We start from the raw sequence: 123,426 nt of genomic DNA, 5'->3' as shown, positions 1-123,426 counted from the left end.
GCCTGAGAGATACATATGCACTCAGGTAAGGACAAAACACATTCAGTCAGTCTAGTAGCAGCTAAGATCAGGAGAAGCCACCAGCTAGAAGAGTCAGGACCTCTTCAGCCGCTGTCGGCAAGATCTGCTTAAACCCAAAAGGAAGATGCACACTAGACATAGAACTAGACATCAGTCCATCTGTGTCTCCAGAAAACAGTACATCCAGAAAGCAGGACAGACCTGTAAGTGCAAGCAACATAAGGTAGCGAAGTTATTACAAAATAATGACAAAAAAAAGAAACATCCAACAGCAGGCAATTCTTGGAATTCCCAGCAAGCATCTTCAGGGAAGCCCACCGAGAGGTAAAAGGCCTCAATCACTAGAGTTGAAGGGCAAAGTCCACTCCTTAGAAGAACTAGCAAAAGCAAAGCAAGGTCTCACTTTTCAGGGATGAATGACATGGGCTCAGAAGCAGTAACATGGGCCGGAAGCCCTTGTGAAGAGCTCACAGACAACATGAAAACGAGCAGCAGGGGGTAGGCCCGTGGGGGCTTTAAATCCCTCCTGCCTCCCCTGACCTAGGGGAAGCAGCTGGGGCAGGTTTGAGCCTACAAGTGAGAAGTCAGGGACTCCAGGTGTGCTCAAAAGGCTCCCATTATGGGAACAAACCAAGCCCTCAGGGCACAGAAATGGGTGGGGACTGATTTATGCCACTCCTACAGTGGCCAGGTAGGTCCCACCTCCTGGTCTCTTTCAACTATTCAGCTTTTACATTGTTAATTCAAATTTCCCTAATTAAACTATAAACTCTTTGAAGGCCACAGCTTATACTTTTGTATCCTGCACTATAGCATCCAAGATCAAGTTCTGCACATAAACACTGCTACTATACATTTGTTAATTTATGCTTTTGACTGGTTTAAAGGCAGCATGGGAGTGGGGAGAGGAGAGGGACACTGGCCCATGCCCACCTTATAGAAAGTAGATCTGCTTTTGTGGGTTTACACTTTGAGGTTCACAGTAGAAGGTCATTTTTAAGGATTCTGTGGCTAAAATTTTTTTAAATTACTTGATTATTTTCGATTATTTCGCAGGTCCCTTTCATTCTAACATGATATGATTTTATAATTTCATTGACATTTACATGGGACAAGTGTCTTATTAGGTAGTGGTCCCTCCCAGTCTAAGCACTGTGTTTCCCTTTACCCTCACTGGCCTCTCATTGACACCTTCCACTTTTGCAGAGATGAAATAACGACAGCTGTGTTGTTTGCATCTAACCGCATACCTCTTTTACACTCCTTGGCGCAGTCATTTGAGACATGCAACCACCTCACCTCCAGTTTCCTATGAACCTAATTGGTGTCCTAATTGTTGGGAGAATCACCTGGGATACCTCTCCCTCCTCTCAGCTTGGATACATCCCTGGTTCTTTTGGCTTTTCCCCTCCATAGCATTCTTACCTCATACTTCTTTTTGTGTGTGCGTGAGGAAGATCAGCCCTGAGCTAACATCCATGCTAATCCTCCTCTTTTTGCTGAGGAGAACCGGCGCTGAGCTAACATCTATTGCCAATCCTCCTCCTTTTTTTTTCCCTTTTTCTCCCCAAAGCCCCAGTAGATAGTTGTATGTCATAGTTGCACATCCTTCTAGTTGCTGTATGTGGGACGCCGCCTCAGCATGGCTGGACAAGCGGTGCGTTGGTGCACGCCTGGGATCCGAACCTGGGCGGCCAGTAGCGGAGCACATGCACTCAACTGCCAAGCCACGGGGCCGGCCCCCTTACCTCATACTTCTTACTATTCCTTTTTTGCCTGGCATTTTTTTTCTCTTCTGCCTATTTATACCCGAGGTTTCCAAGAACACTAAGAAATTTCTGTGGGTGATGTCTTTAGACAAATGGCCTAAGCAATGGAGAAGGAAAAGTGATGGGGGAGGAAGAAAGGGAAATGAAAAGATAAAAGGAGAGAAGGAGAGCAAGAGGCTACAAAGAGGAAGGAGGGGTGTATAGTGTCTTGGCATATGCCCTTTCTCTAAAATACACCCCAAATTTCCACGAGGTATGGGGCTGCTTTTAACTAATGATCTAATAAAAAGCAAAACAATAAAACTTGCACTCTTTATTCCTTCTCACCAAATAGCAGTCAACTAGTACGACATCGAGAGACAATATCACAGAGTGGTTCAAATGTGGGCTCTGTCGTCAGACTGCCTGGAATTTTGCTAGCTTTGTGACCACCATTACTAGCTTTATGACCTTGACCCCTCTATGCCTGTGCTTCCTCATCTGGAAGGTGGGGATAATAACAGAACCCACCTGTATGGTTGTTAGGAGGATGAAATGAGATAATGCTAGTAAAGTGTTCTGAATAAGGCCTGGCACAAAGTAAGGCCCTGTATATATTCTAAAAAAATGTTTTGCTTTAAGGCTTTTCCCCCATCTCTTTCTGCTACATCATGTTCCTTTGTAAATGAATTGGCCCAGTCTCTTATGGCCTTACCATGCCTACCACAGCCTAATAGATGTTAATGTAAACGATAGCAAACACTGCTTCTCTCTGTGGAGGGCCTATTAAATGCACTTGCTGTTGTGCTAGTAAAGAACTAGTTTCACCTACGCAAAGAAAGGAAGTAAGCACATGATAGTCTATTCACAGCAGGCCTGTTTAGAAGGTTCAGCCTGGGGCAACATACAAATTTTTTTTTTTTTTTTTTTAATTTTTATTTATCCCCCAAAGCCCCAGTAGATAGTTGTATGTCATAGCTGCACATCCTTCTAGTTGCTGTATGTGGGACGCGGCCTCAGCATGGCCGGAGAAGCGGTGCGTCAGTGCGTGCCCAGATCCGAACCGGGCTGCCGGTAGCGGAGCGCGAGCGCTTAACCGCTAAGCCACGGGGCCAGCCCCAAATTTTATTATTTTATTGCAAGAATATAATAATATATGAAACAAATGAGTTGTTGATGCTTTAACAGAACTTGGCTTATTTCCTAAGTGTGTGGATCATAATCAGCTGTGTGCGTTAGAATCACCTGGGAGAGTGTTCAAAAAACACGCGTGCATGGGCATCCCCCAAGGGTTCTGACTCACTCAGCCTAGGTGATGTTCTGGCATGTTTATTTGGAAAACGGTTACCCAAGCAACTCTGATGCAAAACTACTGTTCCAAGTATTCCTGGCCCCTTTCCTCCCATTCGACAGAAACCAGTTTCAACTAGAATGAAAAAAAATCCACAATTTTGATGGCACTTGCCATATAACTAGGTGTACTAGAAACTCCTTAGCAAATTCTCCACTCACAGAAGAAAATGTTGTTAGTTCATGTTCATAACATAACCATGAAATTATGCATTATGTTCCATTAGGATTGAGCTACCAGCAACTCTTCTAGTGGATTTTTTCTGCCATTTTAATGAGAAAAGCAAAAACAAAAAGAGCCTTTGTGGATAATTTTTTGACTCACTTCCTTCACCTGGAGCTGACTCTACACTGGGATGTGGAAAGCATGATGGCATTGCTGTTGCAATTTTTATTTTTCTCTTGGATGCTTTGCCCCCTACTTTCTATTTGAGGATACTTATCTACTTTCATATATAGGGCACCCCTGTCACTCAGAACTTGGATGTAGAGACAAGAGCAGAACAGGGGACAAGAAAAAATATAATTGAATTCTATTCTATTTAACGAAAGCATGCTTTTTAGTTTCATAAAAGGATAGATGTTATGAATAAAAAGACATACTGGTTCACCTACTTGTGGCTCCTGAGCCTTGAGTTCTCCATATTATCATTGGCTGCTTCTCTGCTTTTAAAAATTGTTGATAATCCTGCCATCTGTAGCAGCTCCTTCTATACTGGCTCTAAGGAAACACTGGCTGAAGTGATCTAGCAAAGAAAACAGGGATTTTAAAAGGGGACTTGATTTCCTCGCACATTCAAACACAACACCTCATCTCCTTTATTCCCAAGTCCACAGAAACCAATTAAGTCACAGACTTGTTAGAGCCCCCATGTCATTTTAGTTGAGTTACTATGTAATGTGCTTACAATAGGGCTTGGGGCATAGTGAGAGCAAAATCTTCAGGTGTTATTATTATTATCCTTGGGCTACAACTAATTTTTAGGACCTAAGTATGTGGAATCTCCCCTAGAAATGTCTTATTTATTCAAGAAATGCTTGTTGAGGGCCAGCCCTGGTGGGCTAGTGGTTAAGTTCAGCACGCTCTGCCTCAGTGGCCTGGTTCCATTCCCAGGCGTGGACTTATACGGCTCTGTTAGCAGCCATGCTGTGCTGGCGGCCCACATACTGAAAAATCGAGGAAGATTGGCACGGATGTTAGCTCAGGGCAAATCTTCCTCAGCAAAAAAAAAAAAAAGAAAGAAAGAAAGAAATGCTTGTTGAAGTGAAGGAAGTTACTGGATTGTGAATTTATACACAATGTTGTTGAGTTTAAGAGATGGTTCATAGAAGAAATGCCTTTTCTACAATAACAAAGAATAGGTATTCTAAGCCCAGCTGTTATATGGAATTTCAAGATCTGAAAAGTCAGACTTTCAAAGGCACATCACTCCAGGCTCATCTATATTGTGACTAATACACTTAAATATGTGATGCCATGAAATCTAAAGCCACAGACTTTCACATGACCTGCATACCTGTACCGCATGAGTAACAGGGCATGGTTGTGACATGCCACTGAGCCAAGAGGAGACATGCTCTTTGGTGGAATATTTTTATTGCATGTAGGAAATTCCTGAACATACTAAAGAAAGATATATCATAGACACTGCTTCTAATGGGCTCCCATCAGAAATCTGTCCATATCTCTAGTCTACCACTTATTCTTTTTGCATTAAATTTATCTGTTTCTATGACTTTTTCTGCTATTAGACTGTAAGATTTTTGAGGGCATCCTCCACATCATTTATCTTCAAATCTCTATTGCCCACTAGAACCTAGCACATAGCACTCAATAAATGCTGAATGAAGACAGGATATCACTGTAACCTTCATCTATTTCAGTTTGCATATTAAATTAGTAGAAGAAATATCTCCACGTATATGGTAATGTATTTTCTGAACTAAAAACTGAGGCTCATCATCTTAAACACAATCTGACAATGAGAGAAAATATTTGAAATCTGGGGAGCCTCAGAAAATTCTGAACAGATGAGTGCTTCATCCATGTTATTCATTTTTTCATCCCTCCCATCTTTCCTCCTTTTCTCCATCTATCCACCTATCCATCCACTAATCTATCTACTCATCAATCCATCCAACCCTTATTTATTCAAAGTATACTATCAACTCAGACTTCCAAAATAGGAGGGAAATAGGTTGCTTTTGACTTATTAAAATAAATGCATAGTCACAAAGATTATTTTTTTTTGCTGCTTAGTACAGAATTTTTTGCTAATAGGTCACATAATATAGAATTTAAATTAGTGAACAGATTGTAAAACCTTTACCAAAATTTAAACAAAAACCTAAATCAAATTCTTCTCCACCACATAAATAACTATCATGGAAAAAGCCACACTTTCTTTATTGTATTTTCCCCTCTTTTAACCACAGGCTGGTAGATTCCAAAGAAAAAATAAATTTAAAGCACCAATATCTGTAACAATCCCGATCTTCGGTGTTGTCTCACCTGAAAATGAATTATACAGATTTTCAGAAGAATCAGAATTATTCAGTTTTGAAGTAAAAATGAAAACTTCTGTTCCACAGACACAAATAAGCCTTTAGGTTTTATGTTGATTGTGAGGTAAATAATATGTTCAAGAATAAGGCAAATGGTACAATAAATATGTGGAGTAAACATGGATCTTTCATGGAAAATATTTTGGAATAAAACAACCCCATGAATTCACAATATGTGTTGGAATAAGAAACTTTTAATAATGTTCTATTGTGTAATAGACACTTGTCATAATGTTTCAATAGTTTAATATGACCAAGCCATCTGTTTTAAGTATAATTTTGCCTGAGATTTTTGATCTCTATTTTTTTATTATTATCATTCTGGACTACATGTCCAGCAGAATTCTCTTAAATAAACTAGGTCCTGATCCAAAGTTTTCACTACATCCACATTATCCACTGGCCATATAGATTGCTCCCAAAAGTCAGCAAAATGCTGTCCACTGGCAGGTTTACCATGATAAAGAACATAACATGAGAAAATTACTTTAATGAAAACTATATGTGAAACCAGAATTAGGCTACTGAGATATCTATTCTTGAAAAAAAGTACAGATTTAAGATTTTCCATATAACTCTTGACCCTCTAACCTTTTTTTTTTTTTTTTTCTCAGATGGAAAACTATTTTCTTCCTAGTGATGAGAACTGTCCCTTTTTCTAGGAATGGAGACTTTTATCATGAAAGGATTGAAAAAAAAGAACCACTTCTTTGCCATGCTGGCCACAGCCTTCTTGGCTGCATTTTCCACATTAATGTTAAAAGTAATGAGGAGTTGGATATTGTTGAGTACGTTCTGAGGCTCCTGGACATTGATTCCTTCAAGCCTGACCACCAGAGCCATGATTTCTAGTTCTTAGAGTCTTTGACGATGTCATCAGCAATAACAGCAAATTTCACTGTTCCACCTAAAGCAATGTTGAGGATGGTTTCAACCTTAGGATTAGCAACGAGCAATTTAAATATTTAATACACCTGAGCTTCTCTTACACCATAACTGAGATCCAAGAAGTTGGCTAGGTTTTGACCATTAAGAGAAATGATGTCATATGGAGCCATGTCAAACCCAGCACCATTCACAAAGCAAATGATATTCCCATTTAGCTTTATATATTTTAGGTCATATCACTTTCAATGGATGTATTTTTTTATTTGTTGTCCATGGCAAATATGTCTTTTTGTAGGCATCTTGAATTGTCCTCAAAGTTTATCTTGGCATTAAAACAGATAACTTGTCCTTCCAGAGTTTCACCAAAAAATTTCACCTCTACCTAAGTAGCATAAATTTTCAGGAAGAAATTACATAGCTCCTTAATTTGATTCACAGCCTGATTTTCATAGACCATATAAGACTAAATTTTCTCCCACCCACTAAACTTGACTATTCCTCAAAACAGCCTTCAGAAATGTAAATTTTCTCCTTAAAAATATATTCTGGTATAGAAGCTGCCACCTATTAAATGTGAATGCCTGAGCTAGAGGCTGCCCATTAGCAAAGGCCATTCCAGGATGGACCCATTAAAATTTCCAAGTAGCAGCTTCATATGCAGTGTCAGTCCAAAATATTTGAACTTTTACCTTGTTGTCTGACATGAGTTTCTTGCTCTTGAATTCCTGAAGGATCAGCCATCTTTTAGAGATTAATTAAACTCCCTTGACTTGGCTAACAGGAGGGGGGACCTGAGCACCAGGACTCACAGATGTTTTTGGCCTGCGTTGTCATGAGGGAAGTACACCTTAAACAAAAACCAGGCACAGAGAGAGAGGAGTCTGACTGGGCGACTGACATGCAAGGAGAAGGAGGCTTACAAGAGATTAATTCTATACTGGAAACAAACCTGGAGAAAAAGCCTATATTGTGTGTGTGTGTGTGTGCGCGCGCGCACGCGTGTGTTTGTGCCTCTATCTGGAGGTGAGTTCCTCAAGATCATGGACAGTGGATCATTTATCCACCTTTGTATCCCCAATATCTAGCATAGTGCATTAAATATACTAGGTGCCCAATAAATGATTATTAAATGAATTGCATTTTGGACCAGTCTTTAGGCTACTGGAAAGCCCCTTATAGATCATGTTTTGAGAACTACTACCACAGCAACACATCCAAGAGTTGTCGTTTATTTGGTTTAAAGCCTTCTCTAACATGATGATTCACTCTCATATAATTCCAGTCACAGTTTTATCAAGACAGATATTAATAGGCATATTGGATCCAACCACCACTCCAATTGTATACCCAGAACTCCATAGGCCTATAAAATCCATTCTATTGGAAAACAGAGTGGCCTTATATTAATTTCTAAACTTTACACAACAATTAAGGAAAATGAGACAGGGCCTGATACTTTTTAAGCCCAGAGGTTTCCTTCTAGTTTCATTATGAAGACAATACATACAATACATACTTTTCCTACTACCAATTCTTCAAGTCACAACACTTAAGGCCAGAGCTAGATTAAAAATAAGTAAATGGGCCACCACCTCACCCACAAATCCTCACCCACAGATCCAGGCAGGAAATTCCTACTTGCCCATTGCTCAATCCAACCTTGCTAAAGAAAGAAACCTCTGGGTGGGTAAGTTTTTATTCAAATAAATTCCTAACGATGATGTTCAGTGAGAGATCTACTGAGCAACCCAGCATATCCGTCTGTGTGGAAAAGACCCAAACTCCGTGTCACTTATAATGAGCCAATGTGGAGTCTAAGGAGATGACGGAGCACAGCGTGTCCTAGGTCTTCCCTTCCTCCTCAGCTCCACTGCTGTAATTAGGGCAGCTTTAGAGGCACAACTTTCTCCTCTGTGGATTCTCCACTCATTACTTCTAAATGCTACCTTAGGTGACCTCATTTTCTTCAACTACCCACTCTGGTGGTTGATCTCATGGTAATCTATTAAATAGGCTTTTTTTTTTTTTAATTTTTTGTTTATTGCAGTAACATTGGTTTATAACATTGTAAAAATTTCAGGTGTACATCACCGTGCCTCTATTTCTGCATAGACTACACCACGCTCACCACTAAAATACCAATTACAACCCATCACCACACACATGTACCGAACCATCCCTTTCACCCTCCTCCCTCCCCCCCCTCCCCTCCGGCAACCACCAATCCAATCTCTGTCCCTATGTGTTTGTTTATTGTTGTTATTATCTACTACTTAATGAAGGAAATCATGCGGTATTTGACCTTCTCCCTCTGACTTATTTCACTTTGCATTATACCCTCAATGTCCATCCATGATGTCACAAATGGCTGGATTTCATCGTTTCTTATGGCTGAGTAGTATTCCATTGTGTATATATACCACAGCTTCTTTATCCATTCGTCCCTTGGTGGGCACTTAGGTTGCTTCCAAGTCTTGGCTATTGTGAATAACGCTGCAATGAACACATGGGTGCATGTACCTTTACAAATTGGTGTTTTCAAGTTCTTTGGATAAATACCCAGCAGTGGGATGGCTGGATCATATGGTAGTTCTATCCTTGATTTTTTGAGGAATCTCCATACTGTTTTCCATAGTGGCTGCACCAGTTTGCACTCCCACCAGCAGTGTATGAGAGTTCCCTTCTCTCCACATCCTCTCCAACACATGTTGTTTTTAAATAGGCTTTTTATCCAGAAATAATATGGGTGGATTCATGGCTAACATTTATTGAGCACTGTGGGCCAGCCACTATGCTAAGCACTTTTTAAATCATTAATTAATTTAATTCTGCAAGCAACACTCTGAGGTAAATGTTCTCATTATCATCCTCACTTTAGAGACAAAACTGAAAGAGATTAAGCCCAGGTCCCTTAACTTCCAGGCTGGTGCTTTAACATTATGTAACATTGCTGTAGCAAACGTCACCACTTCACTTCCTTCATTCCAACAATTAATTGCTTCCAAACTATCTGGGCATGGATCCCTGCCAGTCTGGATGCCCATGAGGACTTCCTGGATTATCCAAAGATATGCTAGTCTCCAACAAGTCTATTACCTGAAATTCTATAAACTTCTCTGCATGTTATCCTACTAGATTGTCTATTAGTTGTATTTTTCCAGTGTTATTAATTGATGAAATGCTTTATTTGTTTTCCTGTGACAAAGCTGCATATCAGAGTAGTTTTTCTTGAACAGTACTTAGTACTCTAAAAGACGAAAGATGTTTGATGATGAGGTTATTTAGGAAAGCTGCTTCAGTTAGCAGAGCATGAGGTCATACATCTTTGTGTATTTACAAGCTTGGCAGATATAACTGTAGCCATGATGAAGCACAAAAGAAATGTCTGGAGATGGGAAAGGACCAATGAATTTCTTTAAAGGACCTCTGAGAGCTTTACACTAGATAGTTTGTTTTTAAACATCTTAAAAGGGTATTAGGGTTAAGTCAGGTTTCCTAACAAACTGTGGGTATGTTTATTAGAATATGGAAGGTGGTTGAGAGAGACAAGAGAAAGAGAAAAGTTGCTAACAGCCAGAAGAGAGGGAATAAAGATGGAAGAGAATAGTCTATTGGTACAGGCTAGCATTCAAGAATAAAGATAATATCTACTCTGCTGAGATTGAAGAGGAAGAGAAAAGAAAGGGTGTGGAGGATGTGTTTACCATAATGAGCTAACCCCCAGGGTGATGATCCCTGATGGTCTCTCTTCCCTGGTGCAGTGGAGAGAGCTGGATGTACAATGTTCAAAACATGTTGGGTGGGGGAGGTGGAAAAGAGAAAAAATTTTAAAGATACTTGCTGTGGACTGGAGGAAGCAATAGTGATACTGATTTATAGATGATATGTGTGGCTTTAGCCAAAAACACAGATTTGTAATGAATTATGGCTAAAATTTTTTTCCACAATGCTCTGAGGACCCTGAAGTGTAAAAATCTGTGGATTTGTGGCTGGAGGGAAATTAGTAGACTAGAAAAGGACAAAATTGAGCCAAATCCTAGTGTTAGTAGGAAGACCCACTAGAAAAGAACTATGATCTGAGGAAGCAAGAAGAGTTGAGAACCTGTTTACATTCCTTCATTCATTTCACAATCTTTTATTGAGGGTCTATTGCATATTAGTCATTTGCTAAGTTCTGTAATACAAGGATGAATGAGATCCTGCCCTGGAGTTAAAGATTAAATTGCGGCATCACAATAAACCAAAATAAATAAATAAATAAATAAATGTAAAAAATTAAAAAAACAAAAATAGTGGCAAGGCTGTCACTAACTGCTATGGAATACATGTGAAAAATAATGCTTTGGAAAAGTTGCTTCTAAGTGATGCCAAGTCTGTCTCACACTCAGACAATAAAAGAATCAGAGAGAAAAGCTTAAGTCATTCAGACAGTAGGTAGATCCAAACAGTCATTGTATCTATATACAATAGAGAATAACTATTGACGTAAAGAGAGGCCACAGGTGGTGAGAAAAGGAGGGATTGGGAGTGGTGCATGACCCTGGAAGAGAAGTTTGGGATGCAGGAGACCTGGGAATCCAGGTTGAAGCCAGCCATTGGAGAAATGCCGTTTCTTGAGGTTAGAGATAGGATATAATTTGGTGAGGGGATTAAACTCTCCGGCCTTCCCCCATGACCTTCCATTCATCATATGAGACTGCAGGTACCTACCTAGAGTGGTTTGGGATTAGGACCATTTTAGCTGAGGGAGTCAAATAAAAGGAGTAAAAATCATTGGTTCAGCAACAAACTGGCAAGGATCCATGTCTGTGTAGTTTGATAGGCCTAGGGCCAATATTAATATTTTATTGATGTTTTTGGAAGGATGAATCAAGACCATATAGATTAATTTGATGAATAGCACAAAGACAAAATATACTTGACCTGTGTCCTTGGTGATTATTTATTGTTTAGGTGTTTATTGCCTACCTTCCTCAAACCAGACTCTAAGTTCCATGAAGGCAGGGACCTTGTCTGCCTTGTTCATCGTTGTTTTCCCAGCACTCAGCACAGTGCCTGCACATAACAGTTGCTCAGTACATTGTTTTACATTGCTTAAACATTAGCAATAGACTGTGATAAGTGCTGTGACAGCAGTAGGCACTCACGCTATGGCAGCAGAGCATAACTCAGCCTTGGGGTTTGGGGAAGCCTTCAGAAAGGAGGTGGCATTTGAGCTTGAAGAGTGGGTAGGACTTTGTGAAGTGGAATAGAAAGAGAAGAGTATTCCAGAAAGGGTGGAACACCATAAATAAAGGCAAAGTGTTATAAAGAACATGGTATGTTTGGGGGATAGTGAAAAGTTTATTTTTTGAACATCGATACTTTAAAAAGTGGACAGTATTAGTGGAAAGTAAATTTCCTTCCATAAAAGTATACATTACATTATGGAATAGTTGTGAAACAAAGACCACAGGGGAATGCAGGTAAATTAAATTATTTTCAAAAGACTATGAAGTGAGGGGCGGGCTGGGTGGTGTAGTGGTTAAGTTCGCATGCTCTGCTTCTGTGGCCCCGGGTTTGCATCCCAGATCCTGGGTGGGGACCTGCACACCACTCAACAAGCCATGCTGTGGCGACATCCCACATACAAAAGAGAGGAAGATTGGCACAGAGCTTAGCTCAGGGACAATCTTCCTCAAGCAGAAAGAGGAAGATTAGCAACAGATATTAGCTCAGGGCCAATCTTCCTCACCAAAAAAAAGACTATGGAGTAAAATTCATTTGTCATGTGGATAAACCTGCCCATAGTGAATCTCTCCTGAAAAGCTTTCTCCTCCAAAGAGGACCCATATATGGCCTTGATCTAGCTTTTTGCAACAGGTTTATTCAAGGAAGTATGAAGAAACTGGAGAGTCGAAAGCAAAGGTAATATTGGCTAATGCTTTTAACAATGATAAAAAATTAGAAAGATCAAAGCTAAAGCTTATTTAATGTGAAGAGGGAAGACCATAAATGTTCACTATTTAGGATTATCACTAACCCAACCTTTCATAAAAACAGAACAGTGGAGGTGGAACCTGCAGAGACTTTTATTTAGCCATGTTTAGCCATACGTCTACTATGTAACAGGTGCTTTGCGGTCATAGCCTCATTTAATCCTCACAACAGCCCAGACAGACAGGGGTCACCTCCCTCCATTTCACAGACGAGGAAACAGAGGTGCAAAATGGCTAGGTAAACTCCTGGGGTGGTAAACGAAACTGAAGTCACGGCCGACGTCGAAGCTTATGCTCTTTCCCTGACCCTATGCTGCCTCTAACATAAGCTTTTTGATTAGATATACAGAAAATGTTCTTCATCAAACATGAAATACAATACCAAAGAAACAAAGAAAGGCACAGGTTTCCTTGTGTGTGTGTGTGTGTGTGTGTGTGTGTGTGTGTGTGTGTGTGATTTCTGGGCCAGTCCTATGGCACTGTGAAGCAATGTTCCTCAAATAGCCCCAGACCAGGGTGTCTATAATTCATCCATTATAATTAACCCCGGGGTTACGGTATTAGTTTCTGAAGCCCTGGTTGAAGTGCAGATATGCGACCTGGTGAACTGACACGATCTCTCAATTACTCCTAATTAAAGAGCTGGCTCTTTGAGAACTCGACCCGACTGGTCCAGGTGTTGGGAAAGGCGGGTCTGCCTGGGCACCCCTGCGGAGGAGCTCCCTAGCACAGGAAAGTAGTGGAGGGGTGGGTGGCTAGATTGGAGGAACTACTTAGTGAGACCGCAGAGGTTGGAGCTGAGCTAAAAACAAACTTTGACTCCTGGACAATTCTCCGGGGAGGAAGCGAGGAATACACCTTACCCACTCATTCCAGGACTCTTTGGGAATACCATTGACAAGTCTCCCGAGGTTCACCATCTTCCAGGACCCGACGCCTCTGAGGGGTCCACCCAAGCGCAATTAAAGTGGGCCCCTGCGGCCAACTCCCGGCTGTCTGCCCACCGCAGCCGGTCCGCAGATTTAACCCTTTTCCCCGAGACTCGCGCGCTGGGGGCTGCGCTCCCTCCCCCGGCACCGCGCTCGCCATCACCCCCCTCCCCCGCGCCGGGTCCCCTGTCTCCGGGACTGGGCATGCTCAGTCGCCGCCCGCGTCGTGCTCCCAGGGAAACCTCCGCACGCCCTCCCCGGGCTGCTATCGGTCGCGTCCTAGCCGCGGGCCGCCCCGGGTGCATCCCGGCTTGCTCCGCTCCACACGACCCAGATTCCCGCCCCGCCCCCGCCCCTCCCGCGCCCGCAGCCAGTGCGGCAGCCGCGAGCACCCGTGTCCAGCCTCGGCGCCGGGGACCGAGCGCGTCGATCGCCGCCGCGGGGCGCGGAGCCGGAGCGCCTGGGGAAGGCGGAGATGGAGACCCGGCTGCCGCGTGCCAGGAACTGCTGAGCTTTCAGCGGCCGCCGGAGTCCAGGTGATTAGCGGGGCTTGGGGCCGACCCCCGAGGAGCGAAGGGCGAGGGGCGAGGGGCGAGTGCCCTTGGAGAGGAGAGAGGTGGCGGCGAGGTCGCCAGGCACTGTGCGAGCTGCGCTGCGTCTGGGGCGCGGCAGAAATGTAAGGGTTGTGGGCAGAGAGGGGACATGAATGAAAGTGCACACTGCCTCGCGCAGGGGCTTCGAAGTCACCCGGGACCTTAATCCTCTCCCCCTCCTGCCCCCAAATTAACATCCGCGAGGCTGCTGATCAGCGCGAGACGCTGTTTGTATCTTGGCCCGGGTCACCTAGCGACTGAACGCCGAGGGCTCCGGAGGGGGCATCCCTGGCACAGGCCAAAATGGGAAGCGGGGACGAAGGACAGCCTAGGTCGGGCGAGTGGCCGGTCCGGGTCCTGGGGTCCCTCTGCCCCGCGAGCTTCGGCCCCTGGGGCAGTGCAGGGCTGCGGGTTGGCGGGGCCACGGGGCTAGGGGTCGTCCGCGCTGCGAGTCCGGAGGAGCCGAGGGACTGGCGCATGGTGCCTCCTCCAACTGCTGGGAAACTCCTCACTTATTAGAGCATCTCTCTTTCCTGGGCAGGTAGAATTGAACAGAAGAGTGGGGAGCAAGGGCCGACAGAGCTGTTAAAAGCAGAACAGTGGAGTGTCGTGGCGGGGTGTGTTGTTGTGAGTGCCTTTTCTCCAAGTGTGGGTGCGGGCTGTTCCTACTCGCGGTGCTTCTGCTCAGCCTCTAAGTGGCGAGTCCGGTAACACATCTTATGAATATTTCAGGAATGACCTCGCAGGCTCGCTTGCTTCGGATCAAGTTTAATGAGTACGTTTGTCAGCCTTTCTGCTGTGCACAGGCAGGTGGAAGCCTCGTGCCTTGAGCTTTCCAAATTTCATCCCTTTCCCACTCTAACTAGGAAAACGACGCTGCTAACTCCCAGTCAGCTTTAGATTGGAACCATAAATTGAGCCTGTCATTTGGAGAGACCAGTTTTGGGCAGGCATCCAGGCATTGTTCTGCGTCTCTGCAGTGTGTGCGTGTTGTGCCGGTAGCTTAACCGTCCTTAACTGGAGCTGCCAATATGGTGGAAAGCAGGTAGTGTGATTGTGTTGGGATAAACATCTTAATTCATTATCATCCTCTTACACCAGGTAGTTACAGCGGACTTCGTCATTCTCGCCCTAGAAGTTGTCTCTGAGATCAGTCTAGTTGAAATTTAGAGGAAGGCACACTCTGGTATCCCTCTACCTTGGGAGGTATTTCTCTCTCTTTAATTCTTTCATGGGAGTAAGAAATGAATGTTTTTTCTGTAATCCCTGTCAAGAACACTGAATTCATGTAAGAACTTCCAGGATTGGAACAAGCTGTAGGGCATCTTTCCTTACTCTTTCGGTTATAACTTTCATTACACCATCACCATTAATCAGTAAGCCACCACATACAGCAGTTAGTACTCTAAAATGGTACTCCTTTGCAGAAGAAACCTGCTTTTTCTTCTGTTATTGAGACACGTGTGTCTCTAAACGACCTGTGAGGAATTCCTCTAAGATTTCAAGCCTTCAAGATACATACACAATGCTAAAAGAGGCAACTCTTTTTCTCTTGCCAGCCCATACACACTGAGGCTGAAGCGCTGCGATTTACAGACGTTTCACATTTAGGAAAGGCTTTTCCAACAAAGACCCACTGCAGTTACATCACAGGCCCCACCTCCGCCTGCCAGGCTCCTTCTCCCCAGCCTGTTAGTGAGGACAGTATGTGTCACTGTGCTTGATTAATGAAGAAAAGAAATCACAAATGAAAGACATTTATTTCCCTTACTGTGTTTTGCTGGTTTAATTGAAAATATGAAATTTTCAAAAATGGTTAATTATTAATACATGTAGCTAGGACTTAGGCATAGTAATAATCTATGAATATTAGCTTTCCAAAAGATTTTGAGCAACATTACAATATTCTTTGTGCTAAAATTATTGATAGTATTAGAAGGGAGTTCTATGAAATAGCAAAATAAGTGAAAATTTTACATAATGAACAGCATTTCCTAAAGCTTGTTATTGATATACTCAGAAAGAAACCCAGCTGTATTAACAGACAAAAAATCTGGTCAGTCGAGAAGTTTGCAGAGCTTAGATAGACCTCCAGGTGCTCTAAAGAAGCATTCCTTGAGTTCTCTGAGAATTTTTAGAGTCGCTGGTAGAGTTGTCAGATTGAGCAAAAAAAAAAAAAAACCAGGTTGCCCAGTCAAATTTGAATTTCAGATAAGCAACAAGTAGTTGTTTTTAGTTATAAGCATGTCCCAAATAGTGCACGGGACATACTTATACTAAAAACAATTATTTGTTGTTCATCTGAAATTCAAATTTGACTGGGCAACCTATATTTTATCTGGCAATTCTAGTCACTGGAAATTTCTCATTCCTCTTTTTTGGGTCACTTACGGGTTGAAAAAATAAAGTGGAGCAGAAATCATACGCTGTTCTGCAGACAATCTGGGACAAGCTGAGTTCTGGTTCAAGCAATTGAAAATAACTCACGCTTAAAAGTAAGCAGTTTCAGTTCAACACATTTGTTGAGTATCTCTGCTTGCTGGGCTTAGTGAGAGGTGCCAAAGCTACAAAGATGAGTAGGGAAGGCGGGGGGGAGGGATCTGTGTCATAAGATCTGAGACTTGCTATGCCAAGTGTGTGGGGATCCACTGTAGGAGCCTGGGAGGGACACTGAATTCTGCTAGGCAGCTCCAGTCAGGGCGCAAGATGACTGGCCATTTTGACAGGTCTGGCCTTGAATAAGAGAGTGAGATCTGGGAGGAAAGAAATCCATGGGTTTGTGCCTAGTGGAGTGGAGCTGGAAATTGAAGGATTTTGCCTGATGGCCTCAGTTAGAGGACAGAGTGGCCTGCTAAGAATGAGGGAAGTGAGAGGGGATCCCAAGCGCGCTCCTTCACTATCCCAATACCATCCTGATTTTCTCAGGTAAAAAGTCATCATCAAACAATACTGGAGTATGGTATTTAAAAGTTTTTATGATTTTTATATACAAGTAGATATTTAAATGAAATATTTGAGATGCTGATCAATATTCAGTTGCTTCTGGCACAAATTCCTGAAATAAGATAAGCAGATGTTTTGGTTTTAGCAAACCTATTTCTTCAAGTAGAAGACGATACTAAATTGCAATCATTTTCTATCTTGGTCCAGCTATCTGTAAAGAAGCAGATTCTGATGGCGGAAAGAATGTAGATTTTACAGAAATAGCACTCTGTGAAAATGACCATATGCTTGTAGTACCAGAGAGTACCTACTCAGAATGTTCCAAATGCAATTAATTCCAAAAACTAGCACACCACTTATATTTGTGTCTTTGTAGACCCAGCAGGTACTTTCACTATTGATCAGCATAGGATGTTTCCAGGGAAGTTGAAGATCAAACCAGTGCAGCCCGTGTAGAGAACATTTACTCATTTCTTGAAGATTCCAATTTGCCAAACTCAAGCAAAAGACAATAGAGTGCCATTCTAGATTGCACTTCTGTCAACAAATCTAGTTATCTTAGGGACCATCTTCAGAAAATACATATGGATACTCATATATTTGAGTATCCATATGTATGGTTAAATTTCTACTTCATTATTTTACAATAAGTTCTTAAAATCATGAAAATTACCCTATGCTAACATGTATAATGAAGTGGTTAATTATGGTCTTTCTTATCAAATGATTATCCTTTAAAATAGAGCAGAAAACAATTCTATTTCAGGTATTTGTACTGTTCCTCTTTGTAGTGGCTGCCAAACATATCCTGCTTTATAATTCTGATAGTATACAAAAAAAAAGTGATCAAGGACATACTGAAGTTGCTCAAATTTCAAGGCGTACCTTGAAAATAAAACCATTTATTTTCAGCAAGATTTCACATGGATATGGCTTATTAAAGGAAGGCTTACTGCAGTGGTCGCTAATGACGGCTTATGTGGAGTGTCACCCAGAGAGAGCTTTAACTGAAATTGTGTGCTCGATTCACGTTCTAAGTCTTCAGTAAATATTCTGAATTTAAAGAATCTGAAAACAGTATGTTCTTGCATCCCAGGAGCTTTTAACCCTCCAGCTCACTTATGCTGACCGCCAGCAAGTCTTATTTTACATCAGTTTCTGCGCTGTAAAATGGAAGATTTGCACATTTTAAAAAAGAATATTGTGCCAACTCCAATCCTCTATGTCTATAAAATAAATATTAACCATTACTACCATTCTAAGGGATAAATTACTTCATTCTCAATGTAATTAGACAATCTGTATATTGTCTGTGTACTCTCTATGACGTTTCAGACGCCATAGAAATAATTCACCATTTGCTACGTTTGGCTTTTTTGGTACAAAGCAAGATGATTGTGGTAAATGCTTAAGGAGAGCTCATTAAGCCCCTATAAAAAATCGGTCTCACACAAGCTAATGCTTGCAGATTCAAAGATCTTTATATAGCTTTTAAATGTAGTTTTCATTTTAGTTACTGGGATTAGAACTTGGTTAGTTAGAATGCTTGGTATAAGAGCTTATTTCAGCTGCTATAACTCTCCTTCCTATTTCCCTTATACAAGTAGATGGTGAAAAGCTACCATATGTTTTCAAGGTTTCATTGATGATGAAACTAATAACTTAACCTACAGCTGCTTTTGGTTTAGCAAATATCATCAATGACATCATAAACTCTGTTCCCTAATTTATTTTACATCACCAGTTGGCATTATAAATATTTTAAGTGTGAATCAATCTCTGGAATGAACTTACTCTACAAGTATATTTCTCCCTTTTTCCTTTAGAAGAAGAAGAAGAATGTTCTACTCTTCAGAATTTGGAAGCCAGATTTTCTGAAGACTCTATATTCCAGTAGAACACTTACATTTTAATTTCAGATTTTCTTTGGTCTTAGAATCCGTTTAAATTAGCAAAAAAACTTAATTTGTGTGTGTGTGTGTGTGTGTGCGGAAGATTAGCCCTGAGCTAACATCTGTTGCCGATCCTCCTCTTTTTGCTGAGGAAGATTGGCCCTGGGCTATCATCCGTGTCCATCTTCCTCTACTTTATATGGGATGCCGCCACAGCATGGCTTGATAAATGGTGCGTCAGTCTGCACCCAGGGTCTGAACCTGCAAACCCCGGGCTGCCAAAGCAGAGCGTGTGAACTTAACCACTACGCCACTGGGTGGCCCCAAAGCTTAATTGTTTTTCATCGAGAAGTTAAATGGTATACATTTATCAAAGCTGTTTTAATTAAAATGTATATTATGAACATCATTAGTCATAATTTTAAAAGCCTGTATTAAAATAGCTAACATAGAATTTTGACTTTCATATTCTGTCTCATTTATAATGTATGTAGCCCAATATGTGAACCTATGTATGAAAATCAAGACTTACAAAACAGAAGGTTTGAGTTATAGTTTTTGTTTCGCTAAAGAGTTCTGCATTGTATCAAAAATTTCTCCTACTAATCCTTAAATTGTACATAACCTGGAGTATTTAAAAAGAGCCAGACTCATCAAATTTTTATGTCTACACAATCCTTCTGGTTCACATCTATCCACTAGGCTCTTGAGTCATCTTTATGGGTGAGATACAGAAATGAAGTCTGGGATGTGGTCTAATAGCTGGCTTGATAAGCTGCACCCAAAGCTGTACCCTGCTGTTCACAGGCGTGGAAGCCAACATCACAGGGTGGTTTCTGTTGACCTGTGTCAGAGCTCTTCCCTTGCCCCTGACATTTCTACACTTTTATCAACGTGTATACTTGATATGTATATGTATATATATATGTACACACACACACATACTTAGACCGTGCATGTGTCAGGTTTGTTGAAAATACGAAGCTCAAAGCACTGGTGAATTTGGATGACAATCAGGATTAAACTTGATTTCCTTGAGCCCAGAGCAAGGTCTAAAACTGAGATTATATTTAAAAACAGTTGATGATTGGCTTTATTTAGGTTCTAAAATCAGTTGCCCAAGGACAGGGAGTGGAAATCCTAGTCTAACAACAATTTGGGTTGTAAAAAATAGTTTTAGTGCACTTGATATTAACCAACAGTATGGAAGAAATTAATGCTATCTTTGGTTGGGTTCATACATGAATAGAGTCCCTATCAAAAAGGTCAGAAACAAACAATATAATACACTGTACTGAAAGTGATGCATTTTGGGCCACCAGTCAGGGATCTAATAAGAGGGAATGCCTTTATTGGGTAGGATGTTGGCTCACGTGACCTTAAAAGCACCTCCTAAATCTGATTATGCAGTTTAAGTTGAGCTCCCAGGCACTTAAACACGAATCTGCCAATGTCTAATTCAGCTTAGAAACATTTATATAACATATAACAGTTGTATGTCCTTTCCTTGCTTTATAATGGATATCTATCCTTGTTCTTTTCTACTTAATGATTATTCCTTAGATAATTAATCAATTAGCACTTAAAATAAGTGCATCTACTCTTGGACCACCACTGGGTTAAATTAAAGAGGCTATTTCCAGGTATTCTTTAATTATCTAAGATCATACTTGAAATTCTTAATTCAAATGATATGTATTTTGAATAGCCATAAAATAGGCATGTGTCCAAGTTCTAAAATAAAATTGTATAGTCCCCTTAATCAAATTAGACAAAGATGAAAGACAAACGTGTTCACTCAGTGTACTCTGTGTGTCCTCTATTGCTCCACAGTGTGTTTTGACTTTCAAAGGTATTTGTTTATAGTGTAGAGTGGGCACTTGTCCCTCCTTTTGAACACTGCCATCTGAACCTCTTTCCCATGTTGGGTGCCCTCCCACATTATGAGGCAGAGCCCACTCCTCACCATAGGAGCTAAAGTTGCCAGGTGCTTCCTTTCTCAGACATCCTTGCATCATAGGCATGGGCCCATGACCCAGACTCTGCCTCAGTGGCAGATGTTCCAGACAGCAATGCCCCCTTGACCTGTACTGGGGGGTCAGTGGTGCCAGCTCCAGAGTCTGGACCTGGTGGCAGCAGTAGAGGTCTCTACACTGGACCAACTCTGTGTTATCATTTTAAGTGTTATTTTTGGCTACATAACCTCTAAACCCAGTTCTCTAGCCCTCCTGGAGATTCTGTGGGTTACCTTCAGAACAAATTCCTTTTCTGCTTAAATAGGCAGAGCTAGTTTCTGTTCCTTGTGATAATAAACTGTGACTGGTACAGGGTGCGAGTGCATGCTTATGTTGACATATCAGTCAGTCATTAGGACCTGTCGAGCCCAAAGCACTCCGAAAGGCACAAAAGGAAATGTTGATTCGTTCTCTGAGTATTTCTGGAACAAGGCACCTTGCCTGGCACTGGATGGAAGGAGTGGCACACAAAGCTGGTATTTTCAAATTAGTGCTATGGGGACAAGTAGGAGGAGGTAGGGATACCACAGGCAAACTAAGATAGAGGTGGATATCATTCTGTGGATCTACTGATTCTAAAGATTGATTTAGTGTGGGGATGAAGAGTTAGGATAACAAAGGATGCGTTTTGGGAAATATTGTGTTTCATCAATTCCAAGAGGCAAATTTTTTTCATCTTAACATTTATGAAATTAGGAAACATTGTTAGAGCGTGTCATGTTTTAATTGCCGCTTTTTTTCTCCTCAGCCCATCTACTGAATGGCCTGAGGAAAGGAAATTTCACTGAATCTAAGATGTCACTGATATATACTATTACATTTTTTACCACTAAGAAAAAAGCTCAGTAAGTAATTACTAAAAAATGACAATACCTAACACCACACTGGGGCCTCTAGAGTAGAGGATTTAAAGAGACCCTGAGAGGGCAGGCCCCGTGGCTTAGCGGTTAAGTGCGCACGCTCCGCTGCTGGCGGCCCGGGTTCGGATCCAAGGCGCGCACCAACACACTGCTTCTCCGGCCATGCTGAGGCCGTGTCCCATATACAGCAACTAGAAGGATGTGCAGCTATGACATACAACTATCTACTGGGACTTTGGGGAAAAAAATAAATAAATAAAATTATTAAAGAGACCCTGAGAGAACTAAGTCAGTCGTGGAAATGGTGTGGGTTAAATACCAAATTCCTGCTCATTGTTGTTGTAATTTGCCAAAGCTGTTGAAGAAGAATAGATTTACCGCTAACTTCTGTTATGAACAAATTCAGGTGTTAATCATCGTAGCCTTGCTTGGCTGGAAAAAAATGCCTAGTATGGGGCCGGCCAGGTGGTGTAGTGGTTAAGTTCACACGCTCTGCTTTGGCCGCCTAGGGTACGTGGGTTTGGATCCTGATGGAGGACCTACACACAGCTCGTCAAAGCCATGCTGTGATGGCATCCCATATACAAAATAGAGGAAGATTGGCGCAGATGTTAGCTCAGGGCTGATCTTCCTTACCAAAAAAAAAAAAAAGCCTGGTATACTTATAGTGATTCTTAATTTTGTCAATGGCACCTTTCTTTTTTGGTAACTTTTTCATTTGGAAAATTTCAAATATGTACAAAAGTAGACAGAATATTATAATGGATCCCAATATTCAGTAATCATCAACTTGTGACCAGTGATGTTTGCTTTCATCCCTACTCTCTATCTACCCCATTTTATTTTGAAGCAAATCCTGGACACATACCATTTGTAAATATTTCAGTATGTATCTCTAAAATATAATGACTTTTCAAAAGCGCATGATCACGGTATCATTACATGCCTCAAAAAAGTATCTATAATTTGTGGCATTTTTTTAATAAATAAATTTTGTATTTATTATAATTAGGTTTTAAGCTGCTTTTGCTTTGGAGGTTTTTAAAAAGAAAACCAAATTAGGTCCACTTCAATGTCCACTGATTTCTTTTTAAGAAATTTATATGATGCCAGCAGATCACATCGTAGCTCTGTAATATTTATCTTGATTTTCCATTCTGAAGCTTTCTTTTGAATATGTTCTTCAGTTAGGATTTGTATAAAGAGTATACAGTCATGCATCACTTAACAATGGGGATATGTTCTGAGAAATATGTCGTTAGGCGATTTTGTCATTGTGCAAACATCATAGAGTGTACTTACACAAACCTAGATGGTATAGCCTACTACATACCCAGGCTATATGGTCTTAATCTTATGGGACCACTGTCATATATGTGGTCTGTCACTGACCGAAATGTTGTTACACAGCGCATGACTGTACTACTGTTCTTGCCATTTCCAAAGCAATCTTCAGAAAAGTCTTATCTATCCCTCTATTATTTTTGTTCCCAAAGGGAGGATTCGTAATTACTATATCAAATGACTTGGACATTCTGTTAGATAATGAGCACACATCACATTGAACCATGTCAACATTTGTTAACTCAAACTCTTCCGCTTTCCTATTAAGTATTTCCCATGCATCTTCATATGTGTCAAATCTAACACACAACTTGCAATGCGTGGCCTGGTTGGATACTGTTCTAGAGGTACCTTGGACTTTTCAAATCCATCCACTTGTTAAAGGCGACTCTCTGGTTCCTTGAGCCTTAGTTTCTTTTTCTTTTCTTTCTTTTTTTTTTTTTTTTTTGAAGTGTGGGTTCACAAGGTTTAAGCACACTGGACCTCAGGAAGCTGGAAGCATCTCGCTGTGTGTCATCCATTTTAAATTTAAGTTTTTGTTTTTATCAAAGTAATACTTGCACATCATTTAAGACATAATTATAAAACATTATAATAAAAAATAGCAGTCTTCTTGCCCTAATCTACTTCCATTCCAGATTTGTTTCTCAGAAATACCCACTTTAATTCTTTTAGCTGTTTCTTCTGGTGTGTTCCACCTTGCTTTTAAATAATCTGCTTATACTGCTACTTTTCAATATTTTTGAAGTATCAGATCCGCTGCTTTTCTACTACAGAAGTGAAGATTTATCTTTCATACCTAATCCCTCTGTCTCATACACATACAATTCTCCTTCCTCAATTCTCCCAATATCACTATTTTTTATTAAATAAATATTCAATGTTTATTTTGACAGTGTAAATTTTATTTACAGTTGATTATACAGTAGTCCCCTCTTATCCATGGGGCATACGTTCCAAGACCCCCAGTGGATGCCTGAAACTTTGAACCCTATATATGCTATGTTTTTTCCTATACATACATATTTGAGGTGTGACAGCAAAACTAACACGAATTTCCTTTTCTTTCTTCACAATTTCACGGATAGAAGATTTGTTCTTACTGTAGATCTTAAGAACCTCAGCATATGATTTTTTTTTCTTTCCTTATTAAATCGAGAACTTGCACCTTTTCACTTAAAGGAAGCACTTTATGGCTTCTCTTTGGCATATCCGAGTTGCCAGCATCACTACTCTCACACTTTGGGGCCATTATTAAGTAAAATGAAGGTTACTTGAACACAAGCACTGCAATACCACGAGTCAATCTGATAACCAATAGGGCTTCTAAGTGACTAATGGGTGGGTAGCATATACTTCGTGAATACGCTGGACAAAGGGATGATTCATGTCCTGGGTGGGATGGAGCGGGAGGGCCCCAGATTTCATCACACTGCTCAGAACAGCATGCAATTTAAAACTTATGAATTGTTTATTTCTGGAATTTTTCATTTAATATTTTTGGTCTGGGGTTGACCACAGGTAACTGAAACCAAGGAAAGCGAAACTGCAAATAAGGCAGGACTACTGTGTTTTCTTTTGGTAGAACTTTTTGTTTTCCCAAGAATTAGTACTTGACCTGTTTTTATTTGCTTATTTGTCTATTATGCATATCACAAATTTATCCCCAAACCAATAGAACTGTAAATATTTTCCCCATACATTCATGCATGTCAAAGAATCTGACAGTTCCAGTTTTTTTCATGGAGACATCCTTTTTTAAGCCCTCATTCACCATCATTCTGAGAATTCCTTTCACTTTTCTCCGGTAAGGGATCTTCTGATTCCTGGGTCCAATGTCTTTCTCATTCTCCACCTTCATTTCGGTGGAATGCTTCCTTCAGAAGCTCCTAAAAAGTTGTGCTTAGCAGGTGCATGGAAGGCCTTGTATGTCTAAAATTGTCTTCATTCTCCCCCTTCACACTTAATATTTTGGCTAGGTTTAGAAATCTAAATTGGAAAGAATTTTTTCTCAGAGTTTTTATTCTTGCTTCTATGTTCCTATTGACAAATTGGACGCTTCTGATTCTTAGCCCTTTGTATGTGACCTGTTTGTTTTCATTCTCCTGCTGGAAACTTGTATGTTGTGAAATTTCATCGTGATGTGCTTTGGTGAGGATCTTTCGTTATTTGAGGAGCTGGGTGTCCTGTAGGCCCTTTTGATCTGGAAACTCATGTTTTTCAGTGCTTGGAGAGTTTCTTGTATTATTTCTTTGATAATTTTTTCGCATACATTTTCACTTTTCTTTCTCTCTGGAATGCCTGTTATATGGATGTTGAATCTTTTTCTCACCATTTTTCTCCCATTTTTCATCTTTTTGTCAATTTCTTCTTGATTTCCTCAAATCTAAGAGATTTACTCAACTTTATCTTCTGTTTCTGTCATTTAAAAAAATTTCCATAAACATTTTCTTATTCTCTAAATGTTCATTTCTATTATTTCTTCCTCCTTTATTCTTATATTTATGAAAATTGTGATGTATTATAGTTTTCTTCTCTTTGCATTGCCTCTGTTTCTTCCAAATTCCGTTTTTCACCTTTCTTTGTTTTGAGTCTTTGTAATTCACTCAAGTTACAAACTTTCCTTAATTGTCTGATAATCCCTGGCTATCTGTTTATATTTAAGATGGAGGCACTAAAATGCTGATTGGAAGCTTTCTATGGATGGGTGGGGCTTGTTGACCATTTGGCTTCACAGTAGTCCACTTAGAGGCTGATGCTTCATTGGAGGAGATCCATGTGTGTGTTGGGTAGTTTCCTGAGGGATAAATCTCCAGTAACCTATGAAGTAGCATTCTGGCTGCTTCTGTTCTAGAAGTTGAATGGAAGAAGAAGACTGAATAAATCTTACATTTATCATGTAGACTTTCAAATAACCTTCTTGTATTCAATATGACAGCTCAATCTCATTTTCTTATGTCTGAAACTTCAGAGCCTCTCTAGCTCAACTTCTTCAGGAGTAAATCTCATCCCTTGGAGAGGGGTTATGCCTACTTTCAAAAGATGGGGAAGAAGATCTAGGCGTAACTATTCCTTATGAAAACTTTCAGCCAAGCCTCCAGTGTTGATTTCATTCCACACTACCACTTTTAGAGAAATGGGGCATCGCTAACTCCTGAATATGACTGAGATTCTGTATACTAAATTGTTGTGCCTTTAGGTCACTTCCCTTACTGCAGGCTTAGTCAATTAGGCTAAGTAAGTTACCACTTGTCCATCCCTTTTCAGCTTCCAGGAATCTGCTGATATCTCCTGTGCACTCCTGTTGCCCTGAGCCTTATGGATTTATGCCTTTTTGATTTCTTTACTCGCATGTTGGTGGGATTTCATGTGTTTTATTTGTCATGTTTAAATGACAGTCCATGATGCAAGTTTTAAGGGCCTACTTAAAAGGAATTAAAGATGTAAAACAGTGTTAAATAATCAGTGATAATTATAGCGAGATAATTACTGCTTAGTAAGTGTCTCCCATTGTCTATGTAAACTTCCACAATTACCATACTTGTTTTGGTTACTCCTCTTGTCTCCTAACACATAGTAAATTTTAATACTCTCTTAACCTAGTCATACCACCTTCTTTTTTTTTTTTTTGTGAGGAAGATCAGCCCTGTGCTAACATCTGCCAATCCTCCTCTTTTTTTGCTGAGGAAGACTGGACCTGAGCTAATATCCATTCCCATCTTCCTCTTCTTTATATGGGACACTGCCACAGCATGGCTTGCCAAGCGGTACATCAGTGCGTGCCCAGAATCCGAACCCTGGGCCGCTGCAGCGGAGCGCGTGCACCCAACCGCCTGCACCACCAGGCCGGCCCCATACCGCCTTCTTAGCAAACTATTCCATTTAACACATACTACATAAATAATATATACCCCCAGTTGTAAAAAAAAAAAAAAAAGAAAAGAGGATTTCATATCATTAATGATCAGAATTTTGCCACACATCTATGAAGAGTCCATAAAACTGTGGCATGTTGGTTAGGAACCCTTGCCTTAGAATATTGTCTGGTTTAGTCTGACATGGCTGAAATGTATTTTCATTAGAGACAGCCCAGAGCTTCTGTATTAACATCAGAAAGGCACTCAATTCCATGTATGAGATCTGCTAGATTTCCTCTTCCTTGAGGGCAAAGACTATGTCTTATTTATTTTGTGTCTCTAGTGCCTAGAAAGAACTGAACATAGTAAGTACACAATAAATGTTTATTGACTAGAATTACGAGCTGAGGTTTTTTTCCTATTGACTGACTGCCTTGGACAAGTCATTTGTTGGATTTGATTGAGGCCTCAAGAGAGAAGGTCACTTAGGAAAGGTGTAGATGAAGAAAAGTGTCCAGAATAGAACACTGGGGGACACCTACACTTAAAAGGCAGGCAGAGGAAGAGTGTGAGAAAACCAGGAGGACATGGCATCGTGGAAGCCAAAAGCGGGCCTTTCAGGAAGCAGCATCACATGAAATCACATCAAATAAGATAAGGACAGGAAAATGGAGCTAGAACTAAAAGGTGCTGTGCCTTCAACCAAGCATTTACTTACTCACTCACTCACTCTTTGTGTAGATAAGAAGTCCCTATCGCTTCTGAGATGTTTATGTTCGGAGCTGTCTTTGTAGTATAAGGAAGTTGTCTTGAGCCCTGTGTATGTGTGAGAATGTGTATGTGTGTGAACTGTGCATGCAGTGTGTATATTGCAGGGAGTGTGATAGGGGAAGGGAACCACAGCCCAGAGACTATGCACTAAGGGGTTGGGAGGATCTCCAGTGAGGCTAAGAAGGACATGAGTTGTTCATATGTAATCAACCTGTAACATATCATGGAATTACTTAATTAACCTGGTTAAACCTGAATAAAAATGTTTGGGTCAGGGAATAAGAATCTTCTAGTGTGATATGCTGCAGGCTATTAATGTTCTTTGTCATCAGCCACTGGATTCTTCAGCAGAAACATCACAGCCTGCACTTTGGAAATAAGTAGGCTTTAGTCTCAACTATATTTCATCAATTCTCAGATGGTTCTTTTCCCTCACATCACCGAAATCAGGATGCATCATAGTTGAATTGGTAGCATTTTATTCTTCTTAAGGACGCATGAACTAATACTGCATTTTACCATTGAGGACACTGATGAAATACCATCGGAAAGAATAAAATAATATGCACTCGGCAAACGTATCAAGTCATAGCTCTAAAGTGAGGTTAAAACTATTTTTTTATTTGTTTTACAGTACAAGTTGTTTCAGAAGCCCAACTTAAGTGGTCTGCTTCTCCTAAGTGAATGCTATTATCTCATCTGTATGGTCAGGGTCAGTAGTTGCCTTAATACAGGGTAACCTGTTTGCCTCCAGCCCCTGGGAATGCCCCAATTTGCTTTGACTTTCCTGTCAAATGTTTCTAGATAGATGCCCTCACTATGTTCTGATTATATGAAAGTGAAAACTTTGCAAAAAGCATAAGTTTAGATTGGTAAAACCATATCCATTTAATGTTAATACAAACATGAGTTTACCATGCTTTTATTGTAGTTTTATTTAGAAATTTAATTGTGTGTGTGTGTGTGGTTTTTTTGTTTGTTTGTTTGATGAGGAAGATCGGCCCTGAGCTAACATCCGTTGCCAATCTTCCTCTTTTTGCTGAGAAAGATTAGTCCTGAGCTAACATTTTTGCCCATCTTCCTCTATTTTTTGTGTATGGGATGCCGCCACAGCATGGCTTGATGAGTGGTGCATTGGTCTGCGCTGGAGATCCGAACCTGTGAACCCTGGGCCACCGAAGCGGAGCATATGAACTTAACCACTACACCACCAGGCCAGCCCCTAGAAATTGAATTTTTAAAACTAAAATATATGTTGAGAATGCACATCTAGATTATTTTTTGTGAGAAAATGGACTGATATTTACATTTTGAAATTTCTTTATTCTTTTATAGATTAAAACAAATTTCATCAATACTGCTTTCCCTACTTTTCTCCTTCCATGAAAACAGTACATACATGTAGGCGACCACAGTGAAAGCCAGAAAATCACTGTACCTTTAAAGCAGATCATAAATATATTTGCATGCAACCCCAAATTCTGTGGCCAGCATAGCCTCCGTTGCTGTAAATCACAAAAATGAACTCTGGATGAGTGTTTTGTTCCTGAAGAAGAGAAAAAAACCTTAATTGTCATTTTAGTGAGTGTCAGCAGAGCATTTTTCAAGCTCATCACCAGAGAAGGAGGAATGGAAAGTTCTAGAATGTGGCCTGAGGGAGATTGTTGTGCATGCACATTATACTTCTACTATGACATGTGTGAAATGTAAATGCATAATTTGAAAGATTTTTCATTTCTCTGGGATGGTAAATTTTCATATTGCTTGCTGTCTCTCCGTATATGCCACCTGTATAAAGTCAAAATTGCATTTTATACATTTCAAATGCTCGTAAATAGCCTTAGAAATTTTTCTTTCCCTTCTCTTCTCTCCCCTCCTATTCCCTTCCCTTCTTGTTTCACATGGTAAGTCTGATTGCATTATATCCTTTGAAGACTGAATCCCTCATCTGTCTAGGTTTCCCTTGCATTGACACAGTGCTTCTTAGAACTTGACAAAATATGAAGCATGGTGCAAACTTAGCCATTATCTGAATTGCTAATTCAGACCTATTTATTCACCTAATTTGAATCTGATACTTGGGCCACCTAATTTAAGACTGACCTCCTGGTGTTATTTTGTGGGTCAGCTCAGCCAGAGCTGGCCCCTCACTCAGCAAGGCTTACCAGCTACTCCTTATCCATACGACATCTGTGCTCTTGCCTGATGTTCCCACAGAGATGTGCTTCCTGCTGAGGTCACCCTTGTTTTGGAGAAGTTTCTCTGATTTCTTGAAAACCAACCACAGGCATGCATACATGCAGAGCATAATAGGGAATTCATGGGAGCTGTGAGCTGAATTAATCACATCTGAAAACAACTTTGGCTTCAGTTATCTGTAAGTTTGGCCTGTATCAGAATAGTGCTTTTCTCGTCCATTTTCCCTCTCCATTTAGATATAGCCGTCGCTGAAGAAAGGGTGCAAAAAGAGAAGCCTATAGCTGTTTCTGCAAGAGTCTCAAATCTCTGCCTGACTGACTGGGAGATGTCACCATTTTGATTTCACTAGACTTGAACAGGGCGCAAAGTACGTTCTGTGAGACCATTCAAGAGGAAAACTGAAATTTCCACATGCTTAAGATAACCCACTTAGAGTTTATTATTGTCATTAGAAAATTTTCTCAATTACTTTTAGAAAATATTTAAAGTGACATTGTATAATAAAGACACAGGATAAACAGAATCAAACCATATTAGCCACAAGCTTTCTTCTAATACCCAGAGCAGTTTTTGATCAATCTTATTTTTAGGGGAGAAACTATGAACGTTATTATTTATGGATTTGTGGTTCAATATGACATTGTTTCTTTCTTCTTTCACCTGAAATGAAAAGAATAGCTCAAACTGAGGAAATTAAATCAGTGGTGAATAATTTCAATATTGCTGATCTTGACTTTATCATCTGCAGCATGAAGTTGTATGTGTGCTTCCTTCCCCCAGCTGCTAAATGGAATTTTTTTTTCACTACTAGTATAAAATGTCACCCAAACTTTCTTTTTCTTTTCTTTTTTTTCTTTTTTTTTTTTTTTGCTGAGGAAGATTCGCCCTGAGCTAACATCTATTGCCAATCCTCCTCTTTTTGCTTGAGGAAGATTCACCCTGAGCTAACATCTGTGCCAATTTTCCTCTATTTTGTATGTGGGTCAGTGCCACAGCATGGCTGCTGACGAATGGTGTAGGTCCACACCTGGGAACCGAACCGAACCAGCTGCTGAAGAGGAGCACCGAACTTAACCACTAGGCCACAGGGCTGGCCCCATCTTTCTCTTTTTAATCTAGATTCAGGGGAGGGAGATTGGAAGGTGTTTTCATCTTCTGATTATCATTAATTACACTAAGTTATATTTTGAGTGACCTACTTGATCAATTTTTTTCTCCTAGTGGTGTTGTAGCATAAAAAGAAAACAACAACAACAAGCAATTAGGGAAATTTGAAGGAGAATGGAACACATTTTGCTTTTCAATGAATTCAAGAAAACTCATTCAAGTTAGTATATATCTCCTAGGTAGATTTGGAATATTTTACCCAACATTAGATATATTTTATGTTTGGTAAAAAAAAAGTGTAAACAAATATTTTTACCTACAAAGGAAAAGGTATAATGTATTATGAAAACTAGACCATATAGAGGTAGACTGAAAGAAAAACGAGGGAAAATCCCAATTTGAAGACCCTGTCACACTGACCAATGACTCAAAGAATAATTTGGAGAGAATGAAATCATCACACAAATAGCAGTGGGACCAGGAGCTTGAATTTCATTGGATTTTCTAAACCCAAGGGAGCACTAGATTTACACTGAGGGGCAGATATTTTTATTATTAGTTATTTCAGAATTACACTGCCAAGGATTTATATGTCCTTGGAAATGTGGCCTTCATAAAGAATATAAAACCCATACATTTTGGCTCTGTTGCATAACTTCTTCCCATAAAATTTTGTTGTTTAAAACTTGAAGGTCTATAGTACATTTGCTTCCAGAAAGAGACTTATTTCTGGTGGCACAGTAACTCTTATTATTTAAGAGTCCCCCGTCTAGCTTCCAGAGGAACTCTGTTAAATTCTGAGTTGCAGGTGTACATCCAGGCCTTGGTTATCCCAAGCTCTATAGTTGAGTTTGAATTGAATACACTATTCATTCTCTTCATTCTTATGTCAATTCAGAATTTTACCTCAGTAGTTTCCAGAGGCAGCACAGGAAAGTAATTAACAACACTGCCTCAGGAGCCAGGCTTCCAGGGTTTGAATCCCAGCTATGCCACGTACTAGCTGTGTGACCTTGGAAGTTTCCTTAACCTCTCTGTGCCTCAATTTTCTCAGCTGTAAAATGAGGATAATGATTATTATTCATGTCATAGGATATCTAAGTGAGTTAATATAAATAAAGCCCATAGAATATCGCCTGGCACGTGATAGGCACTTGGTAAATATTAGCTATTATTCATAAGACCTTAAACTAAGACAATTTTTAAAATTAAAGTTTATTTTTAAATGTACTCTATACAACATTTTTTTAAAAAATGGGACAATACCAAAATTAAGCAAATTATAAGAATGGAACAGTATTTACTTTGTGAATTGTCTTTTATTTATGAATAAACATTGAGTCCACAAGCATTTTGGTGACTATAGACGACACAGTCAGTTAGAATTTGAAGGGCTACATAGAAAGTAGCTTTTCCATCTCATGTAGGGATTAAAATTTTAAAGAAAGGAGTTCTGTTCCCTCTAGTTGAGTCTCTAATTTATTCCCTGGGGTGCTCAATAGATAGATCAGCTTCTGAGAGGCAAGGTCACCCCAGTGGTACTTTACAAAGAGCCTCAGAAAGCTTCTCCCTCAAAGGAGGCAGAGCAAGTTCCTTGATGCCAGGTGAGAGGATGAGTTTTCAGAGGCAGCAGACCACTCCCTGCTACCCCTTTCCTCCCAGCTGGAAAAAAAAAAGTACAAGGGGCACATAACCCCACACACAGCACTGAAGTGTCAATTGATCTCTGGAGGAGTTTGATCCGTCAAGCACAATCGTTTGATCCTTCCCTTCAGAATAGGTCAGGGCAGTGTCCCCATACACAAGAGGAGAAATTACTGCAGATAAGTTGAAAGGGTCAGGAAACCCAGAATTATGATCATATCCTATATTTTGGTTTAAAAAGACCTACAAAGTTTTTTTTTTTCTTTCAGTGGGGAGATGTTTAGTTTGTTTTATTAGTGCTGTTATTGAATAGTGCTGTTAAAGAAATGCGCCTCTAAATGGGTACAGAGTTCATTTCAACAAATCTGTATTGAGCACTCTGTTAACCTAAAAATCAAAAGCCAAAATGAGAGGCAGAGAAGCATTTATTTTGGGATCAAAGAATTGCAATTCAGGGAGCACAGATTCAGGTAGAAACCCAAATAGTGTCCTGCTAGGGAGAGAAAGTCAGGAGATTTAAAGGCAAAAAAGGGATATTTGCATTACGAAGAGTGTTAATTGGGGTTGGAGGCAGAAAACTAATCTTGGCTAAACATAATTGATCGCTCAGGCTAGCTAGAGGCAGGGAAAAGTCCGTCACTGGTCACTGTCGCTAGCTGCAGGTTTCTGGCAGCATTATTTAGTTCACAAGTTCATGGTCTGCTCGATGAGGACGTGCCTAAGACCCATTTCCTTAATGGCTTCCCGGCTCCATTTTAAAGCTCTTAGACGTAAATGACTCCGTTTTGTTTCCCATTTCACAACTTAATGTGCCAGGCATTGTATCAGGCCATTGGACTTCTCTGGTGTCCTGGAGAAGCTTGTAGTCCAGAGGGGAGAGAAACATGAAACAGATCATTTTAGGACAACAGGAGAGATTTAAAATCAGGCAATTACAGCAGGTAATTCTGTTGTCCACCTCAGGTTAAAAATCCCTCTAGAGGGCCGGCCCCGTGGCTTAGCGGTTAAGTGCGCGCGCTCCGCTTCTGGCGGCCCGGGGTGGGATCCCGGGCGCGCACGGACACACTGCTTCTCTGGCCATGCTGAGGCCGTGTCCCACATACAGCAACTAGAAGGATGTGCAACTATGACATACAACCGTCTACTGGGGCTTTGGGGAAAAAAAAAAAAAGGAGGAGGATTGGCAATAGATGTTAGCTCAGAGCCGGTCTTCCTCAGCAAAAAGAGGAGGATTAGCATGGATGTTAGCTCAGGGCTGATCTTCCTCCCAAAAAAAAAAAAAAAACCCTCTAGAAAGTTATAGAGAAAGGACAGCTCGCAGAGCAGTTTTCATGTTCTCCTTGCATGCTGTGAAACAGGTGGCATTAGAGTTAATGTCTGACCAAAAAAGGGTGAACTTTATGTAAATATTACCTCAATAAATCTGAATTAAAGAAAAAGTTAATATCAGTGTTTTTCAATTAGTGAGACAGATATAAACAAGGCAAGTAACTTACATTTAATCAAGTTCAAGTCGACAGGCTGATGTGTAAAATACTTGAGAAGTCTCTAAGAGCTACCATTTTGTTAGAGCGCTGTGCAGACGAGAAGCAAACTCAAATTCTCCCCAACCTTAGGCCTTGCCCAGCCCCTGGAGAAACGCTCTTTTGGCTACAAAGGAGGCCTAACACAAAGGAGTGGATTAACACAGCACCACTCCTGGAAAAACAGCTCGAAAGACATTTCTAACCAATAGTGACTCAGACTATCATATGTTGCATACCAACTATGATTGGTTCCATGTTCCTGTCTTTTATACAGGTTGTCTAATTAAGGGTAAATAGGACATTAACAAGTATGCCTCCTCAGAACAAAGCTAGATTTTAAAAGTAAAGTAAGCAGTAATTTTTTTTTGTTTTTCTACAGAAAACATTTAAAGAAGTTATTCAATGAATACCAATGAGCAGTGCATTAAATAGCATTTGCACAGGCTTTCTTCTACCACCAGAGCCATTTTTGGTGTTTCTTCTTCAGGGGACAGATAATTAGAACTAATTGTTGTCTTTCTTTCCTGTTTGGGGGACAGATAATTAGAACTAATTGTTATTTTCCTTCCTTTCACTTTTCCTATCCAATCATTAAGTCCAATTGATTCTACCTTCCAAATATCTTCCACTTCTGTTTACTTCTCCCCATCACCACTGTCATTGTCCCAGTTCAGGTCACAAGTTGCCAGAATGTATTTTAACAGTCTCCTGAGTGATTCTTTACTTAACAAAATGATCTTTTACTTTAGAGGAGGCTATAATAAGAATGGCAAAATAATAACACTAATACTGAGTACTGCTCATTGAATGCATGTTACATACCTGTAAGTATGCTAAGCACCTTACATGCTTCGGTTCATTCAGTCCTTAGAAGAATGCTGCAAGGTAGTTATAATTACTCTCCCCATCTAACTGGGAGAAAACCGAATCTTAGAGAGGTTAAGCAACTTGTCTAAAGCTACTCAGCTAATTGTAGATCCCAGATACAAACTCCCTGTCTCCAAAACTTGTACTCTGAACCACCATGCACACTCTCTGCCATGTTTGCCAAATTTCTCCTTAAATAATAGTAAGGCTCCCTCACGGTATTAAACTATATGCATTATCCAGCATAATGCTGGGCACTTAAGCATTCAAGAAGTTTTTTTAAATGGATAGACTCAGGAACCCCTATGTACAGGGAGAAAGCTGAAGTGTTATATACTTCATTTATCCCACATTATTATGAAATGAGATTTTTTTAGGTAAACCAGTTTTCTAGCTAACTGAAATTAAACCATTTAAGGATAAATGGGATTTTTCATTTTGATAAAATCTTTCTAAAATGTATTCCATTCTTTATTACCCTAATAGTATGACAATTCTATTTTAATAATATTCTAATGACAAAGAACTATTGTTATAAGCAATAGGTGTTGTATATGCTACTTATTTGGTTATTCCTTCTTGGCTGTGGTTTTATTTACCATCTATATGCTGAGGAATCCTAAATCTTGGTCTCCAACCTGCATTGCTCTCCTCACCTTCAGATCCATGTAGATCCACACTACCACTTGACCCTGCAAATTCAAAATGCCCCAAACATCTCCAAATACACCCAGACACCCAAATCTGCGTCTCCAGAATGCTATATCTTAGTGAAAGATTCCACTATCTACCCAGTTGCCAGCCACAAACATGGGCATAATGTTTGACTCTCTTTTTCCTTCACTAATTTCCACTCAATTAACAAAAGTTCTATGGATTCTACCTTCTAAATATCTCTCAAATCCATCTACTTCTGTCTCTGTCCATTACCTTATCCTGCCATTATTATCTTTGCCTGGATTATTGTAACAACCTTCTAAAGGTGTCCCTATCTATAATTTCACTGCAATCCAATTTATTTTCCATACTACAATCACATACATACAGAAATACTACAATACACAAGAGTATATTTTTAAAACTAGAAATTTGATCATGTCACATCTCAGTTTGAAAACTTTCAATGGTTCCTCATTTCTCATGGTCTAAGGTTGTCGTGTCTGTAATATTGCTGACAAAGCTTTGGATGATCTGACCTTTTCTTGCCTTTCCATGTCTTGCCATCCCTGCTTTAACCTGTCCCTCTCACTGAGCAACACACTAGGAAACTGAACATTTTCCCTTCTACACATTGTGTATTCTCTTGCTCTAGGACTTTGCATGTGCTATTTGGGGAACCCCTTGACCCCTACATCTAGGATAGGCATCTCTCATACTGTCACAGCACCCATTTCCACTTGTAATACAGTAGTCCACTCCTTATTCTTGGTTTCAGTTACCTGCAGTCAACCATGGTCTGAAAATATGAAATAGAAAATTCCAGAAACAAACAATTCGTAAGTTTTAAATTGCATGCCTATTTGAGTAGCATGATGAAATCTTGCACAGTCCTGCCCATCCTACCCAGGACACGAATCATCCCTTTGTCCAGCATATCCATGCTCTATTTGCTACCCGCCCGTTAATCACTTAGTAGCCCTCTCAGTTATCAGATCAACTTTCCCAGGTATCGCAGTGGGATTTTACTTATTTTACTTAATAGTGGCCCCAAAGTGCAAGAGTAGTGATCCTGGCAATTCGGATATGCCAAAGAGAAGCCATAAAGAGCTTCCTTTAAGATGAGAAGATGAAAGTTCTTGACTTAATAAGAAAAAAAATTGTAAGCTGAGGTTGCTAAAATCTACAGTAACTTTTTTTTCCCCCCAAAGCCCCAGTAGCTGGTTGTAGGTCATAGCTGCACATCCCTCCAGTTGCTGTATGTGGGACGCGGCCTCAGCATGGCCGGAGAAGCGGTGCGTCAGTGCGCGCCTGGGATCCGAACCCGGGCCGCCAGCAGCAGAGCGCGCACAGCTAGCCGCTAAGCCACGGGGACGGCCCTCTACAGTGACTTTTATTACAGTATATTGTTATAATCGTTCTATTTTATTGTTAGTTATTGTTGTTAATCTCTTACTGTGCCTAATTTACAAATTAAACTTTATCATAGGTATGTATGAGTAGGAAAAAATATAGTATATATAGGATTTGGTACAATCTGAGGTTTCAGGTGTCTGCTGGGGGTCTTGGAACGTATCCCCTGAGGATAAGGGGGGACTACCGGGGAGACTACTGTACGATGTTTAAGTACCTATTTGTTTCTCTGTATCATCTTCTCTCCCCTCTTCCCTCAAGGCTGTTGGGTCTGGAGGATGGAACTCATGCCCCTCTGTTCACCCTGTATCACTAGTGCCTAACTCTGTGTCTGGAGCATAAGCACCAACATATTGTAATAATTTTTAAATTTTAGAATACTTTTAGATTTACAGAAAAGTTACAAAGATAGTACAGAGAGTTCCCTTATACAGTACCCAGTTTCCTTTATTGTTAACATCTTACCTTAATATGACACTTTTGTCCCAACTAATGGACCAATATCGATACCTAATTATTAACTAAAATCAATGCTTATTCACATTTCCTTAGTTTTTACCTAATGTCCTTTTTCTGTTCCAGGATCCCACCCAGGATACCACATTACATTTAGTAGTCGTGTCTTCTTAGGCACCTCTTAGCTGTGACAGTTTCTCAGACTTTCTTTGTTTTTGATGATCTTGAGAATTTTCTCTAGTCTGTTTCTTCCCAACTCATTCCAACTTGTTGCTTTGTAAGCAGTTTCTGCTGTCTTCCTTGTCGAAAGGAAGACCAATAACCTGATGTTGTAGACTTTGTGAAAGCAAATTGTAAACTGAGAAGTGCTAGACAAATATAAAATCTTCCTGTTTAGTTCACAGTGCCAAAAAAAAGCAAACAAACAGGGCCAGGGGCATATCATTCATTTGTTTGGAGTACTTGGCTCTTAAACAGCTATTTTTTAGCTTAAAGACATACCAGTTGCTCCTAGTTATTTTTGTGTTGTATTTCTGGAAGGTTGAGGCTGCCACATTTAAAACCATCAGATATCTGGAAGTCAGGGTAGTTAATTTTATGGTTCTTTTTTTTTTTTTTTTTTTTTACAAATACTGTTCTTCTAGATATAGGAACAATACCCAAAATAGAGAAAAAGCTCACTATTAAAGAGCTCACTTGTGAAACTAATAATTCCTCCAGCAAGTGGCTTAAAATGAAAGACTAATTGTATAATTATAAAGTAAAAGGCTTTAGCTATAGTCTCCATCCATTGAATTGTGTTGCTATGTGGGCTGTTCGATTGATAATGTTCTGTGTACATAGCATGTTGTCTGCTTACAAGGTAAGCAGAAATTCTGGGTTTGGGATTTCCAGCCCCCTTAATAGTAAATATATCTCATTTCTTCCCACAGCTTATACTTACTTTGACAAAGGCAAATTTGGAAGCAATTACTTGAGAACAGTTTGGATAACATCTGGGTAATCAAAACGGACACAATGAAGCACTTCCTGAGGTAAGTGTTTATGGTTCTCTGGATAAGCCCTCTAAAATGGAAAAAACTTCCTTGCCAATTAGGACAATATTTCTGTTCACCATTTGTGATTTTGTAACCAGGTCTTTTGAGATTGCATAAAATAGCGCTGTGTTTTGGCTAAGAATAACTTGGTCATGAGGTTCCTCTGCTAACTCCATATGCCTATTGATGCTAAGAGAGAGCTCTTAGAAGTGGTAGATTACAAAACATTACAAGAGAGCATGGGACAGGGGGTACTTTAGATGACCTTCACGCCATGTGTCTCTAAAGAATGGTGTGCTGCTGACCTAGAGGTTGAGGTTTGAGGAATTAGTAGTCAAGGAATCAATATAATTTGTGTAAAATCCTTTTCCTGAGATAAGTAATTTTAAATATTCCTTAATTTAGACTTTGGTTGGCTGGCCAATCCACACAGGCATTTTAAAGTGTTCTTTTTTGGTAAAAAATACATCTTCTAAGTCTTGCTTTTCCTGCCTCGGTGATGCCTCTGAAATCCGCATTAATTGTTGATTCCCTGAAGTTTGTACTGTATGGAGTACTGTATACGTTGGTGTGTTAGGGAGTGATCTTGCTTTGTTTCAAAAGTCATAGGCTGGACCTATAGTTATAATTATTTTCAAGAATGTTGACTGCCATTCACAATTCTATTAATGAAATTCTTTGAGAAATTTTACATCATATTAAAATACAACAAAATAAAGTTAGTCTGGTCCTGAAAGTTAGAAAATAAAACACACTTTCCAGAATATTGACTCTCTTTTCCTCAAGATGGTGGCCTACCTCTATTACACATTCTCGCCCTTTGCTCTGGCTGTTTTCTCTACGCAAATGATTAGTGGGCTTCTTTGAGGAAATAATTTAATTCTTTCAGTGGCTGCCTGAAGATTTTCTCTTCCCCACTGGTTTTGGTTGCATCATTGTTTCTGGAGCACCTAGATCAGTTTGTATGGGATTCACTGTTTTGGTGCAGCTGCTGGATCTTAGAACTGTGAAAAGGTATCAGGAGGTCACTATTACACCGTTTACAGGCATTAGCATTTATTTTATTTATAGAATGCTCTTCAGTCTGTTTATCTCAGCTTGTGTAAAAGGGTAGTATTTGAAAAATCACTAGGACATTTGCCAGCAAAGTATTTGATCTGATACATTTTTTGGTTGCCATGGTAATTAACCCATCTGTTTACACATTCATGGAAAATTGGTATTTGTGAATCCCTCCTGAATGTAAACGTGGTGTCTTAGCTGTAGAATCATGTGAACAGAACGCTTTAGTGTTAGATGAAGCTTAGAAGTCAGGAGCTCCCTTTGTAAAAGGGGAGATGTCTGTGATGACATTTGTGCCAACCCTTGTACTACTGGATTTCTTCTTCACTGTCTCATTTGTTTTAGAAAAACTTGAGCAGCCTCAAAACCAGCCATTTTAGGAGAAATAGTAGCATTTGTTTCTGTTTTTTGCTAAATTGAATAGGTGCAACAGTGTGTTTAGTAGAGATTATAATATTTTAAAATTAATTTGTACTTGATGATTTAAAACAGGGAAAATCTACCACTGTAATTTCACACAGACTAGCTCCAAGGATAATGGAACTTACATACCCCTATCAGTTATGCGTTCTGATACAAATTTTTCTCTTTTAACTTGGCACATATATTTCATAAATATTACTTGACATTGATTATGTATGTGAAACTGAAGCTAGATAATAGACTATACATTAAGAAAGAAACTTGAGGATTTTCATTGAACATTGATTCTGAAATAATAAAAGGAAACTTGATATTGCCTCTCCTTAGTTGATTATTGCTTTTGGCTTTGTTTTTTGGTTTTGGTTTTTAATGCTTTTTGTTGTTATAATGTGTGCGTATTCATTAAATGTTTATGGAATTTGGAAGGATAAGAGGGCAAGGAGTAATAATCCTGCATTACAAGCTCTGTCAGGTAAGTTAGACTGCCTTTTATTCCCTGTAATCCATCCCCATAGATGTTGGACAGTTTGGGCAATCTTTTTATTTGAACCAAAGAGAAGGTTATGTAAACATAGCCTGAATAAATCAAGTGTTAATTCCTAAGCTCAGCAAATATATTATGCAGAATAAGGGGTTGACTTTCACTGAGATGAATTCAGCATTATTTAAAAGCCCACAGAGTGATTAATTTGTTAATTTCTGAGTTGCTCTAGAATGAAATGCTCCATGTACAGCCCTAGAAAAAATGAAGTTAACTTAAAGAAACCAAGTAGTGGGAAAGAAAGGATTTTAATCCACACTTAAGATACATGGTACCCACACTCTGCTCTCTCCAGCTCACTGCTACCATCAGATATATTAATGGTGTAACTACTTAGAGCATAAAGGAGTGGAGAAATATTTGATGCTTGTTAAAAAAAAATTATATGAAATATGAGAAATAAATGCTACAGGATTAGTACACCTGGCTGAAGGGTACGTTTTAAAACGAGGTAGATATGGGATATTGGGTAAGTACCCCATTGTTACCCAATATGAGTTGAGCCAAGGTCTGCATTAAAAGAAAACGACAATTTAAATGGAGAAGAAAGTGTGTCTATGTGTGATCAGAAAAAGAAGGGGCACTTTTTATGCCCCAAATAGAACTGAAGCTTAGGATTTAGTTTGCATAATATATTTTATTAATTTTAATTCAATTGATGTATATAATAGAGAGGGCCTAAGACTTGTACTGAAGATATTTTCCCTTGCTAGGATTTAGTTATTGAGATTTTTTAAAGTCATCAGAACATTATTAATTCTGAGACTTTCTAATACAGAGAACCTTTTAAGTTACTCCATATAAATAATTGCTTCCAGTTATTCCAGCCTCCGGATCTCCGTTTCTTGACCATGGACTTCACTGCATATTTCCCTTTCTTGGGCGGAAGAAAGGAAAGGAGAGCACGTGCCAAACTCAGACCTCCATGGGAGGAACTTTGAACAATACAGCAGACTTGTACCCAAGTCCTGGCTGTGAAGAGTTGAGGAAAAAAAGTATTTTACTACTGTAATTAGGTAAATAAAGGCTTCCAATTAGCAAAAATATCTCTAAATTGGGTTTTGTAAGTCAATCACACTTGATTAGTCTCTTGGCTCACTGATTTGTTTAGTAAGCATTTACTGCTCACAATTCTAGTACTATCCCACATTTTTAATTATTATTTTCTATTAATGACAATTGTAATAAAGTAGGAATTCATATCCCATTTTATAGCGCAGGGCAAGAAGGCTTAGCAAAGTGAAATAACTCACCCAAGCGCACACAGATATTTGAATGCAGGCCTGTCTGACTTCGAAGCTGTTTCTCATCATTTCTGCATCGCATATCCCCCTCACTGTGTCCCTACTGTGAGGTGTTGTGGGTGATACCAAAGTGAATAGGAGGTGGTAACATACCACCTGGTAAGATGAGGCACACACATACAAAACTAAGATATAGGAGGGAATGTGATCAGTGACATGCTACAGGCATTTTGTGGTATCCAGGGAAGGCTTCACTGAGATGATGTTGAGAGAAAGGGAGGACTAGGATGTTAATATTTTTAAGTAAGGATAGAGGGTGTGGGAGGTGGCAAAGATGCTGTGAACAAAGCCTAAGAAACTATGACCAACTGCCACAAGCAGCAGGAGGTCCAGGTTTGTTGGCTGTAGACCCTGTTTGGGGTGAGTAGAAGATAAGTTACAAAGATAAAGTGGGGGGCAGTGCTTGGACACCTTTGCAAGCAAGCATGGCATAAAACAGCCCAGAAGCATGGTAATTTTCACCCAGACCTAAAGTGGACTTTAAAGAGAAGGGAGAGCCAGATGAAAAATCTTTTCCCCTTGCAACACATGTCTAGCCTTCCCTTAGAGCCAGAAATCTAGTCTATTCCCTTCACTTTAGAAATGAGAAGGCAGAGAGTCAGAGAAGCAAAGTACCTTGTCCAAAGTCATACAGTTCATAGTGGCAAAATGGGACTAGACTTGAAGTCAGACTTCCAGATACTGCCCTTTTTAGTCAGGCAGTATTTCCATTCAGCACCAACCAATAATTTCCACTGCTTTTGAAGGGCAGAAGGTACAGGGTCATGTAGTTGTTCCAGAATTTGATTAGCATTGCTTGAGACATTGACTGAGCTTATGAGATGTAGTAGCTAAGTCCTGAAAAGGGGAAGGTTCATGGCCTGCATGTCCAAATACCTCTCCCACTGTAGAATGGTACTTTTAGCCGTAGTTTTCTCTTTTATGAGACACACACACGTACATATATCATGTATGTATATATATACGTAAATATACATATATACACACATACATATCTATGTGTGTATATATAAACACACTATGTATACAACACGCACGCACACATACACATATATTTACATATACATGTATTTTAAATTAGCTTGTTCCCTACATTAAAACAAACAAACACTGTTTCCACACCCTTGTTGAAATATGTTAACCTGAATAGTTTTCTAGGCGATTTCCTGTCAGTGACCTCACCACAGCCTGCCTGTCGCCATTAAGCTGCCATCAGAGATTCTTTTAGGCTCCATCATCAGCATCCCAGCTCTCCTGCCACTTTAATTCCCTCAGCTTTCCAGCACCAACTCTTCGGCTACTTCACTGTTCATCCAGCCCCTCCTACAGAGCGTGAGCAAGACAAATGAAAGCCATGGACACTCAATAAATGTTGATTTGAATTTCATTCATCTAACTATTGTTTTTTTCACTTTTGTTCTGAAGTGAGTGAGGCATGCTGATTTTTATACATTGTTCTGGCCCTCTTTGTTAGGATAATCAAGATTTGGCTTTACTGTCCAATCTCAGAGGGAGGAACTTTCTGTCCTCTGCCTCTCTAACAGTCTGGGCAGTATTTTTGTATAGAATTAGCTCACTGTTTTTCTACTTTTTGTTTTTTGTTGTCATTTTCCTTACTAGAGTATAAGTTCCTTGTGGACACGGATGGCAGGTGGTTTGCAGTGAAATTAAGTTCTTGACTCATAGTCACATTTTCCCTCTGCACTAATCCACACTCTTTTTCCTTCTGTACTATGTGGCCAGTCTTCTCATTTTGTGTTAGTTCAGTTCATTGAAAGAATGACTAAAGTACCTTTCAATGATCATTTTTAATTTTTTCCTCAATTCATTTCAAATCTCTTTCCTTCAACTACTCCAGGTCTTTAACTCAACAGAAATTAATTTATTCATAATACTGAGAATATCCTCGAAACTACTCCTAGTGGTTTTTATACATTTAAAAAAAATTATGGTATGTAGTAAATCTATAATAGTAACAGGCCCACTCCTTATCCCCTATAGAAGATTTTGAGGCCTGTTATGAATGATGACTTTCTTTTATTTATAGATTTATTTAATTTTGGTTCTTTTAAAAATATTTTTATTTACAATAAAAGTTTATATTTGAGATTACATTTAAGTACTTTTTAAATGTCAAAGTATAATGTGTTTGCCGTTTCCCTTATAAGTCAATAAAATTATTATCCAAATAGCAAAAAAGATCTTTAAAAATAAACCTTGTAAAATGTATGTATTTAAGCATAAAATTTTGAACTGAATAGTGATGTTATTAATAAATTAAGATAAACCTGTGCCTCCTTTTCTTAGAAAGGAAAAGGATAAACCATTAATTTATTTATTATTTTAGTTATCCCACAGTCAACTATTGCTGTCTAAGCCCTCAGATGAAATTTCCCTGGAATATAAAAACAGTGACCTTTGCTATAGCGATAGAATTTGGAATAATATCAATCTATGCTAGATTTATACCCACCACTTTTCAAAAAAAGTGTGATTTCTTCAGATAAAGAATGATGGAAAAGACATGGGGCCCCACATTGCCTGGGCACTGAACACTGCCTCACCACTGCTCAAAGGAGGGAAAATACTCTTGTTTTTCTATAGGCCCACAAATGGTTTCTTTGTATGATTTCACATTTCCAGTTCATATATCAAGTCCTTTGCAGTCTCTCTTCCTAGTAGGAAGCTCGTTATAGAAGGGTCTCATTTACTAGACCAGATACCTGTTGACAAGTTAATTTCCAATTGATGGCCAGTGCCCTTAATTAGGAACTTCAATAGAGCAACTAAAATTTTTTAAAATGTCATTTTAGAAAGTGCGTGAAAGACTGGAAATATTGAGCAGTTTGCTGTTCTGTATGGCCATTTAGATGAAAAGTGTTTCGTTTAGCAAACTGTGGTTTGAACCAAGAACTGTGATTATTTTGTATGTATCCTTCCTCACCAATAGTGTACTTCTTATTTATTACAGGATTTCTTCAAGCAAGAATTAACTTTCATTAGCAAATTCATTGAGACTGTTCAAAATAAGCCACTTTTCTCTTATTATTCCAAAAGAAGACGTCAGAGTCACAAATTTAAGATGATGGAGTAGTGTGGCACCACAGGTACCCACACCCCCTCACCCCACAGGCAAGAGGCTACCTGGTTCTAGGTGCATCTCCTGTTTCAGAGGCCCCATCCATGCTGAATAGATTCCTCTAACACAGCACCATGAGACAGGAGCTCGCTTTTATTTGGTAGCAGAGATATGATCCATTTTGAATAATTTACATTGAGTGGCTATTCTGATTCAAGCTAGAGAATGAATGTTAAATAATGAAAGTGATCATAATTGCCTTATGGAAGAACACTGCTGTGAACTCAGCCATAAACTTCACTGTGCAGCATATTAATAAATGGCAGTAACACGAAGTATTGGCTATAGAACATGTGTAAGTAGCTCTCATTATTGAATCAGATTCTCCCAGTGCTTCAGCAAGGCATTCATCCTAGGAAGCTACAGTAACTCCTTTTGGAACACTATCAAAAAGCTGTGATTAAAAAACCAGAAACAAACACAAAAACTGCTGTCTATGCATGTAGTTATTAAAAATAGGAGATGGTGATCAGTATTTTCTCCTTGTAGTCTTGAGAATTTGATTGTTGTTCCTACAAAATGTAGCAGATCTTTTCAGTAGTGAGTTGAGAATCTTCCATCAGAACTAAGAAAACTGTCTAGTGTTCTGAAGAAAAAAAAGCAAAATATTCCCTGCATTAAAACTAAGCTTGTTGGCTTGATGATTCAGGCCAGGAGAAAAAAACAAGCAGAGCTATAAACCCCCTGAACATAGGGTTCAGATGGTGGAGAGGGTGTGGCTGTAATTCTTATTCTAAGAGTAGGAACAGAAGGATGGGATTAAAGTAAAGCAAATGGGATCTGCCTCATGGGTACATTTGAGATGCCTCCACTCAAGGCATGCCATCAGAAACATAAGGAGATAAAGGAAATTAAAAGGAGGAAAGGTATATGATCCAAAAGTCCTTAAACTCAGGTAAGAAACAGGCAGAACTTTCCTTCCTCCCTCCCTCCCTCCCGCTCGCCCGCCCACCCTTCCTTCCTTCCTTCCTTCCTTCCTTCCTTCCTTCCTTCCTTCCTTCCTTCCTTCCTTCCTTCCTTCCTGTCTTTCTTTTTTCCTAAACCAACCACTGATTAGCTTAAGAGCTTCTAAAGATCCATTCCTTAATTTCTTCCTTTTCAGGGTAAACATGCCAAACCAATTTAACATTCTCCCAAAATATTTAGTCATGTTTATTGTTCTCCTCTGGACCTTCAGCAGTTTTTCCATAACCTTTACAATTTGGAGACCTAAAAGGGTCCAAAAATTTAAGAAGTGAGCTTCTGGCAGCACTTGATGGTGAAGAACAGCCATCCTGAGATGCTCAAATGGAGGTTTTGCTGATCTGGTCCTTTCATGAGGAAGCAAGTTGGGTATTATTTCTGTCATCAGAATAAGGCTTCCAAAGTAAGAGGTAGCACTGGTGTTTCCATATCTGACCATGCCTTAGGTTTATGATCTAAACACAAAATAAATTGTCTGTCAGAACATTGTTTGATCTGATGATCTGGCTTAAAAAAATATAGTACCTAACATAGCAAGAAAATATAGGGCCTAGCATAGCAAGTTGACCTTCTAATGAAATATTTGTGGGTACATTGACCCATTAGAAAAACAAGGGAAAAATATATATATGCTTGATAATAAATAGCATTATCAGGATACCGGCCCAGAAATTATGAAAGTGTAAGGACGCAGTGTATAAATTTCAATTCAGAATTGAAATGGGCATTTCTCTTTCTCGATTTGTGATATTGTTTATGTGATTATGTGAGAGGGATGTGATACACCTCACAGAGTGGTGAGCCCTAAGAAATGATGTATCCTCTCTAAGCCCTCACTGTGGATTTCTACTGGGTTTCCCTGTCTTTGACAGTGTGAACATCCTCAGGGGAAATGAAAAAAAGAAAAGATAAAAGCAAATAGAGCATGATGTCTTTTCTCACCTCTTATGTAAGACTGTCTTGATGCAAAACAGTTCCCCAGGCATTTTCTCCTCCTATGCAAGGAGGCCAGTGGGAGAAATTACAGATGGGCTATAAGTCAGTCTCCATCTGGACACTTCCTGCCACCTAGGATGACACCTCTAGGTCTCAAGCCACATCTTTGTATAGATCTGCTGGAGAAGTTGCATGGGGAAAATTTCTGTGGTTTGATTTCAGCTATAATATGTTTTGGTGGCTTGTACCCTAAGTAAGGTGAATACAAAGATACTCTTTAAACAATAATGGGAACCCTTTTCTCTAGGAAGATTTAGTACCACAAGAACCTGATTATCATGGAGTCCTGAGGCACAGACTTAAAAGAGGCTTCATTTGAGGAGCTGGCCCACATGCTAGGCAAACGTTACTGGAAATTGCACATAGGAACCATAAGGACACATATCATGGAAAGCCTTTATCCTTGACTTAGTAATAGGAACAATGCCAACAAGTAATTAATATCATTACGATTTGGGCAGTCAACAAAGATACTGCTCAATCTTTTTGGGGGCATAGCTATCCAATAATTGGAAAAATGGAAACCGTTTTCCAAGAGAGCAAGTTGAGGTTTTATAAAATTTCTCTCTCATGTAATTAAAATATTCCACTAATTTTATTTTTAGGGTCACTTTTTTTTTTTGAAAACTGGTAACCTAACTCCTAATAGATCTTAGAACATATTTGACTAAAACAGTTGAATTTCAGACTTTACAACATAGTAAATCCATTTTTTGTCTTTCAGCAGAATCTGACTTCACATAGAAATTTTGTATGCACTTTTGTAATGGCTTTTGGTGATCATTTTATGCATTTTAATTGTTAAAACTTTTCTTTAATAAAGTAATATATACTTATTATAGAAAAAAATGAAAATATACTTAACCAAAAAAGAAAATAAAAATTACTCATAATTCTATTACCCAAAAATACCACTGTTAACATTTTTGTGATGTATCCTGCCAGTATTTTTCTCCTTGTTCATATATCACCATTACATTTTTTCATTTTATTTTTTAAAGAAAAAGTTGATCATTCCATACCCATTTCCTTCTAACTTTTTCCTATTTGATAAGAATATTTTGGACATTTTCTCATGTTATTAGATATTCTAGAACATAATTTTACTGCCTACAAAGGATTCCATTGTGTTATCTTAGCATAGCAGTTTGGTTGCTCATACTGTTTCCTCCATTCCCTTTGCATTTATATGATATAGACCCCATGCCATTGTGCAAGTTAGCTTGTTGGAATTTTTATTTTTAACACAGGCTGTTCAGGATATTGGAGCCAGAGCAATTTGAGCAAAGGAACACAATTGAGGTGTTGGTTCATATTCAGGGATGGATCGCGTCACTGAGGCTGTTAGATGACTACTCTCATTCATCTGAATGGCCCTGGATCCCCTTATGTTGGCACTGGAGGGAACTAGTGGACAATGGAGAAAAAGAAACATCTTTTAGAAATGACATTAATAGGAAGTAATATAAATAATTCTGCCTCCTTGGAATGCAGAGTATCAAGAGAAGATGGGTTGAATATAAGTTCCTGGATGATAAGTCCTCTTTACCTTTATAGCTCGAGTCATTTTGAGACTCTGAACAGTACCGTGAAGTGGTAGACACTCACATATTAAAAATTAAAAGTTAGCATAAAACACAAATTCTCATGTGCCAGAGACGTTGTGAATAAGTGCATGACTGATGACAATATACTTCATAGCTTGTTGAGGTATTATTGGAGCGAGATAGGGTGTGCAATAAAGAAAACTTTATTTCCAAGAGCCAAGAACAAACTTGTCAAGAGGTAGAGTTTGGGGAAGGTTTAAATCAGAGAATGTTGGAGAACCAAAGGTCAGCATGCTTGTTCAGTGAACTGAGGAGGAGGCCTCTAGCAAATCCAAGAAGTGTTGAAATTGGTCAGCAGAGAAGACAGGTGGCCACACAACCAAGTCCTCAAGGAGGATAACAGTGCCTAAGAGAAAGCAGAGGGAAGGAGGAAAGAATGGGAGCAAGGGAAGAAATAAACTAGTGGCCCAAGGAAAGGTGCTAAGGAGGGGCTGGAAATGAACCAGGGTGAGCTAAGAGGCTGTCCACAGAGGCAGAAGACAAGAGTTGCCATAGCACGTTCTTTCCCCATGTCTAAGGGAGAGACAACTTCTAAAATACAAGGATTCTCTTTTCAAGATGCTGATTTATTTTCAAAATGTTTTTAGGTGGAGGTAGGAAAACAAAGGATTCCCATACTTTACCCTCAGTTTGTTGGAATATCAAATTTACTAGGGTATTCTGGAGTTGCTTGCAGTCATAGCAAGTGTGTCCTCACAGACCTTGGTCTTCCCTCTCAATGATGGGTTTTGCAGCTACCTCAAATAAAGTAACATGGGATTAGAAAAATGAAATATGCTTGTAAACCCAGGAGTCTAATGGTCACTTTTCTTGTGGGCTTCTTTTCTTGCTGGTGGTGGCTGCTTTCTATTCCCTTCCAGAGTTCTATTGGGAGGGTGCTGTCTTTTGTTTTTGACAGAATGTTGATCCAAGTGTGCCTGTATTTTTACTGCAAATTTTTGTGGCGCTGCCTGAAATTTGTAATGAGGAAGCTGACTGGAAGATGTGAACTGCAACGGATCTGTTACAGTACCAAGCCTGGAGCTTCTAGAACCATGAAAATTGGTAAGCATGAAACAAAGAAGTCAGCAAAATGTAGGCTTGCTGGGATTAAGGATACAGTGTTATATTTCACTACAGTAATTTTAAACCACTCGTAAAGGATAATTTTTGAATGACTTTTTTAATTATCTCTTTTACAGAAACATCACTGAGGGATTCAAAAAGTAAGGTAAGTAAAGTCATTTCTATATTTTTCAGCAACTTTTCACTTGGAGGCTTGCCCCCATCATCAAAAGTAAAAATTTTAAGAAATATACCACTGGCTGTGCAAACTGAGAAGAAAAGTGTTTGCCCATCACAAACCACTGTACTTTTGACATGACAGCAGCCACTGTACATGAATTTCTAGGCAGATTTATGAACCACTTATTACTTCGTTGTTGAATTAATATTTTTTTATACCTCTTCCCAAATCATAAAATAAATATTCCTTGAAAATAAGAACATTGTTAACTCTCTGGTTCTTCCTTCAATATCCAAATCATTTAACTTTATATTCAAGATTTTCCATACTATGATGGTTGCTTAGTTCAGCAGATTGAATCATGAAGAGAGATACCGTTTGTCTAATGTATCTGGAAAAAAAAGAAAAGAAAAAAAAGATTTTCCAAGAAAACTAAAGAAGCCACAATGCTAGCTTTTATAGCACATAGTTAAGCATCCACATAAGAAAGAAAACCTGGGGGCCGGCCCGGTGGCACAGCCATTAAGTGCGCCTGCTCCGCTTCTGAGGCCCCAGGTTCCCCGGTTCAGATCCCAGGCACGCACTGACGCACCCGCTTGTCAAGCCATGCTGTGGCGGCGTCCTATATAAAGTGGAGGAAGATGGGCATGGATGTTTGCACAGGGCCAATCTTCCTCAGCAAAAAAAGAGGAGGATTGGCATCGGATGTTAGCTCAGGGCTGATCTTCCTCATAAAAAAAAAAAAAGAAACAAAATCTGTTTTCTTTTTCAAGAGTCTTCATAATTCTATATTATTATTTTATTTTAGCATCCTTAAGACTATATCCCCTAAGTACTTCACTCTTCAGTCATAAACGTGTTGCCCATTAACAATGGAAACCATATTGGGTGCAAAAAGGAAAATATTTCAATATAAGTAGCTTGAAACAGATGGAAGTGGTTAAAAACATCATATGGATTTCTGTTTTATGTTAATTACCTTAATCAGGAAAATTGCACTAACCCCATTGTAAAAATGTCAAATTTACTAGAATTCAAAAACTAAATCAATTTTTGCTTTTACTTTAGTTTAGTAGCTTCATATAGAAGCTTTAACCAAATACTTGAAGCCCCAGTCTAAAGAGACCCTGCTTAAGCCACTGGTGTTCATGACAAAGGAACTGACTGAAAAATGTTTTCCAGCTGTTGCAGACTTCAGTGAGCGTTCACCCTGATGCTATTGAAAAAACTATAGACGACATCATGGAACTGAAAAAAATTAACCCCGACATAAATCCACAGTAAGAATTTGTTTATTTTGTTGAAAATATAGAACACAAGTCACATGGCCACATATTTAAGTGGTTCTGTAGCACTCATTTGAGTGTGCTCTCGATCTCTCTCTCTTTCATTCTCTCTTTCCCTCTCTCCATCTCCCCCCTCTCCCCCAAAACAATCGTCTGCCTTATTTTGATTTTCAGTTGAAGAATAAAGAGAAAAGGTGCCTTTTTCATGTTTGTAAAGGGCAGCAACTTTGTACTTCTGCTGTGATTTATGCATATGCTTCTGAGATGCAATGAATGTGAGACATTTGATGGATGCCCCTGATATCAGAAGATGAAATAAAGGGAACCCATTCATCAACAATCGCTCTATGTGATGCCTATGTTTTACATTAACAGTAAATGTTCAAATTGTAAATGTGCTTGAGCTGATTCTGCTCCATCAAGAATATTCCTTCAGTTCATGACAGGCTGATAATCTTGGAGACAGTTCCTACCTGCTTGTCAAGAAGACAGGCGTGTGTGGGAGCGAGAGATGGTTTTTATATGAAGACTTTAGAACTTTGTAATTGAGTTATCTCATCTTGGAAGTATTAAAATGCATTTGGCAACGTGCCTGTCATTTAAAATTAGCTTTATATTTTCCATTGAGTACAGGAACTTTTCAGTAAAATTTTGGGCTAAGGATGTTGGATAGAATAAATTCTGCACGTGGATATATTTAGCGACGGTTTAGGTAGGTAGCAATCAAACTGTCTTTTGGATGTGCATACTCGAGAACTTCGAATGTCATCGCTGAGAAAGACTTTTCATTGCCAAAGACTAGGAGCCACAGGTGAAGGGCATTCCAGAGTGCACTTTGTATAGGTCTGTCCTTGGAGGGACTCTAGGGACTAGCTAATTGGGGCTCATCACAAAACTCCATTTCCACGTGGTTGCCATGGCATTCTTTTGCAGCCACTTCAGCTAATTAGCTGCCTCTTCCTTATTCAGCCCTTAAAGGTTGACTTAATTATGCAGTAAATGCCTTTTTGAAACCTTCTGACGTATATTTTACTCCTCTGGGAAGGTGATAAGAAGACAATACATTTTAAATTATGTCGAACCAAAAATTTAAGACTATAATTGGGCATGAGAAATATATTAGTCCTGTAATCATATTTGGAGATTATATTAGATTTAATAGCAAATCCTTTCTGTGTCTCTTCTATGAAAGTTATATGTCTCATTCAAAAGCATTTCCTTGCCATCTATTTTTTGATTTCCTTTAGGGGAAAAAAAATCCTTGTAGGTAGTAGATTGTGTTTTTACATCTCAATATGGATTATAGTGCTTTTTTCCAGATTAATAGTGACAGAATGTGATTTTAAAAAGTTAAATAATTTTCTGAAAAAATAAAGAAATAGCAGGGCGGGCTGGGGCAAATATTTTACAATTTATCGATTATTTTTAAAATAAACCTCACTTTATTTTAATTACATTTTTTTCAAGTGCTGCTTAGGATGGTGGTATGAATTACTACAATAAAATTGAACTGGCTTCCCTTGTTCACTTCTATTTCACCCATTCTCTTCTTTTCCTCAAAATTAACTCTTTTCTCAGTGCTGCGTTGATTTTCTCAGTGACCAGTACCACTGTGCCCTTTTCCTAAATGTAAATATCCACTTTAGTTTTTTGATGCTATAGTAACAAGTAATTATAAGGGCCATTTATTGAAGTTTTATTAAGTTTAGTATTCTGGGTTATCTGACACTGCCCTCTACGTTTGGAGTAAGTATACAATCCTAAGACTTGTAATTCTCTATTGCCCCTAACTTTAGATTTCACTTCCATACTGCTCATTCACCCCCAAAAAAGAAGATGATGATGACATCATTGTGATTATAGTGACCACCACCACAACAAAAATGGTCAAATTTAGTGAGTGAATTAGGAGTAGGAGTATGTTGGACAGTAACTCTTGGGTTGAATCATGTGAAATTGCCAATGTGCAACCATTCTTGAACCACCAGAGTGAATGACTGTAAAGAACTTAGCAGGAATAAATAAACATGAAATACTGCCTTTAGATTTCAAATGCCATCACACAAGTAGAGGAGAATAATTTACATGACAGTAGTTTATATGAAAAAGGATTTTGGTGATTATTTAGCCATCTTTTTAATAAAGCTGTAATGACTGCTTAAAGAGAACCTATTTTACCTTCTACATTGCAGGAGAGAAAAACAGCATTCAGATCACAGGAAGTAATGATCCTCTGTGTGTCATGCTTGCCAGATTGTTCTCTGTTCTGGTGATAGATTTTAAGGGGGCCGTTAATCAAACAGTGTACATTCAGAGAAGACTAAGCAAGATAGTAAAACATCTGAAAACCATGTCCCATGAGAGGGAATTGAAGGAATAGGAGATTTTTTTTTTTTTTTAACCCTGGAGATAAGACTAGAAGAAAGAATTGCTATCTTAAAACAAATAGGCATATTAGGGGAGAGGTGGAAATAAATTTGCTCAGAGAACAGAATTTGAACCACTTGATCATAAGGAAAGCAGATTTTGTTTCAACCTAAGGAAAAGTGTTCAGACAACTAGAGCAATTGGAATGAAACGGGAAATTTTGTAAAGTAGTGAGTTCTTTCTCCTGGCGTTGCCTCATCTGTCAGGGATGCTCCCAAGCTGAGATGTTTTTGTTGTTGTTATTGTTTTGTTTTGAAATTTTTTCATACGCCTAAGCCCCTGAGGGCTATTTCTCTCTCTCTCTCTCTCTCTCTTTCTTTCTCCCTCTCTCACAGCCCCCCCCCCACCACCACCACCACACTCGTCTGTTTCTAATATACCCACCTAGGGGGACTAAATGATCCCTAAGAACCCATTATCACCTATATCTTCTACATCTTTCTTTCAAGTCACCTGCGTAAAGAGCTCCCTTGTTTTTTAAGCCATATTGTTGCAACTTGACTTAAGAGAAGGCCAGACTGAGAGGTAAACTTTAACCAAGTTCCACAACTGTCCATGTGGCACGTCAGTGAGAAGTTGTGCTTCTATTAGATAGATTCAATTTGAGCAGTTTCCTAAATATTATACAAAATGAAAAGTCCTATTGTGCATACCTCAAGGCAACAAATGCCAAAGTATACGTTCTGTTTTTCCTCACATATTTCTTCTCTTTTTGAACACCTCAGACTGGGAATCTCTCTTCAGGCTTGCCTTCTACAAATCGTTGGGTACAGAAACCTTATTGCAGATGTGGAAAAACTGCGCAGAGAACCCTATGATTCCGATAATCCCCAGCATGAAGAAATGCTTTTGAAGGTTAGTCCTTGAACACAGTTCAGTCCTGCATTTAGGTCAGCTGATGTTTGCCAAGCGCCTGCTGTGTGCTAGGCCCTGCTCTGGACGTGGGGGAGCAAAGATGAATAAGACATGGGCACTGAACTGTTGGTAAAGCCTACTTTTCTTGCTGGTTCAGATGCTGGACATAAATTTTTCCTTAGAAAATTCATGTGAGAACTTAAATATAATGCCAATTTTCTTTTGTAATCTGAGAAAGCATCAGATTTCTCTGGGCTCTCACATTTGGCTCAAGTTTAGATTGTTTAACCATGTTGAAAGCCAATAGGAGTAATAGCATTTGTCAAAGACTGACCTGGGATTTCCATTTATGACTTTTAATAGACATCAAAGAAGATGAAGTTGGTTTCTGCCTCAGCAATAGCCCTCTTGAGAAATTACCCAACATCTTAATGCTGATTATTTATTCATGTGACTTGGAGAGTATTAGAAAGGGAGGTAAAGGTTTATATCCGGTGTATTAAAACTGTTGGAAGAATAATATGCAGTTATCAGAACTCCTTCTGGCTGTCAAAGCAAAACCTTAAAAGTCTTATATGATCCAATCCTGTATTATGAAACATCAATAAAACTTTACATCAAAACACTGAATTTTGAGTTGAAAAAATTAAGATAAACCTTTATAACTACTCATCTGAAATGTTTTCTAATTTCATTTCTGAAAATAAATGCTTTTTAGGATGGAGTACCTCCTTGTCCTTTCCTAGAATTCAAAAAGGCAGAAATGAAATTGGAAGAAAACATTTGTTTAGCTGCCTTAACTTTATTTTATTAAAACATATCAGTAGAAGCTGTAATTTTATTTTATTTATTTATTTTGTGTGTGTGTGAGGAAGATCAGCCCTGAGCTAATATCCATGCTAATCCTCCTCTTTTTGCTGAGGAAGACCAGCTCTGAGCTAACATCCATTGCCAATCCTCCTCCTTTTTTTTCCCCCCAAAGCCCCAGTAGATAGTTGTATGTCATAGTTGCACATCCTTCTAGTTGCCGTATGTGGGACGCGGCCTCAGCATGGCCAGAGAAGCGGTGTGTCGGTGCGCGCCCGGGATCCGAACCCGGGCCGCCAGTAGCGGAGCGTGCACACTTAAACGCTAAGCCACAGGGCCGGCCCCATAAAGCTGTAATTTTAAAAATGTATCCTGTTGTGTTTTTGTGTGAAGGAGGGTGTGTTTTTGTGTAAGTATAGAAGCAGATGACTCATTTTTCTCTACTAATTAGTGCTAGTTCTGATGTGAATCGTTAAAAATTAAAGGAACCTCATTCATAACAATAGTTTTTCTTCTTCCCTTTCTCCTCTGCTTAATTTTAGCTAAGCTACTGGCAGAGCTTCATCTCCTTCTCTTGCCTTATTTTTTCTGTTTTCTGATACAGGTAGTCAAACTCAGTGAAATGACCTCAAGGTGGGAAATAGGTGAATGAAAGAGAAAACAGGCAGTAGAATGAACAGACTGGCCACAAGTGCCTGAACAGTTCATTAGAATGGCTGGAATGCCCTCTGACTCAATGACATTTGGGTACCTGCTATGCACATCGTAGCTGATCTGTTGTATGTGTGCTGGCACGTAGTAGGTTTTCAACAAACATGGGTGAATGCATGAATTATTGTCATTCACTAAATGTCGAGAACTTTTATGACATGACTTTTATCTGTGGGCATGATTTGAGTACGTATCTTCTATCATTTTTTATTGTCACAGCTCATAAGACATAGTCAAGGTGATGGTTGTTATCTTTACTTTAGAGGTGAGCAAACTACAAGCATTTTAGTCCAGGCTCTGATTCACACAGCTAGTAAATGGTAAAACCAGGACTGTCCACTACTGCATTAGACACTGTGAGGAAAGGCATCTTTTCTACTCGCAAATTGCGTGCAATCTGATTGGGAGATACTCTGCATCTACAAAAATCACTAAATCTTAGCCATAGAGCTCCCTCAAAATACCTCTCGCATGTTTTCCATGCCCACTGCCTTATTCTAACCATCATCTCCAACTTGAGCTATTAAAATAGCCTTTTAATTCTGCCACTAACCATTAGCTTCCTCCCTTCCATCTTCTCAAGTACTGCTGGAGGGGTAATCTAGTCATGTTATTCTCTAGGTTGAAAACTTCAGGTTCCCTGTGTCTGATAGTAGAAAGCCCATCCAGCTTAGTGTGCATTTTGGACCCTTTCCAATTTATTTCTTTAGGCTCTATCTCCTGGACTGCCATTACATACAGCACATTTCCGCCATGCTCTCATTCATCCTGACCCAGATTAGGCCGTCCCATTCCTTATGCCCAGGTGTGTGCTCCTGCTGTTCCCTCTGTTACCCATTGTTCTCACAGCAGAAGCGGGCTCATTTTAAATCCTTATTCATTGAATTTTGAAATCTTCTCTAGCCTCCCCAAGCAAACTTAGGAGTGGGATCTTCATTCTCCTCTTCAGTTTATTCAAAATCCAAGTATGAAAATAATAAAATCAGTAATAATGAAACATTCATTGAGTGTTTAATATATGCCAACCGTCACAGTAAGTGTTTTATAGCATTATTTCATTATTATCACAATAACCTTGTGGTGAGACATTGGCATTATCCCCATTTTTCAGATGAGGAAACTGGGGCTGGGCAGTTAAGTGACTGCCCAAGCTCACATGGTTAGAAATGGCTCTACCCTGATGCCCTGCGCCACCGCTCAAGGGAGAAACCACGTCTGTTCACACTTGTATTTCCGGAGGCTGGCCTGTGGTTTGTGTTTAACTGCCTGAGCGCAGTCTTCTTCATCTTTAAAATGGGTAATAATAGCCTTGTTACCACCGACTTCATAATATTGTTTATAGCAAGGGTCAGCAAACTAAAGCCTGTGGGCCAAATCTGGCCAGCCACCCATTTTTGTAAGCAAAGTTTTGTTGGAACACGTCCATTCGTTCATTTCTGTATTGTTTATGGCTGCTTTTGTACTATGATGGCAAAATTGAGTAGTTGCAGCAATGACCATATGGTCACCAAAGCCTAAAATATGTGCTATCTAGCCCTTTACAAAGTTTGCTGACTCCTGGTTTAGAGACTTGGAGTTAAGTGCTTTGTTCAGTGCTTTGATTTATAAACATAGGAGACCGTCATCAGTGTTTCTACTTAAAGTCTTAAAGGATAAAAAAATCTGGATTTTATGCTCGTTTAAACATAGGCTGGGATGAAACTGAATAACATCACTTTATATTCATGTAGCACTGTCCATGTGAGTTATTCAAATGGACATTTCTGTTAAACATTTCTAACCAAATTAATAATAAAGGCGAAATTTTAGGTGGATTCATGCACTTAATAGAAAAAATATAACCCAGAATTCAAAGATCTTCTCCTGATGGGAAGAGACAGTGTAATGGTGGCCTCGGTGAGAAGCTGCTTCTCCTTGAGTGAATGGATGGAGGAATGGCCTTGCCCTTTCTGTTCTGCAACAGATCTGAGATACGCAGAAGTGTTCAGATAGGCTTGTGGTAAAGACTGAGTGCAAAGAGAAGAGAATTAAACAGAGAGCACGGGCCATGATGGGTGATAGTCCGACACAGCATACAGCTTCCACACTTGTAGCTTGTCATCTACCACGGGGATCACCCTTCCTAGCTCTGGTCTCCTGCACTTGGCAGGTCGCTTTGTAATAACTCTGCTCCCAGTAGCAGTCTTAGGTGGCTGGACTCCTCAGAGCCCCCCAGCAGAGGCCCACCACCTTAGTTCAGATTTCTAGTCGGCTACCTACGTGCAAGAAATGACCTCATCCTTCAGGGGCACCCTGCCTCCCCCCCCTCTTCTTTCTTTTCAGGAGAAAGCCTGGCTATCAGAAGAGAATCCAGTAGCTCAAGCATTCTTACAAGAAATATACATATGGTAGTACTTCGTATAAGTATTTAGCATAATCAACTTTCATTTTCCAAGAAAGTGACCTTTATTAGAGCAGATAGGATTAAGAACTTAAGAACACTTTTTAGCCATTAGTCTCGTCTGTCATGATACATGAAATTATTAAAATGGAGTTTCATTTTAGAGCATTTTATTATTCAAACTTTTTATTTCCCAAACTAAGTATTCCCCTAATGAATGAGGTTTGTAACTTAATCTGTAGAAATAAAATGCTTGCTTTTGCCATTTTACTCCTCTCACTTCATGAAACCAGATATTTTTAAATTATGTGGGATCCTGAGATTACTTCAAATTATTATTCAAATGAATGTAATGAGCTTTACAATCTGTTTCTTTTTGTTTTTGTTTCTTTTTTTCATTGTGGCAGTTACCAAAACAGTTCCTAAAGGATTTTTTTTTGAAGACCTTTTTTTTCATTTTTTAGTACTCTTCTGATGAACTCAGAAACATTTTCTGGTTTGATGAATGGAGAGCACTGGCAAATTCTTTTATAGATAATATAAAAAAGAGATTTCTTATACCCATGTTTGATATTTTGTTTTCAAGCATGATAGATTGACTTTTTTTCCTCTGAATTTTTCTCACCCTTTACATTGAATTTACCTGTTGTGCCACTAACATAAAATATTGTATCATTTGAATAATAGGTAATGTTGGATTAGTGCCTGAAATAACTTTGATGAATTACAACTCTTTTTTTGTTAGTATTTCCTGTCATTGAACATTGTTTTATAGTATGTCAGAAATGTGACAATTCGCTATAAAGCAAGATGTTGGTGTGTTACTGTTCTGTTTAAGCTTTAAAATCCATATAACATAGAATTAGCAATTTAAAAGTTGCATAATGTCTGAAATAGTAATAAGGACATTTTACATTTATATTTGTCTCTGTCTATAATGAAGATATAATATAAAATATTATTAATAGTCTAAAAAGTAAATTTGCTTACCTGCTCATCTCTGTTTATTAGAAAGAATAGTTTGAGCGTTACATATTTATACAACTGTGTGTCTCAACCTTTCTCTCTCTCAAGTAATGATATGTGCCGAATCTATCTTTCTATAGAAAACTTAGAAAAATAGAATCAGTTTCTTAACTGATTCTATTCTAACACTCTATGAAGAGCATAGTGTTTGGAATTTATATTTGTCAATTCGGATCCCGGGCGCGCACCGACACACTGCTTCTCCGGCCATGCTGAGGCCGCGTCCCACATACAGCAACTAGAAGGATGTGCAACTATGACATACAACTATCTACTGGGGCTTTGGGGGAAAAATAAATAAATAAATAAAATCTTTAAAAAAATATATATATATATATATAATTGATTGTAATTAAACATTTTTTAGGTAACTCTTAAAGATGATAATATATTTTGAGGTTTATTCATGAACATTATTGCTCTCATCCCTGTTATAGGTGAGAAATGAAACTTAAGTCAGTCTACTCTTCTTTTTGTTAACAATGTTGCTAAAAGTTTTGCTATAAAGTTAGAAAAGCATTTTCTAGGAATTTGAATAACACATGGCCTCAAAACTTTCTCTTAAAACTATTCTCTTAAATATTTTTGAGAATTCCAAAGAGTTTTTTTTGGAGATAATATATATTTTTTAATATATATAATATATATTTATCATTAGAAATTAAAACAGAAAGATGTAAAACACTAAAATATACAAGTACACAGTCCATTGCCTTCAGAGTGATATCATCACGTGTCATGCAGCCTCTAGAAAATTCTACTATATACTCAATGAGAAGATGAGAGTGAAAAGGCAAATAACCTCTTAATTTTGTTGTGAAATAGTTTTTACCTCCCAGACCCTCAGAAAAGGTCTTGGGGTCCTTCCAAGGAGTCTTTAGACCACACTTTGAGAACTGCTGTCATAGATAATTGAAAGATGATCAAATCTTTAATTGTAATGTATTTACCTATATTCAGCTTTGCAAACCTCCTCCTAATAATGTGGTTTACAAAATCTGAGCCAATAGGGAAGACTATTTTTGTGTTTATATCAACAGGCTAATTTTCTTTCTTATCTCCAGTTATGGAAATTCTTGAAGCCCGACACTCCATTGGAATCGCGGATTTCCAAGCAATGGTGTGAAATTGGTTTCCAAGGTGATGATCCTAAAACAGATTTTCGAGGAATGGGACTTCTGGGACTGTACAATTTGCAGTAAGTAAAATGAAGAATGGTTGAGTATTAAAGTGATATTCTGGTCTCCTCATATGGAAATGGCAAAGTTGAGTTGTTAGTTCAAAAAACCACTTCCCAGAAGACTCCAAGAAAACACTCAAGTCCTCTGAGAGAGAACTCAGGTTCGTAAAATTTAAAAAGCTACTACCGTCTTTCTTTTCTTTGGCAAACTTCATGATTTTTTTAAGCAAATCACAAATGTTTTTATTTCTCATTTTTTATTATGAAAAATTTCAAGTTATACAAAAAAAGATGCGAGGTTATAAAGAACCCTCCTTACACTGATCACCCAGAGTCGGTAATTATTGAGGTTTTGAAGTACCTGCAATGCTTGGTTTTTTGGCAGAACTGTGTTAATGAAAATCCCATACTATTTGTCATTTCAGCTTCACATTTCAATATGCAGCTCCAAAAAAAATCAATATCGCCTTACATTAACGACAATGCCATTATCACAACTGACAAAATTAGCAATGATTCCGTGGTGTCATCTATATCCAGTCTATATTAAAATTTCCCAGTTCTCCTCAAAAATGTCTTTTTATAGCTTTTTTGTTCTAATCCAGTTCCACACAAGATCTACACATTGCACTTAGTTACTATGTGTCTCCCGCTCTGCCCTCTCCTTTTGCCCCCTCCCCAATGTCATTAACTTGTTCAAGATTCCAGGTCAGCTGTCCACCAAAATGTCCCATGGTCTGGATTTTTTGTTTGCATTTGTACCCATTCCCTGTATGTCCTAAAAACTGGAGTTATTTGGAAAGGCTTGAATTGGTTCAGGATGACATCACAGGGGGAGGCCTGCAGTGTCGCCACTCCCAGTCCTATGCTGAGATGGGTCAGAGGAACCACAGCCTGTAAAGTCCATTGTCAAATCTACCATCAGCCTTTTATCTAATCATTTCATCCTTCTATGATCTTCACTGAACCAATTAATTAATTGTGCAAAAAGTGCTTTTCTGATTCTGTTATTTTTCCCACAGTTGTTGGCTGGAATTCTGTCGAGTCTCATTTTCTTTCATCAACTATGGTAATTTGGTTTCTCTAAAACATAGGCAGGACAGATGCTCAATTTTTCTATTTAGTTGCCAGTTTTCAGAGTGAGGAGTTGGTGCCCTAGTTCCCTTGTTAGTGACCAAAAAAAATTTTTTTTTCATCTCTTTATTTTTTAAATATCATTTTTAACTAGTGGTTTTTACATGTTTATTGTGCTTCAACTAATTGTGCTTCTTATTTTTCCACACTTAAATTGAATCACATGTAATCATTATTTTTCAAGCCAAAGGGAGACCTTTTAAGTTGGTTCCTGTGTCCTTTGACATCATCCTATTAGTGACGATAGTGAAATCTTTTTAAAAGAAATTTTAAAAGAAACAGGCATTTTTGATGGCACCCCATTTTTTCCCTAGATCTTTTCCTTTGTTTTAAATTTAGGAAGTTTAATCACCCATTCTTTTATGAAGTGTTTTAAATGCCACATTATTATGTAATGTGAATGAATTAAAAGTAAATTTTGATGACAGAGATCGTGTTACAAATAAGTGGGTAAAGGGTGAGCTTTTGAATAAGTAGAACTGGGACAATTGGCCTTCCATTTAGAAAAAAATAAAATTAAATCTGTACCTCATCTCAATTCACAAATTGAATGTCAAAAACAAGTCTTTACAACTTTTAGGAGAAAATCTTTCAGATATGCGAATAAGGAGCAATCTCTTAAAGACACAGACAAAAAAAGCATAAATAGAAAAATCAATACATTTCACACGTTAAAAGTGAAAACTTCTGTAAGATAAGCCGCCATAAACACAGTGAAAAGACAAACCAAGACTGACACTCATATAAATGATAAAGGATCCATATCCAGTATATTATTCTCTATATGGTTATTTATCTCATTTATTTGAGACATTTTTAGATATACTGGATCAAGAAGTATAAACAGACAAGATATAAAAGAGGAAACCTAGATGACCAACAGAAGTATGAAAAGAGACTAATTTCATTAATAATCGTAGACGTGTATTCAAATTCCTGGCTTTGGTTTGAAATTTTCTGAGAGAAAATTCAAGACCCTGTTTCATGCTTTAGATTTATGCAAGAAATGTATATACATCAAACTAATATATCCTATAGTTTTACTTTGTAATTGTCTTTATGAAGCACTTTTTATAATGTATTTTTGAGAGTATGTAAGCTTTTTGTATTTGTTAGGAAATTTCATTGCCCCTTTCTCCCTAGAACAGAAATTTATTTTTACCGTCTCTAAGCTCTATACGATATTTTCTGTTCATCCAAAATTCAAATACCCCGTGTATATCCTCCAAGAAAAATGCATCTTTTTTTTTTTTGCAGGGGAAGATACGCCCTAAGCTAACATCTGTTACCAATATTCCTCCTTTTTTTCCTTCCTTTTTCCCCCCACAAAGCCCCAGTACATGGTTGTATATAGTTGTAAATTCTTCTAGTTCTTCTATGTGAGCCGCCACCACAGCATGGCCACTGACAGACGAGTGGCATGGCTCTCGTGCCCAGGAACCAAATCTGGGCTGCTGAATTAGAGCACACCGAACTCCAACCACTAGGCCATCAGGGCTGGCTCCAAGAAAAATGCATTTGAAATGCACCTTCCCTCCCATCCTCTAGTCTCTTCCTCTCTCTGCCCTTTGGCTGTCACAGCCCCTCAACATGTCCCGTCATCCAGGCTTCTTCTGCCTTCTGAGGGGCCTCATCCTGCCCCCTCATCAATATCCCTTCTTTTTTTTATTTTATTTTATTGAGGTCATATTGGCTTATTACAATGTGTAAATTTCAGGTGTACATTATTATATTTCAGTTTCTGTATAAACTGCATCATGTTCACCACCAATACTCTAGTTTTTGTCCGTCACCATACGTATGCACCCCTTTACCCCTTTCACTCTCTCCCCACCACCTTCCCCTCTGGTAACCACTAATCTGTTCTCCTTATCCATGTGTTTGTTTATCTTCCACATATGAGTGAAATCGTACAGTGTTTGTCTTTCTCTGTCTCACTTATATCCCTTCTTAATAAGAATATTCTTACCTTTCTGGGAATGGTAAAGTTCATAATTAAATTTCAAATCTACTGGAATCATTCCTAAGTCAGTGTGAGTTTTACAACTACTCTATTATTCTTTCAATATATTTGGAAAATTCTGTTATGAAAAGCTGTTCGTTCTCTGTAGATGCTGAAACAAGTGATAATCTTATGCTGGTATCCATCTCTGAATGCAAAATGGCCTGAAATAGGATTAAAATGAATGTATTCAACACGTATGGAGTTACGGTTTTCTTTCCCTCCAACTGCAGGTATTTTGCCGAAAGGGATGCTGCAGCAGCTCAGCAGGTCCTCTCTGACTCTCTTCATCAAAAATGCAGGTAATTGTTGAAAATAAAATATGGATTAGGTTTTATGGATAAGGTAGAATTAACTTCATCTCCTACTGGATGTATTGATGAGATTCTCAGGAGAGTCAATCCACCAGAAGTGAGACTTAAAGCTCTTTCACACAAGCCCTTTTGACAAATGCTGAATAGGAAGGTGAAAACTTCAGGTACTTATATCGGGATTTAGGATGTGAAGTGGCACCATTCAAGTGACATAGGCATTTAAAAGAACTGATAGCGTCACTGGGGTCCAGGAAGATTGAGGAGGTAGGCATGGAAGAAAGAGGAAACAGAGTCTGGGAGAAAGAGTTCAGAGACAAGGGAGCATGATGGGGGAATAGAGGGGAGAATGGAAGTCTTGATGTCAGGGGCCAACTGAGAAAGTCTGGAATTGCTGAGGCATTTTTTGTGTGTGTGAAATTCTAGGTTCCAAATTATTTGCATTTTCATTTACCTTTCTAATTTTTTTTTCTTTAACTGATTACATGAAGGGATATCACTAAAGAGGAAATAAGGTATTCTTTTCTTTGCCTTTGTGTTTTGTTACTTTTATTTTATTTTAGAATAAGTATGAGTCAGAATTTTTTAAAGAAATATAAATTCATGAAAAAATTTCAAAAATCAAACATTTCCAAACTTTTTATCTAATATAGTTTATTATATTTTGGGCTGTGTTTTAGTGAAAGAAAAATCAAATTATACCAACCTGATAGAAAATGTCAAAGAGCCTTTCTACAGCCGTAACTATATTGGTTGGAGACACATTTTGAACACTTCACCTAAAGGCTGAACCCATCACCACACATGCTCTGACCCCATCTACTTCCCAGAGAGGGACAGTTTATTTGGGAATTTTGTGGCATAGAGCAAATTTGCTCTTCTATTAATATATTTCTAACTTCATCATTATAAGTAGTAGTTATTATATATATATATATGCTGTACTCTTATTATAAGGAGTTCTGCTATTTGCAATCATGGTTTTGTATCACTTTTTTCTCCTCAGCATGGCAGGTTCCTTGTTAGTGTTCATGTTTGCTAAATAAGTCCAAAATTTTATCATACCATTATCAAAATTTGGAAACAGGTTGACCCTCTCCCACCTCACTATTTTACTTATTCTAGCTTCTATTGGCTAAGGTTCATTAAATTATACCATACTTCCCAAATTTGTATTTATAATCTTTTATAAGATTAAATTTTTGTTTTCTTTACTTTTTATTTACTTTGAGAAAAACACTATGAGAAAAAACAGCTCTTTCTTGATATATTACATAGTTAAAATCAATTTTAATTTTTTTTATTTTATTTAATTTTTTAACTACATTTTCTGAATTGCATATTTCTGTAACGTAGAGACTCTGAACTCCCTCTAATTAAAATTGGCTAGGGAGTCTGTGTGCACTGTCAGGCGGCATTTCCTGGAGGAGCATCAGCCAGAAGACGTGAATCTTCCACGGTCCTCGAGAAGTGACAATAAGCTTAAAATATTTTTTGATTAACCGTTGGAGGGAGATTAATTTTGTCTATGAGCCGTTCTCAAAGAAAGGCTTTATAGTTTTATCTCCTGTGTCAGCTATCAGAGAGGAGGTATTTGAGGGTTTGTGTGATTACTCTTATTTAAGAAGAGACTAACATTTGTGTGTGTGTGTGTGTGTGTGTGTGTGTGTGTGTGTGTGTGTAGACATGTAGATTAAACTACCATGCTTGTCCCTCAAGCTACAGTAAAATTGACTAGATGAAGTTCAAGTATTAATTACCTCAAATTAATGATAAATGTCACTGAATACAAATCAGAATGTTTTGAAAATGCTACTGTCCTTCACCAATGTCTGAAAGAAGTATATATTGACCGATTGTGCTATCAACATAGTTTCTGACAGGCCCAGAATATTTCAGGTGTTCAACAAGAAGAAGCCAGTGTGTACTAAGGAAAGTTCTTTTCTGCCTATCTTTCAGCAAGCATTATACGTGATTGCTCTTGTGAACATCCATCTCTTGAGTCCTGAAGTAATTTGAGGGATAAAAGTAGATTGAAGTTTAAGAGGAGAATTTGTTTGTTTGTTTTGTGTGTGTGTGTGTGTGTGTGTGTGTGTGTTTCCTACAAAGAAGGATTCATTGTGTTTGGGCCAGGATATCCTATAAGTAATCAAATGAGTGGAGCTCATTTGGCCTTTTCTTATATTTCCAATGTAAATAGAGATTTAATTTAACAAATACAGAGACACCATGTATTTATGAAGCTTTGTTGAAGAGAAAATAGGTGCTTATAAATTCATTTCCATAAAGTTTCTTAAATTTCACATCTAACTCATTTTAGTTTGGATATGAATATTTTAAGGTAAAAATCTCCTGATGCCTCTTTGGCTGGTTGGTTGATTAGTTGGCAGTTACACTTTAAAAAGAGGTGGCATATTTTAGCATGAACTAAAGGTGGTTACTTTGATTCATAGCCAGTCATTTACAGAGTAAAAGTACATCTAGTTAAATACCAGTTTTGCATCATGTTTTTGTGGTCTTATGCTGTGTGTGTTACACGTGTGTCTTTTAATGTAATGTTTGCGGTGTGTTATAGAGAACGCCTCTTTCTCTTACTCAGATGGAAGCTAAATGTTCATAACAACTCTAGGTTTAAAATTTTATTTAGTTCAAATGCTAACCACATTTTTTAGTGTAAAACACTGAATGAAAGTTAAATTAGCCACACAGAGGAGTGGAGTATGGTTCCTGCCTACAAGGCGCTAGCAGTATGGAGGGGGCGAGAATGTGGGGGATAAGCAAGTACACAAAGTAATAGAATGCAAGGCATTATTTTCAGATTGCTTCTATGATAGAATGCTTTCTTCAAACAGGCTTATTCAGAAGCTCAAATTATAAAATGGATTAAAATGAAACTGCTATGGTTTAGCTGTCTTAGCTTAGCCAGAGGAAATGCCATAGTCCTTCATAGAACAGAATTTTTCAAACCTATATATCCTCCTTCCCTTTCTTCCTTCCTCCCTTCCTTCCTTTCTTCCTTTCTTTCTGACTTTCACTAACTCAGTTATTTTTATCAATAAACATTTATTTGGCATCTACTGTGTGCCAGACATCACAAATAGGGCTGAGTAGGATAAATACCATGAGATAAACCAAATGAAATGCAATGGGGAATCATGAGAAAGTGAGGTAGCATCTAGGTAGAGGAGATTCCAGGCAAGGTTTCATGGAGGAAGTGTTGTGTTTGATAATTAATGATAGTGTAAAAGAGTATTTTAATGTTGGCCTTTAGAGCTGTCTCCCACTACTGTAGTAAAGTGAATAGAGGATAAGGAGCATGGCTTTAAATAATTTCATTTCTGAGCTCCATATAAATTGTATTGTAGCTTTTTAATTGATAACATTTAAATTGCTTAGTTTTGATAACAAAGTTACAGATCTCTGCATCTAATCAACTGTTTTAACATAAACATTAAAAGAGAACAAGTACCAATTAGTGATTAAATCTTATTTGTTTACTTATTTATTCATTCATTCATTCAGCAAATTCAGCAAAGCGGAATGGGAGAAGAAAAGGATGGATAAAGCAATTGGGTGAGTGAGGGATTTCATATATGAAGGCTGTCAGTCTGAACCAGAACCAGAGCAAAAATGTCATCAGAGCACTGTGAAAGATGACAAGGATGAAGATCCACTTGTCCTGATGGAAATATATAATCCAGCTGATTTTTTTTTCTTTTTTTTTGGTGACGAAGATTAACCCTGAGCTAACAGCTGTTGCCAATCCTCCTTTTTTGCTGAGGAATATTGGCCCTGGGCTAACATCCGTGCCCATCTTCCTCTACTTTATGTGTGGGACGCCTGCCACAGCATGGCTTGATAAGCGGTGCGTATGTCCGCGCCTGGGATCCGAACCTGTGAACCCCGGGCCACCGAAGCGGAGCATGGACACTTAACCGCTACGCCACCAGGCCGGCCCCCCAATTGAATTTTTAAAACGATTTGTTTATATGTTTTTGGATTTATTTGTATGATTATATGGTACTACCTTGCCTGTGACCAACCGACAAAGTTTAGAAAATAATGACTATATGGAAATGATTTTCAGAAATCATCATTTAGAAGTATATTTAGTAATTTTCTTTTAAGGATTTCCCTCAAGTATCTGGGTATTAGATAAAAATTTACTTTAGAAGTTTTTTTTATAATGCCCCATTTCATCCCAAAATATTTCTAAACAGAGAAGTTTTTTTTTAATATGCTGGATTTATGTTACCAGAGAGGACTTAAGAACTCAGTTCCATTTCATTTTTGATAGACATATAGAAAATGGACTAGAAAATGTACCCAGAGTGTTGATACTTATTTAAATTTTTCCTCATTTTAAAACTAATACATGATTTATCATAGAAAATTTAGAAAATATAGGAAAGTAAACAAAAAAGTCACCTCAATCTTATTACTCTAACATACAAATATTAGTATTTTGTAGCCTTTCATTCTAGCCCTTTTTTTGTGCACATTTGTGTGTATATAATAAAACTTGGCTTGTTCTATACATAATGTTTTATATCCTGCTTAAATAGTCTTTAGCAATATAGTTTTTATGGGCTATAATATGTTATACGAGATTACCATAATTTATTTCACTCATCATCTTTTGTAGAATATTTGAATAGTTTCCATGTCTTTGCCATTATAAATAATGCTATAATGAATATCCTTGCATATAAAGCTTTGTCAGTTTCTGATTTTTTTCTCTCATATGTTTGGAAAGGGAATTACCAAGTCAAAGCGAATGAACTCTCAATTCTCTGGAACGTATCATTGAAATTTTCTGGTAAATTACAAAATTTGGCGTTTGGTAAGGTAGAGAGGGAAGGGCAACCTGCCATTCTAATAATTTAATAGTCATTTAAGAATCAGATTATTGTATTTTTAAATGCTTATTTCCCATATGTGACACTCAGTTGGTTTTGTGGTTTACACTTTACAGGTACTCATTTGCAATTGTGGGCATCAATATAACTGATCTGGCGTATAATCTACTAGTGAGTGGAGCTCTAAAAACTCATTTCTACAACATCGCCCCAGAAGCTCCAACATTGTCTCACTTCCAACAAACATTCTGTAAGTGTCCTCTTGCTTAATTGTCAATGTAAGTTTCTATAGAACACTCTAGACTAGGGTCGAAGCTGAGAGATCCTTGTGATTTGGCTGCTTTGGGGCCTTTGAACTTCCTTCTTTGGTTTTGATTTTTTGTTGTTTTTCTCATTCAAAAACCTATACTTATCTTTTCAGGCATTGTGAATTTTTCTCTTTCCCAGCCCTTGCATAATAGCCAATGTATCAACTTCCAGTCTGACTTAAAGACTTCATGGGTGTCCCTCTCCCTTTGATCTAGCATGGCATAGCACTCAAGAGTGCAGGCTCTGAAGACAGCCTGAGGTGACTCCCAACTCTGTTTACTAACCTCTCTCTGTGTCAGTTATCTTATCTATAAAATTAGTCCTTTCCTTATAGAGCTGCTATGAAGATAAAATGAGATGATGGATAAAAAGTTTTTATAAGCCAGCCCCATAGTTAGTGCTCAGTGAACATTAGAAAGAGGAGGTGTTGGTTTACTGGATGATATTGATGGTGGTGGAGTTGTCATTGGTATTACTTTTGCTACTAACGCTACTACTGCTACCCTCTAAGAGTAGATGCTAGTAGAGGGAGGTATTGGTGACCCTGAACGAGAGCCTTATATTGTCCTTGCCTGAGGGGTATCCTTTGGGGCTTCGGGTTTCAGAAGATAAAGACTGAGATGGTATTGTAGAGCCCTGGGATGCTATTCTCTGTTCTTAGAGGCAGAATCCTAAAGTCTAGCTGTATGTCATTATGTCCTTGCAGGCCGGACATAAACTGGTTTGGAGGAACATGGAAAGCTAGTCTACCAAGTTGTCAAGTAACGTAGGCAATTTAAAGGAAAAACGTCACTTAAACCGTGCTTACTGCACTTATACCTAGGCTTTCTTAGCAAGAAAATTTCAAAATTTTCCTTCTCTTTATGTTTCTTTCCACTTTTTTCTGCTATTAATTTGCTAAACAGTTCTGCCACTTTTTCTGAGTATGGTTAAGACACAGTTGTTTCACCCCAAATCCACCACAGGGGAGTACTGTTCCCCAGTTCATTTTTAAAATGTGATAAAGTCATAAGTTAACAGCAATTTATTTTATCTAAACTCCTAAATTAATAGTGATTACATTATCTAGAGTTTTGTCTTCTTTTATATCTGATAAATCAGAACTTCTGGTTAAAGAATGCATGCGTTATGCTCCCTTGTGAAACTTCACTGAAGTTAATATAAAAGGTTTCTCTAAGAAAGCGTAAATCCACAAGGACAGGAAAAATCAGAAACAAGGCAAGAAAAACCTCATTTTGAAAGCAGGGAAACAAATTAGGTGGTAACTGATTTTAGTAGTCCTGAGAGAGCAGATCCCAAACAGGTAGTGTGAAAAGGTAAGAAGCAACCTGATTTATTCTATAGGACTACCCAGAAGGTTTGGGAATTGGCAGCATTAGGTACCTCTGGAAATAGGGGTGAGCAGGACTCAAAACAGCCAAGTGGCTTGAAAGTATGTTAAGAAACTCTTAGAGACCCAAATCCCCTTCCCCAGGAGACAGCTTCTGTGCTTCCTCCTCCCCAGAAGAGGCTAGTGGATTATTCTCCAGAGAGGGAAAAATAAAGGATCTCTGAGGTACAGTTGGTGGCAACCCATACCAAAAGTGTTGATGAAGACTGAGACACCCAGGCTCCTTCTCCTACCCAGTTCCTATAACTTTGGCAGCCAGTCAAGAGATTGACAGGGCCTTCTCTGGGGAATCTGAGCAGACCAAGGGAAAAGAGCTAAAGATGCTGACCTCTGGGGCTCCCCAGTGAAACAGCCCAGCCACATCACTCTATAGTCATGCTCTCAGTCAACAAGCCCTACCTATGTGCTCAGCACTTCCAATCAGCTTTTCGTCCAACTGGCTTTTTATTTAGTCAAAAATATTCACAGACAACTAAGGATTATCAGATGTCTGAGTGTGATGGTTAAACACATGTCCTCAAATTTTTTGACACTTCTCCCACTAAGAGGTAAGATTTATTTGTCCCTCTGGCCTGTTGAATCTGGGCTGAGCTGGGACTCTGGGAATCTGGGTTCTCTGGGACTGAGCTGCCTTTGGAGGTGTGAGCTACCATGTAAGCGATCCAATTCCTCCATGTTGTGAGGAAGTCCAGGAAACATGCAGCAGCCATATGTAGGTGATCTGACTGACAGCTCCAGACGAGGTCCCAATGAATACCCAGCGTCTACCACCAAACATGTGAGTGAAGATGCCTCCAAATGATTCCTACCACCAGCTGTCAAGTCACCCCCAACCTTCAGCTTTTCCCAGTTGAGACTCCAGACATTATGGAACCATCCCTCCTATGCTGTTTCTGAATTCATGAGTATATTAAAATGATTGTTTTGAGCCACTGGATTTTAGAATAATTTCTTAAGAAGCACTAGATAACAAGAACAAGGAAAGCCTCAAGCATGAAAGAAAGTACAAATTGAGCAGAAATAAAGCCACTAGAAGGAAATAGAAACTACTCAGGGAAAAGAAAACTTCAAAAATATGTATCATTAATATCCCCAAAGAGATAAGAAATTGCAACTATGAAACAAGAACAAGGTGCTATAGAAAGAGCACTGAGAGAACAAAAGTGTGCTCTTAGAAATTAAAAATCAGCAGAAAAGAAATCTCCAAGAAGGAGTATAAGATAAAGCTGAAAAGTCCTCCAGAAAGTAGGACAAAAAGAAAGTTTAAATGAAAAATAGAAAATAAAAGTTGAGAGATTAAAGGACCATTCTAGGAAGTTTTGTATCTGAATAATAGGAGTCCCAGAAAAAGAACAGTGAAACTAAGGGGAGGGAATCAAGAAAATAAATTAAGAAAAATGTTCAGAACTAAAGGATGACTTTTCATATTTAAACTAGTAAGCACCACCATAATAGATTAAAATAGATTCACACCAAGGTCCATATCATTGTGAAAATTTATGACACTGAAAAGAGATGATTCTACAAACTTCCAAAGCTGCCACACAAAGAATTGGGAGTCAAGATGACATTGGACTTCTCAATAGCAACATTGTATTCCAGAAGACAGTGGAATAATGTCTTTAAAATTTAAGAGAATGTTTTTAAAAATCTAAGGGAATATTATTTCCAATTTAGAATTCTATACCCAGTCTAACTTCCAATTAAGTGTAGGTGTAGAATAAAGACATTTTTTTAAAGTGCAAGGTCTTAAATATTTTACCTCCTTGTACCTTTATCTGGAAGCTCCCAAAGGATATGTTTCCACAAAATAAGATAGTAATGTTAAAGGAATAAATGGGGTCCAGAAAACAGGAAATCTATCCTAAAAGGAGAGAATTAAAGAGAATCTTCAAGATGAAGGTGATGGGAAAGCCCAAAATGATATCTATGAAATAGGCTGAGAGTATTAAACCCAGATTTTAGCAGGTCAGAAGGCTCTGGGAGGGACTCTTTGAAGAATATGAAATTTATGGAATATCTACCATGTTTGAACACATTGAGAGGACACTGGCATACTTAGGGGATAGTTTAGGGTTAAATTAAGTAAGTGGAAACGAAACGAATAAACAAAGAGGGCAGTTACTAATACTAGGTAAGGAAAATTTTTAGAAAATGGGTGATAATGTGGTTGGAATAGGTAAAAGAGAGCTAAATCTTTATCTTCTATAAAGGGAAGTCAAAAAAACCAAGCAATGGAAAGTATGTTAGAGCTATGGAACTCAATAACCAAAAGAATCAACTGAAAGAGTTGAAATGTTGCTTTAGGGAAGCAGGAATTAGGGCAGGAGGTGCTGCTGTTTTTTTGTTTTTTGTGACAAGACTTGTTAAACTATTTGACTCTAAACTATGTTCATGTATAACTTAGATAAAAATAAAGAGCAAACTTTAAAGCGTATACACCTTATTACTTGTTAACAGAAAGTGGAATTCCCTTACATATGTGATTTCAGCTCCCACTTCGACAGCTAGATGATTATATTTACTTTTGTAACAATTCTGATCATTTCCAACAAATATTACTGAGGTTTTAGTACAGATAAGATTCTGTGCTGAAGAAGACAGACATCTAAACAAATAATTAAAAGGTGGTGGGAAGAATTTTGTGATTGAGGAAGTAAAGATATTGTTTTTAAAAATTGAAAAGGCCTATAGCTGGCATAGCTCACTCAGTCGGGGAGTCAGGGAAAGCTTCCCCAAGCAAATGCCACTTTCCATGAGACCTGAAGGATGAGTAGGGGGAAGTAAAGCAATGGTGGCCGAGTGGTCCAGCCAGATGGAATGGCACGGGCAAAGACCACAAGACAAAGAGCATGGTGGATTCAAGGAACAGAGCACAGGGTTTGGGGAGGGATGGGGTGCATGACCAGAGATGACAGTAGTAAGAGCAGGGATGGGGATGGGGGAGTGCATATCTTGAAGAGCTTTGTCAGCCATTTGCAAGAGTATAAACATGTAGATAAATAAGACCCTTTTCTCTGTTTTCTCCCCCTTCTACTTACCCTATTCTATATTTACGATGCTCCCTAGGGAACCCAGGGAAGCAGTTCAGAGGGAAAATAGAATGAGTTTAGTTTTAGGCATATAGGGCGTGAGTTTCTTTTGGGAAATCCACACAGAGCTGAATAGTGGACACTCTAATGTAAGGCTCTAGAGCTCTGAAGAGTTGTAAGGGCAGATTTGGAATTCATCAGCATTGAGGAGAGAACAGAGCCACACAGTGGGGGAGCTCTTGCAGGAGAGAATCAAAGTTAGAATCACAGGAATTGACATTTAAGGGCAAGAATGTTTGTTTTGTCCACTGCCGTAACCTCAGCAGAGACCCTGATACACAGTAGGTGCTCAGTAACTATTTCTTGGCTGGATGGAGGGATGGCTGGATGGCTAGCTGGATGGATGGATGAATGGATGGGAGGCTAAAATATTGGATGATGTCCTTTGTGGTGGAAAAGGGAGTTTAGTTTCTCTGGAAAAACTTAACCTAGGTGAGTAGGCATGCAATAGGATTACTTATTTCCCAAGACCCACACCAGGTTGTAGAAAGAGCAACAATCCCACTATGGATTGGGGTGTAGGCAGAGGGATGCAGGCCTCTCTAGAGGAAGCAAACTGTGCCCTGAATTCATGTTCCTCCATCGGACATGATCAGTTCTGCACTTCTCTGTAATATTCTTGCAATCACCTGTGTCCTTGCATATGTCTCTGCTGTCTACTAACTGAATGCAGTGAAGCAAAACCAAGACACATTCAAGCAACAATAATTACGCTGCAGGCTTGGGTTGGAAAGCCAAATTAGTATTCAAAGCATGTATTTAATCTAGGTGAAAGAATATAAGCATATAATAGCTCTATCATTCTGACTTGACAGTATTATTCAGTGAATGCTGCACTGCCGAGGCAGTACGCTACAAAAATTGCATTCAATCTAAAGCTCCACTGAACATATAGCTCCATTGAAATGAAGTAAGGTTAGGTGTAGTGAGCAGAAGGAAAGTACAATGGCCAGAAGAGGAAAAAGAATTATCTTTTCTTTGACCTTCAAAAGAGGGAACTATTCAGTAGGAAGAACCCGAGGAAGAGAATACACTGGAGCAAGCAGCTGGTGTGATGGAAAGTCAGCTGATTTCAGGTCCTGGCTTCCAGCTTCGAGCTATGACTGTGTAATTGTAGACCATTCAAGTATCTTTTCTAAGCCCATTGTCCTCATCTTTAAAATGAAGATATATCTGCATTACCTACTCCACAAAGCTGTTGTAAGAATTAAATAAGAGACTGTAAGCAGTAGCCTGGCCTCTGTTTCCTCCCTCTACTTTCCATGCCATTTTGTTGGCTTCCTTAGCTAACAAATCATCATCTGAAATTGTCTACCTGGGTCCCTGTCTCTGAGAGACCAAGAACTGGAGAGCGTAGGAACTCTACCTTTCTCTTGTATCTGTTAAATATTGTTAATTGGCAAATGGACCAACTGACCAATTGACCAAATGGATTTTTGAACACTCTGTAATGTTATATAAATGAGTGGAGCTTTATCATTATAATATGTACCCTGAAGCCAAGCCACCATTTCTGCATTTTGATTAAAATCATGTTATACAGTCTCTAATTATTTTCCTGATGGGATAAAGAAAGAGAGTCCCAGGGAGTCAGTCTGCAAGCTTTATAGCTTGACTTTTGTAGCCTTAAGAGGAAGGATCCTGAGAATGGTTTTAGATTATGAGCCACCCCTACCTCTACTCTTATCCTAGCCTGTCTTTTAAACCTTTCAAAATGTTTTTCTGTAATTGCATGTGAGGTAGAAAAATGGGGAAACCTAATGGATCTGCATTCTTCTAAAACTCTGTGCTACACTAGATCACCTTTAGAGTGAGTTTCCAATATACCTGCACATTGTAGAAGAGTGAATATTTTTATGTACATTGTGGAAAAGTGAATTCTTCATTAAAAGATGATTTTTTCATAGTGCCTGTTTATTACCATCAATAGGAGTAAAGACTTTATTGTTCATGAAATACTAATGAGATGCTTTTAATTCATCATGGATGATTTTAATTCATAGAATTGGAAACCTGACTGTATATACAGAGGCCAAGTCAGGAAAATTATGTGTGTATTTTATGTAGCAAGGGAATAAGAAATTATAAATGATCATAGATTTCATTTACAACCATAAAAATTATAATATTTAGAAAGAATCCAAGGGAACTTAAAAAGAGGGCATCTTGGGGCCAGCCCAGTGGCGTGGTGGATAAGTTCACACGATCCACTTCAGCGGCCTGAGGTTCATGGGTTCGGATCCTGGGTGCAGAGTTACATGCCACTCATCAAGCCATCCTGTGGCGGTGTCCCACATACAAAGTAGAGAAAGATTGGCACAGATGTTAGCTCAGCGACAATCTTCTTCAGGCAAAAAGAGGAGGATTGGCAACAGATGTTAGCCCTGGGCCAATCTTCCTCACCTTCAAAGAAAAAAAAAGGGGCCAGCCCCGTGGCATAGTGGTTAAGTGCATGCGTTCCACAGCTGGCGGCCCGGTTCGGACCCCGGGTGCCCACCGATGCACTGCTTGTCAGGCCACACTGTGGTGGCGTGCCATATAAAGTGGAGGAAGATAGGCACAGATGTTAGCCCAGGGCCAGTCCTCCTCAGCAAAAAAAAGAGGAGGATTGGCGTGGATGTTAGCTCAAGGCTGATCTTCCTCACAACAACAACAACAAAAAAGGAATAAAAAATAAAGGGCATCTTCTAGACCAGTGGATCTTTAGTGATGTAGGTTTCATCTTACTAAACTGCGATGTCTGGTTGAATCTGGGAGGGACTGTGTTTTTAACGAGTTCCCTCTACCATTCTTTGGATACCTTAGGAGTTTACCCAGTCACTGAGATGGATGGGTGATTGAATTCTTTTGCTTGAATAAGATACTGAGATTAGAGGAAACAAGTTTCTGTTAGTGTTCACTGAAACAACAAGGATAATAAACAGCTCCAAGTCATGGCATGTGAGAAATGGTGAGGAGAAATAGGGATGCTTAGCCTAGAAAAGAGAGACACCCAGAGCATAAGGGGAACTTCAAATATTTGAGTTGGGGGAGAATTGAATTTGTTCCAAGAAATATAGGACAATCAGATTTGGGCCCAGTGTAATGAAAAACCTTTTAAGAATCAGGTTCTTCATCCTGGAACAGGCTGATGTCAGTGTTGTTTACCAGAAGAGTTCAAGTCTGGATGCCACCTTGGGGAATCCAAGCATTGGACAGAGCAGACACGGATGGGATGGCTCCTGGGGTCAATGATACCTCTGATCTGGGGCTTCTCTGATGTGGTCAGATTCCCATGACGGTGGTAGTGGGCCCCGGCTTTTGTAGCCCAGAGGCTATTTGGGTGAGGGTTGATGTTTGTCCCTGTCAGAGATGTTAAAAGCAGCCACATCAGTTAATATATGTGCGGAGGGTCCAAAGACAGTCCAGTCCTAAAAGAAATGGAATGGAGTCAACGCCCCAAAGAATGTAAAATAAATTCTCTCTTTCCTTACTACTCTTCCTCCTGCAGTTGTAGAGAGACCAAATACTTAAAGACGTACAGGCATACTTAACAATGTAATGAGATGAGTAATCAGAGGTGAGTTTGTGGAAGTGGACCAGACTCTGGCAGTGTGTGTTGGGAGTGGGAGGGAAGGTCACTTCTAATTTTGTATTGTAGTGAGATATGAATAAAGATTTTTAAAAATCTGTTTATGGAACTATGTTGCAAGTTTCCCCATAAGTAGCCAGTTACCAGAAAAACAAAAGCTGTTGATTTTTTCTTACTATTAGGATTGAGTATGTTTGTCCCAAAATTCTCTTCCCACGCCTCCTGTCATCTCTGCTGCTCACTCCTTCCCCATGAAGGTGAAGGATGTGGGATTCAAACCAGGTTTCTGGCTCCAGACTCCTTACTCCTGTTTTCTGTTGCCTTCTACTGTTAAAACAAAGAAAACCTAGTGTAACGTTTGGTATTCTTTCTTTTAGCTAGGTTTATTTCCTTAAATACTTTTACCCTAATATATAGAGAGACATTTGAACTTGCGATTGGTTTACTACATACAATTTATTTTGTCTTTTATTGTCTTTTGAAAAAGCTATTCACATTTCAATTCTAAATGTGGTGGAGGGAGGGGACACAGTAGAGGAAACAGAAACCAATGGACAGGTTCTCATATCAAATATTTAACACTTATTCCCAAAATTTTCCCAATCCGGATCATTTATAGATGACATTTTTGAAACACAAAAGTATTTGCATATGAAATTATGCTTCAGAGCAAGGAAGTCTTATTAACAATTTCATGTAGTTTAATGACCATTCTGTGTTTTTCAGAGTTGATTTACAATTTTTATTGTCTCATAATAGATTGTCAGAATGCATTTGTTTGATTTGTCAGGGTAATTTAAAACTTAAATCAAATATCAAGGGGAAAAAAAGGCTGAGTGGAGTAATTTTGAAAAATCAGACCATTATGTTAATTTAATTAGGAGGAGGAGGATGAAGTAGTCACTGCCAGCCTTTCAGAATATGTTCCAGATGTAATTCGTATTCAAGAGACGGCAGAACTGATTTTTCTTCCTGCTTGAGAAGAAAGAATAATTCTAGGACCAATTGAAAAAATCTTGCAGATTGGTAGCTTCTACTGCACTGGTTTTAAAGAATAATTTTTAACAGTAGTATTTGCTGTATTTTGATCTCTTCTTTGAGCTCCATGCTTGCTATTATTTGGTCTCACATCGTTTTCAGGATTCAGGATGATTTTGAATGTGATTAAGAACTTTTTTTTTCCTCCAGTGTTCTTATCACTTTCTGATCCTTAACAGGCTATTTGATGCACGAGTTTCATAAGTTTTGGATTGAAGAGGACCCCATGGACATAATGGAATTTAATCGTGTGCGGGAGAAATTCCGCAAGAGGATCATAAAACAGCTGCAGAACCCAGATATGGCGCTGTGCCCACACTTTGCTGCCTCGGAAGGTTTAATCAACATGTAGTCACCCACGCTGGTTTTAGTGGATACCCCGGAAGACTGCCTCATTGTCATGTTAGATCTCGGCTTAGGTCCCAGCTCACACACCGAATGCACAGTAATTGTATGCATGCCTTTTGGTACAGTATTGTCATCTCTTGGTCATAATTACCAGATCCCCAGATACCACTATTTCTGGAGTATCTGTCATCCAGTGACTGCTCATATTGTGGCATTATGCAGTGTTACATCTTGCCTTGACACCCAGGTATGGAGAGAGTTTTCTATTTTTTTAGATTGTTTTCCTCCCCCTCATAATTCAACATTGAAGAATTGTATTTCTCCAGCTGTATTTTGTATGTCAGCGATTTAGCTGAATCTTTTGCTGTGAAAGCCTTTTAATTTATTGATATGTTTCATGACTACTGCTGCTAGCTTTTCAAGCCAGATTCATGCTTGGACCTCATTCTAATAAAGTATGACTTTAAAATAATACAGACAGACAGACACATGATAAGCCAAACCATTCCTGCAAACATAGCCACACTTCGTGAAAATGTAACAAGACTTACAAGAAGCAAATCTAGGTAGGTGCTGTTTTTGTTTGAAGTACCGCAGAATTATATTGTAACTTACCCCCAGTTGCAATTCTGTCTTAGTCATCTGGATATCAAATTATTTTATTTCCATGATTTCACTGGCTTGGATCCTTAAGTATGTTTGTGATGCTTGGAACCTTAGACAAGAAGTATGCATACTTCAAAAGTTGCAAAAGGTTTTTCACTGCCTGTCTCTGCTGAACTCAGAGTTACACCCTGGCTCTACACACCTGCTCTTCTGAGCCAAGCATCCAGGCTTGGGGAACTGAGTACTGACTGGTTTGTTTTCTGTGACAAGAGGCAATGTTAAAAAACAATTTGCAAGCAAATGTGTTACAATAGAGAAACCTAACCTATGTCATTCTGCAATATTTCTTGAAAATAACGACTTTGTCTTGTATCGATAGAAGAAGTAAATTGCTTGGAAGGGGGAAAAATATCAAATCATTCCAAAACTGCTAAAGATCATTTTAAAAACCATGATTTAGTTTGGAATTATGATTGTAGTCTGTTCAATAGTATTTGCCATGGCATTTCACACCCATGGTATTTTATACCTTCTGACTATCAATTTTAGTATTATTAGACATTTGTGTAATCACTTGCTTATTTAAGTGAATTTTCGGTACTGCCTAACTGTCGGTTATATGAATAAATTACATGTCATTCTACTGTAACGTATAGTGGATTTCATTTTAATAGTTTTGTGCTCATACAGCTTCTGAATGTGCAAATATGTGAGTGGGTAGAATGTCAAAGATCTGGTGCTGAATAGAAATCGTACCATCATTCAGAGTAACCAGGTGTAAATCAGAGTGTGTCATGTCTGAGAGACTTCTTTTATTTAACTAATCTTGAGGCCTGGTGGTGCTTTAATGAAAGAATAAGATCCAGCTTTTTCTTTGTGACTTCCTCTGAAGCCTGGTTTGGCTACTGCTAGACAGCTGATCAAGGAAACATTAAGATGCCTGTGGTTTCCTTGTCCATTTCTTAGACTGGGGAAGGGAAGGCGTGGGTTAACGCATGATATGTACCATGGGGAACAACAAGAACATATGTTCCTCTCCAGGGTAGGTGAGAACTTGTGAACCTGGTAAATGGCCTGTCTGGGGAGCCCTGAACTTCCACTGCAGCTGCACCTGCTATAGATGAAGGCATTATTTCATACACAGTACTGACTTTGTCAGGCACATGTGTGCATTGTCTCTTTCTATCTACTGTGGTCCTGTGTCACTGACATGGCTTGATAGTATGTGGCGTTTACACCAGCTCGCGTCTTTTCTGTTCAGGTCGATGGTTGATGGTAACAAAGCTGGGAGTTTTCTCCCCCAGCTCCTTGAGTGATTTCTCTCTGTTGTATCTTAACACGGCTGCACAATTTTAGGATGAAGAAACTCTGCCAGCTCCTTCTAGTTCAGAGTATTATTAGATTTCTCTCTCACACTTCTTTGTGGAAGATGCCTTCTACCCAGTAACATGAGGTGAGGTGAGAAAAAGAAGAGGAGAAGGTTTCAAAAGCATAAAAAATGTGTGATATGTGCATGTGTGTTTTTCCCTTGAGCGTTCTTAGCTTGCTTATACTTATTCCATTGAACAAGGATTGACCACTTAAAATGTAAATGATGTAGCAAGCCTCTTCAAAGTTTTCCAAAACATGACTTGCTATGATAAAAACACATTCCAGGGCCGGCCCCGTGGCTTAGCGGTTAAGTGCGTGCGCTCCGCTACTGGCGGCCCGGGTTCAGATCCCCGGCGCGCACTGATACACCGCTTCTCCGGCCATGCTGAGGCCGCGTCCCACATACAGTAACTGGAAGGATGTGCAGCTATGACATACAACTATCTACTGGGGCTTTGGGTAAAAAAAAAGGAGGAGGATTGGCAATAGGTGTTAGCTCAGAGCCAGTCTTCCTCAGCAAAAAGAGGAGGATTAGCATGGATGTTAACTCAGGGCTGATCTTCCTCACAAAAAAAAAAAACACACACACACACATTCCAGTTCACAGTACAGAAAGGAAATTCTTCAAAGCACCATTTCTGGAAATTGTGACTTCAAAATTCTGACGTCCCTTCTCATAAGTCTTATTATTGTACTGAAAAAAAATCTTTTGCCTGGTAACCCAACAACTTTTCTATTTGAAAAGAAGCTTCAATATAGGCGGCGGGCCCTGTGGTGTAGCAGTTGGGTGCGTGTACTCTGCTGCTGGCGGCCCAGGTTCAGATCCCGGGCACGCACCGACACACCGCTTGTCAGACCATGCTGTGGCAGCGTCCCATATAAAGTGGAGGAAGATGGGCAAGGATGTTAGCCCAGGACCAGTCTTCCTCAGCAAAGAGAGGAGGATTGGCATGGATGTTAGCTCAGGGCTCATCTTCCTCACACAGACACACACACACAGACACACACACACACACACACACACACACTAAATAAATAAATAAAAATTTTGAAAAAAAACGAAGCTTCAATATATACCAATCGCAAAAGGTAGGATGACCTTACAATATATCTTCCAAACCAGGACACTTTTTTTGGTGAGGAAGATCAGCCCTGAGCTAACATCCATTGCCAATCCTCCTCTCTTTGCTGAGGAAGATTGGCCCTGTGCTAACATCCGTGCCCATCTTCCTCTACTGTCTATGGGACCCGCCACAGCATGGCCTGACAAGCAGTGCGTCAGTGCGCACCCGGGATCCGAACCTGTGAACCCTGGGCCGCCGAAGCGGAGCACATGCCCTTAACCACTACGCCACCAGGCCAGTCCCCAAACCAGGACGCTTTTGAGAGAGAAAGAGGAGGTTGTTAATAATTTCTTTAGGACAGCAGGGTAAACTGGAACAGTTTGAGGAAGTGAGATGTTAGGTGACTAAGAGAGACCAACAGACAGATATAAGTAGGAATTGTCCACGCTCAACTCAATTAGACAAATACCACCCAATGTCTTCACTTTCTAACCTCTGGCAGGAGAAGTACATCATAGGGACTTAGACATTATGTGTCCAGGATATTACCTAAAATCTTAAAGACCCATCAGAGGTGCGGGCTTGGTCTAAGCCGGAAGGTCAGCTGAATAGGCTGGGCTCATAGGAAGTCAGCAACGGGGAAATAAAACTCGGCAATCAAACTCCATAGGCACAAATTATCTAGGTCTATAAACTTATAGGGCCAGATCCAAACTGAACAGGAATGAGGAGGGGACCAGAGTTGGTGGAGTGTGGGGACAGGATGGGAGATGGAGAGAAGGAAAAGGGGACAGACAAAAAGGAAAGTGTCAGCTGAGCATAGCACATCTAGAAACTTTGAGCCACAGTGACAGGTGCTCTATCAAAGCAAGGCCTCCAACTCTGCAGGGAGTTTAACAGAAGTAAGTGCTCTAACCTAGAAACAAAATGACAGAGAAGCAGAAGCGAGTATAACATCAAGTCCTAGAAGATGAACCAGACTCTGGTATGGAGTCCATCTCAAGAGCTAATGTTAGTGAGTTCTGACGCCAGGACCATGCCAGCCTTTTACTTGCATTATTTCACCTCCTCAACAACATACAAAGGGAGTTGTTTGCTTGTTTGTTTTTCTAGACAAACAGGCTTGGAGACTTTAAATACATTACCAAAGGTGTCAAGAGAAAGAATACCACAGACCACCATGAGCTATCACCTCACACCTACTAGAATGGCTATTATCAAAAAGACAAGCGATAACAAATGCTGGCAACGATGTGGAGAAAAGGGAACCCTTGTGCACTGTTGATGGGAATAGAAACTGGTGCAGCCAATATAGAAAGCAGTATGGAGGTTCCTCAAAAAATTAAAAATAGAACTACCATATGATCCAGCAATTCCACTTCTGGGAATACATGCAAAGGAAACACAAACACTAACTCAAAAAGATATCAGCACCCCCATGTTCATTGCAACATTATTTACAATAGCCAAGACATGGAAATCACCTAAGTGCCCATCAATGGATGAATGGATGAAGAAGTTGTGGTGTATATATATATATATATATATATATATACACACACACAATGGAACATTAGCCTTAAAAAAAGAAGGAAATCTTGCTATTTGCAACAACGTGGATGGACCTTGAAGGCATTATGTTAAGGGAAATAAATCAGACAGAGAAAGATACCATATGATCTCACTTATATGTAGAATCTTAAAAAAAAAAAACCAAAGTCATAGATACAGAGAATAGATTGGTGGTTGCCAGAGGTGGGGAGTGGGTAAAATGGGTGAAGGAGATCCAAAGGTACAAAAACAGTAAATGGCATAGACAGACCTTGAATCCAGGGCCTTAAGCCTAGACGTTTAACATTATGCTGCCTTCCCAGGTGGAATTATTCTCGACTGTCCAGGGGACTGGTGGATTATAAACACACATACACACCCTAACCCCAAGTGATAATATATATGTAAATAACACTTCTTCCTCAGACGTCTGTAGGGTGAATTCATACCTGCAGATCACAAATGCTGCCATACGTCCCTCAGGACTTCCCACATTTTTGGTCAGAATTTCTTCCTTGATACACAAAGAACCATTCTGACAGGACTATGAGCTCTTTCTCCTGATCCGTGTCTCCCTCAAGGGCACTGGAAGGTTGCATACCTCCTTGTCCCTCCCTTATGGGAAACCTCAGTAAGGTGGGCTTGCAGAGCTTCAGGCCGGAAGCTATAGGGCATTTCTGTGGAAAGAGAAACATGTAGAACTTTGGACATGTGAACTCTTTGTAAATAAAACATTCCTTTCTCTTCTGAGGTTCTTGCACCCCATTGACCTGACGTAGCCTCCAGAATGCTACTACTCACAGACACGCTAACAGGCATGATGTTGTCTGTTGTCTGTTAACATCCCTAGGATGCTTTATGGAAACCCCACATAGATGGTTAGGAAAAGGGGTCAGGTCAGGGCTACCAAAAACAAAATGTTGACTCAGTACCTTTCTATGATTTTATCTATTGTGGACCTAGCATTGTGGTCTGCTCTGGGAAAGAGGCCACAGAAGAAAAGTGTATGGTGACTAGGAAAGTGTGGCAAAGAGAAGAGAAAGCTGAGATTAAACTTGTTAACCCCCTCTGTCATGCAAGGTGAGTTAAGGTGGGTCCCTGTGTGATTGCCACCTACCATACAAGGGCTCAGATGAATTCCACATGGAATTCATCTGTTAGTGTAATTTCTAAAGCAGAGAACAGCAAGAGAGAAGGTGCAAGAGCTTCCCGTCGTCCCAAGGCACGCAGGGCCCGTGTGCTGTGCTAGACACACTGGAGGTCTGAGTTCAGGTGGAGAGCCCCCGCCCCCCTGCCGTCCTTCCTTCTTTTAGGACAAGCCTGAAAGCAACCCTGGCAGAGGGGTGATGGGACTACTTTGTAGCCAGGCAGTCTGGATCTGGCTGCTGGCTGGTTGGGAACCGAGTGGGAGCACCAGCTGCCCTGCCCCTGCAGACCTTGGGGTCTGTGGGATGTTGCCCTGGGGGAGGAAATCTCTGGTCCTAAGAGAAGCTGACCTTGGATGTAACCCCTTCTGCTGGGAGAGAGAGGAGCCTTCAGGCACAGCTGGTTTGTCCCAGCAGCCCAGCGATGTATTACATTTTAGATATATTAGCTCTTCCGTGCCAAGTGTGTAGCTATTACAGAGGAACAGGGACAGCAACAACCTCAAGCTGTATGTTACTAAGAGTTACATTATCCACTTTTGGTCAAGTTTTTACTATTTCTGCAGAGTGCAGCAGGAAAAAACTAGCAGTCAGGAGACTCATGTTCCAGTGTACATGCTGCTAGCCTTCATTAAACCAATGACTTACCCTCTCTGACTTTGCTTTTACCATCCATCACAGAAAAATAATAATGACAGCTCTTCAGAGGATTATCGTAAAGGTCAAATAAGCTATCATTAACTAAAGTGCTTGGGAAACTCCAAAGTCCTAGTTAAACACATGTTTAATTATGGTTGGTTTTTATCCATTTGGTTTTTCACTATGAGCCTACTTTAACAGAAAATTAAGCTACAAAATTTGTCCTTGTAGCCAGCGTCCCCCATTAATTCAATTCAGCAAATATTTATTGAGAACTTATTTTTGTGCCAGGCATTATGCCAAGTCTGGAGATAAAATGAGAAAAAAGATAGTGTCCTTGGTCTCATGGACCTCGTAGTCTAAATCTAGTGCCTGCTTCTTGAAGTCTTTGGACCACCAACATGAACATTGTTAGAAATGAATCATCACAGCCCCCTCCCCAGACCTACTGAACAAGAATCTACATTTTAACACTCTCCTCAGATGGTTCGTGTGTACAGTGAAGTTTGAGAAGCACTGCTTGAGAGGGTATTGATCTGGTTACTCTCCAGTGAAACCTGACAAGGTTTAGTCTCATCTGTTAATGGTTTACAAATAAATCAGACATTCCCTTTGTTTTCCCTCAAATTGTTCTGTCAGTATAACTTGACCCTGGCCCACCTCCAACAAAGAAGGACCACGTGTTCTGTTGTCATCTGCCCAGAGGTGCAAACAGGAGTTAGCATGGAGAAGGAGGAGGGCTGTTATGGACTGAATGTTTGTGTGCCCCCAAAATTCATATGTTGAAATCCTAACCCCCTGTGTGATGGTCATTAGGAGGTGAGACCTTTGGGGGTGATTAGGTCACAAGGGTAGAACCCTCATAAGTGGGATTAGAGCCCTTATGAGAAGAGACATGAGAGAGCTTGCTTTTTCTTTCTCTCTCTCTCTTTCACGCTCTCTCTCTCTCTTCCATGTGAGGGTACAATGAGAAGATGAACATCCACAAACCAAGAAGAATGTCCTCACAAGACGCTGGATCTACTGGCACCTTGATCTTGGACTTTCCAGCCTCCAGAATGGTGAAAAATAAATGTTTGTTGTTTAAGCCACCCGTATATTTGTTATAGCAGCCCAAACTGATTGGGACGTCAATTTGGGCACAGGTCTTGGGTGGATGGCCTGCCCTCCCACCTCAAATGCTTCTTGAAAAGCTTCCTACAGTAGCCACGCTGGTGCTGTCCCAGATACACACTCTCACTGATGGCCATTTTCAAAGAGCTTCCTTCTCTCAAGGTGTCTGTCAGGGTGGCCAGCCTCCCACATGCTGGAGAAAACAAATAAAGAGGGTCTTCACTTATTAGCCAGAGTTTTCTCCTCACTGAACAGAAACCACCTACTTGCAACTTGGCAACTATTCATAGAAGTTATTTGAAGTCTGAGCCTTGTGCTTCTTAGAGTGAACCCAGGAGCTTGAAAGCGCCACGAGGATGAGACTCGAAATAATGCAACTCTGCTGCCCAGGTGTTCTGACCCTATTTTAAAGGAGACCAAAACATCTACAGAATAAGGCCATTCTTAAATAAACCAAAATAAACCAAAGAATCTCGCACAGACTAACAACAATCTGAATCTTTTTCATGATCTCAAATAAAGATGGTAAATTTAAATCGATTTAAAATACTAGCCAATTATAATAAAACTATTAAAATATCCTTATGAAACTGCTAGGTTTGGGGTTACATTTATCCTTATTATAAGCCACGTAGCTAATTTTAGGTCTTTTCCTTGCTTATACTTGTGTTCCTGACTCCATGTAAATATGAAATAGATGTTAACTAAACTTATTGTGGTAATCATTTCTCAATATATTCATATATCAAATCATTATGTTTTATACCTAAAACTAATACAATGTTATATGTCAATTATATCTCAATAAATAAATTAATGAACTCATGGATTAACGTGTGAATGTGCAACACAAATGTGAGGGTTACTTTTTAAAAAAAATTATTGCTATTTACAGGAGGACATATGGATCATCTAAACAGGATCCATCTAAAATGCTATTAATTTGATGTGGGTTTTTTGGGTTTTTTGGTGAGGAAGATTGGCCCTGAGCTAACATCTGTTGCCAATCTTCCTCTTTTTGCTTGAGGAAGATTGTTGCTGAGCTAACATATGTGCCAATCTTCCACTATTTTGTATGTGGGACGCCACCACAGCATGGCTTGTTGAGAGGTGTGTAGGTCCACGCCTGGTATCTGAACCCCATGCAGCTGAAGCAGAGCACATGAACTTAACTACTATGCCATGAGGCTGGCCCCAGTGGGTTTACTTTTTTTTTGGATTAGTATGTTTTAATTACATTAATTGTGGGTTTTTTCCAGCTTCTGAAAGCTTTTTTTAATTAAACTTCTTAAGCTAATTGTATTTCTTACCACATTCAGTTGTAGGGAATAACATGGAGACATTCCATATACCCTTCACCCATTATCCCCCAACAGTAACATCTTGCATAACTATAGTACAATATCACAACCAGGAAAGGGACATTGATATAATCCACCTATCTTACTCAGATTTCACCAGTGTTACATGTACTAATTTGTGTGTGTGTTTAGTTTCATGCAATTTTATCCTGTATGTACGTTTGTGTAATCACCACCACAGTCAGTGTTTAGAACAGTTCCTTCATCATAAGGATGCCTTGTGCTGCCCGTTTATAACCACGCCCACCTTCCTCCCCTGATCCCTGTCCCTAAGCCTTGGCAACCGCTAATCTGTTTTCCATCTCTATCATTTGGTCATTTCAAGAATGTTTTATAAATGGAATCATACAGTATACAACTTTTTGGATTGGCCTTTTCACTCAGCATAATTCTTTTGAGATCCATCCAAGTTTTTCCACATATCAATAGCTCCGTCCTTTTTATTGTGGAGTAGTATTCCATGGAATGAATATACCACAGTTTAGTTAACCATTCACCTGTTGAAGGATATTTAGATTGTTTCTAGGTACAGCAGAGACTGCTAGTTGTTCACCTGTATCTGACCAACCCTCTCTCATAGTAATAGAAACCCCTAATTTTGACCTGGAGCACATTTTACCCAGAGTAAAGACTTACATTTCCTTCCTTTCCTTGCAGCGAGGTTATGATCATTTGATTAATGGCTAATCATATGTAAGTGGAAGTGTTGTGGGAAGCTTCTAAGAATGTTCTATTAAAGAAATGCAGAATGTACTCTCTGCCCCTTTACTTATTTCTCAGTTCCTCCTGCTGCTACGAACCAGATGTGATATATGCCATCTTGCACCATAAATACACATCCTAAAGATGTCAGACTGGTGAACTGGAAGTAGTCTAGGTCCTTGAGGACTTCAGCAAAACTACCGTTTTCCCCAGAATTTTACATGTAAGTGAAATAAACTATCTGGTTTAAGCTACTGTTCTTTATTTAGGCCTCTGTTATTTACAGCTGGACTGAATCCTGACTAATATACCAGGTACCAAAGCATGGAGACATACATGACCCATCCAGGGAGCACCACTAACTCAGAACAGCTGGAGCACGGGGTGCTCATTGGCACCTAATTAGAAATGAGGCAGGAGCCAAAGACAAAGGCAGGAGCCCGGTCATGAAAGGTGTGGTATACCAGGTCTGCTCAACATACAGGAGCACAGAGCTCTTGTTCAAAATCTTCCCTAACAGGTCTAGAACACCCACACATCCAGATGTGTCCTCCCACAAACCACTGAGAGGAAGGCTTGGCCTTGGCACCATGCTGGAGCACTCCCTGAGGCTGCTGCTTCAGCAGCTGACACTGCAGCCGTGGGTCACGCAGATGTTTTGAGAGATCATTTAGAGCCCCTTGGTCACGAGGTCCCTCCAGCAGCACTGATTGTAGCTATAGTCTTACCAAAGATGCTTGAGAAGACAGTACCTTCAAACTCTGGCCCAAACTCCCCTCCTCCATCAGGTAGGTCTCAAGACCAGATGGGATTTCAGACCCCACTCCATTCCACCCTCCCATACTTCTCCTGGGGCCAAAGCACAGAACTCCTTCCCTCACCCTCAGAATCCCAAAACATCCACATACATACATGCATACACACACACAAACACGCACATGCACACAGGTACACATGGCGGCCCTGTGACTAGCACGGGGGTACGATGCAGTCAGATTTACGTTTAAGCCATTCTCTCTGCTTGCTCCATGGAAAATGGTTTGGAAGACAGCAGGAAAAGACGCAAATAAAATGGTAATGCCCAAGCAAAAAATTCTAAGGGCCTGAACAAAAGCAGAGACTGAAGGGATATGTTTGAGTATTTCCTCCCCCCAGAGATGAGGGAGGGGACATATTTCAGTATCACAAAATAAGAAAAATCAACAGGATTTGGTGACTGATTAAATGTCGGGATGAGGTATAGGGAGGAGTATAGAATGAATTCTGGGACTAGATGACTTAAGTTATTAATGAAATGGTACTAGAAATAGCCACAAATTTCTGACCACCTACTCTGTGCTACTCTTGGAGTCAAGTGCTTTATATTCGTTGTCTCTTTTAATCCTCAGACTCACTCTGTGGGGTATTGTTTTTATCCACACTTTACAAATAAGGAAACTGAGGCAGAGAACAGTTGAGTGTGTTGCTCAGAGCTTCCCAGCTAGAAACTGGCAAGGATATGCGGCAAACTCAGTTTCTCTGGCTTGGTCCATGTCTCTGTTACACAACCATATGCTATATTCCACCAGTTCAGCTCTCAAATTCTTTATTTTTCAGAAAAGGAACTGAAAGAAAATATACCAAAATGGTTACATCTGGGTGATTGAATTGTAGATTATTTTTATTTTATACATATCTATATTATTTTCCAAATTTTCTTCCATGAGCGTGCATGGTGTCTATAATCTGAAGAAAATAATAAATGTTTTATTTAAATATAAAGTAACACTCCATGAGAAGAAAGAACAGCCTCGGGAATCTAAATTTATGCATGTTCTTTGGCAGGAAAGAGGAGACTGTCTTAAATAATCAGGCCCAGGTTGCCACTGGGAGTGAGAGCCAACCCTAATAATATTCCCCGTAAAAGCCTTGTCAGATAGCAACCCCCTGGGCTGGGCTGGCCAGGACTCCTCTTTCACTTAGCCCTTACCTTGCAAGTCTCTCATCATCTCACTGGCTCTCCGAGACCACTAGTTTATTGGTTTTCCTTTTTTTAATTTTATCAGTAATAATTTCAGGCACTGAAGCAAAAATTCCAGACAGCACATCCTCTGCCAACACTTCATAACTCTCTGAATAATGGCACCATGAATATTTATGTCTTGTTATTATCGCTACTGTGAAGAATGACAGTTTCAGCACAAGTGACCGCATTCATTTCCATCTCACTGCTCAACCCCGAATATTCCTGTCTTTGTTTCCTCCTACTCAGGAGCTCCATCCACTCCACTGCAGACTTGCTTATGGTCCTGTTACATAGGTGGCATACCCCTCAAAGAAATGTCCAGTTTTCCTTTCCTGTGCAGTGAGAGGGCTAGGGAAACTTGCATTCATTCATCCACTCATCAGCAAATATTCATTGAGGGCCTGCCAAATGCCAGGCATTGTGCTGGGTGCCAGGATACACAAATGAATAAGACATGCACCTTGCCTGCAAGTCTAGTCGGGAAATAGATACATAAACAGTCCGTTATACTACAGTGAGGTGAGTGCAATGGTTAGCACTAAGTCTTAGGTGCTATGGGAGATGCCACTCTTGGAGACAACGTGAGTGAAGGCACCAAGGTGAAAAGAGCACAGCCTGGGCCAAGCATTACAAGCAGTTCAGTATTGTCAGAGAGCAGGGAGCACAGGATAAGAATGGCCTTGAAGGCTTTGTTAAAGAGCTGGGACTTGAGGGTGAAATTGAGGGGTCAAAAGTAAGACAGCAAGATTGTTGGGAGATTGGTAGTGCAGTCCAGGCAATTAATTATGGGGGCCCAAACTGGAATTGCGGGGTGGGTATGTAAAGAGGAAACAGATTCAGAAACTATTGAAAGATTAAATCAGAAGGAATTAGCACATGATTACAGAAGGAAGAGAGTATGCATTTGGAAGGGTTGGGGTAGGAGTATGGGGGTGTGGGAGAGCAAGAAGAAGGAACCAATACATAGGAAAATTTGTAGGTTATTTTATGGAAATTTCATCTATTTAAAATATGTAATCTTCCCACTGAGGTTCTTATTGTCTCTTTTCAAATGTTCAAATCTTCTTCTGGTCCCTCAATAACGTTCTGTTATTTCCTTCATAAAGGTCTCACTTATTTCTTCCTAGATGAATAGCTATGTATTTGCTTTTTATTTCCCTGTTGCTGTTGTAAATGGGATCTTTTTTTACATCATATTTTCTCATTGGTTGCATCAGTTAAGATTCATTTGGTTGCAAATGACAGAAAATCCAACTCAAATTGATATAGACAAATAATAGTAGCACATAATGAGTATTTACTATTGCCAGACATTGATCTAAGCACTTTATATGTATTAATCTTTTAACTCATTGAAATAAAAAGAGAAGACTTATTGGCTCATGTAAATGAAAAAATGAGTCACATATCCGGCTTCAGATGCAGATGGATCCAGCAGCTCAAAAACCATCATTGGGATAGATCTCGAGTCAAGATGGCTGCGGAAGCAGACTCGGAACTCACCTCCTCCCGTGGACACAGACAATTTACAACTACTCGTGGAAAAACTACCCCTGAGACAGAACTGAAAACTGGATGAGAGGAACTCCTGCAACAACGGACAATCCTAACTGAGGTAGAAGAGGCAGAGACTCCCTTCTGGAGAGGAAAAACGCCGCCTTCACAAGCCGCCAGCCTCACGGCCGCAGGGAGCAGCTCACAGGTACGCAGCCTCCCTGGAGGCGCAGGGTCCTGAGCCGGGGAGCGCCCCCGCTGTGGGCATTTTGTGGACCCAGCACAATCGAGACGAGTGGCATAATATCTGACTGTGCCTGCTACTAAAAGATTGGGGAGTACCCCCAGAAAACCCGGTTCACAAAGAAACTAAAACCGGCTCTTAAAGGGCCCGCGCGAAAACTCACCCGTTTCAGAAAGCATCCTAAAATCACCAGAAAGAAAGATGCACAGTGCTTTGGTGAAAAGAGACTCACCTGATAGGCCCTGAGTGCATCTCGGTGAGGGGTGAGACCTCTCCAGGGACTGGGACACTGGCGGCGGCCATTGTTGTGGCCTGGTGTGGGCGTGCTGACACAGACGCCATTGGAGTTCTCCCTGAGGCCTGCTAGCCCAGGGTCTGCCCCACCCGCTAGAGCACTGATTTAATCCAGCTCAGCCAGGGCAGGCAGCCCACCCTAGAGACTGGCCCCACCCAACAACAAGCTCTCAGGCAACTTGTGGGCCTGCATAGATTGGTGACTGGATTCTCTGCAGCCTGGCAACTGAGCCGACTTTAGCGGGGCAGGCTGTTCACAAGGAGTGGGTGGAGTATGTGGGGCTCCCGCTGTGGAGAGACTGGGTCCGCTTCAGGAGGTCGGGGTGTGCACATGGGGCAGGACTGTGTTGACTGTGTGTGTGGACCTGTGGGCGGCAGGGCTTGTCAGCTGCAGAAGACTTGTGCTTCTCAAAGACCTGCATAGGAGGTTTGCCCCACCTTCCAAAGCCTGAAACAATTGGGTGCTCCTGTGCCTGAGGCCAGCCCCACCCAGCTGCAATCCTCAGAGAGCTGACGAGAGACCTAATAGGCTAGAGGCTCACAGCAATTGTAAGGCCCTGAGCCTAACAACCTGCCATGCTGGGGGCCTACTCACTTAAAAGAAATACTGCAACACAAATGTGGTATTAGAACTTGCAACCAACTGTGCTGGGGCTCCCCACACCTGATAAAGAGACTGAAGGGCCCACAACAACTACAAGCAGCTGAGCATTACAACAGCTGGCCAGGAGCATAACTCGGCCTGCCTGGGTGCCTACAGGGAGCGCAAAAAGGCCACAACAGAAGGACACACATAGCCCAATAGGGGTCACCCCTGGAACATAGAGAACTGAGGGAAGCACACTGGAAGCCTTCTAAGGCATCACTTACATAAGGTCACCTATCCAAGAGCAGGAGATGTAGCTGACCTACCTAATACGTAGACACAAGCACAGGGAAAGAGGCAAAATGAGGAGGCAAAAGAATACATTCCAAGTAAGGGAACAGGACAAAACCCCAGAAAAGGAGCTAAGTGAAACAGAAGTGAGCAACCTGCCCAACAGAGAGTTCAAACAAAGAGTGTTAAAGATGCTCACTGATCTGGGGAGAAGAATAGATGAACTCAGTGAGAATGTCAACAAAGAAATGGAAGATGTAAAAAAGAACCAATCAGAAATGAAGAATACGATACTGGAAATGAAAAAGTCACTAGAGGGACTCAAAAGCAGAGTAGAGGATACAGAAGAACGGATCTGTGAGCTGGACGAAAGACTAGAAGAAATTACCCAAGCTGAACAGGTAAAAGAGAAAAGAATTAAAAAGAGTGAGGACAGTCTAAGGGACCTCTGGGACAACATCAAGCACACTGACATCCGTGTTATAGGTGTCCCGGAAGGAGTAGAGCGAGACAAGGGGGCAGAGAATCTATTTCAAGAAATACTAGATGAAAACTTCCCTAACCTAAGGAAGGAAACAGACATCCAGGTACAGGGAGCACAGAGAGCCCCAAGCAAGATAAACCCAAAGAGGCCCACACCAAGACACATCATAATCAAAATGTCCAGAATTAAAGATAAAGAGAGAATCCTAAAAGCCGCAAGAGAATGTCAAGTTACATACAAAGGAAACCCCATAAGGCTATCAGCTGACTTCTCAGCAGAAACCTTACAGGCTAGAAGAGAATGACATGATATATTTAAAGTGCTAAAAGGAAAAAACTTACAGCCAAGAATACTCTACCCAGCAAGGTTATCATTCAAAATGGAAGGAGAGATCAAAATTTTCCCAGACAAGCAAAAATTAGAGAAGTTTGTCACCAAGAAACCAGTGCTACAAGAAATGTTAAAGGGACTGATTTAAGGGGAAAAGAGAAGACCACAAATAGGAAACATTATCTATTTCCATGATAAGAACGTAATAGATACAAATGCACAAAAAAGAGGTTAGATATGATATCAAAAACATAAAAGGAGGGAGGAGGGGAGTTAAAGAGTACAGCTTTCAGACAGAGGTCAAACTAAAGTGACCATCAATTCTGTATAAAAGAAGAAAGGAACAGAGAAGGACTACTAAAACACTGAGGAAAAAAAACAAAGTTAAAAAATGGCAGTAAGTACATGCTTATCAATAGCTACTTTAAACTTCAATGGACTAAATGCTCCAATTAAAAGGCATAGGGTGGCTGACTGGATAAAAAACAAGACCCATATATATGCTGCATACAAGAGACACACTTCAGACCTAAAGACACTCACAAACTGAAAGTGAAGGGATGGAAAAAGATACTCCACGCAAATGGCAATGAAAAGAAAGCTGGGGTAGCAGTACTCATATCAGACAAAATAGACTTTAAAACAAAAACTGTAAAAAGAGACAAAGAAGGGCATTACATAATGATCAAGGAAACAATCCAACAAGAGGATGTAACACTTGTAAATATCTACGCACCCAATGTAGGTGCACCTAAATATATAAAGCAATTATTAACAGACATAAAAAGAGAAATAGACAGTAACACAATAATAGTAGGGGACTTTAACACTCCACTTACACCAACAGATAGATCATCCAAACAGAAGATCAATAAGGAAACATTGGCCTTAAATGACACACTAGAACAGATGGACCTAGTAGATATAGACAGAGCATTCCATCCAAAAACCGAAGAATACACGTTCTTTTCAAATGCACATGGAACGTTCTCCAGGATTGATCACATGTTAGGCCACAAAACAAGTCTCCATAAATTTAAGAAGATTGAAATAATACCAAGCATCTTTTCTGACCACAACAGTATGAAACTAGAAATCAACTAGAGGAAGAAAATCAGAAAAGCCACAAATACGTGGAGATTAAACAAAATGCTACTGAACAACAACTGGGTTAACGAAGAAATCAAAGAAGAAATCAAAAAATACCTGGAGACAAATGAAAATGAAAATACGACATGCCAGACTTTATGGGATACAGCAAAAGCGGTTCTAAGAGGGAAGTTTATAGCAATACAGGCCTATCTCAACAAACAAGAAAAATCTCAAATAAACAATCTAACAATGCACCTAAAGGAACTGGAAAAAGAAGAACAAACAAAGCCCAAAATCAGTAGAAGGAGGGAAATAATAAAAATCAGAGCAGAAATAAATGAAATAGAGACCAAAAAAACAATAGAAAAAATTAATAAAACCAAGAGCTGGTTCTTTGAAAAGATCAACAAAATTGACAAACCTTTAGCTAGACTCACCAAGAAAAAAAGAGAGAAGGCACGTATAAGTAAAATCAGAAATGAAAGAGGAGAGGTTACAACAGACACCTCAGAAATACAAAAGATTATAAGAGAATACTATGAAAAGCTATATGCCAACCAAATCGACAATCTGGAAGAAATGGATAAATTCTTAGAATCATACAACCTTCCAAAACTGGATCAAGAAGAAGTAGAGAATTTGAATAGACCAATCACCAGTAAGGAGATCGAAACAGTAATCACAAACCTCCCCAAAAATAAAAGTCCAGGACCAGACGGCTTCCCTGGTGAATTCTACCAAACATTCAAAGAAGACTTAATACCTATCCTTCTCAAACTCTTCCAAAAAATTGAGGGGGGAGGAAGCTCCCTAACTCATTCTATGAAGCCGACATTACCCTGATACCAAAACCAGACAAGTACAACACAAAAAAAGAAAATTACAGGCCAATATCACTGATGAACATCGATGCAAAAATCCTCAACAAAATACTAGCAAATCACATACAATACGTTAAAAAGATTATACACCATGATCATGTGGGATTTATTCCAGGTATGCAGGGATGGTTTAACATTCGCAAATCAATCAACGTAATATACCACATTAATAAAATGAAGAATAAAAATCACATTATCATCTCAATAGATGCAGAGAAAGCATTTGACAAGATACAGCATCCATTTATGATAAAAACTCTCAATAAAATGAGTATAGAAGGAAAGTACCTCGACATAATAAAGGCCATTATATGACAAACCCACAGCTAATATCATCCTCAATGGTGAAAAACTGAAAGCTATCCCTCTAAGAACAGGAACCAGACAAGGATGCCCACTGTCACCACTCCTATTTAACATAGTACTGGAAGTCCTAGCCAGAGCAATCAGGCAAGACAAAGAAATAAAAGGGATCCAAATTGGAAAGGAAGAAGTGAAACTGTCACTATTTGCAGATGACATTATTTTATATATAGAAAACCCTAAAGAATCCACCAGAAAACTTTTAGAAGTAATAAATGAATATGGTAAAGTTGCAGGATACAAAATCAACATACAAAAATCAGTTGCATTTCTGTACACTAACAACAAAGTAGCAGAAAGAGAAATTAAGAATACCATCCCATTTACAATTGCAACAAAAAGAATAAAATACCTAGGAGTAAACTTAAACAAAGAGGTGAAAGATCTGTACACCGAAAACTATAAAACATTTCTGAAAGAAATTGAAGAAGACACAAAGAAATGGAAAGATATTCCGTGCTCTTGGATTGGAAGAATTAACATAGTTAACATGTCCATACTTCCTAAAGCCATCTATAGATTCAATGCAATCCCTATCAAAGTTCCAACAACATTTTTCACAGAAATAGAACAAAGAATCCTAAAATTTATATGGAACAACAAAAGACCCCGAATAACTAAAGGAATCCTGAGAAAAAAGAACAAAGCTGGAGGTATCACACTCCCTGATTTCAAAATATACTACAAAGCTATAGTAACCAAAACAGCATGGTACTGGCACAAAAACACACACACAGATCAATGGAATAGAATCAAAAGCCCAGAAATAAACCCACACATCTATGGACAGCTAATCTTGGACAAAGGAGCCAAAAACATACAATGGGGAAAAGAAAGTCTCTTCAACAAATGGTGTTGGGAAAACTGGATAGCCACATGCAAAAAAATAAAACTAGACCCTTATCTTACACCATACACAAAAATTAACTCCAAATGGATTAAAGACTTGAATGTAAGACCTGAAACTGTGAAACTTCTAGCAGAAAACATAAGCAGTACGCTCTTCGACATCGGTCTTAGCAACATCTTTTCAAACACCACATCTGACCCGGCAAGAGAAACAATAGAAAAAATAAACAAATGGGACTACATCAAACTAAAAAGCTTCTGCACAGTGGAGGAAACCATCAACAAAACGAAAAGACAACCTAACAATTGGGAGAAGATATTTGCAAACCATACTTCTGATAAGGGCTTAATCTCCAAAATATATAAAGAACTCATGCATCTCAACAACAACTACCAACCCAATTAAGAAATGGGCAAAAGACCTGAACAGACATTTCTCCAAAGAAGATATACAGATGGCCAACAGACACATGAAAAGATGTTCAAAATCACTAACTATCAAGGAAATGCAAATCAAAACTACAATGAGATATCACCTCACGCCCGTAGACAAGACAGGAAACAACATGTGTTGGAGAGGACGTGGAGAGAAGGGAACTCTCATCCACTGCTGGTGGTAGTGCAAACTGGTGCAGCCACTGTGGAAAACAGTATGGAGATTCCTCAAAAAATCAAGGATAGAACTACCATATGATCCAGCTATTCCACTGTTGGGTATTTATCCAAAGAACTTGAAAACACCAATTTGTAAAGGTACATGCACCCCTGTGTTCATTGCACAATAGCCAAGACTTGGAAGCAACCGAAGTGCCCATCAAGGGACGAATGGATAAAGAAGATGTGGTATATATACACAATGGAATACTACTCAGCCATAAGAAACGATGAAATCCAGGCATTTGTGACAACATGGATGGACATTGAGGGTATAATGCAAAGTGAAATAAGTCAGAGGGAGAAGGTCAAATACCGTATGATTTCCTTCATTAAGTAGTAGATAATAACAATAAACAAACACATAGGGACAGAGATTGGATTGGCGGTTACCAGAGGGGAAGGTGGGAGGGAGGAGGGTGAAAGGGATAATTCGGTACATGTGCGTGGTGATGGGTTGTAATTAGTATTTTGGTGGTGAACATGATGTAATCTATGCAGAAACAGAAGTACAATGATGTACACCTGAAATTTTTACAATGTCATAAACCAATGTTACTGCAATAAACAAAAAATTAAAAAAAAAAAAAAACCATCATTGGGATTGAGTTTGTCTTCATCTCTTGGCTCCACAATGGCAGTGACTGAAGCAGCTCCCACCTTATATACTTTTAGAGAGGCCCTGCATGGAGTTCTGTGGGGTGGGGGAGCCTGCTTCAAATAAAGACCTGAAATTGAATCTCTTATTACCTCAACTTGAGGCGTGTTCCCATCACTGTTACTAGGGGGAAGTGGTGCTTTGATGGACTAAACATGGTCATACAACACTCTCCCAAAACTGCATACACTGAGAGTAGGGGAGGAATCATTCACTCCTAAAGAAATCAGGTGCCTTTGAAAGAAGTAGGGGAAATACACATGGGGGGAGGGTGGCAAAAAACAACCCATGTCCCCTACATTGGTTACTACTCCATTGATTGCTATTATTACTTTGGATTAAAACTACACACACACACATACACCCCTATATATTCATATATATAGGAGTACGTATATAATATATATATAACAACCAACTAGCTTGGATAGTTTTAAAGTTACTTTAATTTGGATGTTGTACTAGACTGACTGTGGTAGTAGCCCCAATTTTCACACTTCCCTGCATCTGATCTCTCTGCTGTCCCCACTGACTCTGGGTTCTGGCTTGTGCCTTGCTTTTGCCAATGGGACAATATCAAACTTGACACAAGCAGAGGCTTGAAATAGAACCTTTGAGTTTCTTTCTCCTCTGTTTGAACTTGGCCACCACCAGGAGAACAAGCTTGGGCTAGCCTGCTGGAGGACCGAAGACCATTTGGAAGAAAGTCAAGATGTCCTAGCTAAAGCTATCCTAGACCAATCAGCCCCAGCTGACCTGCCAGCTGACATCAGATGCATGAGCAAGCCCAGCCAAGATTAGCCAGATCAGCAGAATCATCCAGCCATGGACTTGTGAGAAATAAATGGTTGTTGTTTTCAGCCACTAAGTTTTGTGTTATTTATAATGCAGCAATAGGTATCTGAAACAGACATTCTCCATTTATGCCTAATAATACTATTATCAAAGTTAGCAAAGGCAACAAAGCCCAAGATAGTAATGGGCTACTTTTGGTGGTTGGAAAGACAGCAGGAGAGAGATGGATACATGGCTGCAGCCTGTGTAGGTTGCTACAGTGGGCACGCTGGCAGCCTGAGGCCCTGGAGAGCAGGGCCAAGAAGTGCTAAAAGGCAGAAGTAAGTTGCAAAAATAGGTTGCTGGCAAATCGAACCAATCAACCCATAAGTTTCCATTCACACATTTATTGAACTACTATTTGGTGGTGCAATGGCCTAGGCCTCGGGGCAAAGATAAAGGCGCTGAGGAGGGGAGACTCATACTCACGAAATGAGCAGAGCATAATGATCCTTGCGATATGATCAAGTGCACACTGGCAAGATGCAGGAGCTGAGCGAGGCAGAAAGTGGAGAAGAGTGACAGCACTGGGGTGCAGGAAAATCGGAGGAGAGAAACCAAGCCAGATTTTCCCATGAATAGGAAGAATACAATCCCTGGAAATCTGGAAGCTCAAACAGTTTACTGAATAATCTGAGTCCATATTGCAAACCATAAAAGAAACCTGGAAAAATTACTTTTTTGGCTCTAGGGTAGAGCAGAAAAAGCAGAGAGTTGAGATCAGAAGCAAAAGCAGAGAGTTCTGTTTCTGCTTGAACTTGTGCAGGCCACAGAACGTCTTTGGATCGTAGTTCCCTCATTTATAAAATGAAGAAATTAAATAATCTCTAACATTTCCTCCTCTTCTAAAATTCTCCAACTCTGTTGGGGCCGGCCTGGTGGCATAGCTGTTAGGTGCACGCGCTCCACTTCGGCGGCCCAGGGTTCACAGGTTCGGATCCTGGGCACACACTGACGCACCACTTGTCAAGTCATGCTGTGGTGGCGGCCCATATGAAGTGGAGGAAGATGTGCATGGATGTTAGCCCAGGGCCAATCTTCCTCAGCAAAAAGAGGAGGATTGGTGACAGATGTTATCTCAGGGCTAATCTTCCTCACACACAAAAAAAATAAATAAAATTCTCCAACTCTCTGTATGAGGGAAGAACCTAACTATAAAACAGAGAATACAATCTCTGGAATATCTCACCTACCTTAATTTTGGTCAAAGAGTCAACTGTTCACCAGGAAGCTGGAAGAGGAGAGAAAAAGCCAGCAAACTGTCATTTCAAAGCTGAGGATGAGGGAAACATGCACGTTAGGCTTCAAACATAGGATGAAAAAGAATAATCTTTCAGTTATTATCTTTTTCTAGAAATGTTTCAAATCTCCCAAGTATAATGAGGCCTGTGTCTACTTTTTTTGACAGTGTGAAAATGATCAAATGTCTTTCTCTCCTTGGAACACAAGCCTCAGTGTTCAAATAAATACCTGTTTGATGACGTAGGGAATGGTACCTCAATATCAACTCTCATTGCTCTCTTAATACATGTAGCAGACTAAGTTATTATTTAGCTTCCAATACTCATCCTTATCCTAACTGCATCCCAATTTTCTTGTGGGGAAATAACTCTCTTCCACTGAGTAGTCTTGGAAAGAGGAAAATTCTATGGGAAACCATTTCCCATAATAGAAGATGAAGGGCTCAGATCCTCCTTCCCCTGGCCCTAGTTGTGGGGGCAGGGGTCATGCACATTACTAAGCTTGGCCAATAAGGCACTTTCTGAGGACTTTACATGTGAGCCAGAGCGGGTGAGGGCTGGCTGTTATTCTCTCCAGGTGTTGCTCACCAAACTGTTTCTTCTCCACAATTGCCTATTGAGGTTTCCATGGGTTCTCATGAATTCTACATGTTTCCAAGCCTGGTCCTTCAACCTCCCATCTATTGCGTGAGCCCTCTGACATCCTACCAACAAATTCCCTTTATCTTAAGCTATGCTGAGTCAGTTTCTATTGTAAGAAACTGAGAGTCCTGATATAATAATATTCCACCAGAACCTGTCTTACGCGTAAGTCGAAGTGTTATGCTGTCTCTTACTTCCTGTCCTTTTACATGCTGTTTCCTCTGCATCACATGCTCTTCCTCCTTTAATAATAATTCGCTATTTTTTGCGGTTTTCATGGAAACGCTGTAGGGTAGCAGTAAAAAGCACAGGTTAAAACTCCAGTTCATCCACTTATGAACTACGTAACAAGCTAGTTGACACCTTTGCTTCAGTTTCTTCATTTGTAAAATGACTATAATAGAAGTATCCACATCATAGAGTTCTTATGAGGATTCAGTGAGTTACACTGCCTGAGAAATTTAATAATATATTGAATGAAAATAATGTCTGGCACCTGGTAAGTGCTATATAATTGTTTGCTATTGTCAATATTGCTATTGCTATTATGTACCAAGTACTTTATGAACAATTCTCTACGCCTTTCATAATTTATCAAGTAGGCACAATCATTCCCATTTTATATATAAGGAAACTGAGGCTCAGAGAAGTTAAAAACTTGCCCTAGGTCCCACATCTAGGAAGTAGCAATGGCAGAGTCGATTTCATGTCCGTATCTGACTAACTTCTACTGCCTGCCTCAACTCAAGTTTTATCTCCTCCAGAAAGCCTTAAAACCCCAGGTCTTGGTCAGGGGAGCTCTCTGGCGCTCACACAGCTCAGTTCCTCTCTTATCCTGCCACCACAGTTTCACCTAACTGTAATAGTGCCACTGGACTTCAAGCTCCTCCAAGGCAGTCAGTACCCAACACGGTGGCTGCAACACAGCAAGTTCTCTGCAAAACAGTTGAGGAATGAACCAAGAGAAAGATATGAAAAGAGCACAGAAAGATAGAGGAACCTAAATAACTTTCACCTTTGCCTCAGCTTTGCCTAAAGCCAAGGCTGAATCTCCTAGATTCCAGTCATACAGAGTAACGCGGAGATTTGCAACTAATCGGCTTAATCTATGTGAGCAGCAAACCCAGAAAAGTCAAATCGCAAGGCCACTGAGCCCAAAAGAATGTTTGTAACTTTTAACCAGTAATTCACCTTCTGGAAATCAGTCCCTAGGATATAATCTGAAATAGAGAAAAAAGGCTTCACCTAAAGAGATGCTCATTTAGTGTTACTTTAAAGTGAAAGCAATCTAAATAACTAAAAACAGTAGTAAAGTGAGAAGTAATGTTTTAAAATTATTAATGTTAAAAATAATAATACTCATAGCTAAATCTGTGAGTGCCTGCACTGTAACATACACTGTTCTAGGCAATTTAAATGTATTAACTCAGCCCTCACAACAATGCTGTGAGGGAAGTGCTACCATCATCTCATTTTTACAGATGAGGAAACTGAGGCACAGAGGTTGCTTAGGTTCACACAGCTAGTAAGAGACAGTAATGAAGAATGGGGGGGGATCTTGTATTATAATTTAAGTAAGAAAAGCAGTGTTTTATTTAGTGCTCAAAATGCTGCTAAACAAACAACACATATACAGACACATACACACCAAAAGAGAGAGAGGAAGGGAGAGAGAAGGAGATGCTCCAATATGCTAAGTTGGGGCAGGAGGGAGGATCTGAGCGATTTTCCTCACTTTTGCCCTTTCCTTTTCTCCGTGTAAGCTCCGTAAGGACAGGGATTTCTGTTCCATTTTGTTTTCTACTGTATCCCTAATGCCTAGAGCAGTGACTGGCATATAGGAGGCACTCCTTAAATGTTTGTTCAATAAATGAATAAAAGAACAAATGTATTTTCCATGATGACTAGGTATTACTTTTATAAGCAATAAAATTTAATTATTGTAAAATATGACCTTGGAGATATAATGAATCAGATTGAAGATTGACATTAATCAGTGGACTTTCAACTCTTCCTCTCCCTTGTGCCACCGTTACATCCAATCAGGCTCTAAGTTGTCTCCAATTTTAACAGAACCACCCTGTAGATCCATTTCTCCCTTCCACTCCCAGGGCCCACACCCCATGTCTAATTCAGGCCTTAGGAATTCATATAAGAACTATTTCTATGGGCTACAAATGGTTCCTCTACTACAACCTATCCCATCAATCTATCCTACTTTCATTATGAAATTTAACTTCCCAATGGTATCTATGTTCACATTTTTCTCTTGCTCAAAAACCTTTCTTGATTCCCTACAACCCACATTTGTTTTTTTTTTTATAATTTTATTTATTTTTTCCCCCAAAGCCCCAGTGGATAGCCGTATGCCATAGCTGCACCTCCTTCTAGTTGCTGTATGTGGGACGCGGCCTCAGCGTGGCCGGAGAAGCGGCGCATCGGCACGTGCCCGGGATCCAAACCCGGGCCAGCGCAGCGGAGCGCACGCACCTAACCGCCAAGCCACGGGGCCGGCCCCACATTTGTTTTATGTAACAAAATAACTTTTGGGGCCGGCCCCTTGGCTTAGCCGTTAAATGCACGCTCCGCTACTGGCAACCTGGGTTCGGATCCCGGGCGCGCGCCGACGCACCGCTTCTCCAGCCATGCCGAGGCCGCGTCCCACATAGAGCAACTAGAAGGATGTGCAACTCTGACATACAACTATCTACTGGGGCTTTGGGGGGAAAAAAAAGGAGGAGGATTGGCAATAAATGTTAGCTCAGAGCCGGTCTTCCTCAGCAAAAAGAGGAGGATTAGCATGGATGTTAGCTCAGGGCTGATCTTCCTCATAAAAAAAAAAAAAAAAAAAAAAGGAAAATAACTTTTGGACAGTATTTTATCCTCAAGGCATTTGGAACAACCATAGACAAGGCTCTTCTTAGAATGATGGAAACTTAACATAGGGAAAAAATTTAGAGGCCATCTAAGTTAATTTATAGGTCCACATATTTAAACTCAAATCCTTAAATCTCCATGCAAAATGAATTGGTATGGGCAGAGAATAGAAGAGGTGGTCTTGATCTAACTTGGCAGGCTAGATGGAGTAAATTAATGTCATAGATTCTGTTCAAACCCACATCATCTTGGTCTGTTGCGTTAGCCACCTCAAAGGTGCCTTTAATCTCTCCTCCCTCCAAACTTTGTTTCATACCACTACCAGAGATATTCTAAAACTGAAATCTATGTTATGGCTTTGAGAGCTTCCAGTCTTAGAAAATAAAGTCCACGGGCCGGCCCCGTGGCTTGGTGGTTAAGTGCGTGCGCTCCGATGCTGGTGGCCCAGGTTAGGATCCCGGGCGCGCACCCAGGCACCACTTCTCCGTCCATTCTGAGGCCAAGTCCCACATACAGCAACTAGAAGGATGTGCAGCTATGACATACAACTATCTACTGGGGCTTTGGGGGGAAAAAATAAATAAATAAAATCTTTAAAAAAAAAAAAAAGAAAAGAAAGTCCATCCTTGGTATTCAGATGGTGATAACCCTTTGGTATCTGACCTCAACTCAATAGATTGAGAGTAAACATGTCTCCAATTCTTCACCCTCCCTGTATCCCCATCTTTTGCAATTTGACTTCGCAGCTCCTCTCATCAAGGGATAGAATCTATTTCCCCACCATTTGAATTTACGCTGACCTTGTGATTTTCTTTGGCCAAAAGAATGTGGCAGAAATGACAGAGTATGAATACTAAGCTTAGATCTCAAGAGGCCTTGCCCACTTCCACTCACTTTCTTGGAATTCTGCCACTGCCACATGAACAAACCCAGGCGAGGCTACTAAGTGATGAGAGACACATGGCCCAATCACCTCTACCAACTCAGCCAACATCCAGCCTACCACCACATGTGTGCAAGCCCGCCCTCAGGGTATTCATCAAGTCACTGCAGATTTATAACCAAGCCCAGCTGAAATCAGCCAAGTCTGGCCCAAATCAGCAGAACCCTCCCAAATGGCCTGTACACTCATAAGCAATAATAAACACTTATTGTTTAAACCACTCTATTTAGGGTGATTTGTTAGTAGTTGGTGTCTCAGTTAGCAATAGACACCAACTACTTTCCAGCTTCTCCTCCACTCGCCACTTCATACCCTGATATTCCTTCACCCCAAATTACTTGACATTCCCTGACTATGTCACAATCATGTCTCACTGCCTTTGTTATGCTGCACCCTCTGCCTAGAAGGCCCTTTTCTCTTTCCTATATTGTGAAAAATCTACTTATCATTCAAGATTGAGCTCAAACGTCATTCTTTCCTTCATGAGATACTTATTGAGGCTAGACACTGTTGTTTCAAAACTGAGCAAGACATAGCAAGACACTCAACCAGCTCACAGCTGAAGAAAAGGCAAACAAGTAAATAGCTAACATCACTTTCTTATTTCTTACCCTAACTCCCTTCGGTAGCCTTAAGTCTTTCCTATTTCTTCCCAAGCACTCTCATTCCTCATTTATAGCACTTCTCACAGTGTGACGCCAGCCACAATAACAGTACCTAACTTGAGGAAATCTTATGAAGAATAGATGAGATTATGAAGGCAAAACCCTTAGCACGGTGCGTGAAACATAGTAAGAAGAAAATAAATGTTAGATGTTGTTATTTTTAGTTAACACTTGCTCTCATCTCCCCTACTTGACTGCATATAAGTTTCTTGAGAGAAGTAACTGAGCCAAGTTCATCTGTGTCTGAAGTGCCTAAAGTGTGTATATGCCTGACACATAATACACACTCACCAGATCTTTGATGAACAGATATCACCAGATGCATAAGAATTGAGCACACATCCAATCACCGTAGAGCTACTCACTGGCCCTGGGGCTCTTGTGTTGTACTGGGGCGCCCTCTGCTGTGTATGGGTCTGTTCACACATCTGGATATGAAATGAAACTCCTGAGGAGTCCAAATCAAGCTACGGTTTCCAGAAAGTCTCATTCCAGGCAAAAGGTCTATCTCCTTAACCAAGGGGTATTGCCCCCCTCCCCAATGCTATACAGGGAGTCTTTCATTTTATAGCTGCAACCACTCATTTTATTTGTTTTTTGAAGAAACAAAATGTTTTGGCTCAGATTTTGTACCTTGTTTAGATCATAAATAACCCTTCAGAAGTAATGATGGAATAATAAAATAAAGAGAGATGAAAGGATAGATCACAGGACTCCATGTCCTGCTATGTTTGAAATCCCTTTGAGAAGAAAGAGAAAAAGCAACTATGCACCTGGGACATACCCGACACTTGAGATTTTAGCTCAAGACACCTGAATGTAGATGTACCTCAATTGCTCTGTAGAGCAAGCATTCTGAGGAACACCCATGTAAATTGTATTTTTTATAAATCAGATTATGTGCCACGATTACTTAATCACATAACTGTAAAGAAAATTTTTAAACAGAGGAGATAAAAATTATAATTAATATTGCAGCAAATTATTTAAAATAATATATTTGCCTGAAAAAATATACGATGTATATATTAGGAGATACTGTTGGACACTGTGGTGAGAAAGGAGATGCATTTTTATTTTTGTAAAGATTTTTTTTACTTAAAAGAAAACATATTCAGGGGCCGGCCCCGTGGCCTAGTGGTTAAGTTCAGTGTGCTCCGCTTTGACAGCCTGGGTTCAAATCCCAGGTGTGGACATACCTCTCTCATCAGTGGCCATGCTGTGGCAGTGACCCACATAGAAAATAGAGGAAGATTGGCACAGATGTTAGCTCAGGGTAAATCTTCCTCAAGCAAAAAGAGAAAGATAGGCAACAGATGTTAGCTCAGGGTGAATCTTCCTCAGTGAAAAAAAAAAAAGAAAAAGAAAACATATTCAAAGACAGTTGCTCTGAATAACTTAATGTACAGTGTTCCATGGATACTGGCCTCTTTCTAGTTGTCTCTATTACAAACAGTCAAACTTCAGTGACAGGGCAAGGCTATGTTATTATATTAATACTTCATGACCGTAAGACTGAAAGCTGGGTGTGAGATGAGTCAATTAGAGTACTGCACTTTCCATAAATGCAAAGCTTCTTTATTCCCCTATTTCTGCTAATACTGGAGTATCAATTCCTTTGAACTAATTTTGACTGAAATTGACAGTTGACACTCACCAGGATGTAGTGATAGATTTGCAACTGCAGTAACAGATTTGGATGAGTTTAAAAACCTTTTCTTTTTTTAGTATTAATTGAAGCAAGTGATAAGGTCCCACCTCTGGAGGAATCATAAGCTTGCTCAATAGGATAAGAAAAGAAAAGGAAAAAGGTAAGGTGAGGCAGGATAGAAAAGAAGATGAAGACAAAGCAAATCACCAAAAAAAGTAAGATGCCCAGAAGAAAATTTACTGTCAATAAAGAGAGCACTTGAATAACCTGGAGACTATAGTCCAAATGGATAAGTTGAGTAAAAAATACTGCTAGATAGGGCTGGCCTGGTGGTGTAGTGGTTAAGTTCACATGCTCCACTTTGGCAGCCCGGATCCCAGGGTGAACCTACACACCACTCATCAAGCCATGCTGTGGCAGCGTCCCACATAGAAAATAAAGGAAGAGTGGCACAGATGTTAGCTCAGGGACCATCTTCCTCACCGAAAACAAAACAAAACAAAAAACAAAAAAATACTGCTGGATAGATTTGTGCATATTAAACATGGGCTAAATAAAACTGACCTTAACTAATTCTTTATCTAAACTGTATGTAGACAATAGTACTATTTTTTCTGGGAAGGTAACAGACTTTAAAACATTCTTTTCTTCTAGAGCGATTCCCTCACACTCCAATACAACAAACTCAAGTTCTACTCAACCCATTTAACAGAAATCAGAAGTTGGCAAGCCTTCTAAAAGACTAAATTGCAGATACAAAGAATACTAAAAGCTGTAAGAGAATACAAGGGACAAATTTATGACAATGTATATTTTTTCCTTGAACACTTTAAGCAGTTATTTTGACATCCATGTCTAATGACTCCATTATCTGTATTCTCTGTGAATCTTCTTTATTGTCTATTGTTTCTCTTGTTTTTGATTACCTTGTCTTGTCTTTCATGTGCCTAATTGTTTTTCATTGAGTGCCAGATATTGCACATAAAAAAATTATAAAAATAAATTGAGGTCTAGGATTTTGAAAGTTTCTCCTGAGAGAGTTTTCATTTGCTCTGCTACACTACTGTGGCACTAGCAATCTTGTATCACTTTAATCCAATCAGGGGTTTAGATGATTCAAATGTAGACTTCAGGGACTTCTGGTTATGGCTAAAATAAATAGACCCCCTTCACCCTATCTTTTTCTCAAAACTCATATAACAACCGTTACAGTGGTGAGTTTCCTGTTTTTAATTTTTCTACCCATATCAACTATAATAGACTCTAGGGCAGCCCAAATCCTGGAACTGCAGAGCAGGTGTGAACAGAAAAGCTCCAAGAGAAACTCTTTTTTTCTAGCCAGAGGATCAGATAAGGTGCCTTGCAGGATTGTGAATGTGGAGGGAATCCCTCACTTTTTTCTTTTATGAATCTCTTGGCCCTGCCCTGTGGCAAGTCATGAAGCTGCACTCTCAGAACAGAGCAACAGTGGTGACCTTGCAGTTACCTAAAACCCAGAGAAAATCCTTCTTTATTACAGAAGAACTGGGAAAAGGAGTCCTGTGATCTGAAGCGTGTTAGGGGAATCTCTATTAATTGTTTTCTCTCTCTTTTCTCTCTACCCTTTGCTCCTGAGGTAGATCTAGTTGTGGAAAATATGCAACAGCATGGAGAGGCCAGAACTCCAGCTTTCTAAGGACCATGAAAAGGGCCCTTAAGAGCTAGAGAAGATTGGGGAAATCATAGAAAGGAGAACTGGAGAAATAGATCCTCTAAATCTGTGTATGAAATCACGTCTCAGCTTTTCATGGGTGGATAGGAAGCAGCATAACAAACGCTTTGAGAACTAAACTACGGTGTAGACCATTGCCATGTCCCAAACCAGCCTCTGGGTAGGCCATACAGGGAGTGAACCCAAATAACACTGCAAATCCTTTAAAAACTAAACTGACAGTAGAATCACAGCACAGAGAAGGCAAATTGGGACTTGCAATCTTAAATTAACCAGATTGGTTACCTGCTAAAACTAAAGACCAAATTATCTGAAAGATCTTAACAGAGCCCAGAACCTCATAACATAATATTCAAAATGTCCGGGAAACAGTTTAAAATTACTTGACATAAAGAATAAGGAAATTCTCAACAATTCTCAATAGAAAAGATAATCAATAGATGGGAACTCAGCTATAAACAGATGATGAATTATCAGATGAAAACTTTAAAATATCCCTTCTAGCTATGCTCCATGAAGTAAGAGCAATACTCTGAAATAAATGGAAAAACAAATGGGAGTTCTAAGCAAATAAATAGAGACTATAAAAAAAAAGCAAATGGAAATTTTAATTTTACTTATTTATTTTTGCCCCCAAAGCCCCAGTAGATAGTTGTATGTCATAGCTGCGCGTCTTGCTGTATGTGGGACGCGGCCTCAGCATGGCAGGAGAAGCAGTGAGTCGGTACGCACCCGGGATCCGAACCCGGGCCGCCAGCAGCGGAGCGCGCACACTTAACCGCTAAGCCACGGGGCTGGCCCACAAATGGAAATTTTAGAAATGAAAAGTAAAATAACTAAAATTTAAAAAGTCACTGGTGGGCAATAACAGAATGGTAGTGACAGAGAAAAAGAATCTTAAAGCTATGTGGATAGAAAGCATCGACTCTAAACAACAGAGAGAAAAACAATTTTTAAATCTTGAACAGAGCCTCAGGGATCTGTAGGAAAATATCAAAATTTGTAACATTTTTGTTACTAGGGTCCCAGAAGAAGAGAAATAAATTGATGCAGAAAAGATTTTTTGAAAAAATAATGGCTGAAAACATCCTAAATTTGTTGAGGGACACGAGTTTACAGATTCAAAAAGCTCAGTGAATCTCAAAGAAGATAAACTCAAAAAAGAAAAAAACCACGACCAGGCTAAATACATCATGACTAAACTGCTGGAAACCAAAGAAAATGAAAAAAAATCTTGCAAGCAGCCGGAGATAAATAAAACTTCACAAACAGAGCACAACACACTGAACGATTGCAGATTTCTCATAAGAAACCATTATGATCAGAAGACAGTAGAACCACATTTTTGAAGTATTGAAAGGAAATAAACGTCAACCCAGAATTCTATATTTAGTGAAAGTATCCTTCAAGGTTGAAGGCAAATAAAAAGATTCCAAGATGTAGGGAAACTAAGGAAATTTGTTGACAGCAGACCAGCCCTAAAAGAAACACTAAAGAAAGTTATTCAGGGAGAAGAGAAATTATATAAGAAAGATACTTGGAATGAAGAAACAGCAAAAGAAACGGTAAATAGATAAACAGACTATTTTTTCTCTAAGTTCTTTAAAATACATGTCACTATTAAAAGCAAAATTATAACATCATCTGTGGGGGTTTTCAGTGTATGTAAATGCAATATGTATGACAACTGCAATGTAAAGAAAGGAAAATAAAGAGACCTCTATGGTTATAAGATTTTTACATTTTATTTGAAGTGATAAAATATTAACTCTAAGGAGACTGTGAAAAGTGTATGTTGCAATCCCCAGAGCAACCACTAAAACAATTATTCAAAGATGTATAGTCAAAAAAACAATAGATAAGTTAAAATGGAATACACAAGATGCACAAGAAATCAGAAACAGAAAAACAAAAAACAGGTGCCAAATAGAAAACAAATTATAAAATGATAGTACTAAATCCAACCATAGCAATAATTATATTAAATGTAAGTGGTCCAAACATACGAATTAAAAAACAGAATCTGTCATTGGGATAAAAATCTGGACTTCAGTTACTATGAAGGCCAGTTTACTTCTGGTTTATCTTATTCCTAGGGCAACCTTTTCAGAGTCTACCCAAAGCCTAGGAAGCTTGCCGTGACTTCTCTTCTTGGAGGACTCTGAATTCAGATATTTCTTTCTTTAGTTCCTAAAGATTGTCTAGAACACTATTCACCCTCTCAGTTACTTCTTCAAAAACTAGAAACTAGTAGGGAAAAAAAAGTCCCAAATACAGTCATGCACTGCATAACAATGTTTCAGTCAACGACATATTGCATATACAACAGTGGTCCCATAAGATTAGTACCATATAGCCTAGGTGTATAGTAGACTATACCACCTAGGTTTGTGTAAGTACACTCTATGATGTTTGCACAACTACAAAATCTTCTAATGATGCATTTCTCAGAACATATCCCCTTTGTTAAGCAACACATGACTGTACTGAATTCACTTCCTGAGTTTCCCTTTTCTCCTTGAACTTGACCGTGTAGTTCTTCACTCCCTTCTTAGCTACCCAAAGCCTTCAAAAGTATCTTTTAAAAACATTTTGTTCAGGGGCCGGCCAGTGGCGCAGCGGTAAAGTGTGCACGCTCCGTTGCGGCAGCTGGGGTTCTGGGCGTGCATCAACACACCGGTTGTCGAGCCATGCTGTGGTGGCATTCCACATAAAGTAGAGGAAGATAGGCACCGATGTTAGCCCAGGGCGAATCTTCCTCAGCAAAAAGAGGATTGGCATCAGATGTTAGCTCAGGGCTGGTCTTCCTCACCCAAAAAAAAAAAAAAAAAATTTGTTCATTTTGTTCAGCATTTCTAGTTCTTTTTTTCAGAAATATTGGTCTGAGTTACCTACTTTCTATATGTTTAAAATCCTAGAAGAAATGAAAGATTTTTTAAGAGAAAATATAAATTATCCAAATTGACTCATGAAGTTGAATATCTAGATAACTCAGTAATCATATAAGAAGTTATATAGTCTAAGATCTATCCCTAATAACTGTATTCCATCAAGACAGTTTTACCAATGATTTCTATCAAATCATCAATAAAAGATGATTCCAATGTTACATAAAATATTACAAGTTATAAAGGGAAAATAGAAAGCTATCCAACTTATTTTATAAGACCAGCATTATCCTATTACCAAACCTGGACTGGACAAGGATAACACAAGAAAAGAAAATTAAAAACCAATCCTACTTATGAATATAGAGGCAAACATTCTAAATAATATAGTAAGCTGACTCAGGTAACATAGTGAAAGTATGGTATATTGTGATCAAGTAGGATATATCCCAGGAATATAAGTAGCTTAATTAATTACCAGATCAAACAAGAAAAAAACTATATGATAATCTCAATAGATGCTAAAAAATCATTTGATAAAGTTAAACCATACTCTGATTTTTTTATTTAACAAATTCAGAATAGAAAAGGAACTTACTTTACCAGATAAAAGTTACCTACCAGGAACTTACATCAAATATCATACCTAATGGGGAAAGTGTAGAAGCATTCTCAGTAAAATAAGAAACAATTAAAGGATGTCCCTTATTATCACTGTTAATTAACATATTATTGGAGAACTTAGCTGATGCAACATGAATAAAAATGGTGTAAGCTGGAGCCGGCGCCGGGGTGTAGTGGTTAAGTTTGCGTGCCCCGCTTCTGCAGCCCAGGGTTTGCAGGTTCAGATCCTGGGCACAGACCTATGCACAGCTGAAGCCATGCTGTGGCAGTGTCCCACATACAAAATAGAAGAAGATGGTCACAGATGTTAGCTCAGGGCCACTCTTCCTCACCAAAAAAAAAGGACATAAGCTATACAAATTTGAATGGAAGAAATAAAACTTCGCTATTTGCCTAATACGTGATTGTCCACCTGGAAATTCCAAAGTAACAACAACTGCCAAACTCCTGGAACTAAGAAGAGTTCAGTAATGCAGCTAGATATAAAATAAATGTACTACTCATAACAATATTAGTTTTTTAAATTAATAAAAAATATTCTGTTCATAATAGCAAAAAACTATGAAATACTTGGGAATAAATCTAATAAGAAATATATAAGACCTCTTTGGGAACCCTTGTGCACTCTTGGTAGGAATATAAATTAGTACAGCCACTATGGAAAGCAGTACGGAAGTTCCTCAAAAAATTAAAAATAGAACTACCATATGATCCAGCAATTCCTCTTCTGGGTATTTATCTAAAGAAAACAAAAACACTAAACTGAAAAAGTATATGCACTCTCATGTTTACTGTAGCATTATTTACAATAGCCAAGATAAGATACAAAACAACCCAAGTGTCCATCAATGAATGAATGGATAAAGAAAATGTGGTATATATATATAATGGAATTTTATTTAGCCATAAAATAGAATGAAATCTTGCCATTTGCGACAACATGGATGGACCTTGAGGGTATTATTCTAAGTGAAATAACTCAGACAGAGAAAGACAAATGCCATATGATCTCACTTATACGAGGAATCTAAAAGAAAAAGCTCATAGATACAGAGAACAGATTGGTGGTTGCCATAGATGGGGGGATAGTGGATAGGCAAAATGGGCAAAGGGGGTCAAAAGGTACAGACATCTAGTTATAAAGTAAATAAGTCATGAGGATGTAATGTACAGCGTGGTGACTATAGTTAATAACACTGTATTGCTTATTTGAAAGCTGCTAACAGAGATCTTAAAAGTTCTCATCACCTTTGTATAGTGACAAATGGTTACTAGACTTGTCATAGTGATCATTTCATAATGTATATAAATGTCAGATCACTAAGTTGTACGTCAACTATACTTCAGTTAAAAAAAAGTCTACAACATCAAAAAAGAAAATGGTCTCATCACAGAAAAAATTTTTTCTAGCTATTAATGGTGAAGAATGTTAACTAGACTTATTGTGGTGATCTATTTGCAATAAATACAAGTATCAAATCATTATGTTGTGCACCTGAAACTAGTATAATGTTGTATGTCAATTATACCTCAATAAAAAAAATCATGGAACTAAATATATATACATAAAGTCCTTTTAAATAAAGCTATAAATTTTACTGAATGACATTTTTTAAAATAGACTAGAAAATTTGGAGAAATATGCCAAGTTCATGGTTGAAAAATATTTTATCCTTTAACAGTGTTACTTCTTAAAATCAGTTTATAACTCAGTGTAATTAAAATCAATTACTTTTTATAAAATTTGAAAAACTGATTCTAAACTTCATATGAAACAGTTAATATGCAAGAACAGTTAAGACAATTTTGACTTCTAACGGGAAGACAGTATATTGGTTATTTTCTTGCTAGCATTTCATCTCTATAGCAGCAGCTATTTTGACTCTCCCCTAGTCAGAAAAAAGGAATGACAAGGAGGCTTCTGTTCACAATTTTTAACAAAAATGTATTGATGTGTTACTTTTGATTTTAAAAGTAAATATTGTTTTAAAAAAGTAAATGAGAAAGAAAAGAATGAGAAAGGGAAAGGTGAAAGAGAATACAAAAATTGTAATAAAAAGATGAAAATTAGAGTATTTCTTATTCTTATCTTCTCTCATCTTAACCCCTACCCCAACACACATACAGGCACTGATCAGTGTGTGGGACTTAGAAAGGCATTAAACTCTCAAAAGCTTACCTTACATGGAGAGATGGTGCTCCATTCTACTAACCAGGCTCAACCTAAAAGTCATAGTTACAAGCTATAATTTATCTAGAATCTACTAGGTTTGGGTACGTTATATGCACTGTTTCTACTTCTACCACTTTCTAAGGTAGGTAATGTTATCTCCATTTTTAGATTAGAAAACTGTGGCTCAGGGAGTTTAATTTACTTATCATAGTTTAAACAACTAATAAATGGCTGAGTCAGGATTAAAACTTTCATCTAATTGTTGCCAAAGCCACTGTTTTTTCCATTATGCCCGGTTGCTTCTCTAGAGTCTGAGGAAGAAGCTGTGGAAAGAATTCCTTTGGCATCTCTAAGGGAATAGGATACTGTGTCACTAGAAAGATTTTCTAGCCAAGATATTGGTGCCTGTGATGATTCATATTTAGATCATGTTCCTTGAGAGTAGGGAAAGATATCTGTAAGCAGCTGGTTTTAGCAACTGAGAGTTGTAAAGAAAGTTCTCAGGGAAACCATCCAATGATATTGTAGGAAATCTCAGAGGTCATAGGGGCTATTTATTCCTCCTACAGCTAAAATTTCAACCCTTGCTGAAATTTTCTTTCTTCTTCCAATTACAATGAAGACTAAAGTCTTTACCATAAAATAACCATAAGAAAGATTCTAAAAGATTCTGTAGCCTTCTGATTCCAGCATCCCAGAGCCCACGCTTTTCAGGTAACGTTCCTTCATCACATAACATAAGACAATTCCCTCATCATGTGACATAAGATGTATTGACTTTATATATCACATACATACATATACATGGCTACTGAGGCCTTGTGCGTGTGTGTGTGTGTGTGTGTGTGTGTGTAAATACTCAAACTTGTACATAACAAAAGAAGGAGGAATACTCATGACAATCACGGTCCTCATTTCTGTAACTGATCACATGATCATAGCTGGTATTTCTAACTACTTTCTTCCACTATCCGTTCTGTGTTTTTTGGTTGATGAAAGATGTGCGAAAGACAATGATTTCATTAACGTGGCTAAAACCTAATTTCACTGTACCAAAGAGTTCTGACAGCCTCAGGGAAACTCCAGCCAAGCAAAATTTGAATCAGTTTGTCTCTTGTCAGTTGTAATTAAAATGGTATAGTAGCATATAGCGATTCATATTTCAGAGCTGAGTTCTTTTTTCATTGGCACCCAGATAGAAAAAACTTCTGGTATCTTTTTTCAAGTCATCATACCTAATATTCAGAAGAATATTTGCCAGTTTTGAATTGCAAATACAAAATAGTGCTTATCAAAATATATGTCCTGCTGTCAGATGCTGCTACATTATTTTCTCGCAGCAGAAATACGCCTTCATTCTCATCTCCATAGATGAGTGGTCATGTGGTTGGCACAGCTAGGTCTGAAGCATTGGGCTTGCTTTACTTTTCACTGTAGATAGAAAGGATGTCCTTTTATTTTGGGGGGGATTTATTTGCAGATTAAATACAACCTTACCCAAAAGTCCGTATTAATCATTATGGTATCAGAATAAGCATATTTGGGACACTGAAAGTACCAGGAAAAGAGGGAAAGGAAAAGATGGAACCAAATACAGAGATCTTCAAGGGAAATATATTTAGCTATACACATCTTTCTCAGGAAAAGAATACTTTATGGCTCAGAGACTAATCATCAATAATATTAAATGTCAAAGATATAATCTTTCATAAGTGACATTCAAAACAAACTGGTCCAAAACCATCGTTAATGTCAGTGCCATATGGCATAATGCATCATGTATCTCAGGTTGACAGTCTCTCAAATTGCATACGACTGTCTCTCATTTCCAAAATCAAGGTTTGATGGTAGTATCACATGTGACGAAATCGAATCTTACAAGTATAGCTTCCCACTTATTCTGTTAGTCTGCAACGTGAATGTGACCCCAATCATTCTGACAGGGTGAGGATGGGAGTGGTGACTTACAAGAAGGGCCTTACAATATCGCCTGATTCTAGGTGTAGCTCTCCCACTCGCAGAGAAGTCTCAAAATTGATTTTAAGACACTACGAATGTCTTTTCATTCTGGATGACGATGGAAAGTTCAATGGGGATGCAGCAAAGGATGGGAGCAGTTTTCATGTTAAATTGTCAGATAATCACCATGAAACCTCTGAAGAGCTGAAAAGTTTGCCACTGTGAAGACAAATTCACTTGGGACTTGGCAGAATGTACGTGAGTGTGTGGGTGGTGGGTAGCACTATGCATGTCATCACTGTAGACACACCATGTGTTGAAAATAGACTTTTCCTTCCTCCCTGGCCTTTCTGAGGCTGTCAGAGGAATATGAAGTGGGTAAGTGGCTGCAAGAGAAGCAATTCACAGTTGGATCTGGGTCAGACAGTATTGGCTAGAGCCAGTGAACACGGCCGCCAGACTGATATCACATCGTGCAGACCCTGGAGGGAATGGCTGCTGCTGAGAAAATTCATTTTCACTTTGCCTACCCAGGGAGAAAGTAACAAAGTTCTGAATTTTTAAAATCTGTGGTCTAAAGCGAAGACTACTTTCTGCTGATTTTCTATCCTGGGGTGCAGTCTGACTGCCAGGAAAAAGGTGAGGGTCAAATGGGAACATAATGTGGAAAGATCTATTGATGTTAAATGTTTCTAAAACTATTAAAATTTGAATGACATTTCCAACAATTTTTTTGGAAATGTATCAAAAGAGAACTCTTGCATACAAGCTAACACACTGTATAACCTCAGGTTTTAAAAAATTAACTTATTAAGTGTAGCCGTAGATACTGTCTGAATCTGCAAGTACAGAGAAGCAAACTTGTTTGGGAGAGAATCTATAGATCCAGTGTGGGATCTGACCGGGAATGGGGGTGGAGGGTGCAAGGAGAGCTTTCCCTGGAGAGATGAGGAAGAAGAATGTAAATTTGTAGTTCAAGGGAATGAGGGTGAGCATTCTGTGATCCCTCTGAGAAAGTGAAAATGTGCGAACTTCTCAGTCCAACCTGTGCCCAAATCCTGGATAATATTAGAAATGCAAATCCTGGAGGCTGGCGTTGGAGGATGTTGTAGATTAGTGGTTCTCAAACTTTAGTGAGTATAAGAATCATCTGGGGAGCTGGTTTAAAGTGTAGTGAGCCAGACCCCACTCTTAGAGATTTCATGTCAGTAGGTCTGGGGTTGGTGTTGGAATCTGCAATTGAATAAGTGTTTCAGATATTATAATTCAAGTGGCCCTTGCATTTTGAGAAATACACTACTCTTCAGGAGTAAAGGAATCTGCAATTCTCCTATCCATTTCTCCTCCTTTCAAAAAGAAAAAAAAAAAGAATCCCCAACTTTCACTTGTGTTTTACTTTCTCTCTTAAAAGAAATAGCATTGAAATAGCAGCAGCAGCATTGCTCACCACCAATCCTTAACACTTTTTTAGGGTCTTCTATGCTCTAAGCATTGTGAACACTTTACTTATGTTATAATAATATTAACTACTGTTTATTGAATATTTATTAATTGCCAGGCACTAATTATCTAATTAAACACAGGATATCTAAATAATATCTGATTTAACCTTCTTCCTAAAAAGAAAGTATTCTTCTCTATTTTTATGTCTAAGGAAATTGTGGCTCAAAGAAGTTCAGCAACTTGTCTGAGGTCACATGTTAGTAAGCAAAGTACAGTCTGTGAATCCAAAGACTGTGCTTTTTCCAATGCTTTGGTTTAAAATGATTTAACGAGTGAGAGATGAAAACATCTCCATGTGACAAATTCCTGCAAGAGTGTATAACTGGCTAATGCCGTAGATGGTGCTGTCATTTCCACTTAATCCCTACAGATAACACTGACACATTGAAAACAACTTCATCAGTCATCAATATTCTTGTCCCTTCTTATCTGCTGCTCAGTTGTCTGACAAAGAAAAGATGATTCCAGGGCTTTGCTTCAAACTCCTGGGAAACAGAATTGTGTAAACTGCACGCCCCATATGATTGAGCTGTAGAGCAATTAACATATTTGCCTGGCGGCCTCTGATATATACCATATCTTTGGTACTTCCTGCCCAGAGTAAGGGAACGTGTCTTCTGCTCTAGAATCGCTTATGTGATAGCACAGGGGAGGCAGCCATGGTTTTGGAAAGTGCTCTCCCTGATCCGAGTTGGAAAGAACTGGATTTGCCTCTCAGCTCTGCCTCTCATTAGCTCTGTGTTTTGGGGCTGGTCATTTGTCCATTCTGAGCCTCACTTTTAAGGTATGAATTAAAATAAACACTTCACAAGATAAAAGAGAATTAAATAAAATAAGTTCCTAACACACAGTAGGTATGCAATAAGGTTTGATTAAATATGCTGTTTATAAATGAAATTTAACCTAACTTTATGCAGCTCGAAAAATGGAAATTTCTCCAGTATCATCCTGTTTGTAGATGAACTCAAAAATATGCTCAACACATTGGGCTTTGATGAGTCATTCATAAACATTGTCAAACTGTTCAGGGTGGTGATAGAGATAGATCAAAAGAAGCAAGCACCATGAATATTTCATGAAGAAGCAAACTGCCTTTGGAAAAGCTGTTTCAACTGTCTAAAGTTTAAAAGAAGTTTGGTTTCCTCATTAGTGTAGAATTTTTAGAACTACAGAGTTCGTGCCTCCTCTTTACTAAACTGTGGTGAGCACAGATCATGCACCTAATCATAGAAATGGGTACATGTCTAGTCCAGAGATATTTATATCTAGCCAAGCATTTATTGATGTGTTAAACTGATATTTATCTAATGATGATGTGTTCAATTGATATTTATCTAATAATGACCAGCTAAGAACTTCCCATAGATGAGAAACGAACATGGGAGAAACACATAAAAAAACATACAACATGATAAGTGCTATGAGCATGTAAGGCATGAGGCTCAGAGAAGAGAATTATCTGGGGATAACTTCCAAGAGGTAGTAACATCTAATGGCAATCTCAACAAAGGAATTAGCCGGGAAAAGAAGGAGAGGGAAGTTCGGGCAAAGGGAACAAGTATGCAAGGTCACGGCCGTATAAGAGAGCATGGCACACTTGAAAACTACAAATAGTAGGAAATGATTGGAAATGAGGCGTGGGGTGGCCTTGTGGGACAGGTAAACAAAAGAGAAGGTAAACAGGTAGATGTGGATTAGCTAAGAAGGGTCTTCTGTGCCAAAATTTTTTTAAAAGACCTTCTGAAAGCAGGAAAATGATAAAATATATCTAGGAGCATGATAGGTAACATATTCAGAGGAAACGGGAACAGAACCAGTTTATTTTGTCCTTAGCTACTGAGGTACTCTAGGCATTCTGGGTAATGGAATTTCAAGATGGTAACAGATATCCCCTGCCTGCTGAGGAAGGCTCTGGGATCCCATATAGGAAAGGCATGGATCATGTGCCAAAATGGCTGTAGGAGCAGGTGGGAATGGTAGAAAGAATTTTGTCCCACTGGAACAAACGAGACAGCTAAGCAATAAGAAAATAATGGGAGTGAAAAGGGGGCTGTCCCCTTGAGATGCCTTCTAGATTGATTGAGAGCCCTAAATTAAAAGAGAACAATGGCAGCATTACCATTTTATGACAATGTTCACACGCCCCTGTCTGGGTCAATGGAGCAAAGATGGAAATGTGGTTATGGAAGCTGATCAGGTTAGAGTACCTTGGGGCTCTTTTCTTAGAGCCATGGCTTGGGACATGAATTATCTGGATAATTTCTTATGCCTATAAAGGCCAACTATATGGCAGTCCTAGGGAGAGGAGTTGGTGACCAGATATGGTGCTGGGACTGCCAGAAATTGATAAAAGCTCATGTAATTTTTCAATGTAAGAGAATCATTAGATAAAAAATGGGATATTCCAAAAGATATCCAATTTAGTAGCGAGTTTAGGGAAGACTGGAAGAAAAGCCTAAGCCAGAACTACAAGATACCTTCTTTTTAAAATTCACATGGTTGGTTGGCATTGAAATATTAACAATTCAAGTTTAAGATGTGCTGGGATCTTGGCAGTCCAGGACAAGAAGATGCTATCGTCTAACAGAAAGCTGCTCAAAGGGTAAGATGGTAAGTGAGGAGAAGTGACCTGACTGCCATAGATAATGGTGGCCAGGTATTCCAAGGCTTGGTGTCTAAACTCTGTGCAAGCACAGACATGGTTCGGACAATTGTTGGTGGCAGGAGGTCTCTTCCAGTGAGTAAAGCATGACAGCGAGGGATCCCAGAGGTGGTCCAACTTGGAAGTCAGACAGATGCAGTCAGAATCTTGAGATCTGCCCTTATGTGGCATAACGTCTACCTGTGGTTGGAGAGGCACTCTATGCTTCAGCTATGCAGACACCTTCAATTTCCTGAATTTGTCATGCTCTCTGACCTTTGGATCTTTATTCACGCTCTTCCCTCTTCCTGAAATCTCCAACAACAGCCTAATCTTCCCTTGTTAAAGAACTTATCATGCCATTATAACCAACTGTTCATATATCTGTGTCCCCCACCAAATCATATGCTCCATGAGAATGGGGCTCTTCTGTCTCATTTGCCATTTTATCCCCAGTGTCTAGTACAATGTCTGACACATAGTTTCACATAAGTACTTGTTGAATGAATGGATGAACTAAAGAGAAAAAAGCTAGGATAGGATCAAGCCCATGAGCTGGAACTTTAGTTAACAACTAGGATTCAGTGTTCTGGTTCCAGAGGAGGACTAGCATCTTGCTTCGGGGGTAACCAAACAGCATTTGAGTAGATGGGGCCAACACTGAGGGAGTACTGTGATGATTCAAGTACTTCCCAAGGTCCCAGGGAAGGTTAAACATAAAAGGAGACTTATGAGTCAGACTGGAATTTAGCCGTAATGACTAGGATTCCTGAACGTGGAAGAAATTAGACTTAATCGTTTGCTCCAGCTAACGGATGTCCTACCCCTGCAAAGGTGACCCATATTACGGTCTGCAAATAGGTCCTATCCTTCCCAGAAGGAGAGAAAGCCAGGAGAAAGGTGAGGATTGACAAACAAAGAGAAATTACATAGAGAATTACAACTGTTACATTTATCTAATTAGGCTGATATTTTAGAAAGCTAAAGAATATGAGGATCGACGCTTATAATCAAATGGTTTGGAGATCAATAATGAAGCATGATTTGTATGCAGTCCCCACCAGAAATTAAGATGATACTTTTGTCATCCTGGCTTCACCGCTTACATCTGGTTAGTGAGGTTTGTGATCCTCATTTCTCACATCTGCTAAATGGCATAATGTATGGAAAATACCTAGTACAGGGCTTCATATACCACAGACTCCGTAAATGGTACTTATCTTAAATGTTGGCACCAGGACTCAGACTTAGGTGAAAGGAATATTGTTAATCTTTTTGTCCATTCCCCACTCCACCACCACACACACATCTTCTCAAACACATACACAAACACCGGTAGACTCTCGGAGGTTTTCTTTGACTAAGGGAAAGACCAGTAACCGTCTATCAAGCACCCTAGAGCCATGTGCCTATGAGTAGGCATGCTGCACACTAAAATATTAACAATTGCCATCCATATATATCGTCAGACTCTGAAATTAGGAACAGAACATTGAGAAACATACATTGCTATTTCCCAACTTTTGCTAGAAACCTCTCAAAATAAGGACACTTTTCACTTTAACTATATCAGGGTTCTTAATCTTGGCTGCACATTAGAATCACCTGGAGTCCTTTTAAAAAAGAATAATGCTCAAGTTCACCCCAGACCAATTAAATTACTAACTCCTGGGAATAGGACACAGGCTGGGGTCATTGTCTAAAGGTCCCAGGTGGTTCTAATGTGTACTCCATGTGTAGACCATGGACCACAGCACTGGCATCACTTAGGAGCTGTTTAAAATGCAGGATCTCAGGCCCCAGTCCAGACTGAATCAGAGCCAGAGCTGAATCCGAATCTGCATTTATTTATTTTATTTTGTTTTGTTTTATTTTATTTATTTATTTTTGTGTGTGTGAGGACAATCAGCCCTGAGCTAACATCCATGCCAATCCTCCTCCTTTTGCTGAGAAAGACCGGCCCTGAGCTAACATCTATTGCCAATCCTCCTCCTCCTTTTTTTTTTTTTTCTTCCTCTTTTTCTCCCCAAAGGCCCAGTGGATAGTTGTATGTCATAGTTGCACATCCTTCTAGTTGCTGTATGTGGGACGCCACCTCAGCATGGCCGGACAAGCGGTGCGTCAGTGCACGCCCGGGATCCGAACCTAGGCCTCCAGTAGCACAGCGTGCACACCTAACCGCTAAGCCACAGGGCTGGCCCCCAGAATCTGCATTTATTTTCTGATTTTTTTGTGTGTGTGAGGAAGATCGGCCCTGAGCTAACATCTGCCAATCCTCCTCTTTTTTTTGCTGAGGAAGACTGGCCCTGGGCTAACATCCATGCCCATCTTCCTCTACTTTATATGGGACGCCACTACAGCATGGCTTGACAAGCGGTGCGTCGGTGGGCGCCTGGGATCCGAACCAGCAAACCCCGGGCTGCCGCAGCAGCACACGCACTTAACTGTTTGCACCACCAGGCTGGCCCCAGGAATCTGCATTTAAAAGGGACCTCCTAGTGATTCATAATCACATCAAAGTTTGAGAAGTACTGGTATCAATGATTCTCTGCTCTGGCTACACAATATAATCATCCAGAGGACTTTTGAAAAATGCAGATGCTTGGGCTCTACCACTTGAGATTTGTTTTTAATTGGTCTGAGGAGGACCC

At 39.3% G+C, this 123,426-nt stretch overlaps 1 protein-coding gene, 1 non-coding gene and 2 pseudogenes across 3 annotated transcripts; 2 read left to right on the top strand and 2 right to left on the bottom strand.

Annotated features, from left to right (window-relative positions):
- Window positions 1–6,317: 6,317 nt before the first annotated feature.
- On the bottom strand, window positions 6,318–13,685 carry LOC131408211 (succinate--CoA ligase [GDP-forming] subunit beta, mitochondrial-like; annotated as a pseudogene).
- Window positions 13,686–13,896: 211 nt separating this feature from the next.
- On the top strand, window positions 13,897–79,895 carry ELMOD1 (ELMO domain containing 1). 2 transcript variants are annotated; one of them, XM_058545295.1, is made up of 12 exons: window positions 13,897–14,015; window positions 38,556–38,657; window positions 44,962–45,097; window positions 49,556–49,739; window positions 49,877–49,905; window positions 51,103–51,200; window positions 54,359–54,488; window positions 60,477–60,610; window positions 63,962–64,030; window positions 67,562–67,612; window positions 69,015–69,148; window positions 78,478–79,895. In XM_058545295.1, exons 4-12 carry the CDS (start codon window positions 49,595–49,597, stop codon window positions 78,648–78,650), a joined length of 963 nt encoding a protein of 320 aa, XP_058401278.1. In that variant the 5' UTR covers window positions 13,897–14,015; window positions 38,556–38,657; window positions 44,962–45,097; window positions 49,556–49,594; the 3' UTR covers window positions 78,651–79,895. The 2 variants fall into 2 exon arrangements, with proteins under 2 accessions (XP_058401278.1, XP_058401277.1); XM_058545294.1 differs by lacking the exons at window positions 13,897–14,015; window positions 38,556–38,657; window positions 44,962–45,097 and adding an exon at window positions 45,130–45,424.
- LOC131408210 (rRNA N6-adenosine-methyltransferase METTL5-like) lies at window positions 22,824–24,987 on the bottom strand (annotated as a pseudogene).
- Window positions 50,246–50,313, top strand: LOC131409202 (small nucleolar RNA SNORD77). Its single transcript, XR_009220881.1, has one exon. It is a non-coding gene; the product is annotated as a small nucleolar RNA SNORD77 (small nucleolar RNA).
- Window positions 79,896–123,426: the final 43,531 nt, after the last annotated feature.

Source organism: Diceros bicornis, chromosome 7 (genome assembly GCF_020826845.1).
Source record: "Diceros bicornis minor isolate mBicDic1 chromosome 7, mDicBic1.mat.cur, whole genome shotgun sequence".
Lineage (NCBI taxonomy): Eukaryota > Metazoa > Chordata > Mammalia > Perissodactyla > Rhinocerotidae > Diceros > Diceros bicornis.
This window is presented reverse-complemented; position numbering and strand designations above follow the sequence as displayed.

Coding starts and splice junctions, on each gene's coding strand:
- ELMOD1 (XM_058545294.1), top strand. CDS start 45,389: ATGGCAGTAACACGAAGTATTGGCTATAGAACATGT. Junction 64,031..67,561: donor TCTCTTCATCAAAAATGCAG/GTAATTGTTGAA, acceptor TCATTCATTCAG/CAAATTCAGCAAAGCGGAAT. Junction 67,613..69,014: donor AGGATGGATAAAGCAATTGG/GTGAGTGAGGGA, acceptor TACACTTTACAG/GTACTCATTTGCAATTGTGG.